The sequence below is a fragment of the Podarcis muralis genome, chromosome 12, assembly GCF_964188315.1.
Source record: "Podarcis muralis chromosome 12, rPodMur119.hap1.1, whole genome shotgun sequence".
In the NCBI taxonomy this organism is placed as follows: Eukaryota; Metazoa; Chordata; class Lepidosauria; order Squamata; family Lacertidae; genus Podarcis; species Podarcis muralis.
Genome location: NC_135666.1, coordinates 4982880 through 5096610, shown reverse-complemented (window position 1 = coordinate 5096610; position 113731 = coordinate 4982880). Strand labels below are relative to the sequence as shown.

At 48.8% G+C, this 113731-nt stretch overlaps 3 protein-coding genes across 7 annotated transcripts; 2 read left to right on the top strand and 1 right to left on the bottom strand.

The window, feature by feature from the left end:
• Positions 1–517: 517 nt before the first annotated feature.
• Positions 518–23983, top strand: LOC114607163 (tubulin delta chain-like). Of its 4 annotated transcripts, none has more exons than XM_077936669.1 (12): positions 521–808; positions 1186–1258; positions 2280–2382; positions 4418–4513; positions 5695–5756; positions 7839–7976; positions 10078–10219; positions 11183–11362; positions 12418–12513; positions 15956–16031; positions 19423–19564; positions 20762–23982. In XM_077936669.1, exons 3-12 carry the CDS (start codon positions 2285–2287, stop codon positions 20986–20988), a joined length of 1257 nt encoding a protein of 418 aa, XP_077792795.1. In that variant the 5' UTR covers positions 521–808; positions 1186–1258; positions 2280–2284; the 3' UTR covers positions 20989–23982. The 4 variants fall into 4 exon arrangements, with proteins under 4 accessions (XP_077792797.1, XP_077792796.1, XP_077792795.1 ...); XM_077936668.1 differs by having other exon boundaries at positions 1181–1258; XM_077936671.1 differs by lacking the exon at positions 11183–11362 and having other exon boundaries at positions 518–808; positions 1181–1258; positions 20762–23983.
• Positions 23984–24791: 808 nt separating this feature from the next.
• KIF9 (kinesin family member 9) lies at positions 24792–64836 on the bottom strand. Its single transcript, XM_077936666.1, has 21 exons — positions 64641–64836; positions 61325–61431; positions 60940–61105; positions 59452–59558; positions 58095–58307; positions 56965–57048; positions 56078–56170; positions 54481–54628; positions 51497–51561; positions 50076–50153; positions 49647–49715; positions 46086–46190; positions 45002–45057; positions 44167–44257; positions 42771–42904; positions 41312–41512; positions 39215–39423; positions 32061–32240; positions 30374–30489; positions 29057–29161; positions 24792–25123 (listed from the first exon to the last, which is right to left on the bottom strand). Exons 2-21 carry the CDS (start codon positions 61418–61420, stop codon positions 25016–25018), a joined length of 2424 nt encoding a protein of 807 aa, XP_077792792.1. The 5' UTR covers positions 61421–61431; positions 64641–64836; the 3' UTR covers positions 24792–25015.
• Positions 64837–64951: 115 nt separating this feature from the next.
• KLHL18 (kelch like family member 18) lies at positions 64952–109310 on the top strand. Of its 2 annotated transcripts, none has more exons than XM_028750107.2 (10): positions 64952–65319; positions 83130–83260; positions 84944–85084; positions 90323–90521; positions 93570–93730; positions 98553–98689; positions 101055–101292; positions 103567–103671; positions 105039–105150; positions 106429–109310. In XM_028750107.2, exons 1-10 carry the CDS (start codon positions 65179–65181, stop codon positions 106813–106815), a joined length of 1752 nt encoding a protein of 583 aa, XP_028605940.1. In that variant the 5' UTR covers positions 64952–65178; the 3' UTR covers positions 106816–109310. The 2 variants fall into 2 exon arrangements, with proteins under 2 accessions (XP_028605940.1, XP_028605941.1); XM_028750108.2 differs by having other exon boundaries at positions 64953–65319; positions 101070–101292.
• Positions 109311–113731: the final 4421 nt, after the last annotated feature.

Sequence of the window (113731 nt, the reverse complement as noted above, 5' to 3'; positions counted from 1 at the left end):
TTCTGCTGCTTGCAACCGAAACAATATTTTATCCGCGCGGGCAAGGTGGGCAGAGGAGAAAGTTAGGCCCCAGACGAGCCTTCGAAGAAATGGGCAGGATCTGGAGACGGGCGCCGATCCTCCCCTCCCCAAAACGCCCTTCTCCTTTCCTTGACCTCCCTCCTCCGGCCCTTTCCCACGAGCTCCTTCCCTGGGCAAGATCCAGGCGTCTTCTTCTTCTTCCCCCCAATGAGCGATCCTCCAGCGGCGGCGGCTTGTATTTTGATTTTTGCAGGGTTTTTCCTTGGCACCAAACCTCGCCCTCCTCGCGGCTGCCTCCTTTCCTTCCCTCTCCGAGTTTCCTCTGTCCCTTCTTCCCTGGCTTTATTTCTTTTTTTTGTCCTCGTTTAACGGCGGCGATCGCGCTCCTAGGAGGAGCAGCCGCCGCCACCTCCCTCCTCCTCCTCCTCTTCTTCCTCCTCCTCTTCCTCCTCCTCCCGGAGTCCTGAAACGTCCAAACGGAAACTGTAGCTCGTCGACTTCCTACTTGCTGCAAAAGCGCAAAGGCGCAAAGGCGCAGCTCCGCGCAACCGGCGCCCCCTTCTCCTGCCGGCTTCCTTTAAGCGCTGCGCGGCTGCAGGTCGCGGATCTTCCCTTCCGACGCCATCCCGACACGCGTCTCCTTCCCCTCCGGCTTGCAGAGCCGGTTTGCAAGCTGCGAAGGAGGCGCGCTTTTGCTGCAAAGCGCCGCCGCGCTCCTTGGAGAGGAGGAGGAGGAGGACGCGTTTCCCAGGACGCAGGCGGAGAGCGTCGGGCTCTTCATCCGGCGGTATTTCAGATTATTGATGTGTTTTGCTTTAAATACCACTGCTACTAAGACTTTCTCTGCAGTTCTCTCACCTGTGGTTTTCTGTCGACTGATTTGCATTGTAACAACGCATTTCTCCCCTGCATTTATTGGCGCTGGTGATCTACTTTTTGCTTCATAGGAATAATTGTTATCTCGCTCACTGTGCAGCAGGTGTTTTTTGTACCACTATGGGCACAATTTTTCAACGTTTGCAGCCTGATCCTATCACGTGCTTACTCACAAGTATTTCTTTCTTCTTGTTATTATTGTGTTTTCAAGCTGCTATTAAACCACCCTGGAATGGGTAAGAAATCTGATAGATGAATAATATTTGTTTGTTTGTTTCTTCAGAACAGTGCTAGAAATTCCCCGGGCATTTTACGATAGGTGTATCTCCATCTCGCTGGCCTCTCCAGCTTTCTTAAGCAGGTAAGCAGATTATTTATTGCATTTATACCCACCTTTTTCTCCAAGGAGTCCATGATTCACCCACCTACTCAGCTAATCTCTACATTACAGCAACCCTGTAAGGAAAGATTAAAGGTAAAGGGACCCCTGAACGTTAGGTCCAGTCGCGGATGACTTGGGGTTGCGGCGCTCATCTCAGTTTACTTACAGCTTCCGGGTCATGTGGCCAGCATGACTAAGCCGCTTCTGGCGAACCAGAGCAGCGCACAGAAACGCCGTTTACCTTCCCGCCGGAGGGGTACCTATTTATCTACTTGCACTTTGACGTGCTTTGGAACTGCTAGGTTGGCAGGAGCAGGGACCGAGCAACGGGAGCTCACCCCGTCGCAGGGATTCGAACCGCCAACCTTCTGACCGGCAAGTCCTAGGCTCCGTTCCGGAGCCCCAGATGCTCGACGACAGGGACGCTTGACAAAACGCCACTCTGCGCATGGAGCAGCTTGTGCTTCTGCGCATGCACAAAGCGCAATTTAGCGCTTCTGCGCATTCATGAGCAGCAAACCCGGAAGTAACCCATTCCAGTACTTCCGGGTTTGCCACGGACATTTGCCGAAATGAACGGTCAATGGGGCAGACGTTCGCGGAGGTATTACTGTATTTGGAATGGAGTCCCTAAAATGGTTGTATGCCACCTTCCGGCAAATCCTTCAACCAAGCAGGTGGCAAACCTCTTGCTCTGCTTTCCTCTGGGCTTCATCAGCGAGGCCGAGAAGGGGTCATGTCGTCTGGGCAGCCCAGGACCTTCAGACACACTGCCCAGGCTTGTGCCCCGGGGGGCTTACTTCAGTACTGCCAACACGGTGGTTTGACTTCACCCCCTCAGGCACACTCCATTGTCACTCGAGACAGACCCATGCCAACAGCAAAAGATAGCCATTCAACATCACCTGCTTTTATCATGTCCAGAGACTCAATTAACACCTTCCCCTGTTCTGAGGTCCTGTATCTAACACTGGTATGTTCTTTGTCTTTACTCTTCCAGGAACCATGTCTGCCGTGTGGCTACAGATTGGACAGTGTGGTAACCAGATTGGGCAGGAATGGTGGCAAATCGTTACCAGCACAAGTAACCGAGAAGCTGACCTGTACGTCTGTTAGAAGAGCTTGATGGATCAGACCACAGGCTTATAGTTGGGGCTCCAGTCTCTTGTGACTTTTCATATTAATTTTTACATAAAACTTCCACAAATCATATAACATATTTTCTTATACAATATTTTGGACTTCCATCAATCACATCTGAAGATTTTTCAGTCTTTATCACTTAATCTGCATTCTATTAATTTCACTATTACTAGGGCTTGCCAATCAGAAGGTTGGCGGTTCGAATCCCCGCGACGGGGTGAGCTCCCGTTGCTCGGTCCCTGCCCCTGCCAGCCTAGCAGTTCGAAAGCACGCAGTGCAAGTAGATAAATAGGTACCGCTCCGGCGGGAAGGTAAACGGTGTTTCCGTGTGCTGCTCTGATTCGCCAGAAGCAGCTTAGTCATGCTAGCCACATGACCAGGAAGCTGTACGCCGGCTCCCTCGGCCTATAGAGCGAGATGAGCGCCGCAACCCCAGAGTCATCCGCGACTGGACCTAACGGTCAGGGCTCCCTTTACCTTTACTTTCCTCTGCAATATTTTGTACAGTCCTCCTTACAAAACTTGCAATCCTACTGGTAATTGTAATTGTTGATTACAATTGCTTCTCAAATAATTCACATATTTACTCCAGTTCTCTGAGAATCTCTGATCCCGCAGGTTTCGCATCCTTCCTGTCATCTTATCTAATTCAGCATAGTCCATTAATTTTTGTCTGCCCATCCTTCTTTCATCGGTAGTTCTTCTTGTTTCCATTTCTGTGCCAATAGTACTCTTGCTGCCATTGCTGCATATAAAAACAGTTTATTATCCTGTCTATTAATATCCTCCTCTCGTGACTTTTATTGCCGGGTAGTTGTAAAGGTTTCAGTTAGTGGAGGCACGTGAAGAACTTTGAACACTTGGAAGTGGTTTATAATCGTTACGTTTCTGTAGTAATCATAGTTGTATCCTGTGGGCTCAGGGAAAAACATGGCCTCCTCCTTTTTCCCTGGGTGGACAGGGAAAAAATACGTCAATCAATTCCCCTGCCTTTTTAAAAGGCTTCAAATCAGAGACAGACCTTCATCCTCACCCCTCAAGTATGTCTCAGTAGCTGAGCGAGGAAAAACAAATACAGAGCTCTGGGTTTAATTTTGAATCTAATGATGGTGGGAGGGATGCAATTCTTAATTTCTTGGCTGGAACTCCTTCTACAGCTGTTCTGAAAAGCAATGGGCTTCTCAAAACCAGAAATGGTGAAAGCCATCTAACCCAAGGACTAGGATCCGGTGGCGTTCGATCTGCCGCTTGACTCCAGATCCCATCAGCCCCAGCCAGCAGGGCCAGCGGCGAGAGGTGATGGGAGTTGTGATCCCAGCAACATCTGGAGGATCACAGGCTCCCCATTCCTTAAGCAACTCGCATTTTTGGGGCGTGTTGTCAGTGACAAAAAGCCATCACTTACTACATTGCAGTGATTTTAAGCAGACTTTGCACTGATCGTTTGCATAGCGGGATTTCTCCAAAGTTCTGGAATCACTGCATGATTCATAAAGGGTAAAGGGACCCCAGACCATTAGGTCCAGTCATGGCTGACTCTGGGGTTGCTCATCTCGCTTTATTGGCCAAGGGAGCCGACATACAGCTTCCGGGTCATGTGGCCAGCAGGACTAAGCCGCTTCTGGTGAACCAGAGCAGCGCACGGAAACGCCGTTTACCTTCCCACCGGAGTGGTACCTATTTATCTACATGCACTTTGATGTGCTTTAGAACTGCTAGGTTGGCAGGTGCAGGGACCGAGCAACGGGAGCTCACCCCGTCACGGGGACTCGAACCGCCGACCTTCTGATCGGCAAGCCCTAGGCTCTGTGGTTTAACCTACAGCGCCACCCGCGTCCCTTCGTGATTCATAGAATCATACAATTGTAGAGGTGGAAGGGCCCCCGACGATTGTCCTGTCCAGCCCCCTGCAATGCAGGAATTTCAACTAAAGCCAAGTGGAGCGAGAGTGTCTTGGGCCTTCCTTGATGTGAGCTGCTGCTGTGTCTCTTCCAGTTACCCGTTCTGCTCCCAGGATGGCCATCTGAGCGCCGTCTGTGTGGACAGTGAGCCCAAAGTGGTGAGGAAGCTGCAGAAACAAATCAAAAGAGGGTAAGTGGCAGGGGGCTCCATCTCCGCTGCCCTGCTTTCCTTGGAAGGCAACGTAAGGAATCTCCAGGCCACTGTTAATAGATTTATTCGGGTAGTGGGTACAGTGGTACCTCAGGTTAAGTACTTAATTCGTTCCGGAGGTCCATTCTTAACCTGAAACTGTTCATAACCGGAAGACTACTTTAGCTAATGGGGCCTCCTGCTGCTGCCGCGCCGGACCACGATTTCTGTTCTCATCTTGAAGCACAGTTCTTAACCTGAAGCACTATTTCTGGGTTAGCGGAGTCTGTAACCTGAAGCGTATGTAACCTGAGGTACCAGTGTATTCCATGGAGACGGGGAAGGATACAAGAGGGGACAAGCCTTTTATGAGATTGCATAGCCGAGAGAGGCTTGGAAGCTTTCAGCGTCTTCTGAAATCTCAGAAACTGGGGTGGGTAAGCGGGATTTCCAGTGGTGAAAGGTTGCCAGAAGGGTAAAGGGACCCCTGACCATTAGGTCCACTCGTGGCCGACTCTGGGGTTGCGGCGCTCATCTCGCTTTACTGGCGGAGGGAGCCGGCATACAGCTTCCGGGTCATGTGGCCAGCATGACTAAGCCGCTTCTGACGAACCAGAGCAGCGCACGGAAATGCCGTTTACCTTCCCGCCGGAGCAGTACCTATTTATCTACTTGCACTTTGACGTGCTTTCGAGCTGCTAGGTTGGCAGGAGCAGGGACCGAGCAACGGGAGCTCACCCCGTCGCAGGGATTCGAACCGCCGACCTTCTGATCGGCAAGTCCTAGGCTCTGTGGTTTTACCCACAGCGCCACCCGCATCCCATTTAGCCAGAAGGCTAAATTGTGCAAAATAAGCTTTATATGCACATTCACTTGGTTCAGATTGCAGAAATCCACTTTCTTGGTGAAAACTTTGTATACATGTGATGACCGGTTTAGGTGCATCCAGTTGACATATGATCCCTTTTGGAACTGGAAGACGGTAGAAACGGGGGTGGGGGGTGACGCAGTGCGCTTATATGCACTGCAGCGATGCGCACAGGGGCCAGGAACAGAACCCCCACGCGAAACATATTTTTATTCTATTGCTTTAGTGCACAGGTACCTAAATAAAGTCTCTCTGCCAGTTTCATCATTATCATCATCATCATTCCTTTTTCCTCCCCCCACCCCAAAACCAGGCTATTCAGAGAGTCCAATCTCATCATGGGGAAGCAGGGACGAGGCAGCAACTGGGCTTATGGTAAGAGCCCCCGAGTTCTCCGTTGTAGCAATGCCCCATCATCACGCCACTCAATGCTGGAGTTAACTTTTTATTAGCAAGAACATCTGCACAGGCTGAGTGTCAGGCCTCACGAGCACAGCAGATCATCCCCAGTAGGTCTTGACATAGCTGTCAACGTTTCCCTTTTTGGGGGGGAAATTCCCTTATTCTGAATAGGATTCCTCGGAAGAAAAGGGGAAAGTTGACAGCTATGGGTCTTGACCCATGGATCACTTGCCAAGACAGAAGGTCCCCACCTCTCCACAGTCTTAAGCTCCCTCTTCTCCAGGGTTTTCCCCAAGCAATCTGAAGTCAGCGCCCGCATGCAACCAACCTCTGCTCTGCTCTTTTCAGACCTCTTCTGGTTCTGGGAGATAAGCAGGGAGAGGAGCTTGTCACAGCAGGAAGGGGAGGTACTTTGGCTTCTTCAACAGCCCGACTCATCTTTGCCTCTTGGCTTCCTTCCTCTCCTGCTTCTGCCTCCGATTCTGGACTTTTCTCTGCCACAGGTTCTCCCTGCTCACTAGGCTCTGTTACTTCCAACACCTCTTCCCAGTCTTCTCCCACTGAAAGCTCATTGTCATCCCATCTCCACTCCCCGGACTCTGAGCTTTCTTCCCTTGGGGGCTTCCCAGCTCGATCACCGCCACCATTCCTCTGCATCCAGCAACCTCTGGAAAGCTCGTAAGAATGGAAAGACAGCGGAAGAGAGCCAATATACCGTATTTTTGACTCACTTTTTCCCTCCTAAAAAATAAGGGGAAATGTGTATGCGTCTTATGGAGCGAATGCAGGCTGCGCAGCTATCCCAGAAGCCAGAAGAGCAAGAGGGATCGCTGCTTTCGCTGCGCAGTGAAAGCAGCGATCCCTCTTGCTGTTCTGGCTTCTGAGATTCAGAATAATTTTTTTTCTTGTTTTTCTCCTGCAAAAAATAGGTGCGTCTTGTGGTCTGGTGCGTCTTATAGAGCGAAAAATACGGTATGTGGAGGGAAATGGCAGGTACAGTCGTACCTCAGAAGTCGGACGGAATCCGTTCCGGAAGTGCATTCGACTTCTGAAACGTGGAGAAACCAAAGCGTGGCTCCTGCAGCCAATCGGAAGCAGTGGAAGCCTGGTCAGATAATAATAATAATAATAATAATAATAATAATAATAATAATAATAATAATAATAATAATAAATTTATTTGTATCCTGCCCTCCCCAGCCGAAGCCGGGCTCAGAGTGGCTAACAACAGTAAAGTAATACAGCACTCTAAAATCAATTCATTCTAAAAACACTTCAAGACTAGAGTTCTTGCAGGCCCTGTGGAAAGATGTCAGGTTCCACCAGATTGGGGCCACGGCTGAAAAAGCCCTGGCTCTGGTTGAGACCAGACCATAAGACGCACCTAGTTTTTGGAGGAGGAAAACAAGAAAAAAATATTCTGAATCCCAGAAGCCAGAACAGCAAGAGGGATCGCTGCGCAGTGATCCCTCTCGCTGTTCTGGCTTCTGGGATAGCTGCGCAGCCTGCATTCGCTCCATAAGGCACACACACATTTCCCCTTACTTTTTAGGAGGGGGGAAGTGCGTCTTATAGAGCGAAAAATACGGTATATAAAATAAGTAGGGATTAATGCTGTGCAAAATGAACCATGGAAAGAGGAAGGGAAGTCATTGATATTTTAAAGTTGTTTAAGTGAATACAGTCGTACCTCTGGTTGCGAACGGGTCCGTTCCGGAGGCCCGTTCGCAACATGAAAAGAGCTCAACCCGCAGCGGCGCGTCTGCGCATGCGCAGGTTGCAATTCGTTGCTTCTGCGCATGCACGTGATTTCATTTTGCGCATCTGCGCAAGTGCGAAACCCGGACGTAACCCTTTCCGGTACTTCCGGGTCGTGTGGGACGTAACCAGAAAGAACGTAACATGAAGCAAACGTAACGTGGTATGACTGTATTCTAAAATGTGAAACAAAAATTTAATAATAATTATAATAATAAAAAGCAGGGACCCTCCTGCCCTGTTGCTCGTCTCCAGCAGCTGTTCTCACTTGGTGTCTGTACCTTTTGCGGTTCACAGGTTATCACGGCGTCCGTTCAGAGAGCGAGCAGAATTTGTGCAGTCGGACAATGGAGAGTCTGCGGAAAGAGGCCGAGAAAAGGGATTTCTACGGTGGGACTGTGCTGTTCCACAGCCTCAGCGGGGGCACAGGAGCTGGTGAGGACGTCACTTCAATGAAAGTTATTTTCCCCTCCCCTGACTACGGCCACAGCCACACAATGCATTTCACCCAAAGAATCCCGGAAACCGTGGTTTGCACCTCACGGCGCTACACTTCCCAGCACCTGCTGTGAGCTACAGTTTCCAGGATTCTCTGCGGGAAGCCATGTGCTTTTAAAGGGACGGTGTGGGCTGCCTTTGAAGATGGTTCATAATAATAATCAACAACAACAAGGTCCATAAATAGCAACACCCCAGAGGTCCCGGGCCCTAAGGAAGTTAGATTAGCCTCAACCAGAGCCAGGGCCTTTTCAACACTGGCCCCGGCCTGGTGGAACGCTCTGTCTCATGAGACCAGGACCCTGCGGGATCTGATTTCTTTCTGCAGGGCCTGTAAGACAGAGTTATTCTGCCTGGCCTTTGGCTTAGAATCAATTTGATTCCCTCCCCCTCTTTCTTTTTTCCTTTCTCCTCCTGTGATGGAACTCCTATTTGGGGACTTCCCTGGCTTTTTCTGGCCCATGTAGGACCAGTCTGGATAGTTGGTCTTGGTGAAGACTTGACGTTTTCATCCCCCAAAAAGTTTTTGATTGGAGTTCCTACTGAAATGAGGCTGCATTTTAATGTTGTATTTTAATCTTGTTTTTAAGTTGTATTTCACTCAATTGTTTTTATACCAGTGTTAGCCGCCCTGAGCCCAGTCTTGGCTGGGGAGGGCAGGGTATAAATAAAATTCAACAACAACAACAACAAATTTATTGTCTATACCCTGCCCATCCCTCTGGGTTTCCCCAGCCACTCTGGGCGGCTCCCAACAGAATATTAAAAACACGATAAAACACCAAACATTAAAAACTCCACTAAACAGGATTGCCTTCAGCCAGTGCAGAATTCGGCAGCCAGGTTGCTCACTGGGACAAGGCAGTTTGCACATCTTGCACCGATCCTGGTCCAACTGCACTGGCTGCCAGTTAGCTTCTGGGCCCAATCCAAAGTTCTTGTTTTGACCTATAAAGCCTTAAACGGCTCAGGATGGCAATACCTCAAGGACCGCTTCTTCCCATATGAACCACCCAGGACCCTGAGATCACCTTCTGAGGCCCTCTTTCGTGTGCCTCCTCTAGAGCAGTGTTTCCCAACCTTGTGCCTCCAGCTGTTTTTGAACTACAACTCCCATCATCCCTGACTAGCAAGACCAGTGGCAAGGGATGATGGGAATTGTAGTCCAAAAACAGCTGGAGGCACAAGGTTGGGAAACACTGCTCTAGAGGTCCAGAGGGTGGCAACACGAGAACAGGGCAACACGAGAACAGGGCCTTTTCTGCAGTGGCTCCCCATTTATGGGATGTTCTCCCCAGGGAAGTTCACCTGGCGCCTTCATTATGCATATTTAGGCAACAAGACGTTTGGCCAGTTAATATTCTAATAATAATAATAATAATTACATAACAATGTCCAGAGGGACATTGCTGGAACATCTCTTAGCTTGGGGCAAATGGCTAAAATGCTTTAAATGGTTTTAATTGTGGTTCCTCTGTTTTGTTTTTGTCAGGCTGGGGTTTTGGGGTTGCGGTTGTTTTAATTTGGGTATAACTGTAAACTCTTTATCGTTGTTATTGGTTTCTATCAATTGGTTGGTTGGTTGGTTTGTTGCTCGTATAGGATATTCTGGTTTTTTTAATGCTTGATGTTTTGGTGTGTTTTTGTATATGCTGTAAGTCGCCTAGAGTGGCTGGGGAAGCCCAGCCAGATGAGCGAGATACACATATTATTATTACAGTGGTACCTCGGGTTAAGTACTTAATTCGTTCCAGAGGAACGAATTAACCTGAAACTGTTCTTAACCTGAAGCACCACTTTAGCTAATGGGGCCTCCTGCTGCTGCCGCATGATTTCTGTTCTCAACCTGAAGCAAAGTTCTTAACCTGAAGCACTATTTCTGGGTTAGTGAAGTCTGTAACCTGAAGCGTATGTAACCTGAAGCGTATGTAACCCGAGGTACCACTGTATTATTATTAGCAGTGATAATAATAGCAACTCCTTCTTTCCCTGGTGTTAAGCAATGCTAAACCGTTTGCGTTGGCCTCTTCTCCCCTAGGGCTGAGTTCCCGGTTGTGCGAAGCCATTCGAGAAGAGTTCCCCCTCGGCCACATCCTGTCTGTATCGGTTGCACCGCACCAAGCTGGTGAGAGCCCCCTGCAGCACTACAATGCCCTGTTGTGCCTTTCTTGGCTCCAGAGGTGAGTAAAGGAAGGTCTGTCTCTTACAAAGGTTGGCAAGCAAAAAAGCAACGACACTGGCGGAAATGACTGGCAGAATCTGAGACCAGGGAGAAGAGTCGGTGGAAGAAGATTGGAAAAAATTCAAAGTATATTTACAGAAATACTGTAAAATTAATGAATGTTAGAAAGATGCTGGAATGAAGCTACATGGTTTTAGCAGAAATGTTATAAAGAACTAAGTAAAAATAAACAAAAAAAATGGCAGACCAACACTGCTATGGCAGACCAACACGGCCACCTATCTGTAACTGTAAGTAAAAATAGTTACAGATAGGTAGCCGTGTTGGTCTGCCATAGTCAAAACAAAACAAAATTTTTTCCTTCCAGTAGCACCTTAAACACCAACTAAGTTAGTTCTTGGTATGAGCTTTCGTGTGCATGCACACTTCTTCAGATACACTGAAACAGAAGTTGCCAGATCCTTCTATATAGTGAGAAGGTGGGGAGGGGTATTACTCAGAAGGGTGGTGGGAATGGGTGATTGGCAGATAGCTGTGATGAACCTGTTGACGACTCTTAATGACTGCAATAGGTCTTACAGGAAAAAGCAAGGGGTGAGAAGGTGAAAAATGGCTTTGTCATGTATAATGAGATAAGAATCCAATGTCTTTGTTCAGACCAGGTCTCTCCATGGTTTTAAGTTTGGTAATGAGTTGCAATTCAGCAGCTTCTCCCACCGAGATGGTGGGACAGTTGCAATTCAGCAGCTTCTTCCCCCGAGATGGTGGGACAGTGTTCTCGAAGCTACCAGCATGAGTTTGACCAAACTGCGGGAGGCCATGGAAGACAGAAGTGCCTGGCGTGCTCTGGTCCAGGGGGTCACGAAGAGTTGGACACGGCTAAATGACTAAGCAACAACAACAACAATAATAAAATTAGTCTATCAGAAATGACCCTGACCCAGCTTTGCTCTCCTCCCAGGTATGCAGACGGGGTCCTTCTGTTTCACAACGACGAGGTGCTGAAGCGGGCAGCCGCTCCCCTGGCGAGGAAGGACACTCCTGAAGCCTCCTGCCAAGTCTCCTTCCCTTCTATGAATGCCTACCTCGCTTCCTGCCTCGCTGGGCTTCTCTGCCCACTAAAGATTTTCACATCGCAAAGGTGAGTCCGAGGCAGGCGCTTGGAACAGGGTCTCGCTTTTGCTGCTTCCTGCCCAGCCGGCGCTTGATTGAAGAGCCGTTCCATTGCATTCTCTTAAGAAAGGCCAAATGCTTTCTGCAGACGTGTGCGCCTGAGATAGCCTTCCCCAGCCTAGCACCCAACAGGCATTCCAGATTACAAGTTGCATCCTAAATGCCCTCGGCCTTTATACCTGAAGGAGCATCTCCATCCCCATCGTTCAGCCCGGACACTGAGGTCCAGCGCCGAGGGCCTTCTGGCAGTTCCCTCCCTGCGAGAAGTGAGGTTACAGGGAACCAGGCAGAGGGCCTTCTCGGTGGTGGCGCCCGCCCTGTGGAACACCCTCCCATCAGATGTCAAGGAAATAAACAGCTGTCTGACTTTTAGGAGACATCTGAAGGCACCTCTGTTTAGGGAAGTTTTTAATGTTTAGTGTTTTTAATACAGTGGTACCTTGGGTTAAGAACTTAATTTGTTCCATAGGTCCATTCTTAACCTGAGGTACCACTTTAGCTAATGGGGCCTCCTGCCACCACGCAATTTCTGTTCTCACCCTGAAGCAAAGTTCTTAACCTGAGGTACTATTTCTAGGTTAGCGGAGTCTGTAACCTGAAGTGTATGTAACCCGAGGTACCACTGTACTATTTCTGGGTTAGCAGAGTCTGGTTACATGAGTCTGTAACCTGAAGCGTCTGTAACCCGAGGTACCACAGGTTACAGACGCTTCAGGTTACAGACTCCGCTAACCCAGAAATAGTACCTCAGGTGAAGAACTTTGCTTCAGGATGAGAACAGAAATCGCGCGGCAGCAGCAGTGGGAGGCCCCATTAGCTAAAGTGGTGCTTCAGGTTAAGAACAATTTCAGGTTAAGAATGGACCTCCGGAATGAATTAAGTACACTGTATTCTGTTGGGAAACCCAGCCAGATGGGCAGGGTATAAAATTATTATCCTTATTCTCCAGCCCCAAAATATTCTCTGGGGCAGGTGTTGCCTGTTACGTCTGCTCTTCTCAATGCCCTGTCCCTTGCTTTTCAGTGGGGTTAGCATGGGGATGGAGCCCTGGGAGCTACTGAGAACCGTCTGCCCCATGCCTGCCTTCAAGTTCCTCCACACAGCGCAAGCCAGCACAAGGTAGGAGCAGGGGCCTCACCGGGATGTTTCAGCTCATTTCTGAGCACAATTCAAAGTGTTGGTGCTGACCTCTAAAGCCCTAAACGGCCTCAGCCCAGTATACCTGAAGGAGCATCTCCACCCCCATCGTTCTGCCTGGACACGGAGGTCCAGCTCCGAGGGCCTTCTGGCAGTTCCCTCCCTGTGAGAAGCCAAGTTACAGGGAAGCAGGCAGAGGGCCTTCTCGGTGGTGGCACCCTCCCTGTGGAACGCCCTCCCGTCAGATGTCAAAGAGAAAAATAACTACCAAACTTTTAGAAGACATCTGAAGGCAGCCCTCTTTAGGGAAGCTTTTAATGTTTAGTAGGTTGTTGTATTTTAGTGTTTTGTTGGAAGCCGCCCAGAGTGGTTGGGGAAACCCAGCCAGATGGGCGGGGTATAAATAATATATTATTATTATTATTATTATTATTATTATTATTATTATTATTATTATTGCTGTGTTGCTTGTTTTGCAGGGGGTGATACTAGATGACTCTGCATTGTAGGAAAGCCCTGTTGCCCTAGCACAGGCATAGGCAAACTCGGCCCTCCAGATCTTTTTTAGGACTACAGTTCCCATCATCCCTGACCATTGGTTCTGTTAGCAAGGGATGATGGGAGCTGTAGTCCCAAAACAGCTGGAGGGTCAAGTCCGGGATGCCTGTGGGAGCTAGAATGCCGAATCCAGGCCAAAGTCTTATTTTCATTAAAACAGCTCTATTTCAAACAAAGGTGTAGAGTGAAGTCTATATTTTCATACATAAAGTAGGCAACAACTGCCGCTCAGATGTTATTAGCCCAGAGACGGAAGGAAGAGACGACCCCGACCAGAGAAGAATGGCACACCAAGACGATGGACTATGCCGAAACGGCAAAATTAACTGGGAAGCTTGGGAACCAAGAGGTCAAAAGCTTTAAAAAAGAATGGGGGGGAATTATAGCTTACTTAGGAGACCACTGTAAGGAGATGACAGCATTAGCAGGATTTTAAACACTCTTGTAATGTAATGAAAAATTACAGACAATTAAGATGGACCAAAAACGAGACAACAAACTGATAAAGGTAAAGGGACCCCTGATCATTAGGTCCAGTCGTGGCCGACTCTGGGGTTGCGGCACTCATCTCGCTTTACTGGCCGAGGGAGCCGGCGTACAGCTTCCGGGTCATGTGGCCAGCATGACTAAGCCACTTCTGGCGAACCAGAGCAGAGCACGGAAACGCCGTTTACGGTATTTTTCGCCCTATAGGGCGGACTTTTTCCCCCTCCAAAAATGAAGGGGAAATGTGTGTGCATCCTATGGGGCGAATGCAGGCTTCAGGAGAGCCCCACCGCCAGCCCCACAAGCTCGGGGAATAGCGGGAGAGGCGCAGCACGCCTTTCCCGCTGTCCCCTGACCTGGTTTGAAGGCTGGCGGTGGGAGAAGCCTGCTTCTCCCCGCTGCCAGCCCCACAAGCTCGGGGGACAGCTTCCCGCCCCAGCCCCACGCCTGGGGGGGAAATAAATTTTTTTTTCTTTATTTCCCCCCCAAAAAACTAAGTGCGTCCTATGGGCCGGTGCGCCTTATGGGGCGAAAAATACAGTACCTTCCGCCGAAGCGGTGCCTATTTATCTACTTGCACTTTGACGTGCTTTCGAACTGCTAGGTGGGCAGGAGCAGGGACCGAGCAACGGGAGCTCACCCCGTCACAGGGATTCGAACCGCCAACCTTCTGATCAGCGAGTCCTAGGCTCTGTGGTTTAACCCACAGCACTACTCGCGTCCCAACAAACTGATAGGCAGTTATAAATGTTATTATTGGGACCCATGGCTTAGGTGGGAGTAGGTCACAAGATTCAGAGTAATCTCTGTGTATGGATTTTTGTATTTGTTTTGTTGCATTTGTTTCTTATTCTTTTAAAATCAAATAAAAATTATTTATATATATTTTAATACAGAAAAGTAAAATAAAAATTCAATACAGTGGTACCTCGGGTTAAGTACTTAATTCGTTCCGGAGGTCTGTTCTTAACCTGAAACTGTTCTTAACCTGAAGCAGCACTTTAGCTAATGGGGCCTCCCGCTGCCACCGCACCACCACTGCGCAATTTCTGTTCTCATCCTGAAGCAAAGTTCTTAACCCGAGGTACTATTTCTGGGTTAGCGGAGTCTGTAACCTGAAGCGTATGTAACCCAAGGTACCACTGTATTACCAGAATATATAGTGCTGGCTGACCCAGTTTAACTGGTATATAGACAGTGGGATGGTTCAGTCACCAATCGCATCTCCAAAATAGCATCTTCTCCGAAACTCTTTAGGACCACTGTCTACCTGTGTACTAGATGGGTCTTTGGTCTGGCTTGGTATAAGGCAGCTCCTGTCACGGGCTGGCTAAGATGCAGAGGAATGGAGCGAGGCACCAGCTGGGCAACCCCCAAGGGGAACCCCCAGGGAAAGGCGGCTCAGAGCAGCAGGGCTTGTTGCTGGGACAGAGACGAGTGGTCAGACTGGGAAGAGGAGGTGCCGGAAGCTGAAGAGGCAACTGGGCTTAGTGAGCAGGGAGAGTCTGGGGCAGAGAGCAGTCCGGAGACGGAGAGGAAGGGAGCCAAGAAGCAGAGATGAGGCTATGCGACAACGGCCGCGAGAGTTCTGGTAGCACAAGGATGGAAGACGGAAGAAACCCCAACTAAAGAATCACGGCAAGAAAAATTGATGGACTATGCAGAACTGGCAAAACTGACATACAAGCTACGGGACAAGGATAACTGTGACTTTAAAGATGAATGGGAACCCTTTACAAAGTATCTGAAGATGCAACAAAGCGAACTGGACTCCTTGGCTGGCTTTGAATAAACATTCACAAACTTTTTATTGATAATAATCAGCTAAATAGTTTGAGGATCTATAAAACTTTGTAACATGCAGAAAACAGCATTCCTAGAGAAACCAAAGACTGGAACTGAGTTCCCTCGGGGGGTGGGGGGGTGGGTTTTGTGTGGGAGGGGAGGAAGGAAAAATGGGGGGGGGGGACAAGGATGATATGTTTTTGGATAATATGTCTTGTTATAATTTTGAATTTAAAAAAATTTAAAAGAAGAAGAAGAAGCAGAGATGAGGCAGGTTGCTGGGGGGTCTCCCCCTCCTGCTGTGATCAGCTGCTATTGCCCCTGATCTCCCAGAACCAGAAGAGGTGTGAAGAGGGAGGAGCAAAGACAGGCAGGGCGATGGAGTCTCAGATTCCAGTGGGGAAAGTGAGAAAACGAGGGCCTTCAATCCCCACGGCTGATCTGCTGAGGGTCTAACTAGGCCTGGCTTCCTGAGCTGTTTCGTTTCTTTGAAAACAGAGTTAATTTCTCTGACACTGTTTGAGTTATTGCTCCTTACCTCCCTCCACATGGGATTGCCTTTGTGGTGAGTGGGACCTACGTTTCATTTCCCCAGGGGGACGGTGTTTTGGGACAGCCTGGCGTCTTCCGTGCTGCAGCCGCTGCCTCGCCAGTCTCTGGATGGAACTCCTGTATCCTTTCGCTGGGGAGAGTTAAATGAGTAACTTGGGCTTCTCTACCTCTGGGCGTTTGCCCCTGTGCAGGCTGCAGTGTGAAATTCAGAGGAAAAACCTCCTGCTTCGGATAGCAGATCACACTAGGAATTCAGCTGGGATAGAAGGTCAGGGGTCAGCAAACTTTTTCAGCAGGGGGCCGGTCCACTGTCCCTCAGGCCTTGTCGGGGGGCGGACTATATTTTGAAGGAAAAAATGAACAAATTCCTATGCCCCACAAATAACCAAGAGATGCATTTTAAATAAAAGCATACATTCTACTCATGTAAAAACACCAGGCAGGCCCCATAAATAACCCAGAGATGCATTTTAAATAATAGGACACATTCTACTCATGTGAAAATACGCTGATTCCCAGACCATCCGTGGGCCAGATTTAGAAGGCAATTGGGCCAGATCCAGTTCCCTGCCCATGGGACAAACTCTTCGTAAAATCCAGCCCAAAGCAGAATTTGGAAGGTAGTTTCAAAGAACAAATACAAAAGAGGGATTATTTGATTTAGCAAAGGAGGGGCAGAGTACGGAACAGAATTGCAGGACAGAGCTGCCCAGTTATTTCAAGTGCTTGATAAGCAATACAGTGGTGCCTTGCAAGACGAAAATAATCCGTTCCGCGAGTCTCTTCGTCTTGCGGTTTTTTCGTCTTGCGAAGCAAGCCCATTAGCGGATTAGTGCTATTAGCGGCTTAGCGGATCAGCTGATAAGCGGCTTAGCGGATCAACTGATAAGCGGCTTAGCGGATCAGCTGTTAAGCGGCTTAGCGGATCAGCTGATAAGCGGCTTAGCGATCAGCTGTTAAGCGGCTTAGCGGATCAGCTGATAAGCGGCTTAGCGATCAGCTGTTAAGCGGCTTAGCGGATCAGCTGATAAGCGGCTTAGCGGCTTGGGAAAAGGGGGGGGAGGAAAAAACCCCTGCAGGAACTCGCAAGACATTTTCGTCTTGCAAAGCAAGCCCATAGGAAATTCGTTTTGCGAAGCACCTCCAAAACGGAAAACCCTTTCGTGTAGCGGGTTTTCTGTCTTGCGAGGCATTCGTCTTGCGGGGCACCACTGTAATGCCACCCCTTTTTCAAAACCCGATAATATCCTAAAGTCAATTTCATTATCTCATTTATATCCAGCCTTTTCTACAAGGAGCTTAAAGGGGCACAGATAGTTCTCCCCCCTCCATTTTACCCTGCCAACAAGCCTGCGAAGTAGGTTCGGCTGTGCGTGAATGCGTGCCTCGAGGTCGCCACCTGGTAAGCTTCTTTGAAGAACCAGGATTTGAACCCGGGTCTCGCCAGCCCTAGATTGGCACTCTTACTTGGGGATGGGGAACCATTATCTGCTTGGGGTCAGTGTTACCTTCTGGGCATCCTGGTGGTAGGCAGGATCAGAGGCAAAACTGGGCACAGCGGAAAATGCAAGTTTCCCTTTTGCACAGTAGGGTGGTTTCTCCAGACATTTCCAATTTCTTTGTCTCCATCCAGGCGAGCAAAAGGCTTTGCTAGAGATGAATAATAATAATAATAATAATAATTTATTATTTATACCCCGCCCATCTGGCTGGGCCTCCCCAGCCACTCTGGGCGGCTTCCAAAAGAATATTAAAATACTATGATACATCAAACATTAAAAGCTTCCCTAAACAGGGCTGCCTTCAGATGTCTTCTAAAAGTCTGGTAGTTGTTGTTCTCTTTGACATCTGGTGGGAGGGCGTTCCACAGGGAGGGCGCCACCACCGAGAAGGCCCTCTGCCTGGTTCCCTGTAACTTGGCTTCTCGCAGTGAGGGAACCGCCAGAAGGCCCTCGGTGCTGGACCTCAGTGTCCGGGTAGAACGATGGAGGTGGAGACGCTCCTTCAGGTATACTGGACCGAGGCCGTTTAGGGCTTTAAAGGTCAGCACCAACACTTGAAGGATGAAGGACACATGCCAGTGTGATAAGAATTTTGAGGTCTTAAAGGTAAAGGGACCCCTGACTATTAGGTCCAGTCGTGGCCGACTCTGGGGTTGTGGCACTCATCTCGCTTTATTGGCCAAGGGAGCCGGCGTACAGCTTCCGGGTTATGTGGCCAGCATGACTAAGCCGCTTCTGGCGAACCAGAGCAGCGCACGGAAACGCTGTTTACCTTCCCGCCAGAGTGGTACCTATTTATCTACTTGCACTTTGACGTGCTTTCGAACTGCTAGGTTGGCAGGAGCAGGGACTGAGCAACGGGAGCTCACCTTGTCACGGGGATTCGAACTGCCGACCTTCTGATCAGCAAGTCCTAGGCTCTGTGGTTTGACCCACAGCACCACCCGCGTCACTTTGAGGTCTTAGGTATATGTTAAATGTTCATAAGTGTACCAACCAAGCACGTACATAGATCAGCACAGGAAGACCAACCTGAAGTCATTTTGATTCCCAAACTGAGCAAATGACTTCTCTGTGATTTCAAAGTGGGAAACCTCCCCATTGTCTCTTTCCTCACAAATCCTGTCTTAAGGGCACATCTAAGATATGAATAGGGTGTGAGCCTGTGACCTGGCCCAGGAACTACGTATTTATCGTTACAAAAGACTGGTCAGGCTCCCCAGGCAATCCAATCAAGTAACCTTCCAGACAGGAGATAAACAATGACAGGAGAAAAACAACATTCAAATTTCTGTTTTAGACCGCCTTTTCTGTGATGTAGGTATGATGTATCTGGGGGGGGGGTCTTAGGTTACACCCCTTCTGTGATGTAGGTATGATGTATCTGGGGGTGGTCTTGAGCTCCAGTGCAGGGAATTTAAAACGTCTATATAAGGCCTTGCGCGCCATTGTTCTGGGTTCCTCCTCCCTCCTGCATCGTGGTGAGTGAGGACCCTGTTGCAACATATCAATAAAGATCAGGCTTACTAGCTGCTTTCCTTCTCAATATTCTCTGGTTGGCCTCTGTTATTTTCTCCTACCAATAGGGAACCTACGTAAGGACTCTATATGGGCTCTTGGATACCCCATAAGGCAAAAAGGGCAGATTTTGTTTACAACAGATGGCGACCACGAAGGGACATTTGGTTGCCCGGGTTCTGGAGGCGAGGAAGGACTGGTGATCTGAGAGTTGCCTCCACCCCTAGGCCTGAGGTTCCCCAACCCTGCTCTAACCACTATTCCACACTGCTCTGGCAGGACGACGAGGGGCAGCAGCAACGAGGTTGACCCTTTACGAAAACCATCAGGCTGGATTTCCCTGTTCCTGCTCTGTTTAGCCTAAGGAATTCCTGCTCCCTCGGAAGCATCCATGGATGCAAGTCCCAGGGAAGGGCAGCAGGTGGTGGGTCGGGTGGCGAGGGCTCTTCCATCTCCCTTGTGCTTTGGTCCTTAGCAGGCTTGCCGGCAGCACCAGAGCACAGCCGTGCTGGCTGTGGCCCGCGGCCCCCGGGAAGACGCCTTTCTCGCGAACCCCAGTTTGGTCCTGAGGAAGCTGAGGCAAGGCTACCGCTGCGTTTCGTGGAACCCCTTCGCTGCCACTTACTGGACCGGTCAGTCTCACAAGCCCGATACTGGTTCTGCCCAGGACATTTATAATCATTATTATTATTATTATTATTATTATTATTATTATTATTATTGTTACAGTCATACCTTGCGTTGAAGTAGCTTCGGCTTAAGTGTTTTCAGGTTGCGCTCTGCAGCAACCCGGAAGTAACGGAGCGCGTTAGTTCCGGGTTTTGCCGCTCACGCGCAGATGCTCAAAATGATGTCATGCGCAGAAGCAGCGAATCGCGGCACGAGCAGACGCAAGTTGTGTTCAGGATGCAAACAGGGCTCTGGAACGGATCGCGTTCCTATCCAGAGGTACCACTGTACTGCTTACTGAAATATACAGTGGTACTTTGGTTCTCAAACTTAATCCATTCCAGAAGTCCGTTCCAAAACCAAGGCGCACTTTCCCACAGAAAGTAATGCAAAATGGATTGATCCGTTCCAGGCTTTTAAAAACAACCCCTAAAACAGCAATTGAACATGAATTTTACTATCTAACGAGACCATTAATCCATAAAATGAAAGCAATAAACAATGTACTGCAGTCACACAATCAGTCCGTCAGTAGCTGAACTGGGTTCCACACAGTCACACACACACACACACAAAGAACCACCGAAACACAAAATAAATAGCAAAAACAGACAGACCTCAGCATAACACTCAAATCAGAAGCGTGGCACTCAAAATGGAGCATGTTTGGCTTCCGAAAAAGGTTCACAAACCAGAACACTTACTTCTGGGTTTGCAGTGTTTGGGTTCCAAGTTGTTTGAGTACCAAGGCGTTTGAGAACCAAGGTACCACTGTAGTGAAACCTCCCAATAACACAAGTTTTCTCTGAGCAGCTCACAAATAGCAACTGTTGAAATGCAATGTAGGACAATGAGGGCTATGGGAAAGGAGAAATGCAGATATTTAAGAGGGCCAAACCGTAAAGCACAAAAAAATATTTTTTATTGGTTTTACAAAATAAATCTCAGGTTATCCGAAATCAAACAAGATTTTTCTGAATCTTTCCCAACATCAGGGTCTTTTCCAGGGAGTCTTCTCTTCTCACCATGTGGCCAAAGTATTCAGCTTCAGGATCTGTCCTTCCAGTGAGCACTCAGGGCTGATTTCCTTAAGAATTAAGCCTTTCCTTAAGGCTGGCTCCAGAGCTTGTGCTAATTCACCACCTCTGTCCTCCCTCCAGATGCTGCCAGCCTCGTGACTCCCGGCCGTCACAGCTTGACCGTCTGTGCCAACCACAGCAGCTCAGCTGACCTCCTACAGCGGGTGGAGCAGCGGGCGAGGGCCATGTACGAGAGCAACGCTTTCCTGCACTGGTACTGGAGGCACGGCTGCGAGGAAGGGGATTTTGAGCAGGCCTTTGAGACGGTGCGCTCCGTCCTGGAAGATTACAGCCACCTTGGGGAGTGAGCGCGACGGATGCAGCACCTCTAACAGAGCGCCTCGTAACACTCGGGAGGAGCGGGGCCCAAGGAAATAGGGGGCGACTCTCGTTATGAATGTGCCACCCCCCGCAATCCACACCCGGACACACCCCAGGGTCAGCATGGCTGTGTGACTGTAAAACAGGGTTTCCAAATTTTGCTGTTTTTGGACTACAGTTCCCATCATCCCTGTCTACTGCTAGCTAAGGATGATGGGAGTTGTAGTCCCAAAACTGCGGGAGACCAAGTTTGGGAAAGGACCTGACTCTGGCTTTCAAATGTATACTTGCAATCCCTTTTACAGGCGCTCTGGCCCACCCAGGAATGTTTTTGGGAATGATTCTCATGGGAAGGTCAGAATGAGTCCTCTACCTTAAGTTCTCAGGGCACTTCCTGGACTTCAGCTCCCATGAGCCCCATTCAGCATGGCTTTTGGTCAAGGATGATGGAAGCTGCAGTCCGGCGACATCCGAAGAGCTTCAGGAGCCTCATCCCTCTCTTTGAGCAAGGCCTGTCCATGGGGATTTCCAAAACCTAAGTGCCCTGCCTGCTGTCTTTCTGTGAAAGAATCACGTGTCCATCTGCGATGGTCTCCCAGATAGTGTCCCACCACCCAGCAGTGGTCTGTGAACGTCCATGCGGGAAAGTTTTAAGTTTAATAAATTCCAAAGGACCTTAGCATCTAGCACAGTGCTGGACAGTTGCTATACAACAGGCAGGAGATTAATTAAGTAGTCTGCGAAGTCCCTCAATAACTTTCAAGTGGTCCATGGAAGGTTTGGAAACCAATGCTCTGTGCTTTAAAACATCCAGCAACGTCCCTTAGTTGGAGATCTTTAGCGTACATAGGGCAACCTTTGCCCCACCTCACCCTGGCACTCTCCAGATGTTTGCCACTGCAACTCCCAAAAGGCCAGGTGGGTGCACTGTGGGTGCCAGGGGAGACCTCTGTGGGTGAGGCCAGGCACTATTTGGGGAAGCTGTGTTCTAATAGATGGGGACTGTCACGGAGCTGGCAGGGAAGGCTCCGGAGTTGAAGGAGGGGGAGAGAGAGGCAGCACTGAAAGAGGGTGGAGAGCAAGGGGAAGTCACTCAGGTGATGTTATTGGGCATCAGCACCTCTCTACCAACTCAGGCACTGTGCTGGTCCCGAGAGTTAACCGTGCGGCGAGGTCTGAGTCCAGTCTGAGGTCGAGGGTGTGGTATGGAGGCTGTCCGTCAAGGCTGAAGCGGGATCCAAGGCAGGGAGTCGGGTGAGGTCAGGAACTCTGGCAGAAGAGCAGGACAGGGTGCCGGCAGGAACAGGCTACCAACAATGTTGCTCCCGCAGCCTGGAACTGGGCTGGCTGGCTTTTATCTCCCCCGAGGCATAGGGTGGCCCCGGTCCACAGGTGACTCGCCTCTCCTGGCCTGGAGGCGAGCACTCCTCCTGCGAGAACTTAGTTCCCTCCGCCTCTCTGCCCTGAGCCTCTGTAGCTCAGGAGCGCTGGAGGGTTACCAGACCCAGAGGCAACCTCAGCTTCCCCTGATGGGGCTGAGAGTGGAGCACCTGCAGGCAATGGGTCCTCCATCACCTCCGGAGCCAGAGCAGACTCAGCTGGTGCCTGCACCTGAGGATCCAGCACAGGTGAGGACACTTCAGGCTCAAGCCCCGGCCCCGGCTCAGCTGCTTCTGGAGGCGGGGACTCCTGTGCAGGCTGGGATCCCTCAGGTTCAGCATCCGAGTCCGAATCCCAGGGCATCCCAGGCACGGAGGGAGAGGGAAGACCTGTTCCATCAGCTCAGGACAGGAGGGGGTTAAAACGCCGGGAACAACGGAGACATTTGGGATTGCCCAAGCTGCTTTGCTGGAGGAGGAGCAGGAAGTTCCCACTCCCGGGATCTGGATGATTCGGACGCTGGAAGCGATGCTCTGTACCTTGTAAATATGTACAATAAAGGCTGTAAAATACGTCTCTGATTGAGCAGAGGGATTTATTGCGAGGGGAAAAGCCGGATGGATTACAGAGAGCCCCCAAAGATCGTGGGAAGCAGCACCTCCTCAGCGGAGGAGAGTAACCACGCCTCCAGTGGAGAGGAGCTTCAGGGCTCGGAGGAGGCGAGGTGGTGCCAGGACACCTTGCCTGGGCAAAGCCGGGAGGAGAAGAGAGGTCCTCCGTTACCCACGCCCTCCCTGCGCAGTAGGCCTCTGCGCCGAGAGGGGAAGCGCAGACTGGGCATCAAGAAACTACTTTGCCGGGGAAGGTTTAAGGACCGCCCACTCTCAGATTCTGCCAGTGAATGAGCCAGCCACGGAATAGTGGCGCTCTGCATGGTGAAGGTTTTTTCTAGCACCAATAACAGGGCTTTACAACAGACCAGGGAGGCATTTGCCTGATTGCTCTCGAGCAACCCCCTGATACCCTTACACTGCCCATCACCCTCCAATCTCCCATCTTTCAGGGGCACAGGAGGAGCAAGTGTCTAGGTCGTGTCAAGACCTTTGCTATTCAAGAGGAAGGTCTGCTCCAACAGCAATCACAGGCAGTGTCGGGCCATCCCTTCACCGAATGACCTCTCCAAACAGTCCGCGCCACTGAAAAATGAGCTGCTTAACAGTGGAAGATTGGCAGATGAAGATGATAGATATTTGGGAGGTGGCCGACCTGACTGGAAGAGTCCGCGACCAGAAGGAGGAGGAATACCAGGAAGAATGGACTTAGTTAAATACGTTAAGATAACTTAATTGGAAGAGCTTGCAAATAAATCGATAGGAGTTAAATAAGTAAGGATAAGATTTAAGATGTTTAATGTCAAACTAGAAAGAATGAAAGAAGTTAAGTGACCCAAGTTAATTTTTTGAGAAAATCAATTTTGGAAAACTGTTAAAAATGAGATACAATGAAATTCAACCAAGGGGGTTTGAGGAAGTCACTTAATAATGTTACCAAGATCTAAATAGGATGTATGTATGTTTGTGTGTTTTGAAATTGTGAAAATCAATAAAAAAATTGAAAAAAAGAAAAGAAAAATGAGCTGCTTAATTTGGAGACTTGAGTCCCCTATTATGGACTTTTCCTGATATGTAGGATATCCCCTGAAACGGGTACCCTGCTGTCTTTCGAAGCCCTTGGCCGCTGGGAAGAAATTCCTCTACAAAGATGGCAGAAGGAGCATGTACGACAAAAGGATGCAGTCCCAAACCAAACTGTCCAGGTAGATTCCTCTTTGGAGGGGAATTGGCCCCATCCTTGAGAAGTGTTTGAATCCCTCGTCTTCCTCTCCCCCCCCCCATCAGCAACAGGATAAGGAGGGGAAGTTTCCTAGCTCAGCCTTCCCCAACTACAACTCCCAGCATCCCCTTCTCATTGACATTGGGGACTTGACATCTTTCCGCAGGGCCTGCAAGACAGAGCTGTTCCGCCTCGCCTTTGGTTTGGGCTCGGTCTGACCCTTATGTTTCCCTCCCCTTATGAGCTATTTTAAAATGAGGCTGCATTTTAAATTGCATTTTAACCTGTATTTTAAATTGCTTTCCCCCCCATCCCTCTCTTTTCCCCCTATTATTGGTGTTAGCCGCCCTGAGCCTGGCTCTGGCTAGGGAGGGTGGGGTATAAATAAAAATTATTATTATTATTATTATTATTATTGGATTCTGGAGTCATTGCATTACCTATAAGAACATCCAAATTATCGAGGAAGCCTTACAGTCCTGTTTTGCTTTTGTGGGGAGAGAATCAGTGGGACGCTAGCCTGAGAGCCTTTCCTACCACCAACAAATCTTCATTTGCACCTCCCTCAGCAGGGTCTTTTTCCGACACTTTCAGCAAAGTTTATACGTTTTCTCTCACTAATTTATTACCAATCTCTGTGAATACCATATGGTGAAATGTACAAGTGTTATTAACAATGTAGATTCCCTAGATGTCTGTTATACTCTCTGCCTATTCCAAAAGACAAAACATATTTTGACGTGCTCAGAGGTCCATTTCTTTAGTTCCACCTGTAAGAAATAAGACCCAGCGCGTTCTCCGCTACACGATGCTGAGGACGGAAGGGGGCTTGTTCTTCACTGCTGCTTGGACGGATCCAGGCTTCTTCCGCATTTGCTCAAGGGTAGACATGGCTCCAGCGTATTTGTGCTTTCAAACAGAGAAAGAGATGGGGCTGTTATTCCTGGCATTCTTGGGGGTGGGGTGCAAAAAAAATATGTCTCAAAATAAGAGGGATGCAAGATGGAGCTGTGGGTTAAACCACAGAGACTAGGGCTTGCTGATCAGAAGGTTGGCGGTTTGAATCCCCGTGACGGGGTGAGCTCCCGTTGCTCGGTCCCTGCTCCTGCCAACCTAGCAGTTCGAAAGCACGTCAAAGTGCAAGTAGATAAATAGGTACCACTCCGGCAGGAAAGTAAACGGCGTTTCCATGCGCTGCTCTGGTTTGCCAGAAGCGGCTTAGTCATGCTGGCCACATGACCCGGACATCTGCTCCCTCGGCCAATAAAGCGAGATGAGTGCCGCAACCCCAGAGTCGGCCACGACTGGACCTAATGGTCAGGGGTCCCTTTACCTTTAAGATCTTGCCAGCCAGAAGTGGCTTTTCAGAGCCCTGATAATCTTGGCTTTCAGTTAAAACAAATTCTATTTAAGCCTCCAGCCCATGTGGGGTTTTAGAAGGTTTCTTGTCAAGGCCTGGGAGGTGTCCAGTAATTTTGGATGGGGTGTTCGGGTGCTCAAAATTCCCACTCTGTTCTGTTCCTCCTAGGCTTTTTCTCCCCATCCCTTTCAATACTCAAACTTCCCCCACCCCTAACCTTGACGTAAGCTGCAAAAATAGATTCAGCATTAGGTCAAACCAATAGTTCAAACAAGCACGAACTTTTTGCAGGCCTCTTCCATGAGGAACGGCTAAGGGAGCTGGGCATGTTTAGCCTGGAGAAGAGGAGGTTAAGGGGTGATATGATAGCCATGTTCAAATATATAAAAGGATGTCACATAGAGGAGGGAGAAAGGTTGTTTTCTGCTGCTCCAGAGAAGCGGACACGGAGCAATGGATCCAAACTACAAGAAAGAAGATTCCACCGAAACATTAGGAAGAACTTCCTGACAGTAAGAGCTGTTTGACAGTGGAATTTGCTGCCAAGGAGTGTGGTGGAGTCTCCTTCTTTGGAGGTCTTTAAGCAGAGGCTTGACAACCATATGTCAGGAGTGCTCCGATGGTGTTTCCTGCTTGGCAGAGGGTTGGACTCGATGGCCCTTGTGGTCTATTCCAACTCTATGATTCTATGAGACCAAGTGAGTATTTATAGAGTGCTGAAATGCAGAACGAGCTCCTCTGCGTCCGTTTTCGGTCTCATCCTGGCCTATTTCTGCAGGCAAAAGGCTGCCAATTAAGCTGCAGTGTCGCGTATGACAGAATTATTGTAGGTTCCGTTGTCCAATCATCACTCTCTGGCTTGTCTGCTTACTATTCTAGCAAAGCGCTTGCCACTTTCGATGGACCATATTTCAGGTGAACGAGGGGGGAGGCCTGCGCCGTGTTAACATCCTGCTGGAATTACTGGGCTGGGCCCGGGGGTAACCCCTGAAACACAGTCCAGGACCGGACCAGAATCCGAAGGTTCTGCTGGGAGTCTGGGAGTCAGTCCAGGCAGGAGACCAGGCAAGGACAGGTGCAGGATCTCAGGCAGGGTCTAGCATACAGCAATGTTGCTCCCGCAACCTGGGGCGGGGTCCGACAGCCTTTTATCTCTGACGTGGGTAGCGGCTGGTCCTGATCCCCCAGTGACTCACCTCCCTGTTTCGCCCGAAGGTGAGCACTCCTCCTGCGAGTACAGTGGTACCTCGGGTTAAGTACTTTATTCGTTCCAGAGGTCCGTTCTTAACCTGAAACTGTTCTTAACCTGAAGCACCACTTTAGCTAATGGGGCCTCCTGCTGCTGCCACGCTGCCGGAGCACTATTTCTGTTCTCATCCTGAAAGTTCAAAGTTCTTAACCCGAGGTACTATTTCTGGGTTAGCGGAGTCTGTAACCTGAAGCATATGTAACCCCAGGTACTACTGTACTCAGGTCTCTCCTTCTCTCAGACCTCAGTCTCTGCAGCTCAGGAGACACCAGTGGGTTACTAGACCCAGAGGCTGCCTCAGCCTCCCCTGACCCAACCGGTAGTGGAGCAGCTGTAAGTGATGGCCCAGCTGAAGGCAATGAGGTCATCCCCACATCTGGAGCCAGGGCAGGCTCAGGCCCCTGACTCGGCCCAGCTGGTGCTTGTTGCAGGGGAACCTGTGCAGACTGGGGCTCTTCAGGATCCGGCCCCAGACTCGGTTCAGATGCCGCCTGAGGCAAAGGATCCGGTGCAGACTGAGACTCCTCTGGCTCTGAGTCCGAGCCCCAGTCCCAGGCCATCACATACTGGGACAGTTCTCTGTTTTGCAAGCTGAGAGCCAGCAGCAACATCCCGCCCTCTGGATTCTAACCAGCAGCGACTGATCAGCTTTTGTCTGCACAACCGGATGAGGCCAAAACGGAAGGTGAACACCCAAGAACTCGCCCCACCTTTTTACACACCGGTTGCTCGTTATTTGTGGGGCAAAAGGTTCTACGAAATACAAAACTTTTAAATGCCTTTCTGTTCCTGCTGGGGTCTAATAAGAGACATCGTTTTGTTGATTTTACTTCTGTAAGATCAACGCAGGCACCAACTTTGATTCGTTACAGGGCATTAAGGGGATGATAAGAAGAGGCTGGCTGATGAATCAGGCCAAAGGTCCATCCGGTCTCACAGCAGTCGAAATTCCTGCCCCAAGGATGGATGCCCCAAGGAAAACCCAGAAGCTCTTATTCCCTGGAAAGCAAAGGATACTGTGCTGGTCCCAGGGGAAAGGTTACTGTTACCGTAGTCAAAGTTCAGTCCTGAGTCACTAGCCTGGAGATAGTCCACAAAGTGCGAGGTGAGGTCCGAAACGGAGCCGGGCGGGGACAGAAACACTCGAAGATCAGAAGCAGGAAGCCGGGCGGGGAACAGGAACACTGGAGGAACAGGACTGGATGCTGGCCGAAACAGCTCTTCAATGACGACGTTGCTCCTGCAACCTGGGACCAGGCTGACTGGCCTTTATCTTCTCTAAGGCCAGGGGCGGTCCCGGCCCCCAGGAGCCCCGCCTCTCCTGGCCTTAAGGCGAGCACTCCTCCTGGGAGAAACCAGTTCCCTTCGCCTCTCTGCCCTAAGTCTCTGCAGTTCAGGAGAGGCCGAAGGGTTACTGGGTCCCGGGGGAAGCTCACCTGTAGACACTGAGTCCTCAAGCACCTCTGGGGCCAGAATGGGTTCACCTGGTGCCTGCTCCTGAGGATCTGGCACAGGTGCAGGCTCCTCAGAATCTAGGCCTTGCCCCAGTTCAGCCGGCCCTGGAGGCGGGGACTCCTGTGCCGGCTGGGATTCCTCCGGTTCGCTCTCAGAATCGGAATCCCAGGCCATCACAGATACAAGAGATGCCCAGCTGGATCAGACCAAGGGTCCATCTGTTGTATGTCAGGTTTGCATGCAGGAGCCAGGCCCTGTGACCAATAGGACTTTGCAGGACTGGGGCCTTCCTAAGTTTGTTCTGGAGAGGCAAGGTGCGGCCACACAGGTGAGGCCACTTGGTAACTCACAGCACCTGGTGGCAACAGCCAGGAAGGGATATAAGGTCAGCATTTCCCTTCGGCTCTTTGCCACAGCAACACGCTTCCTGCCTTGCTGCGTTTGGCTTCTTGCTTCCTGAACCTTGAACCTCGGCTTCTTGACCCCCTGCTTCTTGATCCTCGGACCCTTGACTCCTTGCTTTCTGAACCTCGGACTCTTGGCTTCCTGATTCCTGGCTTCTGGACCCCCGTTCCTGCTCCCATCTTGCCCCCGGTCCTGACGTCCCCTGCCAGGACTTCGATCGCCCATGAACCGGACCGTGACATTGTAAAATATTAGCCCCAGCTAGATGCCTCTGGAAAACTCAGAAAGAGGAGCTAAAAAGATCACGGCCATCTCCTGATTCCCTTCAGCATCTGATATAGAACCAAAGGAACCTAGAGCTTCACAGTTTTACCTTCCGGTCCACCTTTGCTTTGGCATTGTAGAAGGAGACAGAATCCGGGCAGAATGGCAGCACTTCCTGCTGCATCCGCTCAAACCTCTCCTGTTCGTCTTCATCCTGGAAGAAGGAGGAGAAGAAGAGAGGAATGCAAAAGCCAAGAATGAAACGGTGGGGCTTCGTCAACGTACACAGCTAATTTGACCTACCGGATGATGGGAAGCAGGGCTGGCCCGAGACATTTTGGCACTGGGAGGGGGAACACACCACAAAATGGTGCACTGCCCCCCCCCCAGGGGAGAAGTGGGAAGCAAAGCCGGTCTACCTGGCTGACGCATGCGCCAAATATCTCTAACGCCAGAGGAAGAGAAGGCATGGTCAAAGAGATGCAGGGAGCCCTGAGAAGACTAGGACTAGCCGCCTGAGAAACAGTTTCTATCCAAATGCAATTTTGTTTTAAACGCAGCGTAAGGTAGGGACGTGGGTGGCGCTGTGGGTTAAACCACAGAGCCCAGGACTTGCTGATCAGAAGGTTCGGATCCCCGCGACGGGGTGAGTTCCCGTTGCTCGATCCCTGCTCCTGCCAACCTAGCAGTTCGAAAGCACGTCAAAGTGCAAGTAGATCAATAGGTACCACTCCAGTGGGAAAGTAAACAGCGTTTTTCATGGGCTGCTCTGGTTCGCCAGAAGCGGCTTAGTCCTGCTGGCCACATGACCCGGAAGCTGTATGCCGGCTCCCTCGGCCAATAAAGTGAGATGAGCACCGCAAACCCAGAGTCGGCCATGATTGGACCTAATGCTCAGGGGTCCCTTTACCTTTAAGGTAGACTCTGTGGGAGCATATTATGGGGTCTCAGAGTTTTTAGGGGGTCAACCAGGCTGGGATAGCAAGGTTGTAGGTTTTTGAATGTCTGATGTATATTTTTTTTCAATTTCGTTGTTCTGTATGGGACAATGACAATAAAGATTATCGTATCGTATCGTTGCAACACCAAGCAGTGTGTTGTGGAGGGAGGAATCGGGAAAGACCTCCCTTTTCCCTCTTATAAATCATGGTGTGTCCTTCAGAAGATAGGAAAGGCCATCTTCCCTTCAATTAATCTTGCACTGTGCATTGTGTGATACACACACACACACAAGCACATCCCTTTTCTCCCCCTCCTAAGGGCACAGGGATTCTTGCAAGAGATATTGGGGGTTTTCTGGGTCTGCAACAACTTGGCAGTTGCTGGTGTGGATTAGCTCTTGGGTGCCAACAGCTGATTAGCGCTTAGCAGCTGATGAGTGAAACAGGGCGAGGAAGGCCGAGGTATGCATCTCAGCTTTACTTACCAGGGTTAGGACTCTGTTAATTGGGATCATTCCCAGCCTTATGGCTCCTCCAGGCCTTAAGGCTTCCTGGACCTCCTCTGGGATGAGGAATGACTCATTGTACCAGATTTCGAATTCTGGAAGGAGGTGGACATATGGTCAGTTATCTCCTATATCATATATATTGTATGCATTTTGTTTTTCTTTGTGTATTTTTCAAATTGCATTTGAACAACCAAGTCCATTTTGCCCGCCTGTAACCTTCAGTCAAAACACGAAGGTCACACCATCTGCATGCTTGTTCTCTGAAAATTCACTTATCTGCACTTAAATAATTACGCCCAAACCTCACTACGCTCTGCAGATTCACTTATCTAAACAGTCGACTTCCTTTTTTTGTGCTTTGCTGGTCAGTGGCAGCCGCTTTCAGGCAGAAAGCAGGAATAATAATTTAATAATAATAATAATAATTTATTATTTATACCCCGCCCATCTGGCTGGGTTTCCCCAGCCACTCTGGGTGGCTTCCAAGAGAATATTAAAATACAACAATCTATTAAACATTAAAAGCTTCCCTAAACAGGGCTGCCTTCAGATGTCTTCTAAAAGTCTGGTAGTTGTTTTTCTCTTTGACATCTGGTGGGAGGGAGTTCCACAGGGAGGGTGCCACCACCGAGAAGGCTCTCGGAGCTGGATCTGCAGTGGGCTGAACGATGGGGGTGGAGACGCTCCTTCAGGTCTACTGGGCCGAGGCCGTTTAGGGCTTTAAAAGTCAGCACCAACACTTTGAATTGTGCTCAGAAACGTACTGGGAACAAGAGCAGATGAATTGAAGAGCCGAAAAATCTGACAAATGAGGGAGGAGAGGTCAGGCAAATCAGTTTTTAAATTTTGCCTCTCTTTTACTGATAGGCTGCAGTGATTTCAGGAAGAAACCATGGAGCGGGTCGGGAGTGGACAAATTCTGCATTAGAAATGTCCCCTTAGGAAATAATGGAAATTGTGGACTTGTTGTGCGAACACTCTCCTAACAAATGATTTCTTGGGAATGCATTGTGTTCAGTAAGCGGGACCTGTGCGTACTAAGGGCACTGTGATTCTAATTTCAGCCTGTTGCTATCATAATTTCTTTCAAGAATCTGGAACGTTTCATCTGTTCCCCCAGAGTATTTTCAGGCCCTTCCGGTTTGGGGTCCTCTGTCTCTGCCTTATTCCAAGCCTCTGAAGATGGCTGGGGGCGCTGAACGCAGCCCTCCAACCAGCTAAAGCCTTCTGGTTGTTCCAGATACCGTATTTTTTGCTCTATAAGACGCACCAGACCATAAAACGCACCTAGTTTTTGGAGGAGGAAAACAAGGAAAAAAATATTCTGAATCTCAGAAGCCAGAACAGCAAGAGGGATCGCTGCACAGTGAAAGCAGCGATCCCTCTTGCTGTTCTGGCTCCTGGGATAGCTGCGCAGCCTGCATTCGCTCCATAAGACGCACACACATTTCCCCTTACTTTTTAGGAGGGGAAAAGTGAGTCTTATAGAGAAGAAAATACAGTATTTTTGACCTGAGGAAGCCTGCTATGAGACCAGCAACATATGGATTTCCTGTACTTCTGCCCAGCAAGACCAACGCAGGCCATGTGCTATGGCTTAGCGCATGCTCAGCGCACGCCGGGCTTCAACGCGGATGCCAGGCCCTTTGCCCACCGGCAGTACCTGAGACCAGCCTGTTGCGACACTGGTCCACCAGGTGCTGGCAATACTGGACCTCCGACCGGAGGTTCCGCAGCTCCTCGTAATCCACCCGGTACTGTTTCTTCAGGTCCTTCATCTTCATAATCAACATGAACTCCTCTTCGTCAATAATGATTTGTCCGTCCTCGCTCTGGTATTCTCCTGGAGGGTCCAAGAACAGAACAAAGTTTTACGGGTTGGGAGTGCACCTCAAAACCACGATGCCGTCCATCTCGGGGCGTACAGAGGAGTTGAAATCGCTTGTGAGCGGCAAGAGACTTTGGTTACAATATACAGTATGACGATTGGATGAAATTATGGAATGAAAGGCTAAAATTTACGGCATGTACTGCGTTGAAAGAAAATGTAATGAAAATGTTTTACAGATGGTATATAACACCAGTTAAACTGGCCAAAATGTATAAAACCTGCAATAAGTGTTGGAAATGTAAAGGAAAAAGAAGGTACTTCCTATCATATGTGGTGGGAGTGCAAAAAGGTGAAAGACTTCTCGGAAATGATATACAATGAACTGAAAAAGATGTTGAAATATACGTTCGTTAAAAAACCAGAAGCCTTTCTATTAGGAATGGTAGGAAACGAAATCAATAAGAGAGATTGTAAACTGTTTCAGTATGCAGTGACTGCCGCAAGGTTACTTCTGGCCCAAAGATGGAAACAGGAAGAAATTCCAACAGTGGAAGAATGGAGAAGGAAATTGACCGAATATGCAGAATTGGACAAATTAACTGGGAAGATTTGATACCAGAAAGACCAAAAGTTTATCGAGGACTGGGGGAAATTTACAGAATATCTGAAAAATATATGTGATGCGCAGACAACGCTTGTTGGTTTTGAAGAGACCCTGTGAAATAGTAAGAAATACTGCAAAAAAGAGAGTAAGAGGAAAAGGAGTGGGGAAAGGCAATATCATGTTTAGAAATGCGTCAATAAATAGAAATTTTTTGAAAGATTGACAGAGAAACTGAGGGAAGTCAAAAATTGAAGCATGAGTGTAAAATAATTTGTTGACTGTATAAAACTTGTTTGGAAAATGAATAAAAATTATTTTTTTAAAAAAAAGAAATTGCTTGTGAGCTTGCAAGCGGTTTAGCAATCGCCTGGAAATCTCTTGGATTAGTTAATGCATCTCCTGAGCTGATGCTTTGGAAGCGGGAAATGTCACAACAAGATTTAGAATATGAGTTGGGGGTGCAGATAACAAGTGATATATGGGAGTCATGTATAAAATCAACAGAAATAGCTTCTATAGATCTAAGACTTAAGACTTATTCAGCAGAAAATAATACTCAGAGTCCATTGGACGCCATCAAAACTTTAGCAGAAGAAAATAACAAATGCAAACAACTGCTGGAGATGTGGAAGTAAAAATGCGAACTTAGTACATATGATGATTGGCTGCCCGATGATAAGATTATTTTGGTGTGAGGTGAGGATATATACCGTATTTTTCGCACGATTGGACGCACTGGACCATAGGACGCACGTAGTTTTTTGGGGGGGAAATAAAGGGGGAAAAAATTCCCTTTATTTCCCCCCCAAAAGCAGGTCAGGGAAACCGAACCAGGTCGAGGAACAGCGGGATAGTGGCGCTGCGCCTCCCTGCTGTCCCCCGAGCTTGTGGGGCTGGCTGATGTCTGCCTGGCGCGCGGGGCGCTCTGCTGCAGGGCGCCCCTCGCGCCGGGCGGCAGGCTGCTATCCACAGCGTGGGGAGCCTTGTGGGGAACTCCTGCAAGGGTCCCCACGCTGCAGGTGTCTGCCTGGCGCGAGGGGCGCTCTGCTGCAGGGCGCCCCTCGCGCCGGGCGGCAGGCTGCTATCCACAGCGTGGGGAGCCTTGTGGGGAACTCCTGCAAGGGTCCCCACGCTGCGGATGTCTGCCCGGCGCAAGGGGCGCTCTGCTTCAGGGCGCCCCACCCGCCGGGCAGCAGGCTGCTATCCGCAGCATGGGGAGCCTTGTGGGGAACTCCTGCAAGGGTCCCCACGCTGCGGATGTCTGCCCGGTGCGAGGGGCGCTCTGCTTCAGGGCGCCCCACCTGCCGGGCAGCAGGCTGCTATCCGCAGCGTGGGGAGCCTTGTGGGGAACTCCTGCAAGGGTCCCCACGCTGCGGATGTCTGCCCGGCGTGAGGGGCGCTCTGCTTCAGGGCGCCCCACCCGCCGGGCAGCAGGCTGCTATCCGCAGCGTGGGGAGCCTTTTGGGGAACTCCTGCAAGGGTCCCCACGCTGCGGATGTGTTCCCGAAGCGCCGGGCGCTCTGCTTTCAGGGCGCCCGACGCTCCGGGAAGCAGGCTGCTATCCGCAGCCTAGACACGGCTAGTGGAGCGCTAATCCCGAAGCTTGGGGCGTGCGGAGCTCAGCGCGCCCCAAGCTTCTGGGCGCCGGCAAGGTCTCCGCTAGACGGCTAGCGGAGACTTTGCCGGCACCCAGAAGCTTGGGGCGCGCTGAGCTCCGCACGCCCCAAGCTTCGGGATTAGCGCAGCGGTCCACTAGCCGTGGGAGAGCCGCGCGACATCACGGGGCTCTCCCACGGCTAGCGGAGACCTTGCCGGCACCCAGAAGCTTGGGGCGCGCTGAGCTCCGCACGCCCCAAGCTTCGGGATTAGCGCAGCGGTCCGCTAGCCGTGGGAGAGCTGCGCGACGTCGCGGGGCTCTCCCACGGCTAGCGGAGACCTTGCCGGCACCCAGAAGTTTGGGGCGCGCTGAGCTCCGCACGCTCCAAGCTTCGGGATTAGCTCAGTGCTCCGCTAGCCCTGGGAGAGCCGCGCGGCTCTCCCACGGCTAGCGGAGACTTTGCCGGCACCCAGAAGCTTGGGGCGCGCTGAGCTCCGCACGCCCCAAACTTCGGGATTAGCGCAGCGGTCCACTAGCCGTGGGAGAGCCGCGCGACATCGCGGGGCTCTCCCACGGCTAGCGGAGACCTTGCCGGCACCCAGAAGCTTGGGGCGCGCTGAGCTCCACATGCCCCAAGCTTCGGGATTAGCGCAGTGCTCCGCTAGCCCTGGGAGAGCCGCGCGACGTTGCGGGGCTCTCCCACTGCTAGCGGAGACCTTGCCAGCACCCAGAAGCTTGGGGCGCGCTGAGCTCCGCACGCCCCAAACTTCGGGATTAGCGCAGTGGTCCGCTAGCCCTGGGAGAGCCGCGCGACGTTGCGGGGCTCTCCCACGGCTAGCGGAGACCTTGCCGGCACCCAGAAGCTTGGGGTGCGCTGAGCTCCGCACGCCCCAAGCTTCGGGATTAATGCAGCGCTCCGCTAGCCGTGGGAGAGCTGGGTCTCCCACGGCTAGCGGATAGCTTCCTGAAGCCTGGAGAGCGAGAGGGGTCGGTGCGCACTGACCCCTCTCACTCGCCAGGCTTCAGCGAAAGCCTGCATTCGCTCCATAGGACGCACACACATTTTCCCTTGCTTTTTATGAGGGAAAAAGTGCGTCCTATGGTGCGAAAAATACGGTATAGCAAGAGTAATTTAAAAAAAAAATGTTATTCAGGGGATTTGAATTTAATTCTAAATTATATACCGGAAACGTGGGAGATTACAAGGGGTCAAAAAAAATGGATGTACCGTGCCATATTAGAAGCAAAAAAACTTGTTCTGATGAATTGGAAGAGCCGCAGAAAGATCCCATTGAGCACATGGGTTGATAATATGGACAGACTAATTACATACGAACAAATTGCATATTGACGCAAATTAAGAATGGATAAATATGTTCAAATATATAAAAGGATGTCATATAGAGGAGGGAGAAAGGTTGTTTTCTGCTGCTCCAGAGAAGCGGTCACGGAGCAATGGATCCAAACTACAAGAAAGAAGATTCCACCTAAACATTAGGAAGAACTTCCTGACAGTGAGAGCTGTTCGACAGTGGAATTTGCTGCCAAGGAGTGTGGTGGAGTCTCCTTCTTTGAAGGTCTTTAAGCAGAGGCTTGACAACCATATGTCAGGAGTGCTCTGATGGTGTTTCCTGCTTGGCAGGGGGTTGGACTCGATGGCCCTTGTGGTCTCTTCCAACTCTATGATTCTATGAAATATGAAGAAATCTGGAAGGATTATGAGATAAGGCGGAAAGTGGTGGGGAGGAGGGGGAGGAGAGGTTGGGAAATATTGTTAAAAAGGTGTAGTTATAGGTATATCAGTACTCAAATCTGAACTGTTAAATTGTGTTATTAGTGTTATTGTGGTTTTCGTTGTATGTGTTTTTTGTGGTCGCTGTTTGTGTTGAAAAAATGATTAAATACATTTTTTTAAAAAACAACAAGGGGGGCACATGGGTCTACCTGAGAGGCTGGCCCACAATGACTTGGGTACAATCCCAGCATGATGTGGTTGGTGGCAGTCAGGCAGCATATATGATGTCCTTCATTAGTTCTGCCTGTGCCGACTCCATTTCTTTTACTGTCCTCCACCTGCTCTTCAGTGAAAGCGGGGAGTCTGGGGAAAGCCCTGCCAGTTTCATCAATGCTGGTGAAACTGGAAACCAGTATAAACTTCGCCAGTGGCCTCTCTCCTCACCACCCACTCGCCTGCTCTAAAGGAGATGGGTGATAAAAACAAACTGAGTGAAGATGGCGGCTGCCAGCAGCGAGAAGACCTTTGGATTGATTTGGCAGAAACACCAGCGTGTGAGGAGATGCTGCAAACTTATGGAGGGAATCATAGACATAAAATCCACACAGGAATACATCATTGCTTGTTTCAACTCGCTTGTGGGAACAACTCAGAGGCCGTGAAAGAAGGAAGGTTAACAACAGGAAGAATTAGAGGAAGCATCAGAAATGACTATGAAAAGCAATAGAGATATGAGATGATCAGAACCCTCCAAACTTGAAGGATGGCAAGCCCCATAAAAAAATTATCATTTGGCAGAATATTTGGATTATTTGATATGTACATGTATAATTTGGAATATTTGATGTGATTTGATTGGATTGTTAAAGTGGAAAACTTAATAAAAATGAATTTTTTAAAAAAGATAAAAACAGATGGTTTTTCTTTTTGATTAACATTTTATTTGAGTAATTTCATTCATACAAAGATAAGAATGAGAAAAAAGAAAGTGAGAATGGGGGAGGGGGAATACTGTTATATTACCACATAGTAATACACAGATGTCTCGCTATGTAACAATTTGGGCATCCAAGCTACGGTTTCCTTTTCTTACTGTCCTAACACACACATACCGTATTTTTCGCCCTATAGGACGCACTTTTCCCCCACCAAAAATGAAGGGGAAATGTGTGTGCGTCCTATAGGGCAAATGCAGGCTTCAGGAAGGTATCCGCAAGCCTTGCGAGCCCGGGGGAGTTCCCGTGGGCTCGCAAGGCTTGCGGGCAGCAGCCTGCAGCCTGGAGCATGGGGCGCCCTCCAGAGGACGCCCCGTGCTTCGGGAAGGTGTCCGCAAGCCTCCGGCGCCCGGCGGGAGGTCCCGCTGGGCTCGCGAGGCTTGGGGCGGCAGCCTGCATCCCGAAGCACGGGGCGCCCTCCGGAGGACGCCCCATGCTTCGGGAAGGTGTCTGCAAGCCTCCTGCGCCCGGCGGGAGGTCCCACCAGGCGCGCGAGGCTTGGGGCGGCAGCCTGCATCCAGAAGCACGGGGCACCCTCCGGAGGACGCCCCATGCTTCGGAAAGGTGTCTGCAAGCCTCCCGCGCCCGGCGGGAGGTCCCACCGGGCGTGCGAGGCTTGGGGCGGCAGCCTGCATCCCGAAGCACGGCTTGCAGGCAGCAGCCTGTTCTGGGGGCTTGGGTCGGGGGAAGCTCGGGCTTCCCCCGCGCCAGCCCCACACCTGGGGGGGAAATAATTTTTTTTTATTTCCCCCCCCCCCAAAAAAAAACTAGGTGCGTCTTATGGGGCGGAGCGTCCTATGGGGCGCAAAATATGGTAATTCTCAATAACCTCATATATTCTGTGTAAACTCATTCCAAATATCTTTGTGTTTATGGGAGGATGCATCAGGGAAAGGGACCGGTTGTTCTGCCTTACCTTTCTCCAGAGCTAGGAGGTGGAGAAGGAAATAGAGAATGAAAAGGAGGAAGACTCAGGTCAGGGTGACCAGCAAAAACGCTTCCACACAGAGGGAAAAGGCTAAAATGTGAAAAGGTCATTCCCAGGTGTGCTCAGCTAGAAAGAAAGGAGGGCTGAAAAATGCACTTTGGAATGAATTCTGAACACTGAACAAAAGATACATAAAGGTGGCAAAGACGCCTCTTCCTGTTGGGCTGGCCAGAGGCATATAAAACTGCATTTTTATCTGCCACACCAAGACAGGGTGAGGGAGGAGGTTCAAGGGCACCTGAAGCTAAATTAAAAGGAAAAGGGACCCCTGACCATTAGGTCCAGTCGTGGCCAACTCTGGGGTTGTGGCGCTCATCTCGCTTTATTGGCCGAGGGAGCCGGCGTACAGCTTCCGGGTCATGTGTCCAGAAGGACTAAGCCGCTTCTGGCGAACCAGAGCAGTGCACGGAAACGCCATTTACCTTCCGCCGGAGTGGTACCTATTTATCTACTTGCACTGGCCTGCTTTCAAACTGCTAGGCTGGCAGGAGCAGGGACCGAGCAACGGGATCTCACCCCGCCGCGGGTTGGCAGGTCCTAGGCTCTGTGGTTTAACCCACAGCGCCACCTGCATCCCTGGAAGCTAAAGTACATACTTGGAAATGAGTCTCTCATCTCCCCATTTCCGCAACAACTTGTGATTTTGAAAAAAATCCACGTAAAAATTCACTGTGTTAGGGGCGATTTCTCCTAATGAACACATTGTGGTGTGCAGTTTCGACAATCACATTTCTTCAAGTGATTGCCCTTAATATAATACATCTTGGGATGTCGTTTCCCCCTGAATTTGTAACTTGGTGGGAGGACTGCATTGCAGAATCTGGAGAAAGGAATTTTGGAGAACTCCGGTTCTCAAACTGCTTCTGAAAGTGTGACTTAGGTAGGTTCTCGTTTAAACGCAAACCAAATCGAATTCCTTTCCCCTCCCTAGTTGGCAGGCATGGCACGGGCACCTCTCCCCGCCCCAACATTAACATGAGTCTCTCCCGCTCTCGGGGTTGGACTAGATGACCCTCGGGTCCCTTCCAACTCGTAAGATTCTCTGACGCAGCCCAGGCCCTGCTCACCCTGCTGATCGCGTTCAGCTTTCTGGGCGTCCAGTGCCTGCTTGATGTTGTCCATCTCCGTTTTGAGCACGTTGATTCTCTGGGCGACCTCGTTCATTTTGCCCTTGCGGTCATTCAGGATGGCTTTGTTCTCCTTGAATATCCGGTTGATTTCGCTGCCGCGCTCGTTCTTGAACTCCTCAAAGGCTGCTGTCTTTGCAGGTGGGGAACTGTTTTCAAAGAAGAGAAGGACAATTAAAGAAAAAACCCAGCCATTACAAGCCAGAGGTGGTATGTGTGTATGTTTGTGTGTGTTGACCATTTGGGACATTCTGTGGGGAGTCCTCCACACCTGTGGATGATACCCAGCTCTACCTCTCTTTCAAATCAGAACCAGTGAAGGCGGTGAAGGTCCTGTGTGAGTGTCTAGAGGCGGTTGGAGGATGGATTTGAGGTTGAATCCTGACAAGACAGAAGTACTGTTTTTGAGGGACAGGAGGTGGGCAGGTGTGGAGGATTCCCTGGTCCTGAATGGGGTAACTGTGCCCCTGAAGGACCAGGTGCGCAGCCTGGGAGTCATTCTAGACTCACAGCTGTCCATGGAGGTGCAGGTCAATTCTGTGTCCAGGGCAGCTGTTTACCATCTCCATCTGGTACGCAGGCTGAGACCTTGCCTACCTGCCTGCAGACTGTCTCGCCAGAGTGGTGCATGCTCTGGTTATCTGCTGCTTAGACTACTGTAATGCGCTCTACGTGGGGCTACCTTTGAAGGTGACCCAGAAACTACAACTAATCCAGAATGCAGCACCTAGACTGGAGACTGGGAGCGGCCGCCGGGACCATATAACACCGGTCCTGAAAGACCTACATTGGCTCCCAGTATGTTTCCGAGCACAATTCAAAGTGTTGGTGCTGACCTTTAAAGCCCTAAATGGCATCGGCCCAGAATAACTGAAGGAGTGTCTCCACTCCCATCGTTCTGCCTGGACACTGAGGTCCAGCTCCAAGGGCCTTCTGGTGGTTCCCTCCCTGCGAGAAGCAACACTACAGGGAACCAGGCAGAGGGCCTTCTCAGTGGTGGCACCTGCTCTGTGGAACGCCCTCCCAGCAGATGTCAAAGAGAAAAACAACTACCAGACTTTTAGAAGACATTTGAAGGCAGCCCTGTTTAGGGAAGCTTTTAATGTTTAATAGCTTATTGTATTTTAATATTCTGTTGGAAGCTGCCCAGAGTGGCTGGAGAAACCCAGCCAGAGGAGCGGGGTATAAATAATAAATTATTATTATTATCATCTTGTCCAACCCCCTAAAATGCAGGAATCAGCTAAAGCATCAATGACAGATGGCCATCCAACCTCTGTTTAAAAACCTCCAATGAAGCAGAGTCCACAACCTCCTGAGAAAATCGGTCCCACTATTGAACTGCTCTTAGTATGAGAAAGTTCTTGCTGGTGTTGAGTCAGAATCTCCTTCATTGGAACTTGAAGCCATTGGTTCGAGTCCTACCCTCCACAGCAGGAGAAAACAAGCTCGCTCCCTCTTCCATGTGACATCCCTTAAGACAGTGATGGGCAAACTTGGCCCTCCAGCTGTTTTGGGACTACAACTCCCATCATCCCTAGCTAACAGGGCCAGTGGTCAGGGATGATTGGAACTGTAGTCCCAAAACATCTGGAGGGCCAAGTTTGGCCATCGCTGCCTTAAGTTATTTGAAGATGGCTCTCCTATCTCCTCTCAGTCTCCTCTTTTCCAGGCTAACATACCCAACTCCTTCAACCGTTCCTCATAAGGCTTGGTTTCCAGACCCCTGATCATCTTGGTCGTCCTCCTCTGCACACGTCCCACCTTGTCAATATCCTCCTCAAATTGTGGCGCCCTGAGATTTCTGAAACTGGAGTGCCCAGTACTGGACACAGGACAGCAGGTGGGGTCTGACCGAGGCAGACTAGAGCAGTACTATTACTCCCCTTGATCTGGCTTTGAGTGAATTTGAACTATAAAAACGGTGTGTGTGCACAGGGGCAGAGATGGTGGTTATCCCCACCATCAGTTTTTGGAACAGCACCCTAGTCGGCTACAGACAGGGCTCATGACCTTCCTAAGAGGCAAAGAACCAACCTGGGCCTCGTGCTGGGCTCCTCTCTTGGCGCAGAGTCAGAGCGATGGGTCTCGAAGCTGACGGCGTCCTGCTCGCGGATCAAGCCCTCCCTTGCCTCCGGGTCCTTAGTGGCTGCCCCTACCTGGCTGCGGGACGGGGAAAGGGTCTCCAGGTCCTTCCCAGAAAGAGGACTTGCCAAGCCTTCCTTCTTCAGAGTGGGACTGGGAAAGAAGAAGAGGGCAACGTTTTATGGCCGGATCCAGGGCTGAGCTTGAGCTCCACTGAGGCCGTGACCTGACCCTTCCTCTGCGAAACTGGGAGGTGCTCAGCTCTAGTTTGGGGCACTTGAGGATGCAGCTTTGAGGACCAGCACCCAAAGCTGGCCAAGGGGAAGACCGGTGTGAAGAGATCAAAAGTCCTGCAAGAGCTTTCCAGTCCTCTGGGAGCCTTTGGTGCCTCTGAAAGGGGGCGTGTTACCGTATTTTTCACTCCATAAGATGCACCTGACCATAAGATGCACGTAGTTTTTAGATGGGGAAAGCAAGAGAAAAAAATTCTTTAAAGGGAGCGCTGAGCAGAGCCTGTGTGCATCCCAGGCTCTGCTCAGTGCTCCCTTTCACGAGCCGCGTGGAGCGTGTGTGCGGTGCCACCTCCATCGTTCTGCCCGGACATTGAGGTCCAGCTCCAAGGGCCTTCTGGCAATCCCCTCCCTGCAAGAAGCCAAGTTACAGGGAACCAGGCAGAGGGCCTTCTCGGTGGTGGCGCCCTCCCTGTGGAACGCCCTCCCACCAGATGTCAAAGAGAAAAACAACAACCAGACTTTCAGAAGACTTCTGAAGGCAGCCCTGTTCAGGGAAGCTTTTAATATATAATAGGTTACAGTGGTACCTCGGGTTATGTACGCTTCAGGTTACAGACTCTGCTAACCCAGAAATAGTACCTCGGGTTAAGAACATTGCTTCAGGATGAGAACAGAAATCGTGGTCTGGCAGCGCGGCGGCAGCAGGAGGCCCCATTAGCTAAAGTGGTGCTTCAGGTTAAGAACAGTTTCAGGTTAAGAATGGACCTCTGGAATGAATTAAGTACTTAACCCGAGGTACGACTGTACTGCTTTTTACCTACAGCATGGCTTGGACCTGGTCTTAAACACTGTCCCACAAGAGGATGGTATGAGAGAATGTTTCAAGTGTACAACTGTATTGTATTTTAGTGGGGTATAAATAAATGGGCAGGGTATAAATAAAATATTATTATTATTAGTCTGCAGTGAGGGGGCACAGGGAAGCCCTGGTGTTGCCCACCCTGGCTCCTGCCTCTTGGCCACAGGAGGGTCCACAACCCAGCTGCCAACCCCCCACCCTGCCACCCCCCACAGCAGGCAGAGAAGCAATGCTCAGGGGTCCGCATTTGCCATGGCCCACGGGAGCGTAAGAAATCCGACCTGAAGACGCGTGACTGTGGGAACAGAAGGGGACCAACCTGACTTGCTCCTTGCCTCTCTTTGCTTTCGTTTTCTTCCCGCCGGGCTTGGATGAGAAAGGAGCGACTCCGATGCCAAATCCTTGCCCGTCAACTTCCCCAACCAGGTGGCCTTCGGCATCAACCAGCCCTGCCTGGCGACAGTGGAGATCGGAGGGGCTGTTAAGCGGTTTCAAATCTCTGCCCCTGGAATCTGCAGCTGGGATTCCACTCACTGGGAAACGTGCCGCCTCCCCAGCAACTTACATACACACAAGCCAAACTCTGAGGACATCAGAACATGAGAAGAGAGGTGCTTATTATGGGATGTTTGCGAGCAGGATCCGAGCATTAGGGCCCACTGTCTCCTGCAGTTTCTAGCAATGGGCATTCAGAAGCAATTGCCGCCTCTGTTTTTAGGATACCAGGATTATTCAGTCGAATTGGATTGCATGGGTTTAAATTTGGGAGGCAGGTTAGGAGTGGAAATTGGCTGGGACACAGAAACACTGTCTACCAGCTCCACCTGGTACGCAGGCTGAGACCCTACCTCCCGCAGACTGTCTCGCCAGAGTGGTGCATGCTCTGGTTATCTCCCGCTTGGACAATTGCAATGTGCTCTATGTGGGGCTACCTTTGAAGGTGACGCGGAAACTGCAACTAATCCAGAATGCAGCTAGACTGGTGACTGGGAGTGGCCACCAAGACCACATAACACCAGACTTGAAAGATCTACACTGGCCCCCAGTACAATTTCCGAGCACAATTCAAAGTGCTGGTGCTGACCTTTAAAGCCCTAAATGGCCTTGGCCCAGTACACCTGAAGGAGCATCTTCACCCCATCATTGAGCCCGGACACTGAGGTCCAGCGCCGAGGGCCTTCTGGCCTCTTTGCGAGAAGTGAGGTTACAGGGAAGCAGACAGAGGGCCTTCTCGGTAGTGGCACCCGCCCTATGGAACGCCCTCCCTTCAGATGTGAAGGAAATAAGCAGCTATCTTCTCTTTAAAAGACATCTGAAGGCAGCCCTGTTCAGGGAAGTTTTTAACACTTGATTGGAAGCCGCCAGAGTGGCTAGGGAAGTGCAGGGAGGTGGGCGGGGTATAAATAAATTATTATTATTATTATTATTATTATTATTATTATTATTATTATTATTATTGAACCGTGTTTTTCTGATGTGGACCAACAGAGCCATCTGGAATGTGTGGTCTGCAAAATGTTGCCAGGCTGCAATGCCTCTCATTGCAGGGGGCCATAAGTTTTCCGGGGGGTGGGCCTTGAAGCGGGACCAAATATAGAAGAATTAAAACGCAAATGTTGAACCTGGCTCTGGGTTCCAGCCCAATGATCACAGTCTCCTTCTCCCTCCCTCCCTCCCTCTCTCACACACACGTGTGCTAGTGCACAAACACCAACCTTTTGAACTGCAGACAGGGTTGCGTAGTCGTTTTTGTCTATCAGCGTGTATTTATTCCGCAGCCTGGCTTCCACTTCCTGCTCTTGCTGGCTAAAAAAGAGAAACACGCACCCATACCATTGGGCTGAGCTGTTGTTGCCGCCACCTCCTGCACCCGCTACCCCTGCTCCACTGTGTCCGGAGTGTGTGCAGGAGCCGGTCCCTGTGACCAGTAGGGCTTCGCAGGACTGGGGCCTTCCTAAGTTTGTTCTGGAGAGGCAAGGCTGATTGGTAACTCACAGCACCTGGTGGCAAGAGCTGGGAAGGGATATAAGGTCAGCATTTCCCTTCGGCTCTTTGCCATAGCAACACGTTTCCAGCCTTGCTGTGTTTGGCTCCTTGCTTCCTGATCCTTGGACCTTGGCTCATTGACTCTCGACTCTCAGACCCTTGACTTTGTGACTCCTTGCTTCTCGATTCTCGGACCCTTGACTTTGTGACTCCTTGCTTCTCGACCCTCGGACCCTTGACTTTGTGACTCCTTGCTTCTCGACCCTCGGACCCTTGACTTTGTGACTCCTTGATTCTCGACACTCGGACCCTTGACTTCGTGACTCCTTGCTTCTTGACCCTCGGACCCTTGACTTCGTGACTCCTTGCTTCCTGACCCTAGGACCCCTGGCTTCTGGACTCTCGTTCCTGCTCCCACCCCACCATCTTGCCCCCGGTCCCAACGTCCTCAGCCGGGACTTTGATAGTAGGTGGACGTTGTGAGTGAGAATTACGAACGCCCGCGAAGGGTTTCTAAGCGCGGGTGTCAGCGGAATGTAAGCACAGGCAAGCCAAAGCACTTACCCCAAAATCATTTTGAACTGGTTGAATATTTCGTGGATTTGTCTGATGCTCAAAATCTGGCAAAGCAGAGGGAATGACATAATGAGGCAGGCAGCCCTGGCCAACGTTATCAAATGTTTCACGGTAAAATGAGAGTGGGGGTCAGCAAACTTTTTAAGCAGTCCACTGTCCCTCAGACCTTGTGGGGGGCCGGACTATATTTTGGAGGGGGAAATGAACGAATTCCTATGCGCCACAAATAACCCAGAGATGCATTTCAAATAAGAGGACACATTCTGCTCATGTAAAAACACAGATTCCCAGACCGTCCGCGGGTCGGATTTAGAAGGTGATTGGGCTGGATCCAGCCCCCGGGCCTTAGTTTGCCTACCCATGAATGAGAGGGTCAAATTAGCTTCCTGCTGAGGGACCTGGTTGGCTGCTATGAGAATAGGATGTTAGATGAGGGGCCTTTGGCCTGATCCCGCAGCCAGACTGTGTTTATCTCCCCTTCATCCGTATGGCCCTGCCTTGGGCCCCACTGCTTCCGAATGAGCAAGAAACTATGATTTGCCCAACCCATCTCTGAAGACACCCCCTGGATCTGCAAGATGACAACTACAGTGGTACCTCTGGTTGCGAACGGGATCCGTTCCGGAGGCCCGTTCACAACATGTGTTATGTACTGAAGTTCTCACCCTGGGCCAGCAGGGGGATACTGTAGATAGTTATGCAAATGAAGGATCGAAAGTGACGTTCAGTGATTGGATAGTTTTAGAAAGTTGTTACAGTAACAAGGTACTGGAGCTCTATATAAGCAGGCTGACTGAGCCCTTCAGTTCAGTTCTGTTCTGGCCTGTGAATAAAGAGCTGTTTGAAGAATCGCTGTGCCAACGACATGAGCAGAATGCAACCCACGTCTGCGCATGCGAGGGTCGCGATTCGCTGCTTCTGCACGTGCGCGTGACATCATTTTGCATGTCTGCGCATGTGCGAGCGACGAAACCCAGAAGTAACCCTTTCCGGTACTTCTGGGTTGCCGTGGGTCGCAACCTGAAAACACGCAACCTGAAGCAAACGTAACGTCAGGTATGACTGTACCTACATCTAACTCATCTATGGTTCCATCGAGGTAACGGCGGACTTGAGAGCTGATCTCTGCCACTTGGATTTCATTCAGGGGCTCGTAAGACACCGGAGGGCGGTTGAGCTGCAAGCGTAAGAGAACAGAAGGTCAGCAGTTAAGTGACCGGAGAGAGGCAGGCCCATCCCTGTTCTCCATAATGCTAGAAGTTCTCCTGGCCGTGCCTAGATCACTTTCCATCCAATGCTTCATAGAATCGTAGAGTTGGAAGGTCCTCCAAAGATCCTCTGGCTCAGCCTTTCTCAACCTGTGGGTCCCCAGATGTTGTTGGACTACAACTCCCATCATCCCTGAGCTCTGGGCCTTGCTAGCTAGGGGTGATGGGAGTTGTAGTCCAACAACATCTGGGGACCCACGGGTTGAGAACCGATGCTCTAGTCCAACCCAATGCAGGGATCTCAGCTAGAGCATCCATGACAGATGGCCATCCAACCTCTGCTTTAAAATCTCCAAGGAAGGAGAGTCCACAACCTCCTGAGGGAGTTGGTTCCTCTGTCTAACACAGGGGCTGGCAAGGTTTACCTCGCCTGGGCCGGTTCACTCCAGCAGAGATACCTCCATGGGCCAGATTGCGCGTGCGGCTGCAATTTCCGGCGGCTGCACAGACACGATTTTCAGAGTCTGAGCATGTGCAGACGCAATTTCCAGCACCGTGGAAGTGAGTTCCCGCGCTGCGCTGATTTTTTATCTATATATACTTTTTTATTAGGTTTTTTTTAAATATCCTTTCCAACAATCATATAACATAGCTTCTTATCTTATACAATATTTTAGACTTCCGTCGTCACCTCTGATGATTTTCTGTTCTTTATCACTTATTCTGCATTTCTTAATTTCTCTATTACTCTTGATTATCATTAACTAATAATTCTCCTCATAGTCTTTCTTGCAATATTTCAAAACAAAACAAAAAATCCTTTCAGTAGCACCTTAAAGACCAACTAAGTTAGTTCTTGGTATGAGCTTTCGTGTGCATGCACACTTCTTCAGATACACACGAAAAGCTCATACCAAGAACTAACTTAGTTGGTCTTTAAGGTGCTACTGGAAGGAATTTTTTTTGTTTTGACTATGGCAGACCAACACGGCTACCTATCTGTAATTGCAATATTTCAGATAGTCTTCCTTACAGAACTTCTTGCAGGCCTACTAGCGTAATCTGTTCATTACAATTGCTTTTCAAATAGTTCAGATATTTACTCCAGTCTTCTAAGAATCTCTGGTCCTGCAGGTTTCGAATCCTTCCTGTTAATTTATCCAATTCTGCATAGTCCATCATGCGCTGCGCTGATTTAGCGCAGCGTGTGGGGACTCGCCGAGTGGGCGGCTTGATTCGGGGGCGGCTTGTGGGCTGGTGAAATGACCTTCCTGGGCTGCTTGTGGCCATAGGGCTTAGGTTGCCTAACCCTGGTCTAACAGCTCTCACTGCCAGAAAGTCCTTTCTGATGCTTCATTGGAATTTCATCTTGTAACTTGAATCCATTGCTTGGAGTCCTACCCTCCAGAGCAGGAGAAAACAAGTCTGCTCCATCTTCCATGGCACAGCCCTTGAGATATTTGAAGATGGCTATTATATCTCCACCCAGTCTGCTCTTTTCCGGGCTAAACATGCCCAGCTCCCTCAACCATTCATCCTAAGGCTTGGTTTCCAGACCCTTAATCATTTTGGTTGGCCGTCTCTGCACCTGTTCTAGCATCTCAATCTCCTTCTTAAATTGTGGTGCCCAGAATGTCATTAGGCAGTGAGGACCACAGCCAGCTTCCTCACTCCCCAACAGAGAACTGTACAACCTTCAACTGCTTGCCTAAAGGTGGGACCATCTACACACCATGGAGAAGACAGCTGGAATACTATTAGCATTTATGGCAGTTTAGAGCATGCAAAACATTAGGTAAAGGTAAAGGGAACCCTAACCATTAGGTCCAGTCGTGACCGACTCTGGGGTTGTTGCGCTCCTTTCGCTTTATTGGCCGAGGGAGCCGGCGTACAGCTTCCGGGTCATGTGGCCAGCATGACTAAGCCGCTTCTGGCGAACCAGAGCAGTGCAAGGAAACGCCGTTTACCTTCCCACCAGAGCGGTACCTATTTATCTACTTGCACTTTGATGTGCTTTCGAACTGCTAGGTTGGCAGGAGCAGGGACCGAGCAACGGGAGCTCACCCTGTTGCGGGGATTCGAACCGCCGATCTTCTGATCGGCAAGTCCTAGGCTCTGTGGTTTAGCTTGCTGCAAAATTTACAACAGCAATGTATGGTAAAAGCTGGAGCAACTGTTTGCACAAAGAAGGTCACAGGTTCAATCCCTGTCATCTCCAGGTAGGACCAGAAATTGAATTGGTCTGACCTTATATACAGCATCTTCCTTAAATAGCTGAGTGATATCACCAGGTTGTGGCAGATGAGGGGTCTTCCTGAGTCATATCTCAGTCTCTTAGTCATTGCACTATACCAACCAGCCTTGTTGCAAAAGGCTGGCCATTATGATGTGTGCGTGTTGCTTGTTTCTATGGCTGGACAACTGCAGTGCAAAATTCGGAGAAATCTGAATTTCAAAGGACAGTTCTGCTTTGCTTCGTATATTGTTTTGGATTTGGCAGATTTGCCTTGAAATTGAATTGAAATTGAAATACCTTATTGTCACTTGTACAACTTGTATGCAGTGAGATTAGACGAGCACCCCCCACTCGGCTCTCTTGGTCTTAATTCCCCTTGTTTACTGACGCACACCCACCAAACCCGAAAGTCAGTTGCCCTGTTGTTATCTTTTCATTCAGCAGCCTAACAGCCCACGGATAGAAGCCGTTCTTTACCCTGTTGGTGTGACTAATCCTGCTTCTATATCTTCTGCCCGAGGGCAGGAGATCAAGAAAGTGCCGGCCAGGGTGTGAATAATCATCCCTGAGAATTTTCCGCACTCTCCTGAGGCAACGGCAATGTCATCCAACGGATTCACGGGACAGCCCATAATATCTTGTGCTGTATTCACCACCCTCTGTAGGCACTTCCTATCAGTTGATGTCAAACCAGCGTCCCACACCGTGATGCAGTATGAAAGGACACTTTCTATTGTGGACAGGTAGAAGGAGATCATCAAATGTTGATTGACATCATTCTTTCACAATACTTGAGATGGGAGTCTCTGTTGGGCTTTCTTAACCATCTGGGTTGTATTGATTTTCTAGGTAAGGTCTTCACTGAGATAAACAATAAACTGAGATAAATGTGAATCAAATTCTCCCTCACTCCCCAGGGCCGGGAGAAAAGTGGCTAAGAACCGTTTATGGGGAGAAGGGAGAGAAGCACAGTCCAGCTGCCCACCCCACGCTGTGTATTAAAGTTTCCTCACCATCCCTTTATCGGTAGCTGGCCCAATCTGGGTTGGGTGATCACAGAATCATACAGCTGGAAGGGACTGAAGGGTCATCTAGTCCAACCCCCAGAAATGCAGGAATCACAGCTAAAGAATCCTTGACAGGTGGTCATTTTCAAAGCCTAACTGCGTCCCCAGAGGCTGTTTCTCACCAAGCTGTTGTGCATGGCCAGCTCCTCCTTCAGGTAAAGGACTTCTTTTTCCAGAATTTTCACCATTCGCTAAGCAAAGGGAGAGAATGAAAGGTGAGAGTGAAGCGGGAAAGAGAGAGAGAAGTAGAAAGATCCAGAGCTGCGTTTCAGTTTCCAGTCCTTCCTTCATCACCCCTGCAGTGGTACCTATTTATCTACTTGCACTTTGACGTGCTTTCGAACTGCTAAGTTGGCAGGAGCTGGGACCGAGCAACGGGAGCTCACCCCGTCGCAGGGATTCGAACCACCGACCTTATGATCGGCAAGCCAAAGAGGCTCAGTGGTTTAGACCACAGCGCCACCTGCGTCCTACTAACCACTCATCCACTGACCAAACCTCTCTTCCCAGCCAGCCAGCCTGCGGAATTGCCCACACAGGGCGGCACCTACCTCTGGGTTGATTTTTTCGTTCACAATTGGCTCAGTAGTCACCCATTTCATTCTGGTAGCAAAACGCAGCGTGGACAGCTGAAGGGAAATGAATGTCACTTAGCAATTGTCCTGGAGTCAAGAAAACCGTGCCCGAGAGCCTATCTGAATGCCAAATAAGAAATGTAACGATAATTATTTTGATTTCTTATCTGCCCATCACCACAAGGTTCCAGCGCCGGAGGGCAGGGCGGAATCCTTGCCCACCTGTCAAAGCGGGCTAAGGAGACTGATCCAGTTCCCTACCCTTGCTTTTTAAGGGGCTTGGAAATGGACTGGCATATTAATGTATAAGGGTTTATGCAGAGAAAAAAGGACAGAAAAGATGTTAAGTTAGGTGTGCTCAGTGCTTTTTTTCTGGGGGGATGCAGGGGTGTGCATACTCCTAAACATTTTTTGAATCTTTTTACTTTTGTCTATTTACTGTATTTCCCCAATATGATCTACAAAATGGTGATTTTCTTGAGTCAAAATGAGAGTACAGTGGTACCTCTGGATGATGATGATGATGATGATGATGATTAATTATTTTTACCCCGCCCATCTGGCTGAGTTTCCCCAGCCACTCTGGGCGGCTCCCAATCAAGTATTAAAAACAATACAGCGTTAAATGTTAAAAACTTCCCTGAACAGGGCTGCCTTCAGATGTCTTTTAAAGATAGGATAGCTACTTATTTCCTTCACATCTGAAGGGAGGGTGTTCCACAGGGTGGGCGCCCCTTCCGAGAAGGCCCTCCATTCCGGATCTCTGTTCGCACCAAGAGCAGAACGCAACCCGCGTCTGCGCGTGCGCAGGTTGTGGTTTGCCGCTTCTGCGCATGCGCGTGACGTCATTTTGAGCATCTGCGCGTGCATGAGCAGCAAAACCCGGAAGTAACCCCTTCCGTTACTTCTGGGTCACCGCGGAGCGTAACCTGAAAACACTCAACCTGAAGCGAAACATACAGGGAGGCAATGTAGGTCTTTCAGGACCAGTGTTGTATGATTGGGGTTCAATCACATACAGGAGAATTCAGGTTGCAGAGTGTATACCCTAATGGGCACTCTGCACATGCCCCAAAGTGGAACCCACTGCAGTTGGGCTAGAAGTGGAACAGTCCACTCTCATTCTGATGCCCATACAAAGCAGGCCTTAAACCAAGGGTAGCCAATGTGATGCTCTCCAGCAATCTCCAGACTCCAGCTGCCATCAAATCCAACCAGCACCACCAAAGGCCAGGGATGATAGGGAGCTGTAGTCCATATGGAGGCTGCTACATTGGCTCTCCCTGCCTTCAAACAATCCCAGTTTTGCACTTGGGTGCATGTGCCCTAAACACCTGGAACGGTCACTTCACTTCCACCCACATTTCAGCCCCTCGAGTCCCCGCCGGGGGGCTTACCGTCTCCACAATGTGGATGGCTTCACTGCAGATGTTGGCCACGAGAACCGTGTTGCAATTCCCACCTAGGAGAGACACAAAGGAAATGAAGGCTGGAAACTGATTCTCGGATTCTACTTGAAGGGCACCATTTATTCGATGGCATCCATCTGCCAAGGATCTTCTGCGTACCCCAGAGGATTCTGGGAGAAAGCTAAGGAGCAGGACCCATGTTCAGTTCCCTTTTTTTAAAAAAAAAAAATTATTAAAAGTTTAAGATTACAGAAAGAAATAAGAAAAAAGAGAGAAGAAAAAAGTAAACAATACAAATCAATACATTACCATACATATATATAAAAAATAACACAATACATCAAAACAAAAACAATTAAAAACGCCTCCAATTTTTCCATATCTTTTTCTTTCATTAACTTGTTTCATCGACCTCCTCACACCTCCCTTTTTTGTATTCTAGTTATTAATTATTACAGCAAATCCTTTCCATTTTTGACTGTTTTCTGTCATTTAATTGTCTTAATTTATTTTAACCTTATCTTACCATAAAAAACCTTAAAACTTGTTTATACTTAACTCCTTATAACATTTCTACTAAAGGCATGTAATTTCATTCCAACATTTTTCTAACACTCATTAATTTTACAATATTTCTCTAAATAAATTTTTAAACTTTCTTCCAATCTTCATCCACCGTCTCTTCTCCCTGGTTTCGGATTCTGTCAGTCCTTTCTATCAATTCCATATAGTCCATCAAGCTGGTGATCTTCTGTCCGAGGCTCTTAACTCTTTTCCATGTCCCTTCTGCAGATCTTCTTCATATCCATGTTCAGTACCCAAGGCATGTGGGTGGGTGGGATAGTTGGGACTTTAATAATAATAATAATAATAATAATAATAATAATAATAATAATAATAATAATAATAATAATAATATTTATTTATTTATTATTATTTATTTATTTATACCTCGCCCATCTGGCTGGGTTTCCCCAGCCACTCTGGGAGGCTTCCAACAACAGATTAAAATACAGTGGTTCCTCGGGTTAAGTACTTAATTTGTTCTGGAGGTCCATTCTTAACCTGAACTGTTCTTAACCTGAAGCACCACTTTAGCCAATGGGGCCTCCTGCTGCTGCCGCGCCGCCGGAGCACAATTTCTGTTCTCATCCTGAAGCAAAGTTCTTAACCAGAGGTAATATTTCTGTGTTAGTGGAGTCTGTAACCTGAAGTGTATGTAACCTGAGGTGCCACTGTAGTTTGTAAAACATTAAAAGCTTCCCTAAAGAGGGCTGCCTTCAGATGTCTTCTAAAAGCCAGGTAGTTGTTGTTCTCTTTGACATCTGGTGGGAGGGAGTTCCACAGGACAGGAGCCACCACCGAGAAGGCCCTCTGCCTGATTCCCTGTAACCTGACTTCTCGCAGTGAGGGAACCGCCAGAAGGCCCTAGGCGCTGGACCTCAGTGTCCGGGCAGAACGATGGGGGTGGAGACGCTCCTTCAGGTATACTGGATCAAGGTTGTTTAGGGCTTTATTTATTTGCTTAAGGGCATTTCTGAGCCCTTTGATATTTTAAAGAACTTTAAGCAGCACATGCTATTTATAATATAAAAACAATATCCATTAAAAAAAAGTGCTATCTAGAACCAACAAAACCAAGGCTAAAGCAAGTAAAAGGGATTCAAGGGATTCATCTGCATAAATGCATAAAAATCTCCACTTAAATGGCTTGTTGAAAGAGGACCCTGGCCTTTCAAGAACCACATAATTCCCTATAAACCTGCTCAGATACAGGCCCTGCTCTGTATCCCTGCGATCTGAGGTCTAGTGATTATTAAAGGCAGGGTCTTTGCTCTGATGGCCCCCAGGCTGATTTTCAACAGTGGACAGGGCCAGAGCCAAAAGTGAGGCCAGATTTGTACACTCTTAACAGAGACATGGGGACGCAGGTGGCGCTGTGGGTTAAATCACAGAACCTAGGACTTGCTAATCAGAAGGTCGGGGGTTCGAATCCCTGCGACGGGTGAGCTCCCGTTGCTCGGTCCCTACTCCTGCCAACCTAGCAGTTTGAAAGCACGTCAAAGTGCAAATAGATAAATAAGTACCGCTCCAGCGGGAAGGTAAATGGCGTTTCTGTGCGCTGCTCTGGTTCACCAGAAGCGGCTTAGTCATGCTGGCCACATGACCTGGAAGCTGTACACTGGCTCCCTTGGCCTCTAAAGCGAGATGAGCGCTGCAATCCCAGAGTCGGCCACGACTAGACCTAATGGTCAGGGGTCCCTTTACCTTTAACAGAGATATACATTCAACAGAAACAGTCACAGTCACAGTCACACAGGGTTCCCAAACTTGGGTCCCTAGCTGTTTTTGGACTACAACCAGTGCTTTTTTCCTTTAAAAAAATGTTTAGGGGGTACTCTCATTTTGACTCAAGAAAATCACCATTTTATAGTTCAAATCGGGGAAAATAAATACAGCAGATGGACAAAAGTTCAAAGATTCACAAAATGTTTAGGGGTATGCGTACCCCTGCGTACCTCCAGAAAAAAAGCACTGACTACAACTCCCATCATCCCTAGCTAGCAGGACCAGTGGTCAGGGATGATGGGAATTGTAGTCCAAAAAAACAGCTCAAGACCCAAATTTGGGAAACCTTGCTCTAAAATGCTACCTGCTACTGTTAAATGTTTAACTTTTGAAACTGCAAGGTGGGAGGAGAGAGATTATTTTCTTTTGAATGGGAACCTTGCAAATAAATTATAGATTTTAATGGCAATTTTTTCCTTGTTGGCCACTTTAGGAGCTGTTTAACAGAAAGGGGGAACAGAAGGAACTACATTTTAGAAACCAGGTGATGTTAAACTAAGCTCAGAGTGACAGCGTAGTGTCATAACAGCCCTGTCAAGGCCAGGTTAGACATGAGCAGGGACTTGAACCCGGGTTCGCCCAAACCCAACACTCCAGCCAGTACCACCAACCCAAGTCCTTACCCAATGAATCCTTCAGGGTGTAGGTGAGCTTGCTCTGGCGGAAAGGAACGTGTTCCCGGTTGCGGTCGGCCAACGCAATAATAACTTGTTCCAGGTATGACAGAGACCTGTTGATGTAAGTTGCTTCCTTCAGTCCAAACCCCTCCGACTGTTAAAAAGGGGAAGCAAGAGGACACCTTAGAAAGTGCGGTTTACGTTTCATTTGAATTATTTGATCTCGCCTTTCTGTATAAACCACCCTAGGTGGCTAACACAGTTAAAACAGAGTAGACACACAACCACACGATTACTAAGCAACAACAACAAATTTAAAACAGAATTAAAATGCAAGAGTAAGTTAGGCTGTGTACAACCCACACATTAAAAGCACATTTCCTTGAGATATTTGAAGACGATTGCAGTATCTCCTCTCAGCCTCCTCTTCTCCAGGCTAAACATACCCAGCTCCTTCAACCATTCCTCATCAGGCTTGGTTTCCAGACCCTTGATTATCTTAGTTGCCCTCCTCTGCACACCTTCCAGCTTGTCAACATCCTTCTTAAATTGAGATTCCCCAAAATTGGACACAGTATTCCATGTGTGGTATGACCAAGGTGGAATAGAGTGGTACCATTACTTCTCTTGATCTAGATACTATGCTTCTGTTGATGCAGCCTAGAATAACATTAGCCTTTTTTGCTGCTGCATCACACTGTTAAGCTTGTGGTCCACCAAGATCCCAAGATTCTTTTCACATGTACTGCTAGTAAGCCAGGTGTCCCCCGTCTTATATTTGTGCGTCTGGTTCTTCCTGCCTAGGTGCAGAATCTTACGTCTGTCCCTATTAAAATTCATTCTGTTAGTTTGGGCCCAGTTCTCCAATCCGTTAAGGCCATTTTGAATTCTGATTGTGTCTTCTGCGGCATTAGCTACCCCTCCCAGTTCGGTACCAGCTGCAAAGTGATATAGAATCGTTATATCATATAATCTTCTGTTGTCCATTACATTCGGCTTCCCGGTCCAAGTTTCTGGCCCCATATTTATCGAGAATTGCTGACAGACCTCAGGAAGCCCAAATAATATACTTATTAAACGACGAAGACTCAAGTAGATCCCTTGCAGTCGCTAGATACCTGATTAATGTCTTATTTCATAAGAGGAGAAATGGATCACTGTATGACTCTGACAGCTTAGCCAAACTTAAGAACCATCAATAAGTGCCAGAACTAAGACGCATACCCCCCAAAATCCGAGGGATTTGAATTGCGGTTGACATAGAGGGAGCTTATTGTATATAGTGTTTACTTAACTGAAGTAAAATTGGTTTTATATGGGTGTTTTAACTTGGAACTGTTTAAATTGTTTGTTTATGGATAAGTTTTGATGTATTGTTTTAGATATGGGCCAATGGCCGTAATAAATCAAATCAATCAATCAATGACAACAAAATTAGCATCCCCTCAACGCAATCACACAGAGACAGACACTTAAGGCAGACATTGTCACGGGGATTTCTTTTTCTGTTAGTGTAAAAGGAAAGCTAGCTTCTTGATCACTTAAAACGAAGTTAGCTAACTTACCGGCTGCAGGCAATAACAAGTTCTCCCAACGGACTTACTTTGGTCTTTGCCAGCCTCTCTGAGCCTGCTAGATCCACCAGGTTAATTTTGGAGGTCACGTAACGGGCATCAGAAAGAATTCTGGAATGACACTGAGGTGGGAGATCAGGGACATTAGAACACCTTGAACGCAATAGGTCTGTTGAACCGCACCAGAGGATCCACAGACCTCTGGATTTTCCCAACCACCCCATGAAAACGCCGCCAACCCTAAATAAAAGGCTCTCCAGTGACACAGTTTTTAATCGGGATCCGCCATTATGAGACAGGCTATGTTGCAGAGATTAATAGCCATAGGGGGAGGCGAGCCATTACTTTGTTATCATGTTTGCATTCTAAGATCGACTTGGCAAATCTTCCCTGAAAAGGCTAATTTATGGTGCAACTTGTCTGGGAAAATGAATGAGCAAACGCCTAGATTCTATTTCATCGGAACTGAGAAAGATGGCGCCTGCCACCCGAGGAGGACTTTTGGAAGGATTCGGCATAAATAACAGCGTGTGAGGATTTACTGCAAACAAAAGACTTGCCAGCTTTAAAAAAAAGGGAGAGCCATACAAAGTTCACACAGAAGCATAATATTGCTTACTTTAACTCGCCTGTGGAAACAACTCAGAGGCTATTAAGAAGAAAAAGGATAACAGCAAGAAGATTGAAAGATGGGACTGGTGAATACTAAAAGCAGCAGAAATATGAGATGATCGGACCCTACTGAACTCGAAGCATGGGAAACCCCAACAAAGATTTATAATTTGGCAAAATATTTGGACTTTATGATATGTATTGGTATAATTTGGCATAATTAATGTGATATGATTGGATTGTTAAAATGGAAAACTTAATAAAAATTATTATAAAAAAAAGAGAAAACGACGCCAGCCCTGACCTCGATGTAAATTGTGAAGATGCAGTGAGACCGGGAGGAGTTCCTGTTCAGAGCGTGTTGACCAACAGATCTATTGGTGTCCCCCTGGAGAAGGAAGTGAAAAGTGGAGGAATAAACCAAGGACAGAACAAAAGGAGTTCGTTTCTCTGCTACATTTATAGGCCTCTTCACAGCAACATTCTCAGGACAGCTGACAGCGAGGAATAAACACAAAGGGTGCCTTCAGACTGCCTGTCTTCCGAGCACTCATCCTGAGTGGTTTGCAGGGAGACAAGATGACACTGGGTCAAAGGAGATTCTACCCTATGTTATCCCATTCTTTTTTGCAAAAAAGTCCAATCTTTCGGGAAAGAAGGTTTGTCGTAGAATACTTCCCAACCAACTATTTCAGTTTGGGCACTGCCAGGCAGTTGCTGTTTTAATAATAATAATAATAATGATGTTATTTATACCTCGCCTATCTGGCTGGGTTTCCCCAGCCACTCTGGGCAGCTCCCAACAGAATATTAAAAACACGCTAAAACATCAAACATTAAAAATTTCCTTAAACAGGGCTGCCTTCAGGTGTCTTCTAAAAGTCAGATAGTTTTTTTATCTCCTTGACACCTGATGGGAGGGCGTTCCACAGGGTGGGAGCCACTACCGAGAAGGCCCTCAGCCTGGTTCCCTGTAGCTTCACTTCTCACAGAGAGGGAACCGCCAAAAGGCCCTCGGAGCTGGACCTCAGTGTCCAGGCTGCAGGTGGAGATGCTCCTTCAGGTATACTGGGCCAAGGCCATTTGCATGGGTAGGCAAACTAAGGAATTCGTTTGTTTCCCCCTCCAAAATATAGTCTGGCCCCCCACAAGGTCTGAGGGACAGTGGACCGGCCCCCTGCTGAAAAAGTTTGCTGACCCGTGATTTCGGGCTTTCAAGGTCAGCACCAACACTTTGAATTGTGCTCAGAAACGTACTGGGAGCCAGCGTAGGTCTTTCAGGACCAGTGTTATATGGGTGGGGTTCAATCACATACAGGCAAATTCAGGTTGCACAACCCGGAAGTAGCCAATTCAATGACTATAAAAAAACGTAACACAGCACAGAAGTAACACGGAGGAGAGAAAGCGCGAGGCCACGCTGACTCTTCTTACCTCGAACAAGAAATTCAAAGCAATTTCTTCGTGGGGGGCTGCATGTACCGTCAAGCCTTTCACATAGACGCCTTGGGGTCCCTCTCCTATAGACAGCGGAATGTCACTGGGGGGCGTGGCTAAAAGGTCAAAGATGATCTCGTTGTGGATTTCCAGGTATGAAATTCGAACGGTGATGAACTGACTCCCGTGTTCCTCCATTGACTTGAATACCTGTAGAGAAGGTTGGACGGGTCTCAGCGAAGTTGAAGAAGAGAAGAGGAAGAGTTTGGGTTTGATATCCCGCTTTATCACTCCCCTTCAGGAGTCTCAAAGCGGCTAACATTCTCCTTTCCCTTCCTCCCCCATAACAAACACTCTGTGAGGTGAGTGGGGCTGAGAGACTTCAGAGAAGTGTGACTGGCCCAAGGTCACCCAGCAGCTACATGTGGAGGAGCAGGGAAGCGAACCCGGTTCCCCAGATTACGAGTCCACTGCTCTTAACCACTACACCATACTGGCTCTCTCTGAGTTGATTTCAATCAGGTTACCTGTGCTTTTTTCAAAGATGGGAAGAGAGGGGTTGGAGACGCAGGTAGCGCTGTGGGTTAAACCACAGAGCCTAGGACTTGCCGATCAGAAGGTCGGCGGTTCAAATCCTCGCAACAGGGTGAGCTCCCGTTGCTCGGTCCCAGCTCCTGCCAACCTAGCAGTTCGAAAGCATGTCAAAGTGCAAGTAGATAAATAGGTACCACTCCGGCGGGAAGGTAAAAAGCATTTCCGTGAGCTGCTCTGGTTCACCAGAAGCGGTTTAGTCATGCTGGCCACATGACCCAGAAGCTGTACACCAGCTCCCTCGGCCAATAAAGCGAGATGAGCGCAGCAACCCCAGAGTCGGTCACGACTGGACCTAATGGTCAGGGGTCCCTTTACCTTTCAGACTTCAAACTGTCATTGCTATTTTTCAAATAAATTTTAAGGACTTCCCATTTTGTGGTAAATGCTTCCTTTGGTTTATTTTTTTATTCTTTCTGATAAATGGTCTAATTCTGCGTATTCAGTCATTTTTTGAGAGCTCCCATTAAAGGACCTCAGATAGCCAGATGGAGAAAGTCTCTTAAAGTTTAACAGGATATGCCAGGGATTGAAGTGTCACCTGGATGGGGGCCAAACAGGAGCAGAATCAGGCCCTCCCATGCCCCTTCACTGCTCCTTGTCTAGGAGGTAGGGGGTGCCCCACGGCTTTCCCCCCACATTCTGTTCTGTCAGCGCCAGCAGACTTAACCATCACAGGTTGGCAGGAATTCCTATGTGCCCACATGGACAGCTGTTTGAGCTTCCTCCTTCTTCAGCATCACTGCATCATGGAAAGGGTTACCTGTTGGATAGCTCGGGGTATGATCCCTCGATGCTTGTAGTTTCCCGTTGTTCCCGTCATAGTGAAAGTCTTGCCAGCTCCAGTTTGCCCATAGCATAATATAGTACCTGCAAGTTTCAAATGCATAGCTGTCAACTTACAGATTTAAAAATAAGGGACCAGCGGCCTCGAAAATAAGGGACCAGCAGCCAAAATAAGGGGTTTTCCAAGGGGCACAGGTATGTTCAGCTTCTGAGCCCCTCCAAGGCAAAGGCCGAAAGCCCAGCCAGCAGCCAAACGAAGCCTCAAGCGGTGGTTCCCACAGCGCAGCAACCCAGCAAAGGAGATGCAGCAAGGAAAACCACCGTCACCTCTCCGCTGGGAAGCGCTGAGCAAAGGCGAGTCCCCAGGCAACGTGGCTGATTTGATCGGCACAAGGCATGCAAGCTCCACCCCCCAGTCGTTCTTAGACTCCTTACTGGGTGAGCAACGCAGCCAAGCAACACAGTTGGAGCCTACCTCCTCCCTGGCCGGCAGGGAGGGAGGGAGAGGAGCTGCTTCCTTTGAAACCCGGGAAATTTAAGGGACATCATCAATAAGGGACAGCAGTGGGACGCTGGGGTAAGGGACTTTCCCGCCAAATAAGGGACGGTTGGCAGCTATGTTCAAATGAGGCACCGTTAACTCATAAGAAGAGTCTTCTGGATCAGGCCAATGGTCCATTTAGCTTACCATAGCAGGATGGTTTGATAATATTACACCGATCCTGGATTGACTACACAGACTGCCGGTTAGTATCCAGACCCAAACCCAATTAAAAGTGCTAGTTTTGACCTATAAAGCCTTAAATGGCCCAGGACCGCAATACCTCAAGGACAGCCTCTCCCAATATGGGACAGACAGTGGTGTCTTGCTATAAATAAAGAAGAATCAAAGAATCACGCAGAGTCAAAACGCAGAGTCAAAAGATTCACAGTAAACGAAAAACTTTCCTGAGGCGAAAAAAACTTTGTAACAAGCAATGTGCAAGGAAAAGTAAGAGAGAGAGAGAGAGGCTCGCTGAGCGCAGGAATTTATTTCTCCTGGCTCACTGTGACCTTGACATAGTCAGCATGACTAAGCCGCTTCTAGCGAACCAGAGCTGCGCACGGAAACGCCGTTTACCTTCCCGCAGGAGTGGTACCTATTTATCTACTTGCACTTTGACGTGCTTTCGAACTGCTAGGTGGGCAGGAGCAGGGACCGAGCAACGGGAGCTCACTCCGTCGCGGGGATTCGAACCGCCGATCTTCTGATCAGCAAGTCGGAGGCTCTGTGGTTTAACCCACAGCACCACCTGCGTCTGGTACTGCATGCCTAACAGACTGGACCATCAGAACAGGATACAGGGTCTTAAGGAACATTCAAACAAGGCTGCCAGAGAAGGACTGCTGAAGTAACACACATACAACGCTGCTCCCATTCCCGATGGAAACTGAAGGCTGCACAGGCAATGACAAGAACATTTACCGTTATATCCATTTAGGGCCTGGGAGACCAAATCTCTGGCCACTGCATCATAAACCGCATCCTGGGGGGCATCGTGAAGAACACCATCTAATTTAAAGGACCAGTCTGTCTGCTTGTTGTTGACTACTCCTTTCGTGCGGTCTCTCTCAATGTATATTTCCATTGTCTGGAAAGTACAAAGAAAACAGAGTGCGGCAATTTGTAACCTTGAAGGTCGTAAGAACACGGCGTGAATTGTCATCACCCACCACCAACCATATTCTGCTTTTCCTTAAAATTTAATTCAAAGCATCCTCGAAGCTTTAAAACAGAAACAGACCGGTAAAAGACATGCACAAAGGTAGACCAGAACGGTTTTTGTTTCTGCTGACCGGTGTTCACTGACCTTATTGTCTTCCCCGAACTTGATCATGTCTTGTGGGAAGTCACCTGTCGGCTTGACTCGTGCAAATGCGCTAACTCTCTTTGGACAGGCACACATGGTGATGTGCACTGGGGGGGGGGGGCAGAGGAATGGAAAGGAAAAACAGGGAAAAAATGAATTTCTTCAAGGTTCAATTCACACCAGCCCTTGAATCTCAAGGTTTAAAAAAAAAGATAAAACCAGTGCAAATGATAGGCTGATTACTGTTACCTCTGGATCAGGAGGAGAAGCTCAGATTAAATACCTCCAGTGTTTGACACATAGAAGGTGAAATTCCAGTGTCAGAGGCAGTATGGGAGTGTATCTCTTCCCAGAGCCTCCCTAGTAGAAGCAGTTCCTTCCAGGTGTTGGTGAACGACAACTCACATAATCTCTAACCACTGGTCATGCTGGCTTAAGGATAAAGGAGAAGATCATCTGGAGGCCTCCATGTTGCCTAGACTGGTGAGGAACTTGATGCCTTCCAAACACTGCATACAAGGCAGACGCTCTACCACAGAGCTACAGACATTCTCCTGCCACAATTTGGAAGCAGCAAGACTGCTCCCTCAGTTTCCATGCCCAGCTGCCACCGGCAAGATGGAGTGGCGTGAAGGAACAGTTGATCAAACTCCCCCATCCTTCTTTTTGCAAAGGCTTCAGATCAGAGACAGGCCTTCCTCCTTCTCACCAGCCACCTGTATGTCTCAGCGACTGAGCCAAGAAATATAGAACTCTGGGTTTGATTTTGAATAAAATGAAGCTGGCCGGGGTGTGCGTAAGTCTTCATTCCCTTGTGTGGAGCTACTTCTGGAGCTATTCTAAGAAGCAACAGGCTTTTAGAAACCAGAGATGCTAAAAGGCTGCTAAACCATCTAACCACAGGGACCAGGATTCGGCGGCCTTCCAGATGTTGCTGTGCTCTCATCAACAGCATCTGCAGAACCACAGCTCTTCACCGCTGCCTTAGGCAAAAAGGTTTAGCTTTTCTGCTTCCTTACAAAGAATCCTGAATAGCTTGGAGGTGGGAAAATAGAGATGCGAGCGTGTATCTCCCCAACTACAATTGCTTCCAGATGGCCTCTTCATTGAGCATTCACCCTGATTTCTTTGTGGGGAGATTAGACGGCAGGTGCTTCCAGGCGCCATCCCAGTCAGGGATAAGTTGGCAACCTGAATTCTCCGGAATGTACTCGAATCCTTCCTGCAAACAGCAACTTTCTGGAAGAGTCTGGCATTGGCTGTTAAATGAGCATGAATTCTAATGTGTTTGCAGGGAGGGTAACATTGCAGCGAAGGACATTCCAGCGCATTCCCTCGCCACTTTTCCTTATTGCACGAAGTCTGATCTTTGGGAGAAGCACATTTAATGTGCAAGACCTGCCGGTCAACTGTAACTGTGCAACCTGAATTTGCTGGTTTTTTGTTTTTGTTTTTACTGAATCTCACTTGAAAATAGCAACAGTCTGGAAGCGCCCCCAGCAATCTCTTGTTCCTCAAGGAAGAACAGACAACAGGAACCTCACTGTACTGCACGAATCGCCCATCTCTCAAGGGCCAGGGGCCAGGACAACCTGCAAATCACTGGGGAGGGCTGCTTCTGCGACTTGGGGTCTTTATTATCCGTCGCCTGCCAACCCCCACCCATCCTAAGCTCTATTTTATTTTACAAATTATTTTTATTAGTTTTCCAAATTGATGCAAATCAAACCTAATTGCTTTAATTTACTGCGGTTTTTAAAAATCAGGTTTCCCGCTCCTGTTGCCAACATATGTCCATCTCTTCTATTGCTGCCACATCATTTCCCCCCTCCCTCCGGATACTCTGTCATCAACTGAGCAGATGATGCTGGTCAACAGAGGGGCTATGTCTGTGGGCTGGCATCTTTGCCATCAAACTCCACTCCCCCACCCCAAAGTCCACCTGAAGGGAAGAGTGTGGAACTGGCTTAGCCCCCCTCCCCACCTTTTCCAATTTTCTCCTCCTTATAATTCATTATCACTGACAGCAATATTGTTATTCTTAAGCCTTGCATGCACTGCCAGAAAGGCGATATACAAGACTGCAATTCTCTAAGTAAACTGTGGAGTTTAAAAAGGTAAAGGGACCCCTGACCGTTAGGTCCAGTCGCGGACAACTCTGGGGTTGCGGCACTCATCTCGCTTTACTGGCCCGGAAACGCCGTTTACCTTCCCGCCGGAGCGGTACCTATTTATCTACTTGCACTTTGAGGTGCTTTCGAACTGCTAGGTTGGCAGGAGCTGGGACCAAACAACGGGAGCTCACCCCGTCGCAGGGATTCGAACCGCCGACCTTCTGATCAGCAAGCCCTAGGCTCTGTGGTTTAACCCACAGCTCCACCCGTGTCCCTTCTGTGGAGTTTACTTTTATCTAAATATTGCAAAGGAAGGAATGTGCAGCACAGGTTAGTAAATAAGTAAATAAGAATTAGTCATGAATCTAAACTGAACTTCTGTGGACAAGCACTGCAGCACTCCCTCTGACTGTAAAACCCAGGTGCTGCTGGGTGGTGGAAGACCGCTATTGAGGACTGCTGAAGAAAGAGATCAACATGCTCAGGGAAAACCCAAGTGGCAGACTGTCACTGGAAGGACAGATCCTGAAGCTGAGGCTCCAAGACTTTGGCCACCTCAGGAGAAGAGAAAACTCCCTGGAAAAGACCCTGATGTTGGGAAAGATGGAGGGCACAAGGAGAAGGGGACGACAGAGGACGAGATGGTTGGATAATGTTCTCGAAGCTACCAGCATGAGTTTGACCAAACTGCGGGAGGCAGTGGAAGACAGGAGTGCCTGGCGTGCTCTGGTCCAGGGGGTCACGAAGAGTCGGACACGACTAAATGACTAAATAAGTATTTTAGCCCAGTCCCACCCGCATCTCTGAGCTGCCGGAGGACCCAAGGGAAAGCTACAGCTGTTGCCTCAGAAAGAGAGAGAGCCCCCCTATGCCCCTTGGGGGGCTCCCTCAAGAGGGACAGATAGGAAGGAAGGAAGGAAGGAAGGAAGGAAGGAAGGAAGAGGAAGGAAGGAAGGAAGGAAGGAAGGAAGGAAGGAAGGAAGGAAGGAAAGAGAGGAAGGAAGGAAGGAAGGAAGGAAGGAAGGAAGGAAGGAAGGAAAGAAAGAAAGAAAGAAAGAAAGAAAGAAGGAAGGAAGGAAGGAAGGAAGGAAAGAAAGAGAGGAAGGAAGGAAGGAAGGAAAGAAAGAGAGGAAGGAAGGAAGGAAGGAAGGAAGGAAGGAAGGAAGGAAGGAAGGAAGGAAGACACACGCGGAGGCACTGACCCTCCCCCGGGGAGGCTTCTCCTGCTCCCGCCGCCGGCGAGGGAGAGAGCGAACGGGAGCGCGCGAGCGAGCGCCTGAGGCATTAAAAGAGCGAGCGCGCGGGCAGGACGAACGGCGAGAGGGAAGCGCGCCGTCGCCATGGCGACCGCCGCTTCCGGTATCCGCCGTCGCCTTGGCGACCGCCGTTTCCGGCTTCGAGCGCCGGCCTTGGCCGGAAGGGGACGCTCTCGCGCCCCAGGGGGAGGGTAGGCGGGGCTAGCAGCTTCCGGCGCGTCTTTCTCTCTCTGTCTCTTTCTCTGTGTCCCCCCTCCCCCCCCCTCCCTCGTCGGGCTGAGGCGAAGAAAGGGGCCGGCCTCGTCCGGGTTACGGTGGCCGGGCGGGGCCAGGCGGCGCCCGAAGCGAAAGCGGGGAGAAGGAGGGCTGGCTGCCCCTGCCTCTCTCCCTCCCTCCCTCCCTCCCTCCTCCGCCTCTGCGCGCGCGGCGGGCGCCGGTCCCGGCCGGACCCGGGGCTTGGCAGGCAGGAAGGCGGGCAGGCAAGATGCTGGAAGCGGCCGGGCCGGACCCGGAGCTGGACCCGGAGGACCTGGTGCACTTCTCGGTGGGGGACCTGCCCAGCCGGGGCTACGGGGTGATGGGCGAGATCCGGAGGCAGGGGAAGCTCTGCGACGTCACCCTCAAGGTAGCGCCTCAGGCGGGGGGGGGAAGAGAAAATAGGGGAGGGGCTTTTCTCTGAGGGAGAGCTGGGGGGGTGTCTTTCCCTGAAGGGGAGGGGGGAGATGTGGGAGCTGGCCCTTGGGGGAGGGGAGAGGGATTGGGGGCTTTCCCGGGGGGGGGGTGAGGTGTGATGGGGGTCCCTGAGAGGGAAAGGAGGGGGAGAGATGGGGGTCTTTTCTCTGAGGGAGGTTTGTGGGGGGGTCTTTTCCATGAAGGGGAGGGGGCAATTGGGTGGCTGGCCCTTGGGGGAGGGGAGAGAGATGGGGGCTGGCCCTGGGGGGTGAGGTGTGGCGGGGGTCCCTGAGGGAGAAGGGAGGGGGAGAGATGCGGGTCTTTTCCCTGAGGGAGAGGAGGGGGTCTTTTCCCTGAAGGGGAGGAGGGAGATGTGGGGACTGGCCCTGGGGGGAGGGGAGAGATGTGGGGACTGGCCCTGGGGGGAGGGGAGAGATAGGGGGGGCTGTCCTGGGGGGGGGAGGTGTGGCGGGGGGTCCCTGAGGAGAAGGGAGGGGGAGAGATGGGGATCTTTTCCCTGAGGGAGATTTGTGGGGAGGGTCTTTTCCATGAAGGGGAGGAGGGAGATGTGGGGACTGGCCCTTGGGGGAGGGGAGAGAGATGGGGGCTGGCCCTGGGGGGTGAGGTGTGGCGGGGGTCCCTGAGGGAGAAGGGAGGGGGAGAGATGTGGGACTTTTCCCTGAGGGAGAGGAAGGGGTCTTTTCCCTGAAGGGGAGGGGGCAGTTGTGGGGGCTGGCCCTTAGGGGGAAGGGAGAGGGATTGGGGGCTTTCCCGGGGAGGGGGTGAGGTGTGGCTGGGGTCCCTGAGGGGGAAGGGAGGGGGAGAGATGTGGGGTCTGCTCCTGAGAGGGAGGGGAAGCAGTGGGGGGGGTCTGGTCAGCATTTCGCCCCCCCCCCCCACAAGGAGGGTATTAATAAATGAGGCAGACGGAACTGGTTTTCCAGCACACATGTTGCGCCTGTGTGGAAGGTAATCTTGAGTCACAGAGTTGTAAGGGGGGGGTCCCCCAGGGGTCATCTAGCCCGGCCCCCCAGCAACACAGCTGCAAGAAACCTCGCTGTGAGTCGACCTGAGACTGATATTGTAGGCGGTGATGATACACACATAAAGTAAGCAGCAATATGCGCTTATTGTCTGTTCCAGCACTCAAAAAAGTGGCTTTTTTGGGGGTGGGAAACGACAAATATACGACATTGGAAGCGGCGTTGAACAGTGTCAGGGCCAACAGCAAGCAGTGTGTTGTGTTCGCTGCGCTCTCTCCGGTAGAGTTTATTCGGCTTATTTTATGGATCCCCACCCCCCATAAAAGGTCGCTTTTGCTATGGCAGCCAAGGGAAGACTCACTTCCCTGTAAGCAGCTGGAAATCGGGATTTTATGGAAGGAGGGCCTGTTGAAGAAGAAAAACCATATAGGAAAGCTGGTGGATGTGATTTGGGGTGGGGTGGGGGGTAAGCAGTAGCAGGAGGGGTCGCCTTGCCCTTGAATCTCCAGGTCAGCTTTCCCCAACTAGGTGCCCTCCTGGTGCTGTTGGATTCCAGCTCCCATCAGCCCCAGCTCCCATGGCTATAGGTTGGGGGTGCTGTGAATTGTAGTCCAGTAGCCTTCAAAGGGGACGCGGGTGGCGCTGTGGGTTAAACCACAGAGCCTAGGACTTGCCGATCAGAAGGTCGGCGGTTCGAATCCCCGCAATGACGGGGTTGAGCTCCCATTGCTTGGTCCCTGCTCCTGCCAACCTAGCAGTTTGAAAGCACGTCAAAGTGCAAGTAGATAAATAGGCGGGAAGGTAAACGGCGTTTCCGTGCGCAGCTCTGGTTCGCCAGAAGCAGTTTAGTCATGCTGGCCACACGACCCGGAAGCTGTACACCCTTGGCCAGTAAAGCGAGATGAGCACCGCAATCCCAGAGTTGGCCACGACTGGACCTAACAGTGTGACACGACAGCTAAAAAAGCCAATGCAATTCTGGGCTGCATCAATAGGAGTATAGCATCTAGATCAAGGGAAGTAATAGTGCCACTGTATTCTGCTCTGGTCAGACCTCACCTGGAGTACTGTGTCCAGGAGGGCAACCAAAATGGTCAAAGGCCTGGAAACGATGCCTTATGAGGAACGGCTAAGGGAGCTGGGCATGTTTAGCCTGGAGAAGAGGAGGTTAAGGGGTGATATGATAGCCATGTTCAAATATATAAAAGGATGTCACGGAGCAATGGATCCAAACTACAAGAAAGAAGATTCCACCTAAACATTAGGAAGAACTTCCTGACAGTAAGAGCTGTTCGACAGTGGAATTTGCTGCCAAGGAGTGTGGTGGAGTCTCCATCTTTGGAGGTCTTTAAGCAGAGGCTTGACAACCATATGTCAGGAGTGCTCTGATGGTGTTTCCTGCTTGGCAGGGGGTTGGACTAGATGGCCCTTGTGGTCTCTTCCAACTCTATGATTCTAATGGTCAGGGGTCCCTTTACCTTTACCTTTTAGCCTTCAAAGGCTGCCTTACTGTCAGTGGCGAAGGGTCAGAGGTGTGCTTTAAGAGAGAAGATGCAGCAAGTTGGGACTAAGGCGGTCCCTCCCACCTAAAGGAAATGCAGGTATATTTGGCATCCCTGAGTGGTGTAACCCTGATGGGTAGAGGGGATGCAGGAAGAAGTGGGGACCTATATGAGATGGGGTTTGGGATCAGATTGGGACTGGGAAACGGGTAGAGCCCAAGTAGCAAAAAGCTGCGGTTGAGGGCGATACTACAAAGCCCATGTTTTTGTTCAGGTTAAAGTTTCCTGCTCAGCGTTTGTTTGTTTGTTTGAAGGTATTATAATGAGGTGGCAGCACCTTGTTTGGGGAGCTTCTCATCCTGGGTTTGCCCTTTGATTATAATCCAGCGGAGGATAACTTCGGTCCCAATTATTAGGAGTAACCACATTTGCATAGCATTGCCCTTTCGTCATGGCAAGCTGTGCAACCTCTCAGGAATGCGTTCCAGGTTGCCCAATGGGGTTTTGAAGCCTAGGTTGCCGGTGGCAGCAGTGCTTCCTAGCTAGTCCTGGTTTTAACGTTTTGTGGGTGGTCCGTGTGTAAACTGGATTTCGGCATCGGCCCAGCTTGTGGTGTTCCACCTCCTGCATGCAAATTGCAGCTGCACGCTCTCCTCACAGGAGAAGCAACCCAAGGACTGAATGACTCATGGAATGAATCCTCCTTCCCTGCTTGGCATGTGGCTGATGTGAAGCAGATTGGCAGCGGTGGTTTGGCAAAGGGCATCATCAAAGGCTCTCATCCTTCTTTAAAGTTGGGATGCTCCAGCGCTGCAATCCTCCGGAAGCCCAGAAAACATTATCTGATCTTCCCTTTTAGACCTCCTACACAGTTTCAACAAGCATTATAGCATTAAAAACTTGCCCTGCTGGGTCTGACCCAGGTTCTAATTAATTCAGCAGTTCTGTTTCCAGCAATGAGGGTATGATGGCATCAGCCTTTCCCCTACCGTGTTCTCACAGCATCCTGTATTCAGAGAAATGCTCACTTTAATAATAATAATAATAATAATAATAATAATAATAATAATAATAATAATAAATTTTATTTATACCCCGCCCTCCCCAGCCAAGACCGGGCTCAGGGCGGCTAACAACCAATAATAAAAACAAGTTGATTAAAATACAACATTAAAACATTAGGATGCAGCCTCTTCACAGGAGGAGAAAGGACAAAGAAAGAGGGGGAGGGAATCAAACCGATTCTAAGCCAAACGCCAGGTGGAACAACTCTGTCTTACAGCCCCTGCAGAAAGAAATCAGATCCAGCAGGGCCCTGGTCTCATGAGACAGAGCATTCCACCAGGCCGGAGCCGGTATTGAGAAGCCCCTGGCTCTGGTTGAGGCTAATCTAACTTCCTTAGGGTCCGGCACCTCTAGGGTGTTGCTATTTATGGACCTTAAGGTCCTCCGTGGGGCAGACCGGGAGAGGCGGTCCCGTAGGTACGAGGGATATATAGAGATCCCAATCTAAGCTAGTATGTTTTATCGTCACTAAGGCTTATCCTTCATGAGCCTGTTTCTGACCTTCCTCAATCTGAAGGGTGCCAGAACTTGAAGGCAAGTCCCTTTTTAAAAAAGCAGGCATAACCTGTTGCCTCATATATCAGGGGTGGGGAGTCTCTGGCCCTCCGCATGTTGCTGAACTGCAGCTTCCCTCAGCCTCAGCAAGCATGTTCACTGACTAGGGATGATGGGAGTTGTAGTTCACAACATCTGGAGGGCCACAGGTTTCCCTGTCCCCTGTTTAAATCCATATTTTTTGGGGGGTGGATAGGTTTATTAGGTACAGAAAACCAGTATGAAGTCTCCCACCGCAATGCACTTAAAATCCAGACAGCTCCATATGGCTATCCCTCAGCTGTCATCTAACATCCGCTGTGCCATATGGCAGTAGCCCGATGAGAGATGGGGAGCAGGGCCCACTTCATCAGCTCCACAGAGACACTAGCTGTTGCTGGCTCCTCCTCCTGCTGAACCATTTCCATTCAAGATGGCCATTGCAAGAAGTTCTTAACATTAAGGCCAATTGCCCGAGTGCATTCTCCCTCCCTCCTCACTCCATTTGCCTTGTGCGTCATGCCTTTCAGAAGGTTAGCCTGTGGGCAAGAACTGTCTTGTTCATTATTGATCTTAATATTAAAGCTCTTTTGGCCGAAGAGCAGTGGTACAAAATGTTTTAAATGAATGACATCCCCCAACCTCATTTAACCCGCCATTTCCCTACCCCTGAACTAGATAGAGAAGTCCTGTAATATCTGAATGAAATGTTCAGGTTTTAGTGGGTTTCCGAGAAGGGAATGTTCATTGCTGAACAAATCTTTCTTTGTGCGCATGGTTTGTTCGCAGAGCACACATACCCCTTATTGCAGAGGTTTTCAACCTTTCTGAGTCCACGGCTCCCTTGACCAACTACATTCTTTCTGTGGCAACCCTGCGGGGCTCAGGAGGCCCAGTTATATCACCCTTTGCTTGCAGAGCTGGGAACTTCTCACCCTTTTTCAAACACCCTCCCTTGTCCATTCCCAACAGCAGGGGCTGGCTGGCTGGGCTCCCTCGACCGCTTGCTTGCTTGCTTACTCTGAGGCCACCTCACCTCCTGGCAACCAGCACCCCCTGACCAGCCCCAGAGGCACCATTCACCTGTGGAGCTTGTAGCCGGGGCTGCTGCAACAAACAGCTGTGCAAGCCTTTGGGTGGCAGAGGCGCAAGAGGGCATCAGAGGGAGGGAGGGAAGGAAAGAAGGACAGAGGGTTGCCTGCGACACCTCTGACCATCATTCAAGGCACCCCAGGGTGCCACGGCACACTGGTTGAAAACCACTGCCTTGTTGAATAATGGTTATAATTTGGGGGTGCTATAAAAATCATTGTGGAGCAGAAGTATTGTGGCAAGTATTTTCTCCTGTTCCAAATACAGTGGTACCTCAGGTTACATACGCTTCAGGTTACATACGCTTGAGGTTACAGACTCCGCTAACCCAGAAATAGTACCTCGGGTTAAGAACTTTGCTTCAGGATGAGAACAGAAATCGCGTGGCAGTGGCAGGAGGCCCCATTAGCTAAAGTGGCACTTCAGGTTAAGAACAGTTTCAGGTTAAGAATGGACCTCTGGAACGAATTAAGTACTTAACCAGAGGTACCACTGTACCCCCTTTTCTCTCTCATGGTCATTTAAAGAAACATTTTTTCAGTGCACTTGTGATCAGATTGTTTGCTCAGCATTTCCTCCCCTTGATATTTGGAACACAGCTGACTTTGCACAGAATGCGATATTTCTCCTTGAGGGAGAGACCTTCCTTTCCTGTCCTCTAGGACAGTGTTCCCCAACCTTGGGTCTCCAGCTGTTTTCAGACTACAATTCCCATCATCCTTGACCACTGGTCTTGCTAGCGAGGGATGATGGGAGTTGTAGTCCAAAAACAGCTGGAGACCCAAGGTTGGGGAACACTGCTCTAGGACACGTTGTCCTCCTTCCCACTTAGCAGGCCGACCCCGAAGAAAAGCAAACGTCATTACTCTCAGGAGAGTCTCTCAAGCAGGTATAGCTGACAGGGGAATCACTTTCCTTAATCTGGTACAAAGCAGTCAACATTTCTTGGCAGAGCATTGGAGAAGCCTGAAAAACTGGGTGGAAGATCTGCCCAACAGGACAAGGTTTTTGGCAGCTTGTTTGTATTACATTCAGCATATTGAACTCTGTGCAAGCATTACTAGGACAGGTAAAAGATGAAGAAGATCTGGAATAACTCTCAGTCAGGGGTTCCAAAACTGTGATCCACTAACCGTCAGTGGTCCACGGACTTCATTCAGGTGCTCTGTGGATGTGTGACCGAGGATGGTCTATTGCATTAAAAATCTTGAGTTTTAATCATATTTTAATTGCTTCTTGCATTGTATTTTATTGCGTTACATTTTAGAATCTATGGAGTACAATAAAATCATATAAAAGTGAAGTATGCTATAAAAATACCATTCAGAATCATAGAGCATCTAGCACAGAGCATTACAATTGCTGTACTGGGCACAAAAGCCATTATTAAGTGGTTTGCTAAGACCCTCAGCCGTTTTCAAGTGGTCTGGGGGCGGGGAGTTTGGGAACCATTGTTCTAAGCCACTTGCTCGAATGGGCATTTCACTAACAATACATTGAGCTGTGTAGGCAGAATTGCACTTTAATTGGAGGAGGAAGCAGGATTCTGTGCGCTTGGTGATGGATATAAGCAGCTGTTGTGAATAATACCAGCTAGCAGTGCTATGCTGTGTCTTCTCCTTCCTGTCTTCATTGACCCTTCTGCCCGAGGGCTGCTGCTTAATGCAGTTTTGGGCTCTCAGACTCTGAGTGAGTCACAAATGGCAGTCTATATTGGAGAGAGGTTGTGCTGCTTGGGCTGGCTTCATAGTGATTAGTCACAACATTTTCCCCACAGTAGGGACGCGGGTGGCGCTGTGGGTAAAAGCCTCAGCGCCTAGGGCTTGCCGATCGGAAGGTCGGCGGTTCGAATCCCTGCAGCGGGGTGCGCTCCCGCTGCTCGGTCCCAGCGCCTGCCAACCTAGCAGTTCGAAAGCACCCCCGGGTGCAAGTAGATAAATAGGGACCACTTACTGGCGGGAAGGTAAACGGCGTTTCCGTGTGCTGCGCTGGCTCGCCAGATGCAGCTTTGTCACGGTGGCCACGTGACCCGGAAGTGTCTCCGGACAGCGCTGGCCCCCGGCCTCTTGAGTGAGATGGGCGCACAACCCCAGAGTCTGTCAAGACTGGCCCATATGGGCAGGGGTACCTTTACCTTTTTAAGCAAGGCCAGAGAGGGCAAGTGTTGTTGGACTACAACTCCCATCATCTCAGGCCATAGGCCTGGCTGGTTAGAACTGGCAAGCGTTGAAATCCAACATCTGGGTTTCTACGGACACCCAGCTCGTGGTACAGTGGTACCTCGGGTTGCATACGCTTCAGGTTACATACGCTTTAGGTTACAGACTCCGCTAACCCAGAAATAGTACCTTGGGTGAAGAACTTTGCTTCAGGATGAGAGCAGAAATTGTGTTGCGGCGGCAGCGGGAGGCCCCATTAGCTAAAGTCGTGCTTCAGGTTAAGAACAGTTTCAGGTTAAGAACGGATCTCCGGAACGAATTAAGTTCTTAACCCAAGGTACATAAGGAAAATTATGTATACATGTATCTTATCACCAAAACCCATTTGGGTTCAAATTGTTGAATGTCAGCTGTCATCTACTGCAAGTGTTACTTATTTTTATAACCTGAGATCATTTGCCTTTCATTTTAGTGCAGCAACAACTGGGACTGGTTTTTCCTCTCTAAGCCCTTCCCTTTTGTTTGTCACAATTGGATTTTCATTCTCTGACATAATTAGATTTCAACTTGTGACGGCTCCTAAACGTTTCCATATTTATGAATCAATACAGCTGTTATGTTTCTATTTGGAGGTATTGAATTACTGTGATCTGGCCTTCTGCTTCTCCTCTCCACGCCCCCGGTCCTTCTTCAGAGGGCATACAGTAATAGCATTACAGGATTACAAATCCATAATTTTAAGCAATTGGTAATGTAACCAACCAGATGTACGGGATATCAATTTTTTCACATATACGCTGGAGTTTTCAAGGTGGGAGGTGTCACAGAAGAGCACCTGCTCAAAGGTATTATACCCAAGCAATCCTGATCCACAACCCAATCCTGATCCTAACCCCCCAGCTCCAGAGAGGTTCGGGGTGGAGAGGACTCTCAGAACAAGGTTGGAAGGTGCCATGCTGGAGGCTGTGGGAAGGAGAAAGACTCTGGTGGCTTCAGCTAAGTAGAATACAAAAGGGAGAATTTCTCCTTTAACTAAACTCATGCTTGTGAAACTGCAACTGGAACAGAAACCTACTTCGGTGCTGAATGAAACCTATAGTTAGGGAAAGTGGGGTTGGTGAAAACGAATGCACTACCAAAAATTCTTGTTTTCTCTTCTGTTGAACATTCTGTAATGAGTGGTGTGACTGTCTTGAAAAGCTGTCAGTAGGAAATAAGCTATTTTTTGTTTTGTTTCCTTTTTGTGGGAGATTGGGAAGACCACCTAGTGCTGTTTCTGAAACTAAACTAGGCTTTGGAGCGAAACTTCCTTGGTGTCTCTAAATCATGCATTTTAAACACAGATACCTGAATGCTCATCATTTTAGGAGTGTAATGGTAGTGATGTCTATCCGCTCCAACAAGGGGATGGTATGGAGAAGCATACATTTGCCGTGTAAAATATACAGTGGTACCTCGCAAGACGAATGCCTCGCAAGACAAAAAACTCGCTAGACGAAAGGGTTTTTTGTTTTTTGAGCTGCTTCGCAAGACGATTTTCCCTATGGGCTTGCTTCGCAAGACGGAAACGTCTTGCAAGTTTGTCTCCTTTTTCTTAACACCGTTAATACAGTTGCGTCTTGACTTCGAGGAGCAACTCATAGAACGCGGTGTGGTAGCCTTTTTTGAGGTTTTTAAAGACTCTGGTGATTTTTGAAGCTTTTCCAAAAGTTTCCCGACACCGTGCTTCACAAGACGAAAAAAATCGCAAGACGACAAAACTCGCGGAACGAATTAATTTAGTCTTGTGAGGCACCACTGTATGTGTGTGATATCCTGTGATCTTGTAGGATATATCAGATATTGAGGTGTCAGTTGAGAGGGCAGAAAAGTACCCAGAGGAGAAGAACTCCCTTTTTGCACTATCTAGGGTCCCCGTCCCTGCTGTGTTCCTATAAGATGTTTCAGGATGGTAGCTCCAAACCTGAGTACTAGCGTGGTAGGAATATAAGAAGCTTCCTCAAACCAGGTTGTGCTTTTGGCTCACCTCGCCTGACACTGCCTGCTCTGACTGGCAGCAGTTCTTGAGAGCATCTGTCAGAGAGAGGGGTCTTAGCCACCATCTCCTACCTAAGATGATTTTATATGGAGACGCCAGAGATTGAACTAGGAAGAAACACGTGCTCTACCACAGATCTCTTTATAAATGATGATCTGGGTAGCAGCACAACATCTCTGGATGGAGCCCTTGCTTTCATAGAGATTGTAACGTGTGAACGAACCAAAACTTACCGTATTTTTTGCTCCATAAGGCGCACCGGACCAGAGGGCACACCTAGTTTTTAAAGGGGGAAATCAAGGGGGGGAAATCTTATTTCAAAAGAGCAGCGTAGAGGCTGCGCGCAGCCTGTTCACTTCTCCCAGAGCTTCTGGGGCTGCCAGGAGAAGCCCAGGTTTCCCCCCCCCAAAGAGCAAAGAAGCCAAGACAGCGAGCAGGATCCATCCCGCTCGCTGTTTTGGCTTCCTCTTTAGCCGCGCGCAACCTCTCCCTGCTGGAGGGGTTGCACGCGGCTATGGCACAAGCCAAGACAGTGAGCGGGATGGATCCCGCTCACTGTTTTGGCTTCCTCTTTAGCTGCGCGCAACCTCTCCAGCCGGGAGAGGCTGCGCAGGGCTAAAGAAGCCATAGCTGCGTGCAGCCTCTCCCTGCTGGAGGGGCTGTGCGCGGCTATCCCTGAAGCCTTCCGAGCGCAGCGCAAGTTCCCACTGCGCTCCTCAGGCTTCGGGTTCCTTTTGCTGAAGCTGGAAGAGCAAGACTCTCCTGGCTTCAGCGAAAGGAACCTGAAGCCTCCGGAACGCAGCAGGAACTCGCGCTGCGCTCCGAAGGCTTTAGGCGGCTATCCCTGAAGCCTGGAGAGCGAGAGGGGTCGGTGCGCACCGACGCCTCTCACTCTCCAGGCTTCAGCGAAAGCAGTGCGGAGGGAGCGCTCCCTCTGCGCCTCAGAGGCTTCGCGTTGCTATCGCTGAAGCCAAGGAGCCTGCATTCGGTAATCAGCAGGGTGATGTGGCTGTCTATATGTGCACCAGAGTCACTCTAAAAGCCCCCGTTGTCAATCTATTTGTTACCCTGGGAGATCAATTTACTGAATTTACAAGCTGAAATTTTCAACCCGGCCCTGTACATGGCTGGTTCCTAAAACCTTCCTACTCCGAGGAAATTGAAATAAGCATCCAGGAATTGGGGCCACTTCTCCAGCCCAGGACTGAAGTCCTTACCTCAGAGGCTTGTTATGAAGTAAAAAAAAAAATGAATGTGTTAATCACATTTGGTTTTGCCCTTCCTCCAAGGAGTATAGGAGACTTTAGATGAGATAATTCTCCTATAAATTAGGCGGTGGACTTGGGGAATCTGAAATTCTTGTATGCATTCTGCCAGCTACGTGTTGGTTGATCTTGAACCAGATTTTTCTCTCTCTTTCTCTTTGTCTAATAGGCCTCACAGGGTGACTTTAAATTAAGGGAGGGGGGCAAGGAGAGCTGTGTGCACCCCCCCTCCCCAAATCTCATGGAGAACAGGGTCAGTAAAAATGGGGAAAAACAACCAAAGAGACTATTTTCCATTTTAAACGATATTCCACAGAGCTTGAATCAAGGATATGCTGTTAAACTTGCAGCATCTAAAGAGATGCTTTGTTATTGTTGTTTAGTCGTTTAGTCGTGTCCGACTCTTCATGACCCCCTGGACCAGAGCATCCCAGGCACTCCTCTGTCTTCCACTGCCTCCCGCAATTTGGTCAAACTCATTCTGGTAGCCTCGAGAACACTGTCCAACCATCTCGTCCTCTGTCGTCCCCTTCTCCTTGTGCCCTCCATCTTTCCCAACATCAGGGTCTTTTCCAGGGAGTCTTCTCTTCTTGTGAGGTGGCCAAAGTCTTGGAGTCTCAGCTTCAGGATCTGTCCTTCCAGTGAGCACTCAGGGCTGAATTCCTTAAGAATGGATCGGTTTGATCTTCTTGCAGTCCATGGGAACTCTCAAGAGTCTCCTCCAGCACCAGAATTCAAAAGCATCCATTCTTCGGTGATCAGCCTTCTTTATGGTCCAGCTCTCACTTCCATACATCACTACTGGGAAAACCAGAGCTTTAACTGTACGGACCTTTGTTGGCAAGGTGATGTCTCTGCTTTTTTTGCTTTAAGAGATGCTTAAATAAAGCAAAAACCCTACATAATACTGGTGGCTCTGTTTATAACATTTTCCTGACTCCTGTTTGATGCTTGTCAAAGCTCTACCGAATTCCAGGGCCTTATAGCTTACTTCTGAGAACAGGTGTGCCTTTGGCCATCAGTACGTGGAATAGGACGAGTCTGTAACTCAAGTCAAGAGTCCCAGAGGGCCTGCTTAACAAAAGGGCTTAAGAGGCCTTACAAAATTGAGATTGCCTTCTGCCAGGGGCCATGCTTTCAGCCAGGCAGCCTGACATATTTATGGCACCTGCAGCGTTCTGCGGAAGGCTTTATTGGGAGTTATTAATATTCAGGTGTGGGTGTGTGCAGGGGAGAAGCAGCCTCATTAAACAGGCACCGAGTGCTATAAAGGGAAAGCTTTGTACATCCTTTTTCCGAAAGTGGATCTGAGCAGGCAGGTGGCTGCATATTCCTTGCAAACTGTCTCATCGCCATGGAACGGCATCGCAGGGAGAATAACCTACCAAAACTCAAATGTGAAACATGGGCTTCCTCTGCATGCCTACGACATACAGGGGTCTATAAGCGTTGGCTTAGTTTACTAGCTGGACATTATTTGTGGCAGTTTCTGGATATTGCTGTTTCAGGTGTCAGATTTGTGCCTCTGTGTCCCATGACACACGCAGGGCTGCCTTTGAAGACGGTTCGGAAACTTCATCTCGGGCAGAATTTGTCAGCCAGGTTGCTGACCGGGCGGCAAGACGGTTTGAGCATATTGCACCAATCCGGACCCAACTCCACTGGCTGCCCATTAGCTTCTGGGCCCAATTCAAAGTGCTGCTTTATAAAGCCTTAAATAACTCAGGATGCGATCCCTCCAGGACTGCATCTCTCTATATGAACCGACCCAGACCCTGAGATCATCATCTAAGGCCCTCCTTTGTGTGCCTCATTTAAAAGAGGTCCAGAGGGTGGCAACACGAGAACGGGGTCTTTTCTGCAGTGGCTCCCCTTCTGTGGAATTCTCTTCCCAGGGAGGTACGTCTGGTGCCTTCATTATTCACCTTTAGGCGCCAGGCAAAGACGTTCCTCTTTAAGCAAGCCTTGGGCTGATTGGCATCTGGAACCCTTTTAAATGTGTTGTGGGTGAGGGGATCATCACTTTGCTTTGGTTCTTATTTTCATTATGCATTTTGTGATTTTTTTAATATTGTAATTTTATGTTGTGAGCTATGAGATCTTTGGGTATAGGGTGGTATACAAATTTAATAAAATAACAACAACAACAACAACAACAACAATAATAATAATAATAATATAATGTGAAGACTGGACACGGGTGGCGCTGTGGGTTAAACCACAGAGCCTAGGACTTGCCGATCAGAAGGTCGGTGGTTCGAATCCCCGCGACGGGTGAGCTCCCGTTGCTCGGTCCCAGCTCCTGTCAACCTAGCAGTTCGAAAGCACGTCAAAGTGCAAGTAGATAAATAGGTACCACTGCGGCGGGAAGGTAAATGGCATTTCCGTGCGCTGCTCTGGTTTGCCAGAAGCGGCTTAGTCATGCTGGCCACATGACCCGGAAGCTGTACGCTGGCTCCCTTGACCAATAAAGTGAGATGAGCGCCACAACGCTAGAGTCGGCCACGACTGGACCTAATGGTCAGGGGTCCCTTTACCTTTAATGTGAAGACTGCAGAAGAGCATTGCTGGCAAATGAGAGCATATATCTCACTGGGAGACAGAGCAGGCGAATGAGCCTGTGAAATTCTGGCTGATATTTTTAGGTCCTGTAGTAGCGTAGTCTAAGTAGAGATGGGGAAGAAATTGGCACCAGGGCTTGTTTCAGAGGTTTGTCCCTGTATTTGTATCTATGTTAGATATTGTCTTGCTGCTGCTGTACATTGAGTCAAACCATTGGTTCATCTCAGTGTTGTCAACACTGACTCTCCCCACCCCAGAGCGGCTTTTCAGGCTTTCAGGCAAGGATCTCCCAGCCGTATCTGGAGGTGCCAGGGATTCAACCCAGGGTTCTTCTGCGAGCCAAGCTCATATTCTGCTGCTGAGCTGTGGCCTTCCTCCGAGCCGATATTTGCCCCGTTCATCTCTGCCCATATTCTGCAGACAGCAGCAAGGAGTTTTACAACATACTGTTCCGGAATTGCTTTATCGGACTAGTAATACATTTTATTAAACACACCCAGATGGCACTCACAAGCGAGCTTTCCATCACAGATGCTGAAAATAGCACGTTGGCACAAATGTTTCTGGGTGGAATGGTAATGAAATGCTCGTATGTCAACAGTAGGTTTGAGATCCTGCTACAGGTTATTTCCTGGTGCCAGTCAATCTGAAGTTTCTTCTCTTCATCACTGTGGTGGCAGTCGCTCTCAACATGTAAAAAAAAAAGGCTTTTCCTGGGGGCTCGCTCTGCAATCTGCTACAGATGGCTTGGGCACCTTGCCAAACCTCTTATTCTTCCTGCCATCATCTTGGAATGTGTGTTTGATAAAACCAGGGAAGAGAAGTGGATTCTGAGCTCACCTGAACTGAGTAGCTTCGACTGGAACTGAACCGTCCTAGCCACATACAGTGGTGCCTCGCAAGACGAAAATAATCCGTTCCGCGAGTCTCATCGTCTACCGGTTTTTTCGTCTTGCGAAGCAACCCTATTAGCGGATTAGCGCTATTAGCGGCTTAGCGGCTTAGCGGCTAAAAGGCTATTAGCGGCTTAGAAAAGGGGGGGGGAGCGAAAAAAATCGCAAGACTCGCAAGACGTTTCCGTCTTGCAAAGCAAGCCCATAGGGAAAATCGTCTTGCGAAGTGCATCGAAAAACGGAAAACCCTTTCGTCTAGCGGGTTTTTTGTCTTGCGAGGCATTCATCTTGCGGGGCACCACTGTACCTTTTCCCCACTTTCCCCCATTGCTCACCCCACTGCTTGTGTTTATACATCAACACAACTTGGCATCCTTTGCGCCTAAGAATGTGGGCACAGGTGGTGCCAAAGATTTTGCTCAGAGCAAACCCGAGAGAATATTGTTTTGACTGAGAGAGAAAGGTGCAAATCCAAGCCTTAGCACTTCCCACTCGGAGCTGACATAAGAAATGTTCAGGCTAGAGAGAAACGCTCATGACTCGAGCTTTCCCTTCTTACACCATCCTTCATCCCACCACAATTAGGGTGTAACACCTTCTGAGGATGCTGAGTCCTACAGCCACATGAAAGAGACGTTCACCCATAGGTACCAAACTGGCAATCTTAATTCCGGCTAGGGATTCATCCAGCCCAGCCTTTCGCATGATGAATTCTGCATATAAATTAAATAAGCAGGGAGACAAAATACAGCCTTGTCGTACTCCTTTCCCAATTTTGAACCAATCAGTTGTTCCATATCCAGTTCTAACTGTACCTTCTTGTCCCACATAGAGATTTCTCAGGAGACAGATGAGGTGATCAGGCACTCCCATTTCTTTAAGAACTTGCCATAGTTTGCCGTGGTCGACACAGTCAAAGGCTTTTGCATAGTCAATGAAGCCGAAGTAGATGTCTTTCTAGCTTTCTCCATAATCCAGCGCATGTTTGCAATTTGGTCTCTGGTTCCTGTGCCCCTTCTAAATCCAGCTTGCACTTCTGGGAGTTCTCGGTCCACATACTGCTTGAGCCTGCCTTGTAGAATTTTAAGCGTAACCTTGCTAGCGTGTGAAATGAGTGCAATTGTGCGGTAGTTGGAGCATTCTTTGGCACTGCCCTTCTTTGGGATTGGGATGTAGACTGATCTTCTCCAATCCTCTGGCCACTGCTGAGTTTTCCAAACTTGCTGGCATATTGAGTGTAGCACCTTAACAGCATCTATCGTATCGTAAAAGGGGTTTGTTGTTGTTTAGTCGTGTGGTGTTGAATAAATCCTCTCCATGTGCTAAGATCCCCTCTAAGCTTAATTGCACAGTGGGGTATTTTTAGTAAGGAGAGAAGGGGAGGAAATCTAGGGGGAAGAAAAAGGAAGTGGCAGAAAGCATTGTGAGAATTCTGGCTCCTGCTCCTAGCTCAAGATCTTCCTACAACTCTCTCCCGCCACATTCATCTTTGGTATCCAGGACCCAAGGGGATGTTCCCCATCCGATGCTCTGTTTCAGTTGGCGCTCTCATGAAAGACGGAGACCCAGCAGAGTGCCCAACTTAATAATAATAATAATAATAATAATAATAATAATAATAATAATAATAATACAGTGGTACCTCAGGTTAAGTACTTAATTCGTTCCGGAGGTCCGTACTTAACCTGAAACGGTTCTTAACCTGAGGTACCACTTTAGCTAATGGGGCCTCCGGCTGCCGCCGGAGCACAATTTCTGTTCTCATCCTGAAGCAAAGTTCTTAACCTGAAGCACTATTTCTGGGTTAGCAGAGTCTGTAACCTGAAGCGTATGTAACCCGAGGTACCACTGTAATTTATTATTTCTATCCCGCCTATCTGGCTGGGCTTCCCCAGCCACTCTGGGCGGCTTCCAAAAAAAATTAAAATACTGTAATACATCAAACATTAAAAGCTTCCCTAAAGAGGGCTGCCTTCAGATGTCTTCTAAAAGTCTGGTAGTTGTTGTTCTCTTTGACATCTGGTTTGACAGCTTGCCCTTAGGTACACAGGGATCCCGTTGGGAGATCTTGCTCCTGATTTCGAGGCTCAAGTGCCGGTCGGGTGTCTCCCACAGAAAACCTTTTTGGATTCTAAAGGCAGCGTTCAAATGTGGCCCTCGAAAACCACAGGCAGAATGTTACCCTGGCTCTGTTCAGAATCAGACGTGGGTTTCTAGGCTAGTAAGTGATCGGCATCATGTGTGCCTAACTTCATTTCCGGGCAAAGATTTTAATTTGCATCCTTTTGGTTTTCATCAGCAGAGTTTTCTGGTTCTCCTTTTCTTTTTCCTTTTTAAGGGAATGCTGGAACCTGGTTGCTGGTTGCAGTGGCTCCAGGGAAACACACAGACGGCTACTTGCCATGTGATCTAACGTGTGGGTTAGGCGCTGTTATCTCGTTTTATCTGCCCAGCCTCCTCCCGTGGGGTTTTCTCAGTTTCCATAAAAGACCTTTTATGTATTTATGATATGGCTATGATCTGCCAACATGTCAGATGCAAGTAGATTCTGTGTCCGTGGGGAACAGGAAACTGAGGGTGTGTCTGCTGTTATCTCTCCCCGCTGCCATATCTGTGTTTCTCCCTGAGAGGAGCAGCACCAATGCTTGTGGGATTTTCAGAAGAATCTGATTAAGAGACAGTAGATTGCGCTGAGTAATTCTAATCGTAAAAGTATTGAATAGGTTATTGCTAAGGTGGCTGTTCTTGTTTCATAGAAGCTTAGGTTGTTGTGGATTCTGCTTGTGTGTATACACACAGGGATAGCTTAACGTGCTAAAACCTCCAGATGTTTTGGACTACAACTCCCATCAACCTCAGCCAGCAGGCTCATGGGAGTTGTAGTCAGGCAACATAGGGAGGGCACTGTGCTGGCTATCCCTGCGGTACTGCAGCCTCCCCCAAATCTGGTGCCCCCTGATTCCTTGGAATACAACTCCCCTCCTTCCCAGCCAACATGGCTGTGCTGGCAGAGGTTGATGGGAGTTGTAGTCCAATGGGTCAGAAAGGATGCTGTAAGCATAAGCTTTCTCGTTTTATTTATTTATTTTTACATTTTTTATTGAACAAGCAGAGTCTTAAAATACATGCAATACCAGCAAACAAACATAGAAATTATGGAGAGTATACATACAAAAGAACAATAAGAAAGCAAAAAAAGAAAAAGAGATGGGGGAGAAAAGAAAAAAGAAAAGAAAGAAGAATAAAATTATGAATAGAGTAAAAAAACATAGTAATATCTCATATATTTCAGTCCACAAAGAAAAGAAACTTCCGACTATACCCATGGTACTAATTTTCAAATAAACTACTATTTACACAGTTACACAACGTTGTTTTTTTGTTACCTTAATTTAACTTTATCTAACATGTACTTTGTATTACAAGGCTCATTCAATATCTGCCAGAAAACGTTTACTATTGCAGTACCCTTTGAGTAAGCATTCTCATTTTAGACCCGCCCTTGTGCTGGCAGCCTATCAAATTAAATATAAGGAAGATACCGACTTTTCCCATTGGTCTGGCTAGCCCTGTACTGGCCAACTAGTGGACTAGTATCCCATTCTGAAATGGCACATTTCCCCTTGAAACCAAATAGCCGATGTCTCTTCCCTTCTCTTTTACTGCACAGGTCGGGGACCACAAATTCAGCGCCCACCGGATTGTCTTGGCGGCCTCCATCCCTTACTTCCACGCCATGTTTACAAACGACATGATGGAGTGCAAGCAAGATGAAATTGTCATGCAGGGCATGGATCCAAGGTAATCCATGGGGAGTTCCTTTCGGGGGTGCAGCAGCTTAGAAACACTGAAAAAGTGAACTTACCCTTCCCAGTTGTGGAAAAAGGTCACCCCCGAAATGAAAAATCGGAATCTCCATTTACTTCTCAATGAAAATGACTTCAAGAACTTGTCAGAAATATTGAAACCTTACCAAAACAAAAAAAAAAACATTGCTGGTACAGTCATACCTCGGGTTGAATGTGCTTCGAGATGAGCGCGTTTGAGTTGTGCTCCACGGTAACCCGGAAGTAACAGAGCGTGTTACTTCCGGGTTTCGCCACTTATGCATGCGCAGACACTCAAAATGACATCATGCGCAGAAGCGCCGAAACGTGACCCGCGCACATGCAGATACGTGGACACAGGTTACGTTTGCTTCTAGAGGTACCACTGTATCGGAGAATCGCTCGAAGCAGGAGCCATCCTTGCTCCAGATACCAAGAAATAATCAGCGCTCAGAACACGCAATCAAAGCGATGTGGGAACTTTATGGTGGTTGTAACCAAGACAAACCACAACCTCCATTTATTCTAAACAGTAAGAAGTGATATACAGAGTACAGTGGTACTCTGCCTCGCAAGACAAAAAACTCGCTAGACGAAAGGGTTTTTTGTTTTTTGAGCTGCTTCGCAAGACGATTTTCCCTCTGGGCTTGCTTCGCAAGATGGAAACGTCTTGCAAGTTTGTTTCCTTTTTCTTAACACCGTTAATACAGTTGCGACTTGACTTTGAGGAGCAACTCATAGAACGCGGTGTGGTAGCCTTTTTTGAGGTTTTTTAAGACTTTGGTGATTTTTGAAGCTTTTCCAAAACTTTCCCGACACCGTGCTTCGCAAGACGAAAAAAATCGCAAGACGACAAAACTCGCGGAACAAATTAATTTCGTCTTGCAAGGCACCACTGTACAAAACATTGCATAATTACAGTGCTACCTTGGGTTAAGGACTTAATTTGTTCCGGAGGTCCGTTCTTAACCTGAAACTGTTCTTAACCTGAAGCACCACTTTAGCTAATGGGGCCTCCTGCTGCCGCTGTGCTGCCGGAGCCCAATTTCTGTTCTCATCCTGAAGCAAAGTTCTTAACCCGAGGTAATATTTCTGGGTTAGCGGAGTCTGTAACCTGAAGCGTATGTAACCCGAGGTACCACTGTACTAGAAAATTTGTAACCTCTGGTTTTCCTGCATTATGATCCATAATTATAATCATTACATAATTCATTATACAGTTACATATACAAAAAAATGTTTTATTGATTTTGGGGTGAGTTTTTCTCCCCAAAACATTTGGAAACGGCAGTTCGTTCCTTTGCTTTTAGGCAAAAGTTCATCTAACTAAGCTACAGGAACATGAGGTTGTAAAGATGTTATAACCTTAGTACGTCCCAGCTGCTGTTTTCCAGCTTATCTCTGCAATTCCAAGGACCATAAGCGCAATGTTCTTGTTGCTGTTGAAGGCCTGGAATCCTTGGAATCTGACAAGGGCCTATCAATCAACACAGACCTTGCCCGGGGTTGAACGTTGCTGCCCCTCCCCACCGACCCTCACTCAAACACACACACACACACACACACACACACACACACACGTTTTGAAGTGGCTTATAAAGTCATGTGTGTGTTTACTAGCATCTCATGCTTTCCCATTCTTCTCTGCCCCGTTTAGCGCACTGGAAGCTCTGATCAACTTCGCCTACAACGGGCACTTGGCAATCGACCAGCAGAACGTCCAGTCCTTGCTGATGGGGGCAAGTTTCCTGCAACTGCAAAACATCAAGGATGCCTGCTGCTCATTCCTCAGAGAGAGGTGAGGGGGCTGGTTCCAGAGAATTTCGCTGCTATGACGCTGGGTGTGCTTTTTATTTTATTTTATTTTCAATTTTTTTAATTGATTTTAACAGATAGAACATATAAAACATACAAAAGAAAGCACACTACAATACTACACAACAAAAGAAAAGAAAAAACAGAAATAAAACCACATATTCTTTCTAAAGTTCATTTTAAATTTCATTATTAACTGACTTCCTCGAATCCCCTCTAACTGAATTTCATTATATCTTTTTTATAATAATTTTTATTAATTTTAACATATAAATTATAATGCATACCACAAAACTTCACCACTTATACAATCTTTTTTTTGACTTCCATCAGCACCTCTGAAGATCCACCGTTATGCATTTCTTAAATTCATATTGCCTTTAATTATTCTTAACTAACCATCCTCCCCTTTATCTATTTTTGCAATAGTTCCAATAATTCACCTCACAGAACTTCTTACAATGAATTTCATTATATCACCTTGTAACAGTTCTCCAAAATCATCTTTCTACTACAGTTAACTCTATCTTCATCTCTTTTCTTACTGACTTAGATCCATATTAATATACAACATCCTTATTCTAATCCTAGGCCTATTTGGTACTTTCAAGTATTTTCTACTTATCTTATATTAAAAGATTTAGCTAAATCATCTTTAAATTTCTTCCAATCTTCTTGGTATTCCTCTTCTTTCTGATCGTGGATTCTTCCAGTCAGGTCTGCCAGCTCCAAAAACTCCAACATCTTCATCTGCCATTCTTCTACCGTTGGTATTTCTTGAGATTTCCTTGACGCAGGGTGTGCTTTGTGTGACTGTGTCCCTTATCCCAAGGCGGAATCGTAGGTGCATCAAGATTGTAGAGATTCCGTCCGGCCTCTGCAATCCAGACCGTGTGGCATGCTACAAAGCAGGAAGTGTGTGCAACGTAGAGATAGCTCCAGATACGGAAGTGAGGCAAAATCTTCCTTGCACAGACACACACCAGGGAAAACCCGGCCGGCAGCTAGCATTTCCGGGGGCCCGCTTTGAGAAGAGCGCAAGAACGGTGGGCCACCACCTCGGTTGCCATTTCCTGAAAGCAAAATCTGCTGTTGCAGCAGGTATTGAATTTCCTGAAGGCAAAATCTGTTGCTGCAGCAGGTACTGCCACTGTACCAGCCCCCAGGCACGGAAGAGGTGGTCTAAGGGGCCTGGGTGTTCTTCCCCCCTCCCAACCCCTAAGACAGGCATAGGCAAACTCGGCCCTCCAGATGTTTTGGGACTACAATTCCCATCATCCCTGACCACTGGTCCTGTTAGCTAGGGATGATGGGAGTTGTAGTCCCAAAACATCTGGCGGGCCGAGTTTGCCTATGCCTGCCCTAAGAAGTCTGTTGAAGGCATGGCAGTGGGGATTTAAAGGTGTCTCCTATTTCAAAGCCTCCCCCCCCCAAGTTAACTTGAGTTGAGTCAAGAAACTTAAGAATACTTCGTTCGAGAGAACCACAGAGCCAGCTTAATACAAAGTTATACATTTCTGTATAATAATAATAATAATAATAATAATAATAATAATAATAATAATATTTTATTTATATCCCACCCTCCCTAGCCAAAGCCGGGCTCAGAGCGGCTAACAACAGTAAAAATAGCACAGTTTGCATAAAATCACAGTCAATTAATTGAAATCAGTTCAGAATCAAATTGGGCTAGAGTTCTATGAAGATTACAGAAGGAGAGAGGGGGTCAGACTGTGCCTTGGCCAAAGGCCTGGTGGAACAGCTCTGTCTGCAGGCCCTGCAGAAATATGTCAAGTCTCGCAGGGCCCTAGTCTCTTGTGACAGAGCGTTCCATCAGATTGGGGCCATGGCCAAAAAAGCCCTGGCTCTGGTTGAGGCCAGCCTAACCTCCCTGTGGCCCGGGAGCTCCAAGATGTTTTTGTTTGAAGACCGTAAGGTCCTCCGTGGGACATACCAGGAGAGGCGGTCCCTTAGGTACGAGGGTCCTGGGCCGTATAGGACTTTAAAGGTTAAAACCAGCACCTTAAACCTGATCCTGTACTCCACTGGGAGCCAGTGCAGCAGGGAGAAAAGGCAGGTTATAAATACATATATATAAATAATAATGATGATATATTTAAAGCTCGATGAGACTCAGCTCTTCTTATAAGTTGTTAGAATTGTCCTGTGGCAGCACCTTTGGATAGGTGCCCCATTGGGGTGAGCCGAGGAGGCTACTGGAAGACGGTTTCTCATGATCAAGTCCAAACAGTTGAGCTGCCTGGAAATCTCTCTTCACCATTTTGGAACTCCCCCTCCCTTTTTTTTTAAAGAAAAGACCCCGGCTCAGGGGCTGACCAACCTTGGAACCAAAAGTAATAATAATAATAGTAATAATAATAATTAACATTTATACCCTGCCCACCTGGCTGGGTTTCCCCAGCCACTCTGGGCAGCTTTCAGCAGAATATTAAAATACAATGATTCATCAAACATTAAAAGCTTCCCTAAACAAGGCTGCCTTCAGATGTCTTCTAAAAGTCTGGTAGTTGTTTTTCTCTTTGACATCTGATGGGAGGACGTTCCACAGGGCGGGCACCACTACTGAGAAGGCTCTCTGCCTGCTTCCCTGTAACTTCACTTCCCATAGTGAGGGAACCACGAGAAGCCGTCGGAGCTGGACCTCAGTGTCCGGGCAGATTAATAATAATAATAATAATAATAATAATAATTTATATACCACCATTTATCAAACATCCCAGGGTGGTGGGAGCTTTGTTGCATCTTAAAGACGAACTAATTTATTGTGGCATGGCAGTCTTGGACTACTTCACCAGAACTATGAAATGCTAATAAGTAGAACCAAGTGTAAAGGAACGTGGGTGGTGCTGTGGGTTAAACCAGAGAGCCTAGGACTTGTCGATCAGAAGGTTGGCGGTTCGAATCCCTGTGACGAGGTGAGCTCCCATTGTTTGGTCCCTGCTCCTGCCAACCTAGCAGTTTGAAAGCACGTCAAAGTGCAAGTAGATAAATAGGTACCACTCCGGCGGGAAGGTAAACGGTGTTTCCATGCACTACTCTGGTTTGCCAGAAGTGGCTGTACGCCGGAAGCTGTACGCCGGCTCCCTCGGCCAATAAAGCAAGATGAGCGCCGCAACCCCAGAGTCGGCCACAACTGGACCTAATGGTCCTTTACCTTTACCTAGAACCAAGCTTAGTTTACTCACTCTAAAAAAATATTTGGTGGCCAAGGTTAGAGACGAATCCCTTTGATCTCTTTGATTTGATCTCTTTCCCCTTACTTACTTATTTTTAAATACTGATGATTCCTTTGCGGTGTTGCCTGGATGGCTTTGAAAGAGGATGAGACAAATTCACAGAGGATAAGGCTTTCTGTGGCTACTAGCCTTGATGACTGCGGTTAGAATCAGAATGAGCTACGATCAGGAGAATACTATTTCAAAAAGCAGGCGCCAAAGAAAAGCCAAACCCTTAATTTGTCCACCAAATGCAGTCCTCCGTAGTAGCATTGCTCCTGGAATCTTTGGTGCCGTGTCCCAAAAGAGTGCATTTGTGGACAGGTTAAACAGCCAGGGTCCTTGATGCAGAAAGTGGAGGCTGCCTTCCTCTGCCCTTGTAGGTTGTTCCCTTTCCCTGTAGAGGATGTTGCCTTCTTCTCAAGTTCACAGTAAGGCGCAGTAAAGGCAGGGGCCCTATCCACTTCCTTGTCCATTTGCGTCTAGGGCAAAGGTAGAGTGACCTAGAAGAGGAAATTGCTGAGCAGTCTGGCTTTATAGCTTTTGGACTGGTTTCACTGGAGAGAATGCCTGGCCGAAGCTTCTGTGGAATGCTGCCCTGTAACTTGGGCAGGGTCATAAGACATGCACACTTGTTGTCAGTTCATCAGAAAAGGAGAATTTGAAATATCTGTGGCCTGCCAAGAAGCCATTCTCTTCCCCCCTCCCTTCCACTCATACCATTTGAGTTAAGCCGCATCGTTGACATGCCTCTAGTTACAGGTCAGAGGACCGGGTGGGTCTGCAGCCAGCTGGGCTGTTCCGCTGCTACCCGTATTGCTTGATTTCTCTCTCCCTCTCCCTGATGCAGTTGTAAATAAGTGCTTCAATAGAAGAGAGGACTGTAAACTTCACGTCAAAGCCTGCTTTGGGTAATCTTTTAGATGGGTGAAGAGGAACCTTCTTTCTGTTGGCCGGGAGGTGGGGGCTGTAGCTAGCCATGGTCATAGACAGATTCCAGGTGTCAAATCAAAGAGCCAACTACCGTATTTTTCCCTCTATGGGACGCACCCGATCGTAGGACGCACCTAGTTTTAGAGAGGGAGAACAAGAAAAAAAATTCTCTCCCTCTCTGCACAGCGACCATTCAGCGAAGCGGCAGGAGGAACGGAGGCCCTTCCATTTCTCCTCCCGCTTCGCTGAAGGGGCACTGCACAGAATCTCTCCAGCGAAGCAAAGCCAGGAGAGCAAGAGGGGTTGGTGCGCACCGACCCCTCTCGCTCTCCAGGCTTCAGCGAAAGCAACGCAAAGCCTCTGGAGCGCGGCAGGAGCGCTCCCACTGCTCTTCGGAGGCTTCGCGTTGCTATCGCTGAAGCCATGGAGCCTGCATTCGCTCCTGCATTCGCTCCATAAGACGCACACCTTAGACACACACACATTTCCCCTTAATTTTTGGAGGAGGAAAGGTGCGTCTTATAGAGCAAAAAATACAGTATATAGATTTCCAGAAAAGGAAAGGAAAAAACCGGTGGCTTTGCCAGTATAAGATATGCACACACTGTGCCAAAAATGTTTCCCCTGAAAGAGACGAAAACCTCAGGTAAAAGCAGGCTGCTAAGTAGGAATTTTATTTTATTAGATTTACCATACTTTTCCGTCTATAAGACACCCCCTATTTTGTTGTTGTTGTTGTTTAGCCGTGTCCAACTCTTCGTGACCCCATGGACCAGAGCACACCAGGCACCTGGACACACCCCAGGGTCAGCGTGGCTGTGTGAAAGGGTTTCCCAAACTTTGCTGGTTTTGGACTACAATTCCCATCATCCCTGACCGTTGGTCCTGCTAGCTAGGGATGATGGGAGTTGTAGTCCAAAAACAGCTGGAGACCCCGGATTGGGAAAATCCCATTCTAGAGGGTGACAGGGTGTTGGGGGCTGGCTTTTGCGTAGGTCAGAGACTTTCTTAGCTGTTCAACTCTCTTATATTCATCTGCACCATCCTTAAAGGCTTCACCCCAAAAACTGCCTGGGCGTGCGCCAGTTTGCCGAAACTATGATGTGTGCCGTACTCTACGATGCTGCCAACAGCTTCATCCACCAGCACTTTGTGGAGGTTTCTGTGTGCGAAGAGTTCCTGGCCTTGCCCTTGGAAGACGTCCTGGAGCTGGTCTCAAGGGATGAGCTCAACGTTAAGTTAGAGGAGCAGGTAGGTGCCTCCGAGGTCCCAAGGTGCATTGGTTGCTCATCGCAAGGTTTGCCTTCCACTTTTCTGCTTGAAAGCCAAAAGAGCTCGTGACAGCTAGCAGGTTAAAATAAAGGCCAGTTACAGTACAGGACAAGCGTAAAGAAAACCAGCACCGTAGTTGCAAAGTGGTAACAAGGAAGGGGGCAAGCAAAACCACCCAGTCGCAGGCCGAAAGCCTCTCAATGGCAAAAAGTATTCAAGAGATAGCAGGAAGCAAGTGAAAGGGTGAGTTCCACACACCCTTCCCTTGAGAGCTGCAATAGAAAAGGTTTATCTTATTTCCGGGGGACGCGGGTGGCGCTGTGGTCTAAACCACAGAGCCTAGGGCTTGCTGATTGGAAGGTCGGCGGTTCGAATCCCCGCGACGGGGTGAGCCCCCGTTGCTCAGTCCCTGCTCCTGCCCACCTAGCAGCTCGAAAGCACGCCAGTGCAAGTAGATAAATAGGTACCGCTCCGGCGGGAAGGTAAACGGCGTTTCCGTGCACTGCTCGGGTTCGCCATAAGCGGCTTAGTCATGCTGGACCCGGAAGCTGTACGCCGGCTCCCAATTAAGTGAGATGAGCGCCACAACCCCAGAGTCATCCACAACTGGACCTAACGGTCAGGGGTCCCTTTACCTTTATCTTATTTCCACTGATGGTAACTTCAGACGACCACCCTGCCAGCTTCCTAGGTCCAAGTGCAGAGAACCTTCTTGTGCGGGAAGAAAAGGCCAGGTCATCTCGGTGGCCAACCAAATATCGCTTGGTGGCTCCCTCTGCGGTGTGGCCTCCCCGGCATCACTTGCCACCCACCATTATCCGATAAAATGCCACCCTTTTATCTATGTCGCTCTTTGGCATGGTGCTTTTGATGACCGCAAGCTGACCTTAGCGCTGCAAATCTTGAAGGAGAGTAAGTTGAGTGATCCTTCTGCCCATAAGTCATGGGCTCAACCGCTGATCTCCACGCTAAAGCAGCTGAGAATTATGTGTGTCTCAAGAGTGGGCTTGTCGAAGGGCTATCCTAGCGAGGACAGATGTTTTTATGGGGGTAGATTATCGGGGGGAAGTGGGTGCGGCAGCCACAGAGGAAGTGCCTAGATAAGTCGTTGATGTAAGTGGAGGAATTTAGAGCGGTTGTGGGAGCCCAGGGGCAAGTTAACCCTACGGGTTAACTTCCCGGTCTTCCCCTGCTTAAATGTATATTGTTAAAGTCTTTGTGGCTTAGGGCTCTCGTATCTACAGGACCGCCTCTGCTGGTCTGCCCCGCAGAGGACCTTAAGGTCCATAAATAACCATAGTTTAGAGGTCCCAGGCCCTAAGGAACCTCCACCAGGGCCAGGGCCTTTTCAGTGATGGCTCCCACCTGGTGGAATGCTCTGTCCCAGGAGACTAGGGCCCTTCAGGATTTAATCTCCTTCCGTCGGGCCTGTAAGACAGAGCTATTCCGCCTGGCCTTTAATTTGAATTCAGCCTGATCTTTTATTTCCCTTCTCTTCCCTCCCCCTCCCCTTTTATGAAGATCACCCGGTCTGGGACTCCACAGCTAATTCTCCCCTGGTCTCCTCACTGGCCCAAGTAGGACCAAATCTGCCAGCTAGCTCTGGGGATTATCTAATTTTATTGTCATTCATGTTTTTATACTGTAGTTTATGCTGTTTTTATAATTAAGTGTTTTAAAGTATTTTAAATTTGCTGTTAGCTGCCCTGAGCCCGGTTTTTGAACCGGCAAGGGCGGGGTATAAATAAAAATTTATTATTATAAAGGTACAGGTTTTTGTAGCACATCATTCCAAGCCCTTGAGTTCGGTGTTAGAAACTCGATTATATAAGCTAATCGCTAAATGGCACCTTAAACCTTGGTTACGGTTGCCACAGTGGTCTGTCGAGGCACTATTCCCCCGCGTCCACAGTTGTGGGGTTTATTGTTCTTGTTAATTTTATTTCTCTGCGGCTTTAGGTTTTAAAGAGAATACCTCAAAGTGGTTTACAACACATGAAAATAAAAACAAAACATCAGATGCAATAATCCAGAATAAAACAAAGTCAAGCTTCAATGAAAACATTGCAGGTCCTTCTCTTAAGTGAGATTTTGCTTCCTCCATATTTATTTGCCGACTTAATTTCCAGAGCTGCCCCATAGCAGAAGTTCTCTAGGGAGCCAGTGTGGTGAAGTGGTCAGAGCGTCGGACTAGGACCTGGGAGATCAGGGTTCAAATCCCCACTCAGTCCTGAAGCTCCCTGGGTGACCTTGGAGTCAGTCGCAGCAACCTCACAGAGTTGTAGGGATTAGGGGGGGGGCTGAGCCATGGACTCCATGGAGAAAAGGGTAGGATATAAATGCAATGGGATGCGGCTGGGGCTGTGGTCTAAACCACAGAGCCTAGGGCTTGCTGATCAGAAGGTCGGTGGTTCGAATCCTTGTGACAGGGTGAGCTCCCGTTGTTCAGTCCCTGCTCCTGCCAACCTAGCAGTTCAAAAGCATGTCCAAGTACAAGTAGATAAATAGGTACCGCTCCAGCGGGAAGGTAAATGGTGTTTCCGTGCGCTGCTCTGGTTCACCAGAAGCGGCTTAGTCATGCTGGCCACTTGACCCGGAAGCTGTACGTCGGCTCCCTCAGCCAGTAAAGCGAGATGAGCGCCGCAACCCCAGAGTTGTCCACGACTGGACCTAACAGTCAGGGGTCCCTTCACCTTTACTATAAATGCAATAAGTAAGATCTTCAGTTTACCTGCTTAAGAAACTAGAGAGGCCAGCCAGGGGGAGATGTCAGTCGGCAATCTGGCACCCAGAGATCTCTCATGTGGTCGCAATGGACTCCCACGCCAGTCGCAAAACATGCCTGGCGCCTGGATAATTTCTAACACTGCCTAAGTGTAAGCTGGGTTTCAAGCCTGAATGAGTGTCGGCGCTTCAAGAGGACTGATGCTTTCATCTCTTCCAGAGTTTCCTAAAACAGGGCATCATAACCTGGAAACGTCCTGGGTAGCCTTTTTTTTAATATATTTCCCTCTCCGCTTCCAACAGGTCTTTGAAGCCGCTCTGGCCTGGGTGAGGTACGACCGCGAGCATCGAGAGCCCTTCTTGCCGGAGCTCCTCTCCAAAATCCGCCTGCCTCTTTGCCGACCCCAGTTCCTTGCGGACCGCGTCCAGCAGGACGACCTTGTCCGCTGCTGCCACAAGTGCAGGTGGGTATGCGAGGCTGAGCTGCCTGCAGCAGTTCCGGGAGGGGGATCACAACAAGGAAGCACGTGGGACAGTGGCAGGCGCAGAGCCCCAAACTCAGAATCCCTTTTCCACCATGCAGGCAAAAGAGAGAGGGAGTTTTCCTCCAGGTGACCCGGCCAGGTCAGATTGTAGAAGCACAATGTCCTCCTCTCTCTTGCGTCTCCTCTGTCCCTTAAGCTCAGGGCAGGCAATGGGCTATGTGAGTTTTGTGTCATCCAGTACCGTGGTACCTCAGCTTAAGTACTTAATTCGTTCCGGAGGTCCGTTCTTAACCTGAAACTCTTCTTAACCTGAAGCACCCCTTTAGCTAATGGGGCCTCCTGCTGCTGCCGCGCCGCCGGAACACGATTTCTGTTCTCATCCTGAAGCAAAGTTCTTAACCTGAAGCACTATTTCTGGGTTAGCGGAGTCTGTAACCTGAAGCGTATGTAACCTGAAGCGTATGTAACCCGAGGTACCACTGTATCTGTGTTCACCATTCAGACAGGCAGGTGGTGGAATTCTGAGATGCACCGCTGCAGACGTTCCCTGAGAGAGAATTCTTCTGCACATAATAAGTAATAATAATAATAATAATAATAATAAATTTATTATTTATACCCCGCCCATCTGGCTGAGTTTCCCCAGCCACTCTGGGCGGCTTCCAATCGAGTGTTAAAAACAATACAGCATTAAATATTAAAAACTTTCCTAAACAGGGCTGCCTTCAGATGACTTTTAAAGATAAGATAGCTATTTCCTTCACATCTGAAGGAACGGCGCAGGGCGGACGCCACTACCGAGAAGGCCCTCTGCCTGGTTCCCTGTAACCTCACTTCTCGCAATGAGGGAACCGCCAGAAGGCCCTCGGAGCTGGACCTCAGTGTCCGGGCAGAATGATGGGGGTGGAGACCCTCCTTCGGGTATATAGGACCAAGGCCGTTTAGGGCTTTAAAGGTCAGCACCAACACTTTGAATTGTGCTCGGAAACGTACTGGAAGCCAATGTAGGTCTTTCAAGACCGGTGTTATATGGTCTCGGCGGCCGCTCCCAGTCACCAGTCTAGCTGCTGTATTCTGGATTAGTTGTAGTTTCCGGCTCACCTTCAAAGGTAGCCCCATGTAGAGCGCATTGCAGTAGTCCAAGTGGGAGATAACTAGAGCATGCACCACTCTGGCAAGACAGTCCGCAGTCAGATAGGGTCTCAGCCTGTGTACCAGATGAAGCTGGTAGACGGCTGCCCTGGACACAGAATTGACCTGCGCCTCCATGGATAGCTGTGAGTCCAGAATGACTCCCAGGCTGCGCACCTGGTCCTTCAGGGGCACAGTTACCCCATTCAGGACCAGGGAGTCCTCCATACCCGCCTGCCCCCTGTCCCCCCAAAACAGTACTTCTGTCTTGTCAGGATTCAACCTCAATCTGTTGGCCGCCATCCATCCTCCAACCGTCTCCAGGCACTCACACAGGACCTTCACTGCCTTCACTGGTTCTCATTTAAAAGAGAAGTAGAGCTCCACTGCATACAGGAATTTGGAGGCAGAGTAACGTGTGGCTGGTTGTTTGCCCACTTTTAGGATAGATCTGCACACAAGAAAACCCCTCTATAAATAAGTCAGAAATTAAATTGTTATAACAAAAAGGGAAAAAAACACGCTATGGAAAATCACATAGAAATTTTCTTTGCTCTCCGCCGCCATCTGGTGTTGCATGTTTATAGTGCATTCAAACACTCTTTTTTTGACTAATGTAGCTGATTCCTCAATCTGAAGTGGTCCAGTCCAGAATTACACTGCACCGCCCTCATTCTGCAGTCTGTGGAGCAGCTCTGACAAAGCGTTATGTACACATGAAAATGGAGTCGCCTGAAGGGGAGGAACATGGCAGCGGCTGCCCGACTTCAGGAGCTCAGATTTGTAGGTCTCATTCACACATGCATTCATAGCATAGGTGCTAAGTTCCTGCCTTGCAGCAGAACTTAGGTTTCTCTTGTTAAATAATTTTTATTAATTTTCAGTTACAAAAATCAAAAATGCGCCATATTATATTAATACCAGATAGCAATACCAATTCAAATAAATATCAATTACATAGCTAATTATAAATTTTGGGTGCCTTCCCACGTGCTGTAGTCTGATTCCCTTTCATTCTGCCTCCAGACTATTGCTCAAACCAAATACAACCCACTCTTGATAAAATCCCTTGTACCACAGCTATAATAATTAACTTCAGTTCGCATTAACACATATAATTATTTGTAAATTCACAAGTGAAGTTCTCCTTTCTTCTTCCTGTGTGAGGTATTAATTTTCATCAATTGTCCCTTTAATTCTTTATCAAATATTATGTCCATATTAGTTGTTTCTGATCTCCTTGTGCCTGATGGCTTTGTTGACTCAAAAGTTACTCTGGAGAGATCTCTCTTTGTTCTCAACTCTTCTGGTTGCAGCTGTAAAATTCCGCTCTCGATTTCAAGCAGGGAGTCACGCAAAGCCCTGGAGGGCCTCCAAATTCTCCCCTCCACATCCAGTCAAAACAATTAATTATAATTATTCGTAGAAGAATGATCTAGTGCCCCGCCAAAGCCCGGCAAGTCTTCAAAGTCCAGTCCCTCCTCTCCTCAACCAGGGGGCAAGTAAGAAATTAACTCCGCAGAGGCTCCAAGTCTTTTTTATAATTATTCCAAACGTTAATACAGTGGTGCCCCGCAGCGGCGTATCGTGGGTTGTCAGCACCCGGGGCAAGGCAAGTAATTTGCGCCCCCTAACCCGTGGATTTGCGCCCCCTAACCTGTGGATTTGCGCCCCCTAACCCGTGGATTTGCCCTAACCCCAGATGTTGCGCCCGGTGCGGTCGGCCCCCCCTGCACCCCCCACGCTACGCCACTGGTGCCCCGCAAGACGAATGCCTCGCAAGACGGAAAACCCGCTAGACGAAAGGGTTTTCCGTTTTGGAGGTGCTTGGCAAAATGAATTTCCTATGGGCTTGCTTTGCAAGACGAAAATGTCTTGCGAGTTCCTGCAGGGTTCCCCCCCCTTTTCCCCAAGCCGCTGAGCTGCTTATCAGCTGATCCGCTAAGCCGCTAAGCCGCTTATCAGCTGATCCGCTAAGCCCGCTAATAGCGCTAATCCGCTAATGGGCTTGCTTCGCAAGACGAAAAAACCGCAAGACGAAGAGAATCGTGGAACGGATTCTTTTTGTCTTGCGAGGCACCACTGTATTTTCCGCACACAGTCCTGTTTATCATTATAATCCATAGCTTTGTTGGAAAACTTGCCCCCTCGGGAGAGGCCGGCCCCTCTCCCCGGCTCGCAGGGCTTGTTTGCCGGTGATCTACCCTGGCTGGCTTCCCCGCAGTCCAGAAAGATCTTGATAGGTGGCATCTCCCTGCATGGAAGATGCACATCCCATTCCCCTTGCATACCAGCAGGAGAAAGAAGAAAGTCAGAAAGTCTGTTTCATCTACGGTTTATTTCTGACTGTACAAAACATGTCCGTTCACTCAGACTTCTCTCCGAGCAGCAAACAAAAGACTTCCTTCACAAAAACAACAGGAAGGTCTCATATTACACAAAGAACAAATCCCTGTGAATTCCCTGGAGCTTCCGGTCTCGCGGTCAGCTCCACCATGTGATGTAAACATCGAGCTGCTAGTTTGCAGCTGCGTAGTACTCATATCCCAACAAGCTATACTCCCATCTCCTTTCTTCTTCACTTCATTTTTTTGGCATTCTTTGGGGGGGGGCGTTGCTAAGCCATTTATGTAGCAAAGGATTTATAATGAAATGATTGGCTCCCCCCCAACACATACCATCTTGTTGCTCGAATGAAGTCATCTTTCCATATAAAATCTGTACGACCTTGTAGCTGTTTCAGTTCGGCAGTCCTCAGTCTTGTCCCATCATTACCAGCACGCATCTGTGCATTAATCCTAATTTTTTAATTATTTTTTTACCAACAACCAAAACACAAACAGTGAAAACAAACCGTGAAACCCCCCAGGCGGCTGATACGTTGGGTATACGTAATCAATAATAACATATTCAAATCAACCATATGTACAATTCTATACACCTTAACACTCTTCCCTCCACAAAGTTTATTTAACTTTTAACATTTTAATTGCCCCAAATTGTTCAAACCTACCCAAATAATTCACTATCTTCTCAAACCAATCCTCCTCCTTCACACTGACCTTAAGATAGAGGAGGCTTCTCACTGCCTGATTTGAAATTATATTATGAAGCCTCTTACATTAGTTGGATTCAGGAATGGATAAAATTGACAAACACAGATACACCCTGTGCGCTTTGCGCATTTGCAGAAGCGCTCTGCTGCGCTGCACGCGTACAGAAGCGGTCCTCCAGTTACGAAATTTTCGGGTTATGGCCAGGCCTCCGGAACAGATCCCGTTCATAACCGGAGATACCACTGTACAGTGGTACCTCGCAAGACAAAAAAACTCGCTAGACGAAAGGGGTTTTTTGTTTTTTGAGCTGCTTAGCAAGACGATTTTCCCTATGGGCTTGCTTCGCAAGACGGAAACGTCTTGCAAGTTTGTTTCCTTTTTCTTAACACCGTTAATACAGTTGCGACTTGACTTCGAGGAGCAACTCATAGAACGCGGTGTGGTAGCCTTTTTTGAGGTTTTTAAAGACTTTGGTGATTTTTGAAGCTTTTCCAAAACTTTCCCGACACCGTGCTTCGCAAGACGAAAAAAATCGCAAGGCGACAAAACTCGCGGAACGAATTAATTTCGTCTTGCGAGGCACCACTGTATATCATTTCCCATTTGGATTTCAGGGACCTTGTGGATGAAGCAAAGGATTACCACCTCATGCCAGAGCGACGGCCGCACCTCCCGTCTTTCAAAACCCGCCCCCGTTGCTGCACCTCCATCGCAGGCCTGATCTATGCCGTGGGAGGCCTCAACTCAGCAGGTATCTTTCAATTCTGTTGCTTGCCAGGGATGTATGCCTAGGAAGCACGTGGAATTGTAGAATTGGGACCCCGAGAGTCACCTAGTCCAACCTGTTTAGCTATTGGAAGATGGCTCTCAAAGTAGCCTGTTCGGACCCTGTTTTATGCTGGCCTGTCATGACTCCCTGCCAAAGGGCAATGTGAATTGTAGTTTGGTGAATATGCCGCAGTGCTCCGACGCACTGAATTAAAGTCCTGTGCTGGCAAGGGGAGTTAAGAGCAAATCCTGAACCCATGGTATATCTGGGTTGGTCCCCCGGTGATTTGAATGTCACAATCCTGTTCTGATCCAAAAAGGAGATATGTTTGCATTCGCTTCCCTGATCTCTCTAGGTCGGGCATGGCCAAACTTGGCCCTCCAGCTGTTTTGGGACTACAACTCCCATCATCCCTAGCTAACAGGACCAGTGGTCAGGGATGATGGGAATTGTAGTCCCCAAACAGCTGGAGGGCCAAGTTTGGCCACGCCTGCCATAGGTGAAAAATCGGATAAAGCTGTGAAGCTCATGCAGCTCATCCCCCCTTTAAAAAAAAAATTGTATGCCCAAAGTAAATCACACAATATAAATCGTGTGTGGAACAAAGCAGAGTTGGATCAAGACCAGTGGATTCCAATCTGTGGATTTTCAGCAATCCAAGAGTTGTTGTTTGGGGTCCTTACCCCTTCTTGCTTGCTTGGTGACAAGCCTCGTAAACCCTGGCAAATACGTCATCCCACGGTATCCTGCAAGGGTCATTTGGGGTTCTAGCTGGGGCACGTAGTCGCAGCTGCACAGAGGAAGGTGAGCCCGGCAGCCGTTCACCATAAAATATGAAAAAGGCCTGCACTTTCTCTCTGACAGTGGTTTATCACACAGATAGTCTGAATCACTACAATTAGGTGCAATAAATGTGAAGCTGCTGCGCATGACTACCGTATTTTTTCGTGTATAAGACGACCCCATGTGTAAAGGGTAAAGGGACCCCTGACCATTAGGTCCAGTCATGGCCGACTCTGGGGTTGCAGCACTCATCTCGCTTTATTGGCCGAGGGAGCCAGCGTACAGCTTCCGGGTCATGTGGCCAGCATGACTAAGCCGCTTCTGGCGAAACCAGACTAGCGCACGGAAACACCATTTACCTTCCTGCCAGAGCGGTACCTATTTATCTACTTGCACTTTGACGTGCTTTCGAACTGCTAGGTTGGCAGGAGCAGGGACCGAGCAACGGGAGCTCACCCCGTCGCAGGGATTCGAACCGCCGACCTTCTGATCTGCAAGTCCTAGGCTCTGTGGTTTAACCCAGAGCGCCACCCGGATCCCTTGCAACCCCATGTATAACACGACCCCTATTTTTTCTAACCCCAAAATGAAGAAATTAAGTTTTTTAGCTTTTGGGGAGGGCAGAAGAGGTCACTTCCACCAATCGCTCACCCACCTGCTCACAGCCACTGCCGATCGCACACCTCGCCGCAGCCACCAATTGTCTGCCCGCTCGCCGCCACCTGAACAATATAGCGGAACACGATGGCCAATAACAATGGCACCAAGCGCTATTTATAGACTAATACAAATAAGCAGAAATTACAAGCAAAGTCTCTAAATCTTCTTCGCCACTCGAGGTAGAATAATTCAAAAGCTCAATATATACATAATCCGTCACCAAATGTCGCCGGAACAGAGTTTCCGGATAACCAGTCTGTTTTGTTCAATGCTTCATCAGCCAATATTGATCAATTTTTCATCAGCCAGACTTGTAAGGATTAATATGAGAAGGATGCAGTTCAATTTCTTAACAAGCCAATCTTAGATAAAGGTAAAGGGACCCCTGACCATTAGGTCCAGTCGTGGCCGACTCTGGGGTTGTTGCGCTCATCTCGCTTTATTGGCCGAGGGAGCCGGCATACAGCTTCCGGGTCATGTGGCCAGCATGACTAAGCCGCTTCTGGCGAACCAGAGCAGCGCACGGAAACGCCGTTTACCTTCCCGCCGGAGTGGTACCTATTTATCTACTTGCACTGGCGTCCTTTCGAACTGCTAGGTTGGCAGGAGCTGGGACCGAGCAATGGGAGCTCAGTCCGTCGTGGGTATTCGAACCGCCGACCTTCTGATCGGCAGCCCAAGAGGCTCAGTGGTTTAACCCACAGCGCCACCCGCTTCCCACAAATACAAACGCTGTAGAAAAAATGCTGTGGATCAGTGCTCATATGATACCAACATATGAATGTGTTTTTTGGGTGGGGGGGAGCTCTTTTAAACATATTTTCCAGTTCATTGTAGATTATTTCCCCATACTCTTTTACCCTTTGACAAGTCCAGTGATGACCACTTTTTAAAACATGAGCAGCAAATTTCTATGCAGGCGACTCCCTGAACGTGGTGGAAGTCTTCGACCCCATTGCCAACCACTGGGAGAAGTGCCAGCCAATGACGACGGCCCGCAGCCGGGTGGGCGTCGCCGTGCTGAATGGTCTCTTGTACGCCATTGGTGGATACGACGGGCAGCTGAGGCTGAGCACCGTGGAAGTTTACAACCCAGAGACAGATTCCTGGTCCAAAGTGGGAAGCATGAACAGCAAACGAAGGTGAGTGAGGATAATAATAATAATAATAATAATAATAATAATAATAATAATAATAATTTATTTATACCCCGCCCATCTGGCTGGGTTTCCCCAGCCACTCTGGGCGACTTCCAACAGAACACTAAAATACAATAACCTATTAAACATTAAAAGCTTCCCTGAACAGGGCTGCCTTCAGATGTCTTCTAAAAGTCAGATAGTTGTTTATTTCCTTGACATCTGGTGGGAGGGCGTTCCACAGGGCGAGCGCCACTACCGAGAAGGCCCTCTGCCTGGTTCTCCGTAACTTGGCTTCTCACAGGGAGGGAACCGCCAGAAGGCCCTCAGAGCTGGACCTCAGTGTCCAGGCAGAACGATGGTGGTGGAGACGCTCCTTCAGGTATACAGGGCCAAGGCCGTTTAGGGCTTTAAAGGTCAGCACCAACACTTTGAATTGTGCCCGGATAGTAGGTGTTCACAGGTGGGAGGGAGGAAACGTTTAGGTCTCCACAAGATGAGATCAGAAACCCCCGTTTTTCAACAAAGGGGTTAATTTTAGATTCAAGATGGGAATCCTATGGCTCTCCGGGTCCTGCTGGACTGCAACTCCCATCATCCCTGACATTTGCCAGGGATGATGGGGGTTGGGATCCAGCAACATCCTCAGGTTCTCCGCGCCTGTTTTAGATGCTAGAGGCAGGGCCATAGATATAGATTGCAGAGTCTTTCCAGCAGAAGCAGCTGGAAAGAGAGAAGAGGATTTATGGGATCTTTAAGAAATAATAATTTTGAATTGTGTGTCCTTGTTTTTCAGTGTGATCCTTTTCCTGTATGTTTAGTGGTATTTGATGCATTGTGACTTGCCGTTGTTTTTATTATTGTTTAGTAATTCTTTGTTGCAATTGTTAAATTGTTATTATTTGCTGATGCACAATTTTACTGTTTACTATTATATTCTAATGGATTACAGTGGAGCCGAACGTTCTGGCTCTCAAACGATTGCAAACTGAAAGTGATGGTTCTGGTTTTCAAACATTCTTTGGAAGCCAAACATCCGTCATGGCTTTCGATTGGCTGCAGGAATCTTCTTGGCTTCCAATTGGCTGCAGGAAGCTCCTGCAGCCAATCGGAAGCCGTGCCTTGGTTCCCAAACCATTTCGGGAGTCAAACGGACTCCCAGAATGGATTAAGTTCAGGAACCAAGGCTCCACAGTATTGAACATTGCTTTATTTGATATAAGTTGTTTATTTGAAAGTTACATTTTTATTATGACCTTTTTTTGTATCGGATCAGGTTGTTACTATGCATGTGATCTTCGCTGTCTATTTTGGTTTCTTTGTTCAGCTGTTAAACCTCCTTTTGTGTAGCAATAGAGAAAGGTGGTATACAAATTAAAAGAAATGAAACAAAATGAAATCTCTGGTACTCTTGCAGCACTTAGAAGAGAAGCAAACCTTTTACAAACATTTATGTGCCCACATCTTCCTATATCTGTGTTAGCAAAATGCTCTGGGGGAATGTCAAGCTAGATTCAATAGTTAAAACTGGAGCCCTCGAGACTCCAGCTCCCATCAGCCCCAGCCAGCATGTCTAGTGGTCAGGGGTGATGGGAGTTGGAAACAGAGCAACGTCTCAAGGGTCACAGCTTCCCCCTCCCCTGGTCTAGCTGGTACAAAGTCCAGTAAGGCCAGTACTGTCCCTCAGCCAGCCAGGCGGCAGTTCCAGTGAGTCCGGAAGACGTGAAATAATAATAATAATAGTAATAATAGTAATAATAGTAATAATAATAATTTATTATTTATACCCCGCCCATCTGGCTGAGTCTCCCCAGCCACTCTGGGCGGCTCCCAATCAAGTGTTAAAAACAGTACAGCGTTAAATATTAAAAACTTCCCTGAACAGGGCTGCCTTCAGATGTCTTATGAATGTCAGGTAGTTGTTTATCTCTTTGACATCTGATGGGAGGGCGTTCCACAGGGCGGGCGCCACTACCGAGAACGCCCTCTGTCTGGTTCCCTGTAGCTTTGCTTCTCGCAATGAGGGAACCGCCAGAAGGCCCTTGGCGCTGGATCTCAGTGTCCGGGCTGAACGATGGGGGTGGAGACGCTCCTTCAGGTAAAGGCCTTCAGTGTTTTGTGATTCCCACAAGCTCACCAGACAGGCCAAAGCAAGACAGGCCAGAATGAGGAAGCAGAAGAAACTGGGCCATAGCAATTAGACCAGGGAGAAGTGGAACCAGCCTGTAAGAAAAGCTTGTTGCCGAAAGCAGTCTTAACACCTGGTCCTTGTTTCAGTGCCATGGGGACAGTTGTGCTGGATGGGCAGATCTACGTCTGTGGTGGATACGACGGCACCTCCTCCCTCAACTCCGTGGAGGCCTATTCACCTGAGACAGACAAGTGAGTACATGATATAATAATAATAATTTATTATTTATACCCCAAGGGACGCGGGTGGCGAGAGGTTGTGCTGCTTGGGCTGGCTTCATAGTGATTAGTCACATAGTGATTGGAGAGAGGTTGTGCTGCTTGGGCTGGCTTCATAGTGATTAGTCACAACATTTTCCCCACAGTAGGGACGCGGGTGGCGCTGTGGGTAAAAGCCTCAGCGCCTAGGGCTTGCCGATCGAAAGGTCGGTGGTTCGAATCCCCGCAGCGGGGTGCGCTCCCGCTGCTCGGTCCCAGCGCCTGCCAACCTAGCAGTTCGAAAGCACCCCCGGGTGCAAGTAGATAAATAGGGACCACTTACTGGCGGGAAGGTAAACGGCGTTTCCGTGTGCTGCGCTGGCTCGCCAGATGCAGCTTTGTCACGGTGGCCACGTGACCCGGAAGTGTCTCCGGACAGCGCTGGCCCCCGGCCTCTTAAGTGAGATGGGCGCACAACCCTAGAGTCTGTCAAGACTGGCCCGTACGGGCAGGGGTACCTTTACCTTTTATTTATACCCCACCCATCTGGCTGGGTTTCTGCAGCCACTCTGGGCGGCTACCAACAGAATATTAAAAACACAATAAAACATCAGACATTAAAAACTTCCCTAAACAGGGCTGCCTTCGGATGTCTTCTAAAAATCAAAATAAAATAAAATAAATTCCTTCCAGCAGCACCTTAGAGACCAACTAAGTTTGTTATTGGTATGAGCTTTCGTGTGCATGCACACTTCTTCAGATACCTTCTTCGTGTGCATGCACACGAAAGCTCATACCAGTAACAAACTTCGTTGGTCTCTAAGGTGCTACTGGAAAGATTTTTTTTTTATTTTGTTTTGACTACGGCAAACCAACACAGCTACCTGCCTGTTTCTAAAAGCCAGATAGTTGTTTATTTCCTTGACATCTGATGGGAGGGCGTTCCACAGGGCGGGCGCCACCACCGAGAAGGCCCTCTGCCCGGTTCCCTGTAACCCAGGCATAGGCAAACTCGGCCCTTCAGATGTTTTGGGACCACAACTCCCATCATCCCTAGCTAACAGGACCAGCGGTCAGGAATGATGGGAATTGTAGTCTCAAAACATCTGGGAGGCCGAGTTTGCCTATGCCTGCTGTAACCTCACTTCTCGCAGTGAGGGAACCACCAGAAGGCCCTTGGAGCTGGACCTCCGTGTCCAGGCTGAACGATGGGGGTGGAGACGCTCTTTCGGGTATACTGTGGAGTATGTCTGGACATCTCCTCCCTGCCTCTAGCATCCCAGACGCAAGGTGTGCTTCGAAGCATTCACCTTAAACTTGGCTGCCACTCAGTTCATTTCATTTTCTGGTCTCTTGCAAAGGTGGATGGTGGTCACCCCGATGAGTTCTAACCGCAGTGCTGCTGGCGTTACCGTATTCGAAGGCAGGATATTTGTATCTGGTGGGCACGACGGACTGCAGATCTTCAACAGCGTGAGTTTTTTTGCTCGCCACACCTCTTACCTTTCCCCCCATTGCGCTGTTTCTTTACTACTTTCTTTGGAGGGCTGGTGGTGGGCTGTGACATCCTTGTTTCCACCCTTCCGACAGGCCTGTCAGGTAGGCCGGGCCAGGCAGTAACTTGATCCCACAACTTTGATACCGAAACGCAATGCGTTGGCTGTAGGCTTTGCACAGAGGCTCCAGGGCATGGGTCGGCAAACTAAGGCTCGGGGGGCTGGATCCAGCCCAATTGCCTTCTGGATCCGGCCCGCGAATGGTCCGGGAATCACTGTGTGGATTGGCATGGGGATTCTGATTGTTTGGGCTGCGCCATTCCCCCCCCCCCCCTCACACACACCGCGGCAGCACCTCCTCCCTCCCTCCTCCTGGCTTCTCCCCTGCAGCCAATCGGAAGCCCCGTTAAAAATTGGTTTCCAAAAATAGTTGGCAAACCGAAACAGTCACTCCCGGGTTTGCGACGTTCGGGAGCCAAAACGTTCGGGAACTAAGCTTTTTGACTTCCAAGGTACCTTCCTCGGTGAGTTGTGCAAACTGCTGCTTTGAATAATGAATGAATGAATTTATTATTTCGGTCACAGACCAGTTCCAGCCCACATACAATATCAAGGAAGTCTTTTTAATTTTTTTTTATGGCTCTGAATAATACTTTTCAAAGGGTGCGCTAGGGGGCTCTGGAGATGGGTTTGTGAAACCAAGGGAGCAGTGAGCCCCCCCAAAAAAAGTTTGGGAAGGTGGCAGCCGGTGGTCCTGTGGGGTTTGTGCTCGCTTGCTCTCCTAATAATAATAAATAATAATAAATAATAAAATTTTATTTCTATCCCGCTCTCCCCAGCCGAAGCTGGGCTCAGAGCGGCTAACAATGGTAAAAATAATAGAGTTTACATAAAATCATAATTGATAGAAATACCGTATATACTCGAGTATAAGCCGACATTTTCAGCACATTTTTAATGCTGAAAAAGCCCCCCTCGGCTTATACTCGAGTGAGGGTCCTTTTGGGCTGCTTGTTCTTCCTCCGCTGTTGCCGCCACCACCAGGTTTGTGGTGTGGTGAACAGGCTTATACTCGAGTCAATAAGTTTTCCCAGTTTTTTTGTGCTAAATTAGGTGCCTCGGCTTATATTCGGGTCAGCTTATACTCGGGTATATACGGTACATTCTAAAATCAATTCATTCTAAAATCAATTCAGAGTCAAATTAATGGCAACCATTGGGTGCCCTAGCCTGACTCCTTCGCCCTTCCTTCCAGGTGGAATACTACAACCACCACATGGCTTCCTGGCACAATGTCTCCAGCATGCTCAACAAGCGCTGCCGTCACGGCGCCGCCTCCCTGGGCAGCAAGATGTTCGTCTGCGGCGGCTACGACGGCTCCGGCTTCCTCAGCATCGCCGAAGTCTACAACTCCATGGCAGACCAGTGGTACCTGATCGTCTCCATGAACACCCGGCGCAGCCGCGTCTCCCTGGTGGCGAACTGTGGCCGCCTCTACGCCGTGGGAGGCTACGACGGACAGTCCAACCTGAGCTCCGTAGAAATGTACGACCCGGAAACCAACCGCTGGACGTTCATGGCCCCCATGGTGTGCCACGAGGGAGGGGTTGGGGTGGGCTGCATACCGCTCCTGACTATCTGAGCGGAGGGCGGGAGGTGGCACGAGCCTGCGGCGCCCGAAAGCCAGGACTTCCGGAGCCGGGAGTCTGCAGGGGTGATCTGCAGAGAGACTCGACTTCTACCGGGTGAGGGACATCATTTCTAGGTGCTTGGGCCATCATCATTTGGGAAGCGCACAAACAGCCTCATGGATCAGGGCCACGTGGCCGTTGAGCGAGGTCCCACAGTGTCACGAGAGTTTGGAGATCTCAGGCCGTGTGAATGAAGCCTCACCCGCCTCTTCCTGCTGGACTCTGCCAAGCTCCTTCCGTGCCTCCGGTGATGCTGCCTTGGTCCCCTTGTGATTGTGTCGTGGGTGTAAGTCTGCTTAGGTCAGGTGGGCTTTTCCTAGGAGTAATAAGATGCTTCTGTCGCCGTGCCCCTTGAAAGCTGGAAAGGGAGCTCCCTTCTCTTCCAGGGCGAGGACAGTACGTTGGCCAGGATAACACCCACCGTCTTTTATTTCGTGGTCAACACAGAGGTGCAATTATCCCCTCTCCTCAAGGAAAAATGAAGTAATTTTCCGCAGAGAAACACAGTTCAGGAAGGGTCTGTCCCTTCCTACACCTGGCCACTAGGTGGCGCAGATGCACATGCAAAGCTCTGTTTGATGGCTTCGTCTCCGTTTGCTCCAAAGGCAAGGATAGTTCCCCTCTTGCGTTCTAGCTGCGTGCAGAAAGCAAGAAAAGGCTCTCGTGTCTTCAGAAACAAAAAGATAGGGCCACGGGGCAAGGAAGGCTTTGCAGCCTTTTGCCACTGACCCACAGCCCAGGAGAATGCCATTATAGGCTCTGCGGAGCTTTTGGGATGAGGCTTTCATCCCTGAAGTTCCTGGAGAGTTTCACTTTTGCATGCCAGAGCCTGTTGGCCGTGGGAACCATTCAGAGGCAAAGCGTTCAGAGGGAGCGTGTAGCATAAGGGGCCCCAGTCCTGTCTCTGAAGAACTCAGAAACAGCAGATCAGGCTGCGTGTTGTCCGAACAGCAGTAATTGGCTTGGCATCGTCAACACATCCATACAATTTCCTGGAAACGAGATGTTTCGGCTGAGCACCGTCATTCCCACAAAGTTGTTCCTGTGCCGCTTGCAGTGACCGTTCACATCAAATCAAAATTCTCATCCCCAGATCTGAGGTTTTTCTTTAGACAGGAAATGCTCTTCCACTTAGGGCTATCTTTGGAGACACACAAGCCTTAAGCAAAAAAGCGTATCTGATTTCTGATGGGGAGGAACTGGGACCACGTCCTTTTGTTCTTGGGGGTTTTGAGCTCTCAGATGGTGGCAGCTTGTGCCCTGCAGGCTGTCGGGTGTCTGTTTTGATAGCTGTTGCAGGACATCCATTGCCTTGCTCTGGAGAGTGAGAAATAGCAGCTTCTAAGAGTAAACAGGAGGTTTACAGATTTATGAGCGAGGGCCGAAAAGGCCAGGGAGAAACCTGTGAGTTAGGATAAGTATACAAACCCAATTCTTACGGGGGCAGCATTTCCTCATGGTGGTCCTTCCTCATCCCACCCCCCCCCCCTTAAAATTATCAGCTGTTTATCAGCACAGGGGCTACTTGGTTTTCAGACCAACACCTTCCTTACTCAAAATCTAGCTTCTACTCTCCTCCATCTATGCTAAGCACTATCAGGTTGCCAAATTTCAAGCTGGAAAAAGCTGCGTGTCTTCCCTCCCTCTCTCTCCACCTTTCAAGGAACTGGTAGCATCAAAGCCAAATCGAGGTACTGTCGAATGTGTGTGTGTGTGTGTGTTTTCAAAACCACTGTAGTTTAACACAGTGGCAAAGAGTCAGCTCTGCTGTTTCCCCTCCATCATTCTTCTGTCTGAACATTACACCGCTCCAGTTTTGCACAAAGATTGAAAGGCCAGTTGGGTCCTCTGAACCCCCCCTTCCCCCCTTAAGTTAAATGGGCTGTGCCCCTATCCGTAGGTAGCTTTTAAATACCTGTTAGAGCTGCTTCCATTTAAAACGACTCCTGCCACCTACATTCCTGTTGGGGCAAGAGAGATTCCGACACCCGACATCTTGAAATGAGACGTTTTCACACAAGTTGCTCAGAGGAACTTAACTCAGTTGCAAGACTTGCGAGCTGAAAATTGCAGAGGGAGCGAGTGTTGAATTAACGTACGCTGGATGCGCTTGGGATTTCCGTAGCCTGTGATTTTGTGCATGCCCTTCATCCATGAACAGTATTGTGAATTTCCATAACTGCCAGGAGAAAACCGATTTGGGGCAAGAAACTCGAAATGACGACGAGAGTCCTGGATCAAGAAGGGGCTTCTGAGCATACCGGCGAGCCCTTTCCGTATAAACGTAACAAGGCCATCCACTTGTGTCAATGTGAAATCATGTACTTTAAAAAAAAAGTGTTGTCCGTTCTTGTGGTGGTTGGTGAAATCCGAGGCAGAGTGAAGGTTAGGTGACGATACCTCCACTCTCCCTAACCCAAATATATTTAACTTGAAAGAAACTTTATTTCTCGGCTGCTCGGTCATTCTTTCTTGTTTCGTGAATGTGGCTTGCCTTCGGCGTATTTTGCCTGCGTTTTCTCCCTAAGCCAGTTTCCTGAAATCCTTTTGCGGGGTCATTCACACGGGTTCAGACATCGTAGAAATTACATGGCTATAGATTGCATGGGTGGCGCTGTGGGTTAAACCACAGAGCCTAAGACTTGCCGATTAGAAGGTCGGCGGTTCGAATCCCCGCGACGGGGTGAGCTCCCGTTGCTCGGTCCCTGCTCCTGCCAACCTAGCAGTTCGAAAGCACGCCAGTGCAAGTAGATAAATAGGTACCACTCCGGCGGGAAGGTATACGGTGTTTCCGTGTGCTGCTCTGGTTCTCCAGAAGCGGCTTAGTCCTGCTGGCCACATGACCCAGAAGCTGTACACCGGCTCCCTCGGCCAATAAAGCAAGATGAGTGCTGCAACCCCAGAGTCAGCCACGACTGGACCTAATGGTCAGGGGTCCCTTTACCTTTACCTTTAGATTGCACACTCATTTTTCCATAACTCCAGGTAAATGAACATTCAGGGCCCTAGTGTACATTCTCCTCTAAGTGTGGAAGTTCCTCTGCATGGCACAGCTGTTTCCCCACCTGGTCCAAACTAGGTTTCATCACTGCCCTTGTCCATGTTCCCACCACACCACCTTGTCCAGTGACTCTCATTCCTGTTTTGAGCATTCACCCCCAGGTGTGGGGTCTTCAGTTCCCTGGACCAGAGCACGCCAGGCACTCCTGTCTTCCACTGCCTCCCGCAGTTTGGTCAAACTCATGCTGGTACCTTCGAGAACACTGTCCAACCATCTCGTCCTCTGTCGTCCCCTTCTCCTAGTGCCCTCCATCTTTCCCAACATCAGGGTCTTTTCCAGGGAGTCTTCTCTTCTCATGAGGTGGCCAAAATATTGGAGTCTCAGCTTCAGGATCTGTCCTTCCAGGGAGCACTCAGGGCTGATTTCCTTCAGAATGGAGAGGTTTGATCTTCTGGCAGTCCATGGGACTCTCAAGAGTCTCCTCCAGCACCAGAATTCAAAAGCATCAATTCTTCGGTGATCAGCCTTCTTTATGGTCCAGCTCTCACTTCCATACATCACTACTGGGAAAACCATAGCTTGAACTATACGGACCTTTGTTGGCAAGGTGATGTCTCTGCTTTTTAAGATGCTGTCTAGGTTTGTCATGGAATTATAGAGTTGGAAGCTTGAACCCCCTCCCGAAATCTTCTTGCCAACGTGGAACTCGAACCCAGAACCCTGAGGTCCATTGAATGCATTGAAGTGCTTGCTGCCGAAGCAGGGAAACTTGAGTGGGGGAATAAAATCTGGTCAGAGCCCGGGTGGGGAAACCACCAGGTGAGCCAAAGGTTCAAGGGATGGAATAGGCATGTTGACATTTTTTTAAGAGTTTCCCAAGAGAATTCCTCAAAAGCAGGAATGCAACCCCAATCTCTGCTGGAAGAAGATTTCCACAGCAAGGAACCATCGGCGTTAAATGCCTTGACTTCTAGCCAGAACCAGTTTGGCTTCCTGGAAATAATTGCATGGGAACTATTTTGTCAAAATGCCTTTGCCAGCAGTTTTGTGCACATGTTTGCGATGGATTAGTGCCAGAGAATGTCCTTTGCAAAGAAAAGGAGGGCAGGTCTTGCCTCGAGAGGCTTACAGTCTAGAAAGAAAAGGACCGCGGAGGCAACAGAGGAAAGGGAGCCTCTGCTTTGCACGCAGAATATCTGGAGGTGGAGCCGGGAGCAGGTCAGCAAGAACCCACACGGTGTCAGAGAAATTAACTCTCAGAGAAACAGGACAGCTCAGGGGCACAGCGACTCTTCCCGGTAGATCTTGCCCCTATGAGGCAGTTGAGGGACAACGACTGAAGGTGGGCCTTTGGCCTGATCCTGCACTCAGGCTCTCCTTTATTCCCATGCACAGTCCCAGTCCAGGGCAGCTGGATAAAAATAAACATAAAGGCTACGTAGGGAGAAATCACACTGCCAATGTCAGCCTCTAGTCTGGCCCTAAGTTCTCTTAATAATAATAATAATAACAACAATAATAATAATAATGAAGAAAGCTGGACCATAAAGAAGGCTGATCGCCGAAGAATTGATGCTTTTAAATTCTGGTGCTGGAGGAGACTCTTGAGAGTCCCATGGACTGCAAGAAGATCAAACCTCTCCATTCTGACGGAAATCAGCCCTGAGTGCTCACTGGAAGGACAGATCCTGAAGCTGAGGCTCCAAGACTTTGGCCACCTCATGAGAAGAGAAGACTCCCTGGAAAAGACCCTGATGTTGGGAAAGATGGAGGGCGCAAGGAGAAGGGGAGGACAGAGGACGAGATGGTTGGACACTGTCCTTGAAGCTACCAACATGAGTTTGACCAAACTGGGGGAGGCAGTGGAAGACAGGAGTGCTTGGCGTACTTTGGTCCATGGGGTCACGAAGAGTCGGACACGACTAAACAACAACAACAACAATAATAATAATAATTCCTTCCCCTCAATTCCTTCGTCCAAGTCATTTACAAAGACACTGGGCCCAGGATAGAACCCTTCAGCACACGACTTGTCACTTTCCCTCAGAATGACGAGGAACCATAAATGAATAGATTTTGGGCTTGGTCAGCTAAGTGGCTACAAATCCACCTAACCTCATCATCCAGCCCACATTTTACTACCTTCCATGGGTGTAGCTGGGGGGTCTAATGGCCTGTCTTTGGGGTATTATTCTTACCCACAATTTCCCAAGAAAAGCTCAACAACTTTGGCTGCCCCCCACCCTAACAAAAATCCTGGCTATGCTCATGTCACCTTCGCTACAAGGATATCCTGGGGGATTTTGTCAAAGGCCTTCCTGAAATCAAGATACGCTACACAGCGTCCCCATGATCCACCAAGCTTGTAACTCCATAAAAAAAGGGACGAGAGGATGAGATTCATTTGGCATGACTTGTTGTCTGGTATTGCTCAGTCTGTAATAAATAATAATAACAATTAATATTATTAATAATAATAATATATTTGTACCCCGCCCATCTGACTGGGTTTCCCCAGCCACTCTGGGCAGCTTCCAACAAAGATGAAAAATACATTAAAATGTCACACATTAAAAACTTGCCTGAACAGCAACATAGCTCTTTAAATTGGTGTTTCTTTCTCCCCCACAATGGTGAGTAAGAACTGAGGGGTGCCAAGGGGGCAGAAGGTAAACCAACTGGTGTGGCTTGATTATTTTCTTTCACGTTTTATTTAACGGCAGAGAGGAAATACCACGTGCTTTCTCTCCTTGCGTGAACTCTGCAGACTTTGATCTTGTGTGTTTCGGCTCTTAGGTTTGTTTGCTTTTGTAGGAAAAGTCCTTGAAATTCTGCCCAGGCTTTTCCAAAGAGAGGAGCGCAGATACTCCTTTGATGCTGACCTCCCAATTTTGGAATTTGTCTTGCAGAAGAAAGGAAGAACAGGACCTTGTTGTAAACAAAATCTGCCCCTTTTCCCTTATGGGGTATCCAAGAGCCCATATAGAGACCTTACGTAGGTTCCCTATTGGTAGAAGAAAATAACAGAGGCCAACCAGAGAGTATTGAGAAGCAAAGCAGCTAGTAAGCCTGATCTTTATTGATCTGTTGCAACAGGGTGCTCCCCTCACACGCAGGAAAGGAGGAGGAACCACAAACAAAGGTTTGCCCGTCCTTATATAGACATTTTAAATTGCCTGCCCTGGAGTCCAGGACCACCCCCAGACACATCATACCTACATAACAGGGCAGTCTACAGCAGAAATCTGAGTGCGTTGTTTATCTCCTGTCTGGCAGGTTACCTGATAATGCTTACTTGATTGGATACCCTGGGGAGCCTGGCCAGTCTTTTGTAATGATAAATACTTAGTTCCTGAGCCAGGTCACAGGCTCACACCCTATTCATATCTTAAATGTGCCCTTAAGACAGGATTTGTGAAGGAAAAGACAATGGGGAGGCTTTTCCATTTTCCTTCGACCTTGCAGAGAAAACATTTGGTCAGTTTGGGAATCAAAAATGGTGTCAGGTCGGTCTTCCTGTGCTGATCTATGTACGTGCTTGGTTGGTACATTTATGAACATTTAATATATATCTAAGACCTTAAAATTCTTATCACAACCTTCAGCTTTATCAGAGAGACCTCAATGCATCTAGGAGTGCTCTGCATCCATTCATGTCTCCTAAATGTCTTTTCTCCTGGAAGTTTTTCACAGAATCACAGACTTGTAGAGTTGGAAGGGACAGGGAGAATCATTGATTCCCACCCCCTGCAATGCAGGAATCTTCCATCCGATGTGGGGGTCAAACCCACAACCCTGAGATTAAGAGTCTCATGCTCTGCCGAGCTATTCTTATCGCTACATAAATATTACAGCACACTCGCAAC

Coding starts and splice junctions, on each gene's coding strand:
- LOC114607163 (XM_077936669.1), top strand. CDS start 2,285: ATGTCTGCCGTGTGGCTACAGATTGGACAGTGTGGTAACCAGATTGGG. Junction 4,514..5,694: donor CAGAAACAAATCAAAAGAGG/GTAAGTGGCAGG, acceptor CCCCAAAACCAG/GCTATTCAGAGAGTCCAATC. Junction 16,032..19,422: donor AGTCTCTGGATGGAACTCCT/GTATCCTTTCGC, acceptor GCTTGCCGGCAG/CACCAGAGCACAGCCGTGCT.
- KLHL18 (XM_028750107.2), top strand. CDS start 65,179: ATGCTGGAAGCGGCCGGGCCGGACCCGGAGCTGGACCCGGAGGACCTG. Junction 83,261..84,943: donor ATGCAGGGCATGGATCCAAG/GTAATCCATGGG, acceptor TGCCCCGTTTAG/CGCACTGGAAGCTCTGATCA. Junction 105,151..106,428: donor GACTGCAGATCTTCAACAGC/GTGAGTTTTTTT, acceptor CCTTCCTTCCAG/GTGGAATACTACAACCACCA.
- KIF9 (XM_077936666.1), bottom strand. CDS start 61,420: ATGTGTGCCTGTCCAAAGAGAGTTAGCGCATTTGCACGAGTCAAGCCG. Junction 59,559..60,939: donor GGCCCTAAATGGATATAACG/GTAAATGTTCTT, acceptor TGAAACTTGCAG/GTACTATATTATGCTATGGG. Junction 51,562..54,480: donor CACCCTGAAGGATTCATTGG/GTAAGGACTTGG, acceptor TGTCTCTCCTAG/GTGGGAATTGCAACACGGTT.